Here is a 144,179-nt window from a genome sequence, read left to right on the forward strand (position 1 = left end):
TTTATTTTCCCCAGGAGTCTTAAAATGTTGGCTCAGGCCTTCAATTTACATCATATGCTAAGTCAACAATTGCCATAGAAAATTAGGTATTAGTTTGATGGACTTAATAAAAGCAGTGCTGTTCACCACTTCTGCGTGATGTGGGAACTACAGTTCACACCATAGATCAGATTGGAATGAATTGTACAGGCATGTCTCATTTTAAGGAAACTTGATTTTGAAAATCCAAACTCATAAAATAACAAGATGCTTTCAAAAAGCAGCATCCCACCGCCACCCCATATGTATCCAGAACTTGTAAAGTGTTATTTATAATCTTTGTGACAAAAGAGGGAACAGGGCAAGTAGCATAACTATTGGAAGTCATTATAGAAAAGCAGTCAGGTAGGAGGATTTATAAAACTGATGCTGGAGTACTCCACCAGAGAAGCGAGGATTCAATGTATCAAAATTTAACGGACATGACTTTTCAAGAACAGGTTTATCAAAAAAAAGCTTAGCTATTGAGAATCTTTTTTTTTTAAATTTATTCAAGGAGATCACACCAGTCAATCCTAAAGGAAATAATCCCTGAATACTCATTGGAAGGATTGATGCTGAAGCTCCAGTGTTTTGGCCACCTGATGGGATGAGCTGACTCATTGGAAAAGTCCCTGATGCTGGGTAAGATTGAAGGCAAAGGGAGAAAAGGGCAGCAGAGGATGAGGTGGTTTGGTAGCATCACTGACTTAATAGTCATGAATTTGAGCAAACTCCAGGAGCCAGTGAAGGACAGGAAAGCCTAGTGTGTTGCAATCCATGGGGTCACAAAGAGGTGGACACTGAATAACAACAAATTTTTAAAGTCTTTACTGAATTTGTTACAATATTGCTTCTGTTCTATGTCTTGGTATTTTGGCCCCCTAGACACATGGGCTGTTAGTTCCGCAACCAGAGATCAAACCCACACCTCCTGCACTGGAAGGCAAAGTCTTAATCATGGGACCACCAGGGAAGTTTCTTGATATTCTTGAGAAGAAAAACATCAGTGGACGAGGAAAGATCTTTATACCCAACTCTTACAGTCTGTTCACTGAGGTGATTTCACATTTGTTCGGATGGCATGATGCTGTGTCTTCATTGGAATCTGGCATCTTCAGGAAGCTTTGACACACTTGGAGCAACCTGCCTTTGGAATCAAATCATCACACCAGGGACCTTGGGACCAAGGGAGACCCAGGGTGGAAGGCTTTTCAGAGACGACCAGCACCTCCTAGACCCACATGGGGCCATCACCTGACACAGGCTCTTGGAGACCAGACTAGAATTTAGGTGTATAGGTGATGCCACCTATACAAAGATGCTGGAACTAACAAGAGTTTGGTGTGACTTTGCTCAGAAGTCTGAAAGAATTGCTTGATTTTCTGCTTCTGTTTCTATTAAAACTATGCAAGAGTCACTGTTTCCTGATGAAAGCACAATTTCATATTGGGAACATCTTGTGCGATCACAATAATATCGGGGGACCGTTTATATTTAATGAGCTCTCAAAATACATCTGCAATGTACTTTACCACCAGAAGAAGAGGTGACCAAATGGCATGCAATCAGAGTTTGAAAGCCTGCAAGGCTCATCTGACATTTCGTTATCATTGGCATTGACTTCACAGAAGCAGTTGTCTTCTGGGCGGCGGTGCTGGTTCATAACATGAACCACCTGCATAGACCCAGTGGGCCACTGAAGTAACCCTGAGAGTCAGCCCCACGCAGGGCCAGTCAAGTTCCACCGAGCAAGTAGATCCCTTTGGCTGGGAAGGATGGAAAGCTGAGATCACCTCTAGCTATACAGTAGCTCCTGTTTCTCCTACTCATTTGGAAGAAGAAACTTACAGGAAGTATATGTTGTTCAGTCACTCAGTCGTGTCCGACTCTGCAAACCCATGGACTGCAGCACGCCAGGCTTCCCTGTCCTTCGCTATCTCCTGGAGCTCGCTCAAACTCATGTCCATCAAGTCGGTGATGCCATCCAACCATCTCATCCTCTGTCACCCCCTTCCCCTCCTGCCCTCAATCTTTCCCAGCATCAGGGTCTTTTCCAATGAGTCAGCCCTTTGCATCAGGTGGCCAAATTATTGGAGGTTTAGCTTCAGCATCAGTTCTTCCAATGAATATTCAGGGTTAATTTCCTTCAGGACTGACTGGTTTGATCTCCTTGTAGTCCAAGGGACTCTGAAGATCACAAAAACTTGTACCTTGACAGAGGGTTTTCTAGGATTCACAGTTAGAAATACTACATTTGACATCATGACCGAATACACATATCCACAAAAATATGACTGAAATAAAAGACTCATGAAATAATAGTTAGCCTTACTCTATAGAATACATTCTCATGTGTTCTACTTGATTTCATGTTTTGAAAAATTCTGAAAATCTGTTTGGAACATCAGAGAAAGTTCTCTGATGATAAAAATGGGCTCTTTCTACACTGTCTAAAAGGGACCATGAGCCACAGGGGGTTATTGAGCATTTGAAATGTGCTGGTGCGACTGAAGAACTCAATTTAAAATTTTGTTTGAAATTAAACTTAAATAACCATGAGGACAACCTGTGTCCAGTGGCTATCATACTGGAGAGCTCAACTTGGAAAACTGCTCGGTAGTATTTACTAGAAATAAACATGTCCCAACCCTGGGACTCAGCAATTCCAGTCATAGGTGAAGAACTGACTGTTGGAAAAGACCCTGATGCTAGGAAAGATTGAAGGCAGGAGGAGAAGGGGATGACAGAAAATAAGATGTTTGGATGGGATCACTGACTTGATGGACATGAGTTTGAACAAACTCCAGAGTTGGTGATGGACAGGGTAGCCTGGTGTGCTGCAGTCCATGCGGTCGCAAAGAGTCGGACACGACTGAACAACTGAACTGAAGGCACATACCGAGGAAAAATGAGTGAATATGTCCACCAAAGGACTTGTAAAGTCAGAGCACAAAGCTGGAAATAAACCAAATGTTTAACCATTTGAATTAATTTCTTAACATGCAAATTATTCATACAATAAACTACCACAGAGCAATAAAAAAAAAAAGAACAACTGCCATATATAGATACAGCATTTGGTTGAAAGAAGCCAGATAAAAGAGTATCATTATATGATTTTACTTATATGATGATTACAAATGGGCAAGGTGGGACTTCCCTTGTGGTTTAGTGGTTAAGACTTCCCTTTCCTGTGCAGGGAGCACGGGTTAGATCCCTGATTGGGGAACTAGATCCCATTTGCCATACAGCATGGCCAAAAAAAAAAAAAATTTTTTTTTTTCAAATGAGAATAGGCAAAACTAACCACAAAACAGTGTTTGTCTATCTCTAGGGAAGTAAGTGGGTATTTACTGGGATGTCACAGGCGGGCACTTCCTGGGTTGCTGCAGATGTTCTATACCTTGATTTGGGCTTTGGTTGGTTTTATGCATAAACGTGTGCTAGGTCGCTTCAGTCATGTCCGACTCTTTGTGATCCTATGGACTGTAGCCCACCAGACTCCTCTGTCCACGGGATTCTCCAGGCAAGAATACTGGAGTGGGTTGCTGTGCCCTCCTGCAGGGGATCTTCCTGACCCAGGCATCAAACCTGCGGCTCTTGCATTGCAGGGGGACTCTTTACTGCTGAGCCACCAGGGAAGCCCCCTTATGCAGATATAGATATAGATATAGATATAGATATAGATATAGATATAGATAGATAGATACTGCACACACATATATATAAACATATATACATTTCTGAGCTATACAGTACATTTAAGATTTATGTACTCTGTTGTACACATTGCTGCTGCTGCTGCTGCTAAGTCACTTCAGTCGTGTCCGACTCGGTGCGACCCCAGAGACGGCAGCCCACCAGGCTCCCCCGTCCCTGGGATTCTGCAGGCAAGAACACTGGAGTGGGTTGCCATTTCCTTCTCCAGTGCATGAAGGGAAAAGTGAAAGTGAAGTCGCTCAGTCATGTCTGACTCTTTGCGACCCCATGGACTGCAGCCTACCAGGCTCCTCCATCCATGGGATTTTCCAGGCAAGAGTACTGGAGTGGGGTGCCATTGCCTTCTCCGTGTTGTACACATTATGCTTTAATTAAAAAGTTTTAAAGGATGCTGGTTCTCAGTCCCTAGTTGATCTTAGGATTCTCTGCTGGGTTGGGACCTGCAGTCTGAAGAACAGTGCTGACGCAGATGTACCTGGCCGCCTTCTCTAGCACATGAGTCCTTCATGGAAAGGAAGGGCAGGAGTATTGAAGGGTGTTTTCTTACTCCAGCCTGGATTTCTTTCCATTATCTCCCTGGCTCTTGTTGCTCCCACATTCTGATATCTTTCTACCTTTGGGTAGAAGAGCTGATATAAATGTATGTGAAATCAAATCAATCCGTGCATCACCCCCACGCTTTTTCCTCTTCACTGTAGCTGGTCCCTCTGTTCTGATTCCCCTGCCTTTATCTGTTTTCCTGGTCTCCGGACAACATGGGGAGAATCAGGCAGGTAAAGGCAGCAGTAAGAAAGGTGCTCTGTAGTCACGAGCCAGCATTGTGTTTCCCCTTCTCTTCTCCCTTTTGCCAGAAGAAGGCCACACACATGCAGACAGGGGTGCCCTTGTCCACACACCCCCAGACCCAGCCCAGTGGCTGGAAGCGCTGTCCTCCCCACCTGACCAGAAGGACAGGGGGTCTGCTCCACACTGGCCTCATAGCTGATGTTCTGCCTGGCACTGCCCACTTGCTTACTAAGGACCAACAAGACGGGATACCCCAGCACTCCAAGAGGCACACAGCCACCTGGAGGAGGCCAGAGCAGGAGGGTCACAAAGTGGTTCCCTGAGAAAAGCTGGGATGGAAAGTGCCAGGGAGGACTTAGCGACTAGCAGGGGAACACCTCAAGGACCAAAGGGAAAAGAAGCCAGGATGTGGGAACTAGGTGGGAACGGGGAGACTTGTAAGTATGGAGCCCCCACCCCAGGAAAACAGGATGAGTTATGAATGGAAGAGGGGTTGGGGCACATGTCCAAGATCTGAGACTACATGAAAATAATGAAGGGATTAGTGTGGGGATAAGGGAGGAGAACTGAGACTTATCAAATGCCTTCTAAGTGTAGATTCTTCAACACTTCTTCTGATCTCGTTTAATTGTCACAATTACCCTGTGGATAGGTAGCAGTCTACCCACTATACAGATGAGAAAGTTGAGGCTTATTCATGCTGAAGACCTTGGCCAAGTTGCACAGCTAAGACTCGAACTGATGCTGTGCGGTTGTGAAGTCCATGCTCCTTCCGCTCTGTTTAGTGAGTGACCCTCCTGCCAAAGCACTGGGCGTCTCCACTCTGGACCTTCTCCTTCCTGCCCTGCCTCTTCAGGAGGGCCTTTGGACTAGGCAAGTGGTGACTCACTGAAGAGTAAGAACAAGCTCTGTGATGTCTGTATGACAAGGGAGGACCTTGTATTGCTCAGGGTGACCAAAAGCATGTTACAGTTTTAGACCAAGAAGATTTCTCGGCCCCTGGAAGCTCATTCTAGCTCCCAAACATCCCAAGGGATTCTAGTTCCCTACCAAGAGGTCCGAGAGTCCTGTTCAATGCATGAGGTCTCTGGGCAGGGGCTGGTGGTCTGAGAAGTTCCCGATCCATCCTGAAGGGTATCCAGGAAGGCAGAGAACATTCCTTTCCAAAGTTTCCCAGGGACTTCTAAACCAAATCGTTTCTCCCTAAAACTTGATGCCTCTAACCCTTCATTGTTCACTGGAATTTCCAAAGTAAACAAGGAAACAACAGAGGCCCTACCTCTTTCAGGATGCATGCATACTCCTTTGGCCCAGTGCTGGCAACAAACACATTGGTCCAATGTTTGGTGAATTTGAGTCCAGATTCAGGTTCGACTAAGGCTTATTAAGACCTACCAGGTGCCAGATGTACTCACATGTACTATCTTATTTCATTCTTCCAGTAGTCTGGAAAGAACATGTTATTATCCCCTTTTTGCAGATGAGAAAGAAAAGAGGTAGAGAGACCTGTCCAATATCAAACCACTCATAAGTGGCAGGGTTGGCATTCAAGCCCACAATCTCCAGCCATACCTCCCCAGCTCATTCCAGCATGTTGTTCAGCTTCACATGGGGCATGCAGTTGAGGGGCCTCCACTATATCATCATGCTCCTTAATTACCAGACACTACAAAGCTCATGAGAGCCTCATAAAGGAAGGAGAAAATGCATTCACCTCACTAAGAGTTCAAGCATGAAGACAGCTTATAATCACGCCCAGAATATAACCAACGTGTGTCCATCCTGACCATGTCCTTCAGTTCAAACAGAAAATCTCTGATGTATTTCAGGTCCTTGATAAGAATACAAACGGTTAGATATCAAACCATTGAACCAAAGTTCACTCAGGATACTCCTCAGTCTTTTGAGATTAGCCCCCGACAGTATCTGTAATATTAAAAGGTTCTGTTTATGATCACTTCACTCCTGCTGTGTGTCTTGGGGTTCCAAGAGATGGCATCTTGAGTGGTAGTCTAGTGCTTTAAATTGAAACAAGTTGGATTGTAATAAATTTTTGGAAAGAAAGTCAGAAAACACATATATGCTTGATCCCTATCTGAAAAGCTTTGTAAAATAATGAAACTCAAATTATTCAAGTATTAACTGAACTCGTGTTTTCATCTCAATTTTCTTTAGCACATTTGGCAACCAGATGACCAGATTTTCCAGTTTTGTTCAAGGTATGAGGTAGATTATTAACCAGGAAACAAATTAAGTCTGCTGCGGCAACATAGTTGTCCAGGTAGCGTGGTCAAGCCTGATCATCCTGAAATGTGTGGAAAGATAGTGAACACCTCTTTTGTAAAATCTCACTGACTCTGACAGGCCCTAAATCATCACATCCAGCAAACTGGCAGTTATGAGACAGATGATTAACAAAGCTGGGAGTAAATGCAAACATTACTCTTAGCCACTGAACAATTGTTCCATAAGACTTGGTGATAAACATTTCATTCACCACACTAGAGGAGAAGCTTTAAATATATACTTTTAAAATAGATTTTAAAAATTTAATTCAAAATCAAATTAATTCAATTTAAAATATATTTTATTTGTAATAGGTACATTTAAATATTTAAACATATAAATGCTTTTTTACATACATAGTATGTTATGTAAATGTTATGTATAATTATTATATAATTATATAAAATAACAGCTTCTTAATATGCACAGTGAGTTATCTTGGGAACTTCCAACAGTTTCATGAAGACAAAACCAGTGATCTATTTATGGTAATGGTAGTTAAACTATGCAGAACAAAGAAAACTTGAATTAATTTAGGTTAAAAAAGAAAAGTTTTTTCTCTTTAAAATTCAATCAGTGAAGACTTATGCAAAATATTGGCAGTAGAATTTTGCAATGTTTGCCATTCTTTTTTTTAAACTTCTTACTTATTTCTTTATTTATTTTTGGCTGTGCTGGGTCTTCTTTGCAGTGTGCGGGCTTCTCATTGCAGTGGCTTCTCTTGTTGCAGAGCATGGGATCTAGGCACATGGGCTTCAGTAGTTGGGGGGTGCGGGCTCAGTGGAAGCTCTGTGGAATTCTCCTAGACCAGGAATCAAACCTGTGTTCCCTGCATTGGTAGGCAGATTCCTACCCACTGGGCCACCAGGAAGGTCCTACCGTTCTTAAAATTAGACTGATATGGTTAAAACCTTTTAAAAACATAAGCCAAAAGGCTGTTACCTGCTAGTGTAAAGGTTATATGGGTTTTCATCATCCTTCTTTGATAGGGGCTTCCAGTAGTGTGGTTGATGTTGCCAGTTCCCAGGGACGTCTGTGGCATGCATGGGGAGTGAGAATAGGAGAAGAAGAAGGAATAATGAGTCTAAATGAACCTGGCACCAATGATAACTGTAGATTTTAGAAAAATGTTTTCTTTGCCAAGAAAAGGGAAGCTATTAAACTGTGACTAGATTTCATACAGAGCATCAACAGTCAACACTGAAGGAGAGCAGCGCAGCTCCAATCAGCTGGATGCTACCAAAGAGGACAATATGGCTCCGAGTCAATGTCAGCAACATGCTGTCTGGTCCAACGCCATGGTTACAGGCAGTATTAGGCCCTTTCTGCAGTCAATGAACAATGATGCCTATGTGGGCTTCACATAAACCACGTCCAGCAGAGGGTCCAGGACTGATGTTGCCAATTGCTTCCATATTCCTAGGGCTTAGCAAGGTCAGGACCTTCCTGTTCTCATCCAAACATCTTTTTCTTCAATTCCTAACTTCCAACAATATCAAAGCAAGAGGCAGGTTGGCAATGAATATTGGATCTCTTTCTAAGGGCATCCTCAAAGGTCTGGTGAAGCCTTTGTCTTTCAAACCTGGAAAAGAGCTTCTCAAAAATTAAAGATTTTTAAAAATTCACTTAAAGGTGAAGGATGGACTGAGACAAGGAAGTACTTATCTTGGTAAATGACACAGACTAATTCTCTACAAGACCATCTGTATGGTGGAAAACAAGAAATTAAGTCTTCCAGATGTTTTATCAGCATAACATGAAAAAATTCTTTGATTAAATTTTTTTACTTTCATTCCTGTATTTGATGTTGTATAGACAAAGTCACAGATAAGAGAATATGAGAAGAAAATGAAAGGTATGTGGAAAGACATCATCAAAAATGCTTTTTGATGATAATAAATTTCCCCTTTAATGTTTTAGAGTTTTCTTCCAAGCAAAACTAAATAGGTTTTATATTTATGTAGTATAGAACATGTATTAGCACAATTGAAGACCTTTGGAAGCTGTCAATCTCAACGTCTAAAAATGAAAGAGGAGAGTCACGCACTGAATTTTGGAGTGTCCTTGTCATAAAAAAGTTTGCTCCTGGTAGTTATTTCAGAAAATAAGTGGTTAAACCAAAGTAGAAGCTAATGCAGGAAACCTATGATTAAGGGAGGACATGCACCTAGCAAAGGCAATACAAGAAGGAGAATAGAGACACACACTGGATGGCCTTGAAAGGTCTGCTGTTTCGACACTTAATTATAGAGAAATGTGGATGCCAGATGCGGGAGTAGGTATTTCTTTCATTAGTCCCTGAAGGGTCACCAATATTTATTTTTAATTTTGTGTTTATTGGTTGCCAACAACAGAATTTACACTGCCTACTCCAAGCTGAGAGAGAATTTATCACACAATATTAAGAAGCTTATAGAAACCTCAGGTGAGCTCTACAGCTTGGCTCTGAAGCCAGAAAATGGAAGCTACATCATGAAAACACATCCCACCAACACTCCTGAAGATTCAATCTCCCACCTGCATTTAACAGAAGAATGGATCCCTGAAATCATATGCCTGAGTCTTAGCTGCAAGAGAGTCTGTGGTATGATGTTTCCTAATGTCAACATTAGGAAGACATTGGCTTAAAATATGGAAAGGTATTCAATGACGTTGGGCAGCTTCTACCGGCAAAATCTATTACACCAAGGAGATGACTATAACTAGGAAAATTGCACGCATGCACAGTCAGACGTGACTCTTTGTGATTCCTCTAGGCTCCTCTGTCTATGGGATTTTCCTGACAATAATACTGGAGTGGGTTGCAATTTTCTACTCCAGGAGATCTTCCAAACCCAGGGGTTGAACCCACCTCTCCCTCTCCTGTGTTGGCAGGCAGATTCTTTACAAATGATCCACCTGGGAAGCCTTTGTAGGAAAATTAATTCATCATTATTTGTGGACAAGGATTGGCATGGGAAAGGATGGACGAGGGAGGAGCCTGTTGCATTTGTCAAAGGAAGTAGTGACAAGGTCTTTCACTACCATGTTTGTTAGTGGTGGGAACACAAGGGAGTGGGAAGGTTCTGAAATTACTAGACAGAACTAACAACATTCACAATGATAGTGTCACTGAACCAAACTTGGGTCCACTTGCCTAACTGCAATAAAGCCCATCTACTGACATCAAGTTGTGGTGAAGGAAAGTGCAATGTTTATCGCAGGTGCCTAGAGGAGTCCAGGCAGCTAGCACTTAAAAGGCCTGAACTCTCCAACGGCTTTCAGGGACAGGTTATTAAAGGCAGGATGAGGGGGGCGGGTTGTGAGGTGTGTGATCAGCTCATGGAGATTCTTCTGATTGGTTGGTGATGAGGTATTCTGGCGCCAACACCATCAATCTTCTGGTTCCAACTGGTCTGGGGTCTACATGCTTGTGGGTAACATACAGTCAATTTCTTCCACCTGGTGGGGGTTTCAGTATTTGCAAACAGCTCAAAGGACATGGCTCAGAATATTATCTGCAGCTCTTGAGGAGAAACTAAAGGTCCTCCACTTTGTTTAATGGTTAAAGTATTATTATTTTGTCTTGTTTGATTGTTTTCCTTTCTTACTGTATTTTCTCACTTCTTTGATTAAATTCACCTTTTGGAATCTGGGAAAGGCCAGGAAGACTAGAGGTTTTCTACAGACAAGAGGCAGGGAGAGGACATGGGCGTGTCTCTCCCAGCAAGGCTCCATAGGGTCCTGCTTGGTTACAATAGTGGATGCCATCAGGGGAAACAAGGAAGTCAGGAGGAGATGCCCTTCCAAAGGGAAGGGTGGAGTTCAGTGACAGACACATTCAGTTCAGGGACAGCAAGTTACCCATCATTGGAAAAGACCGTGATGCTGGGAAAGATTGAAGGCGGGAGGAGACGGGGATGACAGAGGATGAGATGGTTGGATAGCATTACGTACTCGATGGACATGAGTTTGAGCAAGCACCAGGAGTTGGTGATGGACAGGGAAACCTGGTGTGCTGCAGTTCATGGGGTCGCAAAGAGTCGGACACGACTGAGCGACTGAACTGAACTGAAGCTACCCATTGGTGAGCCAATCCAGCAAGTGTTGGAAAGGCAGATCTGGAGTTTAGAGAGAGGTATCCAGACAACAGGTATTAGAGTCACCCACAGAGAGAGGAGAGCTGAAGGAATAGGATGGGGAGGATGTAGTTCAACATTAGTGTTTTCATTCTGTTTGAAAATTGGTTTCTTTTCTTTGTGTCAATGCTCCTGAGTTTCTGCCAAAGAGATTTAAGGAGACCTTAAACCAGAGCTTTTCCCCCCAGCAAAAAAGGGACGATTTGAAATTTTGCTCTTATCCGAAGAATACATTCCTGTCTGTTTCAAGAAACTTATCACCTGTCTATAAACGACTCCCCTCTATTCTTTAGAGAACGATGTCTTGGGGGTTTGAAGACTTAATTGTTTTTGTCCAGCTGATGGGTTTGTCATAAATAAGGAAAGTCCAGCCTTGTTTTTATCACAGTCATTCTTACACCTGGTCTGAGAAAAAAACAAATGACATGGCTGATGGATCAAAAAGAGTCTACATCACAAAAGAGCAAGTTTCTGAATCTCCCACCTGAATAAGCCTCTCCCTGGAAGCAGAGGGAGGGGCCCACTTCCTGGGATTTCAGTGCCCTGAGAGCTCACAGCATGGGTCCCCACCTTCCCATCTCCTAACAATGCGCCTTCTCTGAGGCTCCAGAGAAAGGGACCCTCTGGAAAGTGAATGGGAGGCTTGTTACCCACCAGGAGTAAACTAAGAAGTTAAGACTGGCATTTTCTTTTACATCAACAGACCCTTTTGTTTTGAAGGACAAAACTGTCTCAGAGCAGCCTAGTGCTCCCCAGGGAAGAGCCTCGCCACCAGTTCTGCTCTGAGCAGGACCGTGGAGCCCCCACACTGGCCAGCGTCAGCACCCACAGCACCCCAGAAGGATCCAGAAGCTGTGCCGCCCTAGAAAGTGGGGTCCAATCAGCCACTCTGGACCAGCGAATGGGTACCACGTCCCAGGTGCTTGCCTTCCATCTGAGCACTCACCTCCTGACAAGGGATTCTCATACAGGATGCTGGGGAGAAAACCTTCACACACATACACGGATGTCCTGCTACACAACCAACCCTCCCACCATGCCATCTGTTTTCTGACAAGTAAGAGGGTCTGTGGTTGCCCAGCATTGGGACCAGCAGTTGCTGCTTCTCTGATGCAAGCCATCCAGTCCTTTCCCATGTTAAGTAGTAAATAGTTGAGTCAGTTTTCAGAACTTTGTCTTCCCAGAGATGTTGGGAGAAACAGGGCATTCTTATTTAATACCTTGGACCATTATAAGTATGCCTTCTTCTGAACAGTAACTGACATTGTTCCTGAGACAGAAGAATCCTTTACCTAACTAGAAAGACACAGTAGGACCACTTGGGCTGGGTAGGGCTGGGGGTTTCCTTCAGGAGATCAGATGACTGAAGAGGGTCAGGACCGGCATTTCCATTCTGGTTAAACTCGAATTTCATGCCGTCTCGGGCTGGAGGGGGGCATTCTGCTGTCAAAGGCTTGACAGACGGTTCAAGATGGGGTAATGGATGATCGACGGGAAAAGCAAACACTTGCATGGCAGAGCTTACATTCCTCATGGGTTCACTTGGGCTTTAGATTTTGCAACTGTAAATGGAGAGATTGTCTGGGAGGAGGAGGAAGACACAGAAGGAGATGCTGTGGACTTGGTCCTCCAGGCAGAACGCAAGTCCTGAGGTGAAGGATCTCACAGGGATCAAGAGGTCAGTTAGGGCTTCCAAGGTGGCACAGTGGGAAAGAATCTGCCTGCCAATGCAGGAGACACAAGAGGCTTGGGTTCGATTCCTGGGTCTGGAAGATCCCCTGGAGGAGGAAATGGCAACCCGCTCCAGTACTCTTGCCTAGAAACTTCCGTGGACAGAAGGAGCCTGGTGGGCTACAGTCATGGGGTTGCAGAAGAATTCGACAGGACTGAAGCAGCCGAGCACACACCCACACACAAGCAGTCAGCGCGTGATGACTCGGCATAGATGATCCATCCCACCTGGGGCATGTTCTCAGACAGACCCTTTGGAAGGCCTCTAGGGGCCCCTGTACTGGCTGCATCTTGGCCCTGACAGTGTTCCGAGGCCCTTGGGACTGAGCCTTAACCACAGAGCTTCCATCCAGCTGAGCCATAATGGAAAAAAAAAAAAAAAATGTGATGCTGTTACAAGACACCTCCCACGTCTCCCAGCAGCAGCAATAAATCCAGGGTCAGCTTTTATGCCCTGTAGGCACTAAGTCAGCTACAGGAAGTGAGCATAAAAGATTGTATCTGTCTCTCCGTCCTGCAAATAACATAATATATCCCAGATCTCCTCCGCTGCCTGCTCAGAGGGAAGTCAAAATTAAAAAGGGAACCGAAGGTGTCGAAGTTCAGGCTGTCAGCTTGCCCGAGGATTGTCTAGGACAAGAAAGAAAGAGGGGCGTTTGGAGGACTCTAGGACAGAGCTGGGGGTGGTCCACCCACGCTGGTCCTTCGCACGCTCCAGGCAGTGTTGCACAAAGATGTCATTTACCCACCAGCCACTGTGCAAACGTCTCTTTGTGGGTGGTCTGATCTGGTGGAGCTGGAGAGAATAGGAGGACAGGATGACTTGAGCCTGATGACCTTTTACCTCATCACTTACTTGAGGGTGGTCTGGTTCTCACTGGTTTCAGAAAGACCGAGGTGGTCCCTTACCCCTCGGAGGTCTTGCCTTCTTGCCCAGGCTGGTTGAAAGCTTTACCTTCCTGCCTGTCCTCTTCCTCTGGTGGGCTGTCAATGACAGCATCTTCGCACCTGGAGAGGTGTTTACAGACCACAGAACGTATATGTCTCTGAAAGCCCTCCTGGCAGCCCAGTGACTAGTTATCATTGCCCTCAGGTTCTCAATGTGAAAAATGAACAGATTGGTCCGATATGTTACCATCTAAGGAAAGATGACTAGGGTCTATCTAGCATTTATTGAGCACCTACAACCTTTTAGATAAGTGCTTTATGTGGATGGATGATTTCATCCTTGTAACAGCCAATGTGGGGATATTACTGCCCCCAGTTTACAGATGGGGAAACTGAGGCACAGAGAGCATTCATGCATCTTGCCCATGGGCTCAGTATGCAAGGGATGTCAATACCATGTGAACCAGGTAGTGTGGCTCGCAAATTCTGGCTTTCTCTTTAAAAAAATTTTTTTTTAATTTTTATTTATTTATTTTATTTGGCTGTGCTGGATCTCAGCTGCGACATGTGGGCTTTAGTTCTCTGACCAGGGATTGAACCCAGGGCCCCTGGATAGGGACTGTGGAGTCTTAAACACTGGACTACCAGGGAAGGGAAGTCCCCAAACCCTGGCTCTTCATCCCAGGGTGTTCTGCCCCGGCCACTATGGGAAGCTGGTGGACACAGACTTTGAATGGAGGTCCTTGACCAGTTTTTTCAGGAAATGGAGTATCTCCTTGAAATGCAGGTTCTGATCCCTCAGATCTAGGGTATGGTCCAAGGTTCTGCTTTTTTTTTTTAACAAGCTCTCAGATGACATTGGTGTTAATGACCTGCCAGGGTGTTCTGTACAGCTACGCTGGTCAGCCCACTGCCAAATCCATTTATTTATCTCTAAGACCCAAATCCATGGCCTCCTCCCATACATACTACTGCGAAGTCTACTCCTAAGTGTACCTTTCTATTCTCTGGTGGCATCAATTCGGACAAAGGTCCTTCGCCAAGAACGAAGATAATAATCACTTGGGAGGCCCCTTCAACACAAAACTCCCGTCTCAATGGCAGACCTTCTTATTCCATGTTATCCGGAGAGGGGCCCAGGGTCAGCATAGAGTTGTTCTCTGCCTTTTCCAGTATAAATCAACCCATCTTTTCTTTAATCAAGACCCAAGTAATTTATACAACTAGACCCACGAAATGGGCTAGCAAAATACGATTTCTCCTCAGTGGTGTACACTTATCCTAAAAGGGTCGTCTTCCCCTCTATACCCGGATAGGTCGACTTCTCTGCCAATCACACAGTGTCCATGCACGGGATTGGCTCTCCTGCTTCTACCCCACCCCCAGTGACCCAACTTCCCAGTCACAGACTTCGTTCTGCTAATTTATCAGCTTGGCCAGCAGACATAATACTTGATCACTTCTGATCTCTCATGTATAAGACTGAAGGAGCATCGGTGTTATTTACTCTCCCTCAAAGTCCTGAGCCCAGTCATTTAGCTGTTATGAACCTTGGCTGAGAAATAAGAACTCTTCAAGAAGAGTCCTTTTACTTTAAGGATTTTCAAAGACCAATTCCCTGTGTGGTTACGTTTTCCCTGGACTTTTTTCTACACTTCCGAAGAAAGAAAATTCTCACAGTGAGGAAAACTAGAAAGGCACGATTTAGTGATGTCAATGCTCTCAGGAGCCCTCCTTCCAAAGTCTTGTTAGTTGTACCCAGTATCTATAGTGATAAATTTAAAGATACATGAAACAGCAGATCTGAAAGACAGTGGACTATTGTATTGACCCATTAAGTTGAAACAATGGAGCCAAGTTTCCAGCCTGTTTCCAGGGCAACTGAAAATGCCAGGCACAATCAGGTGGGCTTTCTATGAATTTTTTAAAATAGGGTTTCACATACTTTCTTATTTAAAATGGGAAAGTTAACTGATCAGTATCTAGATGAAATATGAACACTTTGAATCGAAAAATGTATCTTTGCTTTAATCCCAAATTTTCTTTGTTAGTATTTGGTTGATTCGTGGCGAAATAAAATTTCTCATACCAGGAGAAAAAAATGGACCCATGGAAAACCTCAAAAGCAACATATTACCAAAAAAAAAAAGGGGGGAGGGATGAATCAACAGATTGAGACTGACATATATACACTACTATACGTAAAATAGACAACTAATAAGAATCTGCTGTATAGCACAGAGAACTCTACTCAATACTCTGTAATGATGTATATGGGGAAAGAATCTAAAGAATCTAAAAGGAATGGTGTTTAAAAAATTTAATGCACATTTAATATACGTGCATGATATGTATGACTGATTCACTTTGCTGTACACCTGAAACTAACACAACATTGTAAATCAATTATATTTTATTTTTCAATAAAATTTTTATTTTTTATTTAAACTAAATTTTATTTTTAAATAAAAAATTTAAAAAACAAACAAAAATACAGCTGTAGACAAAAAAGTCCCAAGCTGTGGGCCTGGGGGAAGTTGCCCATGTGTCCCACTGGACACTCTGCCCTCATTCCCTCCATCTGGCCTTGTCCCTCTCTGGCCCCAGTTGGTCCTCTGCACTCAGCTTTGACTCCTTGCCATTGCCTCTCGAGCCTGACCACCCATTTTGGCAGTGGTTTATTTGGCTGACCTCGGTATTCTCCTTTGGATGAGGTTTTACATCCCTGCTCTCTAGACACATTGATGATAACTAGGAATACAAAATTCTAGAGCTATGCTCTCCAGTATGGTAGCCACTAGCCGCATGTGGTTATTTAAATCATTTAAAACTAAATAAAATATAAAAACCGTTTCCTCAGGCACACTAGTCACATCTCAAGGGTTCAATAGCTACATTCCTTTTACTGCAGAAAGTTCTCTTGAACAGGGTTGATTTACAGACATCCCTATTTCCCTGGCAGCTCAGACAGTAAAGAATCTGCCTGCAATACTGGAGACATGAGTTCGATTGCTAGGTAGGGAAGATCCCTGGGAGAAGGAAATGGCAACTGACTTCATTATTCTTGCCTGGAGAATTTCACAGACAGAGGAGCCTGGCAGGCTACGGTCCATAGGGTTGCAAAGATTCAGACACAACCAAAGTAACTTAGCACGCGTGCACGTAGGGTAATTACAATATCTGCTGGTGCTCTTGCTTGACTTACCACCACTTCAAAACAACCCTGTAGAGGAGAGAGAGCAAGAATGAGGCTCCAGGGCACCTCATCATATATCACATAGCACAAATGAGAAACTATTTGTAGGCACCAACTGTTATATACCCTACATAGGTGTTCAACACATACCTGATGGGCTAATTATAGATATTCAAGTTTAAGAATAGCTTTAAGAACACTTTAGCATCTGAATCACTCTGAAGCATGTTCATCCATCATGAATTTAATTTTAAGTACCCAAAGCAAGTTTTCTCATGTATTTTTGGTCAAATGAGCAAAAATCATCCCTTCCACCTTTCCCCACCCTCAACAAGACTTCTCCTTCACTCATTTGTTTATTGATTCATTCAACAGCTATTTTGTGCTCCTGCTCAAGCACTGTCCAGTCTCTGTAGAGGATGGAAAAGTTGACGAATACTCCTTGGTCTAGAAGCTTGACAGGTGACTGTGAGTCCCAACCAGGACCCACAACAAATAGAATAGAAGATTCTTGCCTTTTCTATCTCTGACCTCTGTCCTCCGTGCCATGTTTCAGAACCCCAGCCCATCCACTAGAATACATCTTGGGTGCCTAACTGAAGAAACCCGAAATAAGAGTGCTTAGACCATATCAAACTTTCTCTTTAAGGTAAAAAACCAGCGTTTGCCTCCAGGACTAAGATGATGGCTCTTCTGCAATCCAGGCTCCTTCTGTTCTCTTGTTTCACCAACCTTAGTCCATCACTTCATGATGTAAACTCTACCTTCAGGTGACAGAAAGAAGGGAAATCAAAGAAGAGCATCCTTCACCCTTGTAGGAGGCTTCCTCTTAACCTTATTGGGCAAAACTTAGTCCCGCAGCTGCACCTCCATACAAAAGAGGATGGGAAGTTTTATCCTTCACCCAGCAGGCTTCTAATCTGAAAGAGAAAGTCTGGAATGGATGGTAGGGTAGACACCTAACAATGTCTGTCACCTGCCGCACTCTGTGTGTGCACACACCTGCACACTCTGTATCAGTGAACTATTCTAATAAAATATAGAAGCAAATATAATAATCCATGCCCTCTGCTGAGGGAAACAAAGGGCACTAAGCTTGAATGAAGTTATTCACAGCACCAATGTTCTTTCAGTTGTGCGTATTGCAAGGTTCTAATCTCATTTTTGCATGCTTACTTGTAACTGTAGAAGTAAAATAGATGTCAGCAGATGCAACGATTAAGAACTTTCATATATATTGAGACAAAACTTTTGCAGAGGCAATAACAAAGCCATAAAACATGGAAAGCTATAACATTAGACCATCTAAGTTTTTATAAAAAACAAAACAAAACATTAAACCGGGCATATTGACCATGGTATTTTAAACTTCCAATTATCCTGCTAATTGCAAAATCTTAGACCAGGACATGGAAAATGGGGAAATAAATTAACGTTACCATGAAAACCTTAATTTTTGAGACTGTAACTTTGAAATAACTCTGTCTTTAGTTCTTATGCATAAAAGGAAGAAACAGCAGAGTGGGAAACGCTGGCAAGTGTAATACTCACGACGACAAAGCCCATGGAGGCTTTGATGTTAGTATCTGACAGCGTTTAAAAAAGGACCAGATCAGACCTCACCTGCTGCTGATATTCATTTGGGGATAATTAAATCACCATTAGGTTTCCCAAGCAGAAAAGAGACACATTTTCTCATGTGAAGAAACGTGCTTCTGTAAGTTCTGCCCAAACCATAACCTAATCTCACAGATAGAACTTCTCTTTAAACTGTGATATAACTCGGCAGTGTTTCACTTCCTTTTGCCCTGATAGTTGATGTAGGATCCTGGTCCAAAGCAAGGTCCTCCCTGTCTACAAATGTTTCTGAGAGTTTCCCATGTGCTCCATGTGCTTGAGGAAAAGCCCAGTTGAATTTCCAGGGGGCAAGTGTGGTGCTATTTCTGTTTATTTGCCAGCTCCCTGGTGCTCTAGCCCTCTCCTCCCTGACAGAGTGCCACATCTGCAGGCCCAGTGACTGGTGGCCATGTCCCTGGGTGTGCGGCTCCCTCAGCGCCCTGCCAGCATTGCTGGTCACTCACAGGCTCCTCAGTCTCCCACCTCACTGACACACATCAGGCTTCTAGCCAGCACTGCCTACAAAGTCAGTATAACTGGTGATGTGTGCCTAAACCCCGACAGTGGTTGGGATGGGATGGGATGGGATGGATAGATGGGAGCTGTAATCCTGTGGCAGAGACTCAGAATTTTCTCCCATTTCTCTATAATAATAGAATCCATCATTTTCACAGTACAAAATAAGGACCATGTTTTTTTCAACTCCTCCTGCAGCTAAATGTAACAACTTATGTCTAAGTTCTGGCCCAAGAGATATAAGTAAAAATAGAGGAGAGGGGTCATATCCTTCTTTTTCCCTTCCACCTATCTGTTCATGAGAATCCACATGCAATGGCTGGAGCTCCAGCAGAAATTTGGAGAATGGAAACTATACATGCAAAAACAACCAACCAATCAAACAAAAAGAGTTTGGGTTCTCCTGAAACTATGAAGTACAATCTATCTCAGAAGTAACAGTCTCCGGGGTTACAGAATGTAAGAGAAACACAATCTTGCTTGAGAATCACTGTTATATGTTACTTGCAACCAAATTTAATTATAACTATATGCTACAAACACAGAGCTATCCATAGTTAAAATAGTGGCTGTGTGTGCTGAGTTGTTTCAGTCGTATCTGACTTTTTGTGACTCCATGGACTACAGCCCACCAGGCTCCTCTGTCCATGGGATTCTCCAGGCAAAAATACTAGAGTGAGTGGCCATGCCTTCCTCCAGGGGATCTTCCTGACCCAGGGATCGAACCATATCTTTTAAATCTCCTGCATCGGTAGGTGGGTTCTTTAGCACTAGCACCACCTTGGAAAATAGTGACTAGGGAATTGATTTTTCATCTTCTGGACCCTCTTTCATGAATCTTCTTCCAGAATCCACTGTCTTCTGATACTTTCTGTCTGTCTCTGCACTAATACTCTCCACTGAAGAGCCCATGCGCTGCAATTTTTCTAATCATTCTTCATTTATCCAGATTTGCCAACACTTCCCTGGTGGCTCAGAGGGTAAAGAATCTGCCTGCAGTGCACAAGACCGAGGTTCAATCCCTGAGTTAGGAAGATCCCCTGGAGAAGGAAATGGCAACCCACTCCAGTATTCTTGCCTGGAGAATCCCATGGACAGAGGAATCTACAGTCCATAGGGTCACATGGATTCAGACACGACTGAGCAACTAACACTTTCACCAATGCTACATCCCATCCCCTTGGGATCTGGCAGGTGACTGACTAGGTAATGTGACCATTAAATTTATACTAAATTATTCATGGGACATAATGAGTATTTTTAGTCTAATATAGCATCCTAATAGGGTCTTGGGTAACAGGACCTAAGGAATGACTAACATGGCTACCCTAGTAAGTAATTTTGGTAAGTCATTTCAGGTAGGCAAGCTTTTTGACATCTGATATAAGAAATATAATTCGGCAAACTGTCAGCCAGCTCCAAGTTTACATACATAGCACGTCAGATTCAATTAGGATTCCCAGATAGTCATCTCAGCTTTCTCCTTGGATTGCTTACTTGTGTAAACCTATGCTAATGGTGTTCAAAATAAGGTACATGAGGTCTGGGTAAGAGGGAATGTGGGAGTTTGCAGTCTGGAAACTTTGAATGCTTTCAGACATGGTATTCTTTTGATTTTCCTACCACGGAAATTGCAAAGGGTATTTGAAGGAGACCCTCACATCCAGCACCGCAATGTGTGTTGGAAAGTCTTAGGCTATCTCTATAATATCCATTGTTCAGCTCTCCACTACCCCAAAGAAGCAGACCATCTAAATAAAAACGGTGAGTGCTATATAGAAACATTGCTTCTAGAAAAGCCTTTTGGTTTCAGTCTTTCCAGCAAAACTGTGACCCCGAACGTCCTCCACTCTGGAAGTCGGGGGCTACCTCTGATAGACCCAATATTATGATTCTACTTCTTGAAACCATCACAGCCAACTTTACTGTTTAACAGCCTGGGAACTAGACAATGAGCAGACACGGGAGCCCACCTGAATCACCAAATACCACCTGCATAAACACCACTTGCCTGAGCCTCCATTGGCATCACTTCCAGTAGAAATACAGTCATTTGAGCCTGTGTCTTGGACTCTGAAGCAACAGCTTATGACAGGCATGTAACTGTAAACCAGCTTCCTTGAAGACACCAGTACCTTGAAATGCAAGGCTGGCCTTGGAAAACAGGGAGGAAGTGACCTCACAGTGACCTTTTTTCTTTCGGCTGGTGTCTTAATTTTCCTAACCAGAGATGGAAACTGTACAGGTAGAGTGGATGCAGAGTGCTAAACACCAGGGAAGTCACTTGGTGGCCTCTTATCTTTCCTTGCAGCATCCTTATCTTGCCAGCCTCTTCCTTCTCTCCCTCTCTTTCATCCCACTATCGTTTACAACAGTAGACCCCTGGCAGGAAACAAGTTAAAAAAAAAGTTATGAACATATCTTAAGTTACCCACAATTTAAAAAAAAAACTTTCTTACCTCCTCCATTCTCTTATTTTCTCCTGAAGAAACATCCTCTGCATTGCAAAACAAGCAATTTCAAGTTGCATAAAATAAAGCCATTATTTCATGCAGGTAACATTCCTAGATATTGGAGAATGGTAACTCAGGCAAAACTAGGGACTAAAATTAGAAAGGATGTAGGAGAAGTGGATCCAGTGAGGATAGGGCTGAAAGGAAGCCTGAATAACAACGATAAAGCAAGCTGAGGAGGCAGTAACTCAGGTTGGAGCGGGACAGGGAGCCCTAAGAGGAAGGTAACCAGGAAAAAGCAGAATTTCAAACATGTAAACGATCAGATGAAGCACTGGGAGAAAGAGAGACTGGTGTATTATGCAGGGAAGAGATTAAGGGCTGTTTGAAACATCAGCAACAACATAACACTGTACTATTGATTTAAAGAAACTACAGGTATGGTGTATGTCTTGGCTCTCAAGTGTATGACATTTGTAGAATTATAACATATTTGTAGAATTGTGACCTTTTCAAGTATATTGAGAAGGTGAAACAGGAGAAGTCGATATAATTTTCACCTGTCAAGGAAGAAACCTTTAGGCAAGATCTAATATTGAATAGGGCTTCCCTTGTGGCTCAGCTGGTAAAGAATCTGCCTGCAATTCGGGAGATCTGGGTTCAATCCCTGGGTTGGGAAGATCCCCTGGAAAAGGGAAAGGCTAACCACTCCAGTACTCTGGCCTGGAGAATTTCATGGACTCTATAGTCCATGGGGTCACAAAGAGTCAGACACGACTGAGGGACTTTCACATAGGGCTTCCCTGATGACTCAGATGATAAAGAATCCACTTGCAAAGTGGGAGACCTGGGTTCAATCCCTGGCTTGGGAAGATCCCCTAGAGAAGGGAATGGTGACTCACTCCAGTATTCTGGCCTGGAAAATTCCATGGACAGAGGAGCCTGGCAGGCTACATACAGTCCATGGGGTTGCAGAGTCAGACATGACTAAGCGACTTTCACTTTCAAAATATTGAATAAATGTGAATATTAAAAATAATGTCCCATGTACACACTGCTGTATTTAAAATGGATAACCAACAAGGAACTACTGTATAGCACATGGAACTCTGCTCAGTGTTATGTGGCAGTCTGGATAGGAGGGGAGTTCGAGGGAGAATGGATACATGTATATGTGTGGCGGAGCCCTTTTACTGTTCACCTAAAACTACCATGACATTGTTAATTGTCGATACCTCAATATAAAATAAAAAGTTCAAAAAAATAATGCCCCTTCCTATACATCAGTAACTGTTATTGTTTCAGGCCCTTACCTCCCAAGCTCACCAGGTCAGAGGTGCAAGCCTCCGATGCAGAGCCAAGAGCCAGAAGCACACGTGTTGTCTGACTCGTGCTCTCCCGGGCACTGTGGGGGAGTATGAGTCACCTGGTGACACGCCTGTCACGATGAACAGGTAGGTCTTGTCGGAGGAGACAAGACAGGATGCATACAGCAATGAGAAAACAATGTCAACTGAAGGTAACTAACAAGGCTGTCATGCTATAAATCAGTCCTTGAAATAACATCAATGCCTAAAAATAGAGCTCAGGTGAGTAAGGAAGTAGGTGGGTAGAGAGGTGTAAGAACTGGAAAGGCCCAGCAAGGGCACTGTGAGTCACACCAACTTCAGAGAGAGTTTGCAGAACTGCCAAGGGCAATTGTTTTGGTCAGGGCTTAATCCCGTTAAGGTCTTTCCTGAAATTTCAGTTTAGAGACATTCAGCACCAGTGGGGAGGCAAAGGGCTTCCCAGGAGGCCCTAGTGGTAAAGAACCCACCTGCCAATGCAGGTGGGTAAAGAGGTAAAGAGACGCAGGTTCGATCCCTGGGTTGGGAAGATTCCCTGGAAGAGGGCATGGCAACCCACTCCAGTATTCTTTCCTGGAGAATTCCATGGGTGGAGGAGCCTGGTGGGCTACAATTGGGGTCACAAAGCGTCAGACACGACTGAAGTGACTTAGCACACACGCAACATGAGGAGGAAAAGGACTCCTACGGGTACCCTTTCTCTACAGTGGGAAAGCCCCGTCCATCACTGGGCAAGAATGACCCTAGTGACTCTTCTGTCTCCGTCTACGAGAGAGCTTGGAATTTTCTTCTGCGGCGAAATCCTTGGGGATGCAAGAAGAGGAAGGAAAGAGAAACCCTGGGAAGCTATTTGAGGAAATAAATGCAAGTGAAATGAGGCTTTAATCTTACTTTTAAGCCGTATCACACATGTATAATGCCTAACTCTAAGCTTTTTTACAAAAGGAGCTATAATTTAGATGCACTGAAGTCAATGTTTAATTACGCATGAGTTCAACATTATGTGTCCCTTTGCAAATGTAAAACCCTTGCTATTAGGAAGAAAATCCCAGCCTAAAGTAAGGGAGACTTTGCTTCTAACTTAAAGAAAGGTTGCCTTTAAACATGGTTTTAATTGTCGGGTTCATCAATTCATGACTTTGTGTTCAATGAGATAGAAAATGCCCAGCACACTGGCTGGCCATGGTGTGTCGTGCTTGGTAAATGTTAACTTATTATTTTTCACAAAACTGTAATTAAGCTATGATCTGAGCATTCCACATTCTTCGTTAACTCACCTTGTGCTTTTCCATTTAGATGAGCTTAAAATGCACAACAGGAACTCTTTGAAAATGTTCACAGTTTTTAAAATGATTCTGGACTCTCCCTACAATTCTCAGCTTAAGGTTCTGTACTAGAACTAATTCTCCTGTGTATTTTTGTAACCGTATTATCTCAGCCAGGATTTGAGATCAGCAGCTTATAATTATCTCACCAAGTCAAACAGATCTCCATTGACAGACAAGACCAGGCTGCTTCCCCAAAGTGGGAACATTTTAGCGCAATGTATGGATGTCTGCCCGTCATTCATCCTTAAAGAAATTCCCGCCAACCCAGTCAGTGGTTTTAACAGCTGTTACCTGTCAGACTTTCTCTGGTAACTGGTTGGCATCCTTGGCCATTTGCAGGGTATTCCTGGCTTTACCCAAGAGAAGAGCTCTTGATGTAAATTAAAGGTAGGTGAACCAAATGATTTTCAATGCAACAGAGCTTTCAAACAATCCTCTAGTGGCTCCTTGGCAAAGTCAAGAATTCTTTTACAAAGCCAATAATCACCTCCTAATGCATGGGTTTTGCAGATCTGGAAGGTAATCCTTCAGACTTTCTTAAAACAGGCAGACCCTTCTTTATCTGTTTCTCTGAGCATTGGTCTTTTGTTTTAATTTTAATTTAAAGAATACAAGCATCGATTTCTCCAATCACACTCTAGTTATGGCAGCATTGATGATCAGTGTGTAAGGGGTAATTTGGTGTAAATGGAATGGAAATGTAAGGTACAGAAGTGGTCTGAAGTCACTGTGCCACAGAGCAGGGTGGTCAAGATCCTTGCACAGAGGACAGCAATAGAGATGCAGCCAAAAAAAACGGGCTTGTAGACACAGAGGGGAAGGTGAGGTGGGATGAACTGGGAGAGTAGCATTGACATATAAACACTACTGTGTGTAAAATAGATAGCTAATGGGACACTGCTGTATAGCACAGGGAGCTCAGCTCAATGCTCTGTGATGACCTAGAGGGCTGGGATGGGAGTGGGGAGTGGGAAGGAGGTTCAAGAGGGAGGGGATGCATGTATACATATAGCCGATCACTTCATTGTACAGCAGAAACTAACACAACATTGTAAAGCAATTATCCTTCAATTAAAAAAAAAAAAGATCCTTGCACAGCTGAAGTTTGAGTATCTCTGATTTTCTTTTAAAATTTACCAGGCCGTTTGGAAGATTACATCCTACAAAAACAAACAAAGAAAACCCTGATATTCCACAGAGCTGAAAAAGTAGGAATGCATTTACAACTGATTCTATTCGCAGAGTGTTAATTATACAAGAGTGGGTGAATCTAGCACAAAGAGACACGAGGGCAGAGCACGGAAATCTGTAAACTGATGTTGTAAAACAAAACCACGGAGATGGAAAAGGTCCAAATTAGTTGATGAAGTATGTTTTTCTAACCAAGAGAAAAGAAAACTAAAAATAAGACCTCCTTCCTATCAAAAAGGACTGGGCCGTGTCCTTTATAGTACTCCTTTGTACCCCTCACTCACATGCTCGTCTTTTATTGCACCATCCAGTACTCCAGGGAGAAAAAGAATCTTGATTTGTCCCTGCCAGGCCTTCAGAGCAAACACAGCCCTTTGTATCAGAGCTCTTTCACCTTCACAAAATGCTGATATGGTTTCTACAAACCTGAGGAAATCTGACGGTGGGAGTGGGAGCAGGTTTTGCAGAAGAAGAATTTTCTTCCTGTCACTAAGACAGAAGAAATTTAGTCATGTTCCCTGGGATGAAGTTTGCTGTGTTGGTGACCTAGACCCTTCATGCTTTGATGATTTCTTAACGGAACTTTATCCCAACAGCACAGAGAGGGGAAAATCTAACCCACCTAAAGGTTCTGTATCTCCAGCTATCCATATGTTCGTCAAGAGTTTTAGCTGAATGTTGTTCAAGGTAATGCATTTTCAAAAGAAAACTTCTAATTCTGGCTACTCAGCTTCATCAACCTCTATAAACTTCCCTTTCGGGTTCTCAAAATCCTCAAGGTGTTTTACTACTTGAAATTGAATGAGAGGGCATTTTGGGAGATCAATCAGAGATAATAGGAGGGTTCTGAGCTTTTAGAGTTTAGAAGAATGCCATGTTCAGAAATGGTGAACAAGAGCTCTATTATGAGCATTCAATTATTTCTATGAATACATTACAAACTCCTCCATCACTAGAATGTAATAACTAAAAACTGCCTTAGAATGACATTTAAATGAATTTCATTCCATGAAAATGAGACTTTAAAATCAGCCAGGCAAACAATGGCATTTTTTTTTTCCTGTTGGCTCCTCAAAACTATTGCTCCATCAAAACACCAAAAGAATGTTGTTCTTGTCATGTAAGACGTGATAGTAACATAACTTTCATCCTAGTTCCAAGACCCTAGTTATGTAATATTCCAGGGCAACTCCAATTACTTCGAGGATATTGTGAAATCTCTTTAAAAAAATAAAAAACTAATTGTGCAGCCATGAAATTAAAAGACACTTGCTCCTCGGAAGAAAAGCTATGACCAACCTAGACAGTCTATTAAAAAGCAAAGACGTTACTTTGCCAACAAAGGTCCATCTAATAAAAGCTATAGTTTTTCCAATAGTCATGTATGGATGTGAGAGTTGGACTGTAAAGAAAGCTGAGCACCGAAGAATGATGCTTTTGAACTGTGGTGTTGGAGAAGACTCTTGAGAGTCCCTTGGACTGCAAGGAGATCCAACCAGTCCATCCTAAAGGAAATCAGTCCTGAATATTCATTGGAAGGACTGATGATGAAGTTGAAACTCCAATACTTTGGCCACCTGATACAAAGAACTGGCTCATTGGAAAAGCCCCTGATGCTGGGAAAGACTGAAGGCGAGAGGAGAAGGGGATGACAGAGGATGAGATGGTTGGATGGCATCACTGACTCAATGGACATGAGTTTGAGTGAACTCAGGGAGTTGTTGATGCACAGGGAAGCCTGGTGTGCTGCAGTCCATAGGGTCACAAAGAGTCGGACACGACTGAGCGACTGAACTGAACTGAAATGAAGTTTAATACAGTTCAAATTTGAAAGGATAGATACCTGTCATTAAGGATTTTTGGAGGCAGAAACATGGATCACCAACTATATGAGTATATTTGTTCCACTATGTACATGATCAAAACATATGTATTCTCATGCTAACTCGTGTCTGACTCTGCGACCCCGTGGATGGTAGCCCGCCAGGCTCCTCTGCCCATGGGATTCTCCAGGCAAGAATATTGAAGTGGGTTGCCATTTCTTCTCCAGAGGATCTTTCTGAACCAAGGGTCAAACCTGTGTCTCCCGTGTCTCCTTAATTGCAGGCGGATTCTTTACCACTCACCAGGAAAGGCCAATCAAAATATAAATCTTTACCAACTGCCAAGAGCCCAAATACCTGGATCTAAAGGATGGTAGAATGATTGGGCTATAAATATCAAAAAGGAAGAAAGTAAATGCACATTTAAAATAAATCCAACTTTGAATGTGTAAGAGTTGAGGCTGGGGATTTCCCAGGGGTTAAGACTTTGCCTTCAATGCAGGAAGTGCAGGCTCAATCCCTGGTTGGGGAGCTAAGATACCGTATGACTCGAAGCCATAAAGCCAAAACATAAAACAGAAACAATACTGTAACAAACTCAATAAAGACTTTAAAAATGGTCCACATCAAAAAAAAAAAAAAATCTTTTGAGGAGAAGCTAATGATACAGTTTAAGGACTTTTAATTTTCATTCTTAATTATAACTAGATCTTAGACAATTGTTTCTTAGGAACTTCCCAAGATGCTGGGGTTAACAAGGCAGATGATATAAAAGTCATATTCAAGGACCTGTTCCACCTGAGGTAAAAATAATAAATGTAAATATATATATGTTTTTATATGACCTTATGATGTGGTGATCAGCAGTCATCCACTATGATATTTACAAAGTCATGATGTGTTTACGGTAGTGAAACAGAGCAAGATTTGAAATTTTATATTTACATTGAGTCCAAATACTTACAAGAAATGTAGAAAACAAGACAAATTGGGTCTGGTGGGAGCAGATTTGGCGTCATGGTTACAAGAAGAGTTTATTTTTCTGGTTTTGTGTCCTTTTCCATTTTTCTAATGAAGATGTGTTCCATTTTATTTTGTGATTCTTGACAGTTCTTGAAAAGGCAAATTTATTTCTAAATTTGCCTTTTCTGAACTCAGTCATTCTTAATTAATCCTTTGTTATTTTTGCAAAGATTAAAGAAGCCTTTTAGGTATTGATGTTGATTAGGCATTGATTTTAGGTACTCATACAAATAGATATTCCAAAGGACCATTGTAGTGATGACCTAGATTCATGTGTGGACCAGAAGGCTAACCAGGCAGGGTCCATGTAGAAGCAGTACATGGTACAGTGAATATTTGTTGGACATTTCTCATGATTAGGGTTATCTTGTAATGTGTAAACAAAAGGGACTCCTTTTATTCCTCCAGGAAATACCAGATGGCTTAAAGTCTAGTGAACAACAGTTTAAAGAGGAAAGAGGCAGAAACCAGAGGATAGTTACAGAAGAGAGACTGGGCATGCCTTTCAATCGAAGCTGGGCATCAGAAAAGGCTTCCTTTTTTTTTTTTTTGAATTAGAGAAGTTTAACTGGGAGCTCTGCCAGAACTAGGACTGGAATCCAGGGCCCTGGCAGAAACATGGCTGCGGTATTCAGGAAGAACACTTTGCCCTAGTGCTGGGTGGGCAAAGCCAAGTGGAACTTTGCCGGAGTTGGACAGATATCAGATGGCTAGATGAACACCAACCTGACTTGTGAGGCTGGACAGAGCTCTCCACGCATGGGATCTGAGTCACCTGAACCAAGCAAGGCTCTGTTTTATTACCTCTACCCACCTATTCGTGGACAGACTGTACCCTTGTCAGTTACCATCTGGAGGAAGGTGGTTTCCACCACTCCACTCACAATGACTGGCCGGCATGTGTGTCGTTAGCATGATCATGACCTCTCCGGAGGCAAGTACAGGGAGGATGATAGACTTTGGGCCAAGGGCAAAGAGAAGAATTTCAGGCTCTTCAGAAAGTAAACACAGGGGCACAGAGATCCACAGGCAGCCACAGAAGCAGCACTGATTAACTTGGCATTCCTTAGTGCTGCTGCTGTCATTCTTTAGAAACATTCGTGTTTCTACATATAAATTTGTCTCTGCAGAATTATCACTATCTCTTCTGTAACCCTTTCTCTTACGTGACCGATTGCCAGTGACACTGAAGGGTCAGTGTGGCTGTCGACTGTACTTTAAAACACACCCAGAATCCAGCCTCATGCCTCCTCTGCTCCCTCCCATCCAGATAGTTCAAGCCATCATCTTTGCTAACCTAGATTATAGTAAAGCTCTCCAAATGGGTTGCCGTGCTTCTCCTCATGCCCCTCTGTAATCCATCCTCCATGTGTTAGCCCGAGTGATTTATATCAAGCCCGAGTCAAATGTGGACACTATCCTGACTGACATCAAGCCATGCTCTTTGCTGGGCACCCTGAACCTGTACCAACCACTTCTATCCAACTCTAACTTCATCACTGGCCCTCGCTCCCACACAGATCAAGTTCAGGCTACACCAACTTCTCGGTTTCTTGTCCTCCTCTCAGTCTTGGTCCCTTTGCTTGGAAAACTCTTACTTACTCTTTTTCTGGGGTGGGAGGTGTGGAGGGGAGCTTCCCAGGTGGCGCTAGTGGCAAAGAATCCACCTGCCAATGCAGGAGATGTGGGTTCAATCCCTGGGTAAGGAAGATCCCCTGAAGGAGGGCATGGCAACCTACTCCAGTATTCTTGTCTGGAGAATCCTCATGGACAGAGAAACCTGGTGGGCTACAGTTCATAAGATCGCAAAGAGTCAGACGCGACTGAAGTGACTTGGCACTTTTTTAAAAGTTTTTTTCTTTTTAATCACAGTTCAGTTCAGTCGCTCAGTCGTGTCCGACTCTTTGCGACCCCATGGACTGCAGCACACCAGGCCTCCCCGTCTATCACCAACTCCCGGAGTTTACTCAAACTCATGTCCATTGAGTCAGTGATGCCATCCAACCATCTCATCCTCTGTCGTCCCCTTCTCTTCTCGCCTTCAATCTTTCCCAGCATCAGGGTTTTTCAAATAAGTCAGTTCTTCACATCAGGTGACCAAAGGATTGGAGTTTCATCTTCAGCATCAGCCCTTCCAATGAATATTCAGGATTAATTTCCTTTAGGATGAACTGGTTGGATCTCCTTGCAGTCCAAGGGACTCTCAAGAGTCTTCTCCAACACCACAGTTCAAAAGCATCAGTTCTTCGGCACTCAGCTTTCTTTATAATCCAACTCTCACATCCACACATGACTACTGGAAAAACCATAGCTTTGACTAGACGGACTTTTGCTGGCAAAGTAATGTCTCTGCTTTTTAATATGCTGTCTAGGTTGGTCATAACTTTCCTTCCAAGGAGTAAGCCTCTTTTAATTTCATGGCTGCAATCACCATCTGCAGTGATTTTGGAGCCCCAAAAAATGAAGTCTGCCACTGTTTCCACTGTTTCCCCATCTATTTGCCATGATCTTAGTTTTCTGAATGTTGAGTTTTAAAACAACTTTTTCACTCTCCTCTTTCACTTTCATCAAGAGGCTCTTTAGTTCTTCACTTTCTTCCCTAAGAGTGGTGTCATCTGCATATCTGAGGTTATCGATATATCTCCTGGCAACCTTGATTCCAGCTTGTGCTTCATCCAGCCCAGTGTTTCTCATGATGTACTCTGCATATAAGTTAAATAAGCAAGGTGACAATAAACAGCCTTGACGTACTCCTTTTCCTATTTGGAACCAGTCTGTTGTTCCATGTCCAGTTCTAACTGTTGCTTCCTGACCTGCATACGGGTTTCTCAAGAGGCAGGTCATATTCCCATCTCTTTAAGAATGTTCCATAGTTTGTTGTGATCCACACAGTCAAAGGCTTTGGCATAGTCAATAAAGCAAGCAGAAGTAGATGTTTTTCTGGAACTCTCTTGCTTTTTCAATGATCCAGCAGATGTTGGCAATTTGATCTCTGGTTCCTCTGCCTTTTCTAAATCCAGCTTGAACATCTGGAAGTTCACGGTTCACGTACTGTTGAAGCCTGGCTTGGAGAATTTTGAGCGTTACTTTACCAGCGTGTGAGATGAGTGCAGTTGTGTGGTAGTTTGAGCATTCTTTGGCATTGCCTTCCTTAGGGATTGGAATGAAAACTGACCTTTTCCAGTCCTGTGGCCACTGCTGAGTTTTCCAAATTTGCTACCATATCGAGCGCGGCACTTTCACAGCATCATCTTTTAGGATTTGAAATAGCTCAGCTGGAATTCCATCACCTCCACTAGCTTTGTTTGTAGTGATGCTTCCTAAGGGCCACCCGACTTCGCATTCCAGGATGTCTGGTTCTAGATGAGTGATCATACCATCGTGATTATCTGGGTCGTGAAGATCTTTTTTGTGTAGTTTTCTTCTGTGTATTCTTGCCACCTGTTCATAATATCTTCTGCTTCTGTTAGATCCATACCATTTCTGTCCTTTATTGTGCCCATCTTTGCATGAAATGTTCCCTTGGTGTCTCTAATTTTCTTGAAGAAACCTCTAGTCTTTCCCATTCTATTGTTTCCCTCTATTTCTTTGCAATGATCAAGGGGAAGGCTTTCTTATCTTTCCTTGTTATTCTTTGCAACTATGCATTCAAATGGGTATCTTTCCTTTTCTCCTTTGCTTTTAGCTTTTCTTCTTTTCACAGCTATTTGTAAGGCCTCCTCAGACAGCCATTTTGCTTTTTTGCATTTCTTTTTCTTGGGGATGGTCTTGATCCCTGTCTCCTGTACAAAGTCATGAACCTTTGTCCATAGTTCTTCAGACGCTCTATCAGATCTAATCCCTTGAATCTATTTGTCACTTCCACTGTATAATTGTAAAGGATTTGATTAAGGTCATACCTGAATGGTCTAGTAGTTTTCCCTACTTTCTTCAATTTAAGTCTGAATTTTGCAATAAGGAGTTCATGATCTGAGCCACAGTCAGTTTTTATCACAGATATTTTTTAAAACAGTGAATTTTCAAATACAATGGCCATACACAAATACTGAGTAAAATCATAATATTTTGCCAGGCAAATGGACCACCATGCCTTGTAACTGTGTCTGAGCCTGCAAGAGTACACAATGGGGTCAGGGTTGTGGGGGGGCAGTGCTCACCTTCGGAAGGACACAGCTGATTGGCCCCCAAGAGTCCTCTGTGGTGACGCTTCCTGGGTAAATTTACCAAAATCCAGCTTCTGGATGTAGGTTTTCCTTCTGCTCTGATGTGGGTTTTCTTCTTGCCATCAGGACTCAGCATAAATACGCCCCCTTCTAAGCCATCTTCTCAATCCCCCAGTTGCTGATAACTCCTCTTGGAGTCTCCCTGTCCTGTCTCCCTGGGTCATTTTATTTATAGCACTTAACCCGAACTGGCTGTATCTATTTTAGTTGTGGTGGTGGTTTTCTAGAGTTACCTTAACCAGGTACCACATCCTGAGTGGTACAAGCAGCAGAAATCAATTAAAAAAAAAAGACATTAATTTTTCCTATAGTTCTGGAGGCTGGAAGTCCAAAATCAAGGTGGTGGCAGGTTAGGTTTCTTCCAAGGCCACTCTCCTTGGCCCGCAGATGGCCATTCTCTTGTTGCCGGTCACAAGGTCATCCCTCTGTGCAGGCACCCCTGCCGTCTCGCTGTGTGCCCTGATTTCCTCTTAGAAGATCACCAGAGTGCAATAGGGCTCCACTCTAATGGCTTCATTTTCAATTTGATTATCTTTTTAAAGCCAAATATAGTCATATTTGGAGGCATTGGGGGTTAGGGTTTCAACATGTGAAGTTTGAAAGTGACACAGTTCAGCCCACATCAGTTACTTGTATGCTGTCTGGATAACCTATTTATTTTCTGTCTCTCCGCACTAACTTTTTATCACCACAAGAGCAGAGGTTTGTCTTTTGTTCACTCTGTAGACCTGTGTCCGCTACCACATCATTTCACAGGAGATGCTAAGGGTTTACACTAAAGCAATGAACAGTCAGTGGTTTTGCATAATTTTTTGTTATCTTTCCCCAATGTGCCCTATTTTTCTGAAAGATTTTTATCTCCTAAACTGCATTTATTAAGTTTTTATTAATAGATTTTTTTCCATGAGAGGATCATGCTATCATGTTCCAGCCAAAAATCCAAGAAATGTGACATTTGATTCTCCCGAGCAGCCTTATCAGTTTTAAATATAGAATTTCTATTAACTATTTTAAAGAGTTGAAAGTATTTCAAGGATTCCTCCCTCCTCCCTTCCCAATCACCATCTTTTCAGTTCCCTGACACGAAGGAACTCAAGCTGGAAACCTCATGGATTAACCCTTACAGATTGTGACTCTCTAAGTTTTCCTCTGATTCTACAATCAGACTAGAACTAGAACACATCTGCTGATCAAAACCTACAAGTGCCAATCCTCTACCCAGGACTATATATCCCTTGACTTATCCACGTGATAAAGTGAATTCCAGACCCACAGCCAGTTAGGTTATTTGAGCGAAAAACAAAGGCTGAAAAAGACCATCCACTTGAGTTAAAGAATCCATAATGAACCATCCTATAAAAAAATGATTGATTCCAAAAATGGTAGGTCCCTCTCCTTGATGTGAAAGCGTTGCATATCTAGCAGTCAGCAGAAAGTTTTTACAAGAATGAAAATAAACACACCCAAGCGCAGTAAATAAAGGGTGAATAGGGCGCCAATTCAAAGGCATCACAACCCAGTAAAACAAGGGGACCAGCAGGCAGCTGTGCTGAGAACCAGAGCACACCGCTGACACTGCTTTATATGGTTTATAATCAAGACTTCTAATTTCATACTGAGCCTCATAAGAATTATTGTCACTACAATTTATTTGTGAATTTGAGACTTCACACATTTGACTTCATTTGATTTAACAAAGAAACGAAAACAAAATAGCACGTACTCATGTAAAGAATGTGTGTGTTAGTCACTCAGTCATGTCTGACTCTTTGCAACCCTATGGATGATAGTCAGCCAGGCTCCTCTGTCCATGGGATTCTCCAGGCAAGAATACTGGAGTGGGTTGCCATTTCCTCCTCCAGGGGATCTTCCCCACCCAGGGATGGAACCCCATGTCTCCTGCATTGCAGGTGGGTGCTTTACCGTCTGAGCCACCTATAAAATGAAAGTGAAAGTGTTAGTCACTCAGTCGTGCCTGACTCTTTGTGACCCCATGGACTGTAGTCCACCAGGCTCTTCTGTCCATGGGATTTCTCAGGCAAGTACATTGGAGTGGGTTGCCATTTCCTTCACCATAGGATCTTCCCAACCCAGGGATCGAACCTGGGTCTCCTACATTGCAGGCAGATTCTTTACTAAGTCATGATATAACTGGAGTTTAAATTTGGGGGATGGAAAGTCACCTCCAATGCCAGCAAAACTCTCCCCAAAGTATTTTTGTAACTATTATTTAGCATATTTCAAAGGAATAATCTTATTTGGAGTAAGCTGGCCTTTTAATTTAATGACCAGACATTCAGCCCTAAAGAACCACCAGGTGTAGTGGAAAGCACCCTCAAGCTTCAGCAGACTCATCCTTCACTTCGTTCAGTGTACACCCTGGAAGGAAATTTGAGTTTGAAATTTGACAAGCGCTTTTTTAGAACACTTTAAAAAATGAGCTTTGGGCCACTTGCTTCTGTCCTAAAGGGATGGTGCATGCAAGGAAAGAGTAAAAAGGCAGAAAATCCGTTCAGGCCTGCAAGCATTTTATGGTGTCAGGAGATTCACTGAAGCTTGCCATCTCTTTGTGCTAATAAATGTTAGTCGTGTGATTTGTTATTAAATAACTGGCAAAGTTTCATTTCAATTTCTTTGACTATGTCATAATGCAGAGCTACCTGTAATCATATTTGTACAGAAAGAAGGAACACCCTTCCAGGAATAAGAGAACCCCAAGAGTGGGTTTAATGGGTAAATTATATCCTTGTCACTCAGTCATGTCCAACTATTTGCCACCCTATAGACCTCAGCCCGCCAGGATCTTCTGTCATTATATCCTTAGAAGAAACTAAACCCAAGCCCAGTATTTTATGGAGCCAATAACTTATTTCTGGGTTCCTAAAGCTACTTGCCTGTTTTTGCTGTTTGTGGAAGGGAAGCATGTCTGCATCTGCAAAGGAGAGTGAGGCTTCTGCTTTTCTAAGATTTTAGCTCAACTCTGCCTTCATGAGTTAATGCAAACTGCCACAGGGTGCTTTTTATAATTGTTCCCTGCCCTTCTCCTGAATCCTCAGAATTAAACAGACCTGAGTCAGAATCCCAGTGACCCTGACAAAGTTGTCTTACTCCTGAGTCTCTCCTTCATTTGTAAAATGGGCAAAACGACATGACCTCCCAGGGCTGCTGTAAAGATTACACAAAATAAAGTATGTGAAAACCCAAATGGTGCCTGAGCTTACCTGGGATAGCTTGCCTTCTGCTGTCCCCCCTTTTTCTTTCTAGTCTCCTCTTGTCTTTTCCTTCTCTCTCTTTAAACCTTTTTTATTTATTTATTTTTGGCCGTACCATGCAGCATTCAGGATCTTAGTTCCCTGACTAGGGATCAAACCAGTCCTCTTGCTGTGAAAGTGAAGAGTCCCAACTACTGGACCACCAGGGAAGTCCCTTAAATCATTTTTAAAATTGAAGTATAGTTAATTTACAATGTTGTCTTAGCTTAGGTATACGCAAAGTGATTCAGTTACACACACATACATAAACACACACACACACATAGTTGTTGTTGTTTAGCCACTTAGTCGTGTCCGACTCTTTGCGACCCCATAGACTATAGTCTCCCAGACTCCTCTGTCCATGAGATTTCCCAGGCAAGAATACTGGAGTGGATTGCCATTTCCTCCTCCAGAGGATCTTCCTGACCCAGGGATCGAACCCATGTCTCCACGAGGCCAGGCTTTTCATCAGTGTGGTTCCACTGGTCTCTATAACAAGAGGCAGACAGTGTGGCTGGATCCCAGGTGAACATGAACAAATAGCTGAAAACTCGGGCCCTAAGAGAAGCTGGTTTAGTCAAGTTACTATCACATATGAAAATCCTAGCACAGCAGAAAAAGAGAGTGAGACAAACATTTGAACTGTCTCCCAGTGTATCTCATTTTATTATGATAATTGTCATCATTGCTTATTACTGAGAGCTTATTATGTGCTAGGAAGAATTCTCTTTTAAATTTTTGTATTTTCTATGTATTTTTCTACTTTCATAATTTTTTTTAGATGAGAAAATTGAGTAGCTCACCCACATTTACACATGTAGTAAGTGGCAGAGCCAGGACTTAAATACAGGGCCCACATTCATAACCAATAGGTTACTTTCCCCTCTCTCTTTCACTGAAATCTGTTGATTTAAGTTCATTTTAGGTCTTCTCTTTTATCTGGTAGATAAGACAGTAAAGAATCTGCCTGCCATGCAGGAGTCCTGGGTTTGATCCCTGGGTTGGGAAGATCTCCTGGAGAAGAGAATTGGCTACTCACTCCAGTATTCCTGCCTGGAGAATCCTAAGGACAGAGGAGCCTGGTGGGCTACAGTCCATGGGGTCGCAAAGAGTCAGACGCAATGAACAACTAACACTTTTGTCTGTGACCTTACATCAAAGGTTGCCACCGTGATGAATTTATGACATCTGAATTCCCCAGAAAGATGAGAAGGTGATGTGGCATGAAGCCTCCTGACTTGCTGAAGGAGATGCCCAGTTAAACAGGTCAATTCCTTTATCACTGCTGCCCTTGAGAGATGGTTAGGTCCCGGCTCCTGTGTGAAGTCTCTGATTGGCATGCTGGAGGAGGCGCGTGCTGATTATTCCGTGTAACACGATCATGAAATGCAGCCACATGGGTGGTTGCCCAACAAAGCCTGACTCAAGAGCTGAATCAGTGATGATGACAGAGGCCACTCTCTGGCCCCAGCCCTTCCGACTAGTGATCTCCCTGTCAATGTGACACACAGGAAGCCTTCACAAGCATACACAAGGCTTTGAAGAAATCTTTCCTGGATCCGTCATTCTGCTGTCTTAGATATTAATATAATGTGCAATACATTTATTGATGGACAATGTCACTGTCTCCCTTGGTAAAGAAAAAAACAGTTTGAACAGCATGGACTTATTATGGGTCAATCAATCAAAAAACCAGTCTCAAAAACAGTGACTATCTGAAACTAACATAACAGGGTAAATCAACTATCCTTCAATTAAAAAAAATAAAAACAAACAAAAGTCCAGTGACTATTGTGGAGGTTATTAGGGTATAAAAGAAATAGAATTTCCAGTTCATGCCACAAGATTAGTATTCAAGAGAATTCTCTTGCCTACACTGATGGGAGTATAATCTTATACAGGATTTTTTTTTTCTTTTTTTTTATTGAATAGAGTTTTATTACTTTTGGTGTTAAAAAATGCCTTTTCACTGAATAATCCTATGATGGTGGACTGATTTGCATGGCAATGAAAACCAAGCATAATGACTGTGTTTTAGGAAATCAATTTGATGATGCATTTTATATTCATTTGGTGTATTTGTCATGACTTAACACAGAATCATGTAATAATTCAACAATTACATAATACCGCTAGGAACTGTTCTGCCTTTTGGTTTCTTGGAACATCTTAGAGGAAATTCATTCTTATGTTCATTGGAAAATTACAGAGAAGACGTGGGTACCTTTTAAGAGCTTCTATTTCTTCATTTTTCGAAAGAATTGGAGATGATGCCATTGCTAAGGTTCCTTCTAGATTCAACTTTAGATATTCAACAGTGCAGGCAAAACCCTGCAATGGTGTGGGCAAAAGTGGGGTCGGGTCGGGAAGGACATCCGCAGGAGGTCAGACAGGTACTACTTTTCTGGTGGCCCATGAATATAGTCTGCCCAACTCCCATGGCTGTATGTTTGCAAAAAAACTTGTTAAAAACATGTTACCATCAAAAAACAGAACTCACTTTTTCAAAGTGAATTCCAGCCTGCACACAAAAATCGTCTTTCCATTGGCATATTCTCTTAGTCATGGGAAAGCAAATGAGCGAAGCCTGAATATCATTTCTGCCTTAATGAGGCACACTCCTAGGTCTGAACAGAACATCAAAAGATAATCCCTGACTTTGCAAAATCACGGAATTGGGAAGAGAATGTAGAGGTTCATCTCTTCCGTGTGCTTACTGACAAGGTTATTGGGTGCTGTTCCTATAATATGTTAAGCACTGGGGCTACAGAGATGAAAAAAACCCAGCTCAGAGCCTGAAGGAGGTTGCGGATAGTTGGAAGGAAAGGTGGCTACAGCTCAAAAGGAATAACAAAGCTGCTTATCTATAGCAAAACTGAGTGTCACCTCCTTCACTCGTGATGTGGTGGCCCAGGGACTGTATTAGGTATGTAAATTATTTGTAAATAAGGAAATAATTTTTGAGGGGGGGCAGCTCCAAAATCACAGCAGATGGTGATTGCAGCCATGAAATTAAAAGATGCTTACTCCTTGGAAGAAAAGTTATGATCGACCTAGACAGCTTATTAAAAAGCAAAGACATTACTTTGCCAACAAAGATCCATATAGTCAAGACTATGGGTTTTCCAGTAGTCATGTACAGGTGTGAGAGTTGGACTACAAAGAAAGCTGAGCGCCGAAGAATTGATGCTTTTGAACTGTGGTGTTGGAGAAGACTCTTGAGAGTCCCTTGGACTGCAAGGAGATCCAACCAGTCCATCCTAAAGATCAGTCCTGGCTGTTCATTGGAAGGACTGATGTTGAAGCTGAAACTCCAATACTTTGGCCACTGAATTCGAAGAGCTGACTCATTTGAAAAGACCCTGATGCTGGGAAAGATTGAAGGCAGGAGGAGAAGGGGATGACAGAGGATGAGATGATTGGATGGCATCACTGACTCAACGGACATGAGTTTGAGTAAACTCCGGGAGTTGGTGATGGACAGGGAGGCCTGGCGTGCTGCAGTCCATGGGGTCACAAAGAGTCAGACATGACTGAGCAACTGAACTGAAATGAACTGAAGGAAATAATTTCTGGCTGTTACCTGATTGATAGGTGTACTACAATGACCCTTAAGGGACTCCCTGGGGTTCTAGTGGTTAAGACTCTGCGCTTCCAGTGCAGGGGTTGCTGGTTTGATCCCTGGTTGGGGAACTAAGATCCCACATGCCGGGCAGTGCAGCAAAATAAAAGACCCTTGGAACTCCAGGGTGGTGTGACCCATGCCCAGTCAGGGAAGATGCATCCTCCAGCTGTGGGGGACCCCTCCAGCTGTGCATCAGGCAAGATTCTGGGGCTTGCTCCACCCTGGCCCTAGACCTTACTGTGCTTGCTGCCCTGTTTCTGCTTGCTCAGTGTCAAGCCTTCAGAAATATTTACTTCTTACACACAGTTAAAGGTTCGACCAGATAGAAATCATCTCAATGCAAAATGAAAAACCACAAGGAACAGGATTTTTTTTCAACCAAAGGACAGCAAGGAGATCGCACCAGTCAATCCTAAAGGAGTCGACCCTGGATGTTTATTGAAAGGACTGATGTTGAAAGGCTTCCCCAGTGACTTAGTGATGAAGAATCTACTTGCAATGCAGGAGCTGCAGGAGACTCGGGTTCGATCCCTGGATTGGGAATATCCCCTGAAGGAGGGCATGGCAACCCCCACTCCAGTATTCTAGCCTGAAGAATCCTATGGACAGAAGAGCCTAGAGGGCTACAGTCTATAGCGTCTCAAAGAGTTGGACATGACTGAAGCGAGAATGCATGCACTGAGAATGCATGCACTGACGCTGAAGCTGAAGCTTCAATCCTTGGGCCACCTGTTGCGAAGAGCCAACTCATTGGTAAAGACCCTGATGCTGGGAAAGACTGAGGGCAGGAGGAGAAGGGGACGACAGAGGATGAAATGGTTGGATGGTATCACTGACTCCATGGACATGAGTCTGAGCAAACTCCAGGAGACAGTGAAGGACAGAGAAGCCTGGCGTGCTGCAGTTCATGGGGTTGCAAAGAGTTGGACACGACTGAGCGACTGAACAATAAATGAGCATACACAGTCTGAGACAGACCCAAAATTTCTAAATGTGAGGGGTTTCCTATCTGGTTGGAGTGTGTGTGTGTGTATGTGTGTGTGTGTGTACATATGTGTGTGTGCTCTTCCTGATTACCCCACCTGCTCAACCAGCCTTCACCCAGTTCAATTCCAGACACCTCAAAGCTAAATTTGCCTCATTTCCTGTGTGCTTTCTGAGTGCCTGGTGCCAGTTCCCATGGTGGCATTTATCAACTCATCACATGGTATTTTAAATTTTACCTTCCCCATCTCTATCTCTCACTGGACTCTGAGCAAAGAGGGAAATGTCTTGAGATAAAGAGACTCGGGCTGTATCAGAGGAGAGGTCAACATCTGGGTGGCTGAATGAGCACAGTGGGGTGGGGGAGGGGAGAGCAGGGCAATGATGATTATTCCTTTAATCTTTATGACTGTGGCCACCTTTGCAAATCACAGTACCTGCAGGTTATCACTCATTATTAAGGCAAGATTGACAAAAAGGAAGGAAGCTGATCTTACTTTTGAATGAATTTTTATTGGAGTAAGGCTTCTCTGGTGGCTCAGACGGTTAAGAATCCACATGCAATGTGAGAGACCCTGGTTTGATCCCTGGGTTGGGAAGATCTCATTGGAGTATAGCTGTTTCACAACGTTGTGTTTGTTTCTGCTGTACAGCAAAGTGAATCAGCTACACATAGATCTCCTCTTTTTTGAATTTCCTTCTGATTTAGGTCACTGAGTCGAGTTCCCTGTGCTACGCAGTAGGTTCTCATCAGTTAGCCATTTTATACATAGTAGTGTCTATATTAATATGTCAATCTCAACCTCCCAATCCATCCCACTCCTCTTTTTCCCCCTTTATGTCCATGCATTTGTTCTCTACGCCTCTGTCTATATTTCTGCTTTGCAAATAGGTTCATCTGTACCATTTTCTAGATTCCACATATGTGTGTTAATATACAATATTTGTTTTTCTCTTTCGGACTTACTTCACTCATATGACAGTCTCTAGGTCCATCCATGTCTCTGCAAATGGCACAGCTTCATTTCTTTTTATTGTCCCATTGTATATAGGTGCCACATCTTCTTTATCCATTCCTCTGTTGATGGACACCTAGGTTGCTTTGATGTCGTGGCTGTTGTGAATAGTGTTGCTATGGTCATTGGGGTGCATGTATCTTTTGGAATTAGGGTTTTCTCAGGGTATGTGCCCAAGAATGGTATTGCTGGATCACATAGGAAAGAAGCTGAACTTGAAGGAATTTGACATACACCATGTTTCTCAATTGTGGCTGCACAAGTGAATTACTTGGGTGAGCTTTGAAAGATAGTGGTGTCTTGTCCGGTTCAGGACAGTCTGACTTACTTGTGCTGGGGTAGGGGTGGGGCATCGATCTTTTTAAATGGCTCCTAGTGACTTTTATAGGAACAGGGTTGAGAATGTCTGGTTAGGGTAGTGTAAGGTTAAAGGGCTAGACATAATTGCAACTCGTGTGTAAGGGTCTCCTCAGGAGCGAAATCAGGCCAGCCACATGTCTGCCTGTTTCCTTGCCTTAGACAATTTCATTCTTTTTTTTCACATCCCAAAAAATGCATTCACAGCACAATTCTTAAATCTACAAACACACATAGTACATTCATTCTGTTCTGGAAAGAGTAAAGACTAAAGGTGGGGGGACTTTCCTCTTGGTCCAATGGCTAAGACTCTGTGCTCCCAATGCAGAGGACCTGGGTTTGATCCTTGGTCAGGGAACTAGGTCCTTCGTGCTGCAACTAAGACCTGGCATAGCCAATTATATATACATTAGACTAAAAGGGGAAAGTCCATTACTAAACCAGTAACTATCAAATTATCTCCTGTTTCAGAGAAAAAGTCCTTGATCTTTTATTATGGTAGGAAATTAACATTTATTGAGGATACTTCTATGATAGTTTTCACATTGGCGCTAGGGGGCCTCATATAGGTTTTCTCACAAGAAAGAAACGTAGTATACGTTTACAAAGTAAAACCTCACACTGACTCTTAGACTGGAAACAAAGAAGACCGAGTCAGCCTTGGGTAACATTGGATGGAAGTGGCAAAGGGGCTGGCGGTTGCCAACGGCCGGAGGGAAGGGGAATGGGAGATTATTCATTGATTTTGAGTTTCAGTCTCACAAGATGAAAGAGTTTTGTGGATGGATGGTAGTGAGGGTAATACAACAAAGTGAATGTTAATACCACTGAATTGTGTGCCCCAAAAAGTTAAGATGGTAAATTTTATATTATGTATATTTGACTATAATTTTAAAAATAAAAAATAAATTCATCCACATAAAGTGTGAAATTCAGTGGTTTATAGTGTATCTACTTTAGAGTTATGCAGCCATTGCCATAATCTAATTTTAGAATATTTCCATCACACCCGGCTCCACCCCACCCCACCTCCGAAAAAAAAAAACCAAAAACCCTTATACATGTGAGCAGTCACTTGGGAGATATTTTTTAACAGATCATGGGTATCATGTGTTATTCTTCCGGAACTTGACTTCATAGACTCTTAGAAGCGGCTTAGAGACTTTTAGTCCAATCTCTGCAGATGAAGAAATTGAGGCTCAGAGAAGCAAAGCATCTTGGTAAGGGTCACACAGCAAATTCATTGGTAGAGGTAAGGCTTCTGATTTCCCACGGAGTTGCTTTTCCCAATACAAAAATGCTGTGTCATTCGCTTCCTTCAGATTGATGCTGACAGTGGACTGAAGGTATCAAAAAGATGCTATCCTTTTCCACTGTGGACACAGGGGCTCTTTCTCCAGCCTCTCATCTCACCCACCTGAATTGGGAAGTACAGAGTAAAGACAGGAGAGTACAAAAATCTGCAGTGGTGTCCAGTCATGCTTCCTTATGCCTTAACACTATTAGGGAAGAGCTATAATGAATTTTATGGAGAATAATGTCGCAGCCTCTCTTAGAAGAATGATTAGAAATATAGCCAGGTTCAGGGACTTCACTTTTGAAAGATGTTGCGCTTTGCTGTGGCAGCAAACAGAGCACCATGTGTCAGAGATGCTAAGGTTTTCAGCTGGCGGTGGAGGTCATTATCTCTCTTGTCATTGTATGATTATTGGGAAAGAGCAGAGGAAGTGGGTTGAGGCTTCTATACATCCTGCTGTCTTCTCCTTCTTGTCTTTCTACTTTCAGACTCAGCAGAGCCTTGGCCAGGGCAGCAGCTGGATGAAAGTTGGGATTTGAAGTGAGGTGGAGGACAAACTTGGTGCGCTTCCTGAAGCATCTTCGGCAGTTCTTATTTCCTGGAGGGCTAGTGGAGAGGGCGCTGAGGTTGCTACACATGGGGAGTGAGGCCAGGGAGACTCACACAGCTACAGACTTAGATATATTTAGATCAAGTCCTGAAACCTACTCCAGGCAAGGTTTGGGTCTCTTTTGTCTTCTGTCCTTTGGTCTTTCTGGGAATTTGACCTACCTTCCTCCTCCTTGGTTACCACCCTAACTCACTCCAGGATGATATACACCCTCGGGAGTGTTTGGAATTTCTCCAGCCAGGGTATTTGAGAGGTAGGTACTCTAAACTTCCTGAGAGTTTCCATCATGATAGACACACCTGACGGGAGAGATTGCTGGGGGAATGACACAGGCTTCTAGCCAATGGAGGACACTGCCTGGATTATTCATCTTTTAAACTTCCGGTCCCTCACCAAGGGCCTGGAGTGTTTGCTGAATGAATAAGTAGTAACATTTCACATCAAATTATGCGTATTATTTACAAAGTAATTTATTTCCCATGCATGGACGCCTCCTTACAACTGCCCCTACTTGACCCCTGGAAGGTAGGCAAGACTGTTTGACAGATGAGGTCACAGAGCTGGAGATTGGAGAGGTGACATTCAGACTTTAAGTCTGTTGGCATTTTTATACAGGTATCTTATTGAGATGGCCTTTCCTAAAACACTCGGAGTACTAAGAGAGATATGAGTCAGATAGACATTTGCGGTCTCTGCATTTTGTTCCTAAATCTGGGGTAGACATATTCTTCATCTAAGGCTCTCACCGATGGTATTATTTTCTGTTGTTTGCTAATCATGGCACCCCACTCCAGTACTCTTGCCTGGAAAATCCCCTGGACAGAGGAGCCTGCTAGGCTACAGTCCATGGGGTCGCTAAGAGCTGGACACAACTGAGCGACTTCACTTTCACTTTTCCCTTTCATGCACTGGAGAAGGAAATGGCAACCCACTCCAGTATTCTTGCCTGGAGAATCCCAGGGACGGCGGAGCCTGGTGGGCTGCCGTCTATGGGGTCGCACATAGTCGGATCCGACTGAAGCGACTTAGCAGCAGCAGCAGGTGTATAAGTTTTCAATCACTTTTTGAGCTAAATGGGATTTCAGGGCTAGCCTGGTAAATCCATGTCGCCTCATGTGGTTTGGCTTAGCTGTTTCCTGATAGAGATTTTGCATCATATACTATTGTATCTAACACAGTTTTTGGTTCATACACTATTGTCTTGAATGTAGTTTTGGGTAATTTCAATTAACTGGATTGTAGTTTTATGGCCCTGGGTTGTCAAGAAACACATGTTCAAACATTCTCCCTGCTTAATGATATCCTTACTCTTGCTGAACTTCTATGACCTTATTGGAAATCAATGATTGCTTCTGATCCTCCAAATGTATTGTTGAGGAGAGACCTAGATGAAATCACTACACGAAATGCTTTAAGATTGCAGGATGTGGAGAGCGCACTGTCATTAAAATGAATGATTCTGCTTGGAGGTAAACCATGTTTTAAGTCTGCGAGTATATTGTGCATGAGGGAATTTCTCTGTGCAGAATCATTTCCCCGCCCCCCAATAATTTGTAGGATCACAGCCCTCCTGGTAGCAGGTATCTCCCTAAAGTCCTGGGCAGTCGCCGGGCTAGATCGAGCTTTCCTCTCCTAGCAACTGTTGCTAAGAGGGGCGTGGCTTCGGAGTCTGGCTAGAACGCGTTTGGTGTCCCGCTCCCCACACCCACCCCCACCGCGTAGACTACATTTCCCGTGATGCTCCAGGGTGGTCTCCGTAGTGACGCACTCGCTGTTCGCGAAAAGAGGGGTGGGGGGAGAAGGAGGGCGGGGGCGGTGGTTGCGAGGAAGGCGGGGAGCAGGGGGGGCCGTGCTCTCCGCGGGTCCCCGGCTCGCGCTCCGGCAGCTGCCGCCGCCGCCGCCATGTTGGCTTGAGGGGTGATGACAGGAGGCGGCTGCGGCGTCGGGGACTGAAAAGTGGAGGAGGCGGAGGCAGAGAGACGGAGCTCTGAGAGGAAACGGTTCCCGGGCTGAGGAGAGGAAGGACCCGGCCTCTTCCGGGGTCCAGCCGAAGTCGGCGTCGCGGGGAGCTCGCTAGGCCGGGGAGGGAGCGGAAGGCGGAGACGGTGGGGGGGAGGCGCAGGCGGAGGAGGCGGGAGAGGAGCGCTGGGAAGCCAGAGACGATGCGCCCCGAGCCCCGCGGCTGCCCGGAGGCGCCCGCGGCCTGAGCCCCGACGGGCCGTGGGGGTCTCACTCCTGGCGGGCCGAGCGCCCCGGGCTCCCCCTCTAACCCCCGCTCGCCGCCCCGGGCTCTTCGGCCCGGGCTAGCGCTTCGGCTGCCAACGAGTTAAATGCCCTTGAGCGCGGGTTTCCGCGGCCCCGGCCGCGCGAGTTGAGAGCCGTTTGCCTGCGCCGGCCGCCGAGGACGCGTCAATGTGTAGCCACATAAGTTCTCTGTGTGCCGCGGCGCCCGGGCATCCTCCTCCCGCTTCATGAGGACTCGACTCGGGAGCGAGTGTGAATCACGGCGGGGCTGGGAAAGGAGGAAGGCGATTTAACCCCCTCCCACCCCGCTCCATGTCCGTGTGTCACTCGGCTCGGTCCACCTGGCGCGGCCGGTCCTGGGGCTGCTGCTGCCGCTGCTGCTGACTTCGGCGACCCGGGAGTTGCTCCGCTCCGGCCACAGCTCTGCCGGCGATTGTTCCTCTGCGCCCGGCCAGGCCGGCACTTCGGCTCGGAAAGAACTTATTGTTTTATTTTAAAAAATTGTTTTTGGAGAGCACATCTCGAACCAATCAAGATCTTGAAGATTGATTTCTTTTAGCTCGAAGACTTCTCTTTTCTTTTTATTTGTTGTCTTAAAATTTTTTTTTCTTTGCGTAAACATCTGGGTGTATATCAAACGGCAAGATGTCCAGTAATGTCCCGCCGGATATGGTAAGTGAAGGATTAAGAGTTAACGACAGCCTTTGATTTAATTGTGGTTTGCAATCTCATTTAATCAGAAGGGATGCAGGCGTAGGGTGAAGGTTTGCGGGGTGGGGTTGGGGAAGCCACGGTGCCGGGAGATTGTGGAAGAAGTTGGAGGGTCTGGTGTCGCTCTCGTTGAAAGCGCTGCTTTTAATACGGATCTTCTCATTGGGTTGCGTTTTCTAAATGGTTAAAGACAATGGAGAAGTTGGGAACATGTAGCAAGGTGCCTTGAAGTGGAGCAAAATCTCTTCCGCTTTGCTAGAAGCCTCTGGACACTTGTGTCTGAAAGCTTCTGAAAACGGCAGAGCTGAGGCCGGGTGTCCCTGCTAGATACAGAGGTGGGCAGAAAATCGGGAATCTTGCCCTGTGACACTGGTCATGAATGCAGTAGGTACAAGCCGGGTATTTCCAAGAAACGGGGACGTCTTATCTCTTAGAAGCTCGGCCAGGATTTGCTGTGAGCTTTTTGAAACGTTTGGGAGAACAAGTACGGAAACAGAAATAGACGTTTTGGAATGTTCACAAATCCAGGCTGACTGTATTTTGGTACTTTTAGTGAATATTCCAGCACTTTTAGTACCAAATATTTAGTAGTATGACATCACTGGACTTTTACAGGCTAATAAAACGCATTATTGATTGAACCTTGATCCTGGAATGTTAAGAACTGGAAACCAAAGTACTCTTGTTTATTGACTCTTTTCTTTTTGTTCATAAAGAAGGTTGAGCTTATGAGACTATTGACTAACAGGAACCGTGTAAGCTTACAGCGTTGGGAAGGTGGGTTTGTGTGAGGTGAAATTACTCTTTGCTGTCCTGGGGACAAACGTAATGCAATTAACAGGAAGGGGAATAATATCCTTTATGAAAGAATTGAAGTTAACATAGTTATGCTCATATATACGAAGTTAACATTTGAGCGTTTGTGTATTTCAGTGAAAATATTGAACTTTGCTGAGGATTAAATTTTAAAATGTCAGATGTTTCCGTTAGAGTGAACCCCATTTACGGGCTGTAAAATTAAATGGCTCTAAATGGCATATTTTGACCTTGGTTTAAAGACATTTTGCATGTGTTTGATTTTCCTTTCAGTGCGCTGTTTAAATGCAAAGGAACCACAGTGTTCTGTCTCTTGGGTGGCCACAGAGCAACCCAACACTCTCCTTCCTGAGTCTTAAAACTCGAGCATTGTTCTTTTAGTTTTCCTTTCCCTCCTAGGTTACACACCAGAGCATAGTCTCCTGCCGGCTTAAGCCAGCCAGACGAGATTTCTTTCACCCTGTTGGTGAAGTTGCCTAGATAGGTCTCTGGACGGAGCAGGAAAACCCTCTTTCCCGGATGGATACTCTGGGCTCATACCCTCCAGCAAAGACTTGCTCTCTGGCTAAGACCTCCATTTTATATCATCATGCACAGTGTGCGATATGATCACCTTATGTACTATATATCTGTCACAGAAGTTGTCGTGCAATAGATCTGTGAGATTAAAACAGTGCAACAACTTTCTTTATTTAGGCCCAGTGACGAGAAGGAGCTGAATGTGCGTAGCTTTACTCACAGATTAGGGTGATTTGGAGAATACCGTTCCCAAGTCAGAGAGGAGGTTTGGAAGCTAGTGTTCAGATCAGGGTACCGGGAAGGGATGGCAAGGTTGTATTAATAGCTGTAGTTATCAAATACAACTATTTCTGTTGTAGAGTGTAGTTTAAGGCCTTGATGATTCTCTGGTGCTTTGAGATCCCTTGATTAAAGGTGATAGGCAAGGGCAAAGCAGTATTATGTAATAAACACATAATTCCTTGGTGATGCTGTTTCAGAGTGTGTCTAAGGTACAGCTCAGATTAGATGATTCTGAATAATTTTTATGTTTCATTTTCTAGCCATACAACTCGCTGGAGGCCTTGAGGGTTTTTTTCCAGCATTAAAACCTTTTAATCCATCATTTGCTATTACTCACATTGCATTTTTGTTTAAGAAGTGTCTTCCTTTGATATGTACCTAGAATTACAGCGTTTTGAAATATAACATGATAAATACCGGTTAGAAGTCGTGGACTCAATACTTCGTGTTTGTTAAAGTTTTCATTATCAATAATTGACAATCTGTACTTACATTCTGACTTAAAGTGAGGAAAATGTCACCACTCTTGAAAAGCATCGGCCTTCTCAACCCCACCTCTCCACGATCTGATACTTCCCTTGAAGCATAACTAAATTGATTGGGATGCATACTCTTGCAAGTATGAATACATACATTTGCTAGATGCAGTAAGCATTTTAAGTTTCTCATTGGTGACAGTGTGTGCTATTTAGAAACAAATGTTACGCTTTTTCACCTGTTAATGGTGCTTGTCAACTGTATAGGAAAATCCTATCTGGGAGATAGGTGGGGCAGTGAAATTATAATAAACCCTGTCATGGTTTCAATAGAGATAGTTTATTCTTGAGTTCTAATAATTGCTAAAGCAGTTGATGATTTTGGTAGTCTCCTTATAACAAGTATTGTGACTCACTTTTTAAAATCGATTTTTTTTTAGCATGACTTTTATTTTGTAAATATAACTAACACTTAAAATTTATTTTTAAACATTCAGTATATTTTTTTGTGTACCATAAGGGGGTCTCTTTTTCTTATAATGCAAATTTAGCAAGTCGGTCTTTTAGGAGAGGGTACGAATGGTACCCCTAGTGAATGGATTTGCTATATTCTTTACAAAAGATAATTTGCAGTTGATACTTTTTCAATTAACATTCTGTAAAGATGTCCTATAAATGGTATAAATGTATTTAACTTAAAATGTTGGCTTTTTCTTTGCTAAAGGTGATTGAGTTTGAATTAAGAGATTTACTGACATTTCAGTGTAATAACTAATTTGTTTGAAAAATCTGAAAATATCCTGAACCGAGTATCATTATAATACATTGTATTTAAGTGATTCATTTTCCCCCTCAGCCCAAATCGTAGCTCATGATGCGGCTGTATTCATTGTTTTATACTTGTAGCATGAATTATGTTAATGATTTAGGCTTTCTGAAAGAAAATATTTAGTCTTTATATCAGTAATAAAGCCTAAGGCTGGTTAGATAAGCTGGTAATTTTGTTTTCTGGATTTGGAAAGTTTTCAAGATGTAAATTAATATATTTATAAAATTATTATATAAAAATTGAAACTACTGTTTGGAGCTTTGGACTGAAACTATACTTTATGGTATCTATAAAATTGAAAACCCTTTGTAAGAGAGACATTGACAGTGTGAACATAATGGCAAAGCAGTGTTGGTTATTTGAAGCAGTTTTGGTTATTTGAAGCATTTTAGGTAATAAAGAATCCTGTACCTTTTTAAGCTATGAATGTGAAATTGTAACAGATGTAACTATGTTTAGTCTGGGATTAAGTAAGCTAATGATAATTTGATTTTTTTCAGTGCTTAATGAATATTTTTATTGTAATGTCATATCTTTTCCATTTGTGAAAGAAATATTGGAGCCCTCTAGTGGACAGGAAATTATTCAAATGAATTTCTTTTCAAAGTGAAGTTTTATCACTTTTCTAAGTTAAATGACAGATATAAAGTATACCGGGGGAAAATATCATGCTCGAAAAAGGTTTAGAGAATAGAAAAATTTTAACTTTGGAGAAAGAGTTTTATTAAGATCCAGTGCCTTAAATCTTTCTCTTTACTTACAGCTCTTTTAAATTTTTCTTTCTCTTGCTGGAGCTCTTGTTCCTAATATGAGTTGGGAGGTTTTATGAAGGTTAAGGGTAGATAAGTACCATTTATATATTAATATATATATGCTAATATATACACACACATGCATACGTAGGTGACTTGAACAACATATTAAATAACATATTTCTTATGGTATATTTCTCTAAATTATTTTACTTGAATGTGTCTTAAATTTGGTATCTTGAATTAGACATTTTTATGGAGAAAACAAATAACACATTATTTTCCTCCATTTTGAATGGCTTTTCCTTTCCAGCTCTGAATCCTACTCCAGCTCATGTCCCTCTGTTGTGAAACTGGTTTTTAGTCCATTCTAGTCCACAGTGACGGAGAAGGCAATGGCACCCCACTCCAGTACTCTTGCCTGGAAAATCCCATGGATGGAGGAGCCTGGTAGGCTACAGTCCATGGGATCGCTAAGAGTCGGACACGACTGAGCGACTTCACTTTCACTTTTCCCTTTCATGCACTGGAGAAGGAAATGGCAACCCACTCCAGTATTCTTGCCTGGAGAATCCTAGGGACGGCGGAGCCTGGTGGGGCTGCCGTCTATGGGGTCGCACAGAGTCGGACACGACTGAAGCGACTTAGCAGCAGCAGCAGTCCACAGTGATCTTTCCTTCCTGTGAACCATTTTCTGTCTATTTCATATTCTTACATGATGTCAAATTTACATGAATATATGTCTTGTATTTATTATATCGACCGTAATTTCTAAAACATTTAAAAACTGTTGAGTGATTTTCTTGACTCTTAAGGCATTACTCTTTCTGTTATTTATGGGAAACATAAATATTGTCCCGTACTACTACTACTACTAATAATAATGGTGTTAAGTATGAAGTCTGTGATGTCAGATACTACTTTGAATATGAAAAATGTATTTTTAGTGTAAGTTTTAAAGTTATTTTAAATTAGTGGATAAAGTACTGATGGCTCTAATAGTTTTCATAACATGAAACAGTAAATACGTTTTAGGAGACTGAACTTCTTCAATATACTCTTTAAGAATTCCTCTCTTTCTGGAGGGGGGAAATTGAAAGTGACTAGAATTCATGGTAACTGGAGACCCTGGGTAATTATTCTGTATCAGTAAATTTTTTGAATACATGATGGTTATTTTGGGGAATCATCCCAATCTATTTTGGATTACTGTCCTGTTTGCTTACATGTAATATGTGACACATAATTTAACTTACTTTTGGTGATTTAGAGCCATCATTTGAATAATATTGATTCAGTTCAATGAAGTTCATTGACAGTTTCTCTGCAATGTACTATCATTATCCTATAAATTACAGCTGTTTTAGCTCAGCATCTAATACAGCTTTTGAAGCTTTATGCCCTGTCACTACTAGTAATTGACAAAGTGAGATGAGGCAAGTCAATTGCGATTTGAGAATAAAAATATTAGAACTTCCAGTTTATTTTGTGCTCCAAAAAGAAGGAGAAATTGAACTTTTTTTTATTAATACATTGATTGGGTCTGAAAAAACCTCCAGGTTTTTCTAGATCCACGTTCTAATGAACGTTTTCCTGAGGGACAGTATGAGAATTTTGTAATGTAGAGAGAGCAGGACTATGAGTTTCTCAAGGTTTTTGCAGTTTTTCTATGATAGTCTTTTATATAGGTACTTTAAAAATTATTTATTTTTGGCTGTGCTGAGTCTTCGTTGCTGCTCAGGCTTTTCTCTAGTTGCAGTGAGCAGGGGCTTCTCTCTAGTTGTGGTGCATGGGCTTCTTGTTGGCTTCTCTTATTGCAGAGCGTGGGCTCTAGAGTTCATGGGCTTCAGTAATTGCAGCTTCCGGGCTCTAGAGCACAGGCTTAATAGTTGTGGCGCGTGGGCTTAGTTGCCGTGTGACATGTGGGTTCTTCCTGAACCAGGGATGAAACCAGCATCTGCTGCGTTGGCAAGCGGATTCTTTACCACTGAGCCACCAGGGAAGCCCTAGGTACTTTTTAAGAGAATCTATGATACTTTGAATGGAAATGGGGAGCAGAGGTTCACTGTCAAAGTACCTCAGTGAGTTGTAGAACTTAAAACTGACCAACACGTTTTTAGTGATTGCGTGATGAAAACAATGTTTAAGATAGTTAATTAAAATTAAAACATTGTAATCTTTTAATTTTGTTTTAGTATGTTTTATAATTTGCATAAAATGTATGGTTTATAAATGAATATATTATATATATATTGGCATTGTATGCTGAAGTATTTTATGGTTGGGATGTTCAGTCATACTTTTTTTTTTATTTTTATTTTTATAAATTTATTTATTTTAGTTGGGGGCTAATTACTTTACAATATTGTAATAGTTTTTGCCATACATTGACATGAATCAGCCATGGGTTTACATGTGTTCCCCTTCCTGGACCCCCCACCCACCTCCCTCCCCATCCCATCCTTCTGGATCATCCCATTGCCCCGACCCTGAGCCCTTGTCACATGCATCGAACATGGAATGGTGTTCTGTTTCACATATGATAATATACATGTTTCAATGCTATTCTCCCAGAACGTCCCACCCTCACCTTCTCCCTCAGAGTCCATAAAATTGTTCCATGCATCTGTGTCTCTTATTCTGTCTCGCATATAGGGTTATCGTTACCATCTTTCAAATTCCATATATATGCATTAGTATACTGTATTGTTGTTTTTCTTTCTGGCTTACTTCACTCTGTATAATGGGCTCCAGTTTCATCCATCTCAGTAGAACCGATTCAAATGTATTTTTTTTAATGGCTGAGTAATATTCCATTGTGTATATGTACCACAGCTTCCTTATCCATTCGTTTGCTGATGGACATCTAGGTTGCTTCCATGTCCATCACTCATTATTAGAGAAATGCAAATCAAAACCACAATGAGGTATCATTTCACACCAGTCAGAATGGCTGCTATCCAAAAGTCTACAAGCAATAAATGCTGGAGAGGGTGTGGAGAAAAGGGAACCCTCTTACACTGTTGGTGGGAATGCAAACTAGTACAGCCACTATGGAGAACAGTGTGGAGATTCCTTAAAAAACTGGGAATAGAACTGCCATATGACCCAGCAATCCCACTGCTGGGCATATACACCGAGGAAACCAGAATTGAAAGAGACGCGTGTACCCCAATGTTCATCGCAGCACTGTTTACAATAGCCAGGACATGGAAGCAACCTAGATGTCAGTCATACTTTAGAAGCTATAAGATGACTTCAGATTTCTAAGTATTTTGAGTTCTGTTTGATATAGTGTTCCTGTCTCCTGCCTTGTTGAGTATTTTTCTGTGGTCAGTATGCCTAACTGTTGCTCTCTAACTTCATAGTTGCTCATTCTAATTTGCTGTGGGTGTACAAATCAGATTTTCAAAGTTTATTAGGACAAAGTATGTTAAAAATGAGTAAATGATGTCCAGGTGGGATTTTCAGGCATTCTTATGGGAAAGTGCATAGTCTTTTTATTTCATGGACTTGGTCATGCCTGTTTTGGTTGTTCAGAGTTCTGTTTACTTGAGGGGCTTATTTCCTGGCTGAGTTTTGGAGAGATGTAGATTTTTGCAGGGAAGAACTAGATAGATAATTTAAAAAATAAAATTACACAAGTAGCTTTATTTTGAGCTCAGAGGGGAGAGATGCTGATATTTGTTGTGTCCTAGCTGTTTCCCAGGCAGATGCTTGGCATTTGACAGGATAACATTTAGTTTCATTCTCTCAGTGATCCTACATTGGTATGTAGAAAAAGAAGCCGCTGTTGCCTCTCTGGTGAAGAGCACCAGGAATATATCTGTAGTGGAACAAGTCAAATTTACTGACTTGCTGCAGCCATGCAGTCACAGAAGAGGGTATTGCAGAGGTTCTCGCTGGGGTTTGCCTCATGGTGCTGATGATGGAGCCGGGGAAGAGGAGACTAGCTCAGGGTAGAATGCTGCAGACACAGAGTGGAAGTGGGTTGGTAATTGGATCTTTCAGCTGTCTTTGTTTAGGAGGCAGGAAAAAGGAAGCTGGCTGGAGGAACTCGTCAGTCATTGTGGAGCTGTAGTGTGGCCCTGGGAGAGTTTATTACCTGTTGGTCTTCTGCTGGCCTTGTCTGTCTCTGTCACAGTGATTGTCAGCAGAGCTATTTTTCCTTTCTCTCAGCCTAGGTTCAGAGAGGGTAAGGAAGTTCTTTGGAATCACATAGCTAGGAAAATACAGAGCAAGGGTAGGAATTTGGGTTTCATGGCAATAGTGATAAACACCCTAAGCCTTTCCCCTAGGTGCCTGAGCAGACGTGCTAACCCTCGGGCCCTCTGTTCAGCAGAATACCTGGATCCCCTCCCAACACCTTGCTCCAGGTATCTTTGCAAAATGCTGTGTAACCTATGGGTTGGAGTGATTTTAATGCAGGTGGGTTTTTCCCTGTTGACTCAGATGGTAAAGAGTCCACCTGCAATGCAGGAGACCCAGGTTCGATCCCTAGAATGGGAAGATCCTCTGGAGAAGGAGATGGCAACCCACTCCAGTGTTCTTGCCTGGAGAATTCCATGGACAGAGGAGGCTGGTGGGCTAAAGTCCATGGGGTCGAAAAGAGTAGGACACAACTCAGCAGTGGGTAACACACTTTTCTTACTCAACTGCTTAAATTCAAGGGAATTTTCTCTAAACTTGTTGGAGCTTTGAGTCCTCTTGTATATATACTATACAATAGAATTTTTTTCCTATAAACTTAGCACTTTGAATTCAAAGACGATTATTGCATTTTATATGTGACAGACACATAGGTTGATTTTAGTGCTTTCAGGGTATTTTGATTTTGTCTTCCTACTAGTATCTGCTTATGTATGATGCAGATTCTCTTTATTGATTACAGTCGAGCAGCATTTTTTTATGGTCTAAATAAAATATATACATGGGCAGTTTTCTATAACTAGGTTTTGAAAAGAAAATGTTCTTTCTGTTGAGGAAAATTGTCTTAAGTTAGGCATTAGATCGTTTGTTTATGAACATAAATTAACATGGCAATTCATTATGTCTAGACAAAATGCTCTCTCAAGACAGATGTTTGATTTTGTTTACTCTTTTATAAAATTAGTGTTTTTGCCATAGAAATGCTCCTGCTTTTTTCATTTAGTCATATATCATTAACAACTATCCATACAAATAAGTACAGAACCATGTTATAATTTTGAACTGATTCTGATAGATGTAAAAAAATTGTTTAGTTATTCCATATTCATAAAGCATTTAAAAGCTATTAAAAACAATATTATAATGCCTATCTTAGAGTATGTCTCTGTGCCTTGTCTGATTATTTTCTTAGGATAAAATTCTTAGGAATGTAGAGGCTGTGTGTTTAGATATGTGTTAACAACTGGGGTGAGGTAGGGATACACATTTTACTAATTTTAAAGCATCCTTGATTTTCTGGATAAACCTAACTTTTTCATTATGAATTATCTTCTTAATATGCTACAATATATTTCATTTACATTGTTTTCAATTTTGTTCATGAAAAAGATTGACTAGTGATTTTTAATTTTTTGTAAAGTCTTTGACACATTTAGCTATCAAGGTTATTGTGACTTCATAAAAGGACCTGAGAAATGTTTTTTGTTCTCTGAGTTTGTGAAAGTTGATTTTACTGCATCCATAAATGTTTGGAGGAGTTTACTGGTAAAGGAATTTGGAGTTTTCTTGCGGGGGGGTGGATTATTGATTCTCTTTCTTCAATTCATGTAAGAGTATACCTGTTTTCTATTACTTTTTTGTCAATTTTGACAAGTTTTGCTTTTCAAGGCATTTATCTATTTTATCTAAATTTTCCAATGTGGCTTAAGATTTTTTTTTTTACACTATCTGTTATCTTTTTGATGTTTATAGTATTTGTAATTGGAGAAGGCAATGGCACCCCACTCCAGTACTCTTGCCTGGAAAATCCCATGGATGGAGGAGCCTGGTAGGCTGCAGTCCATGGGGTCGCTAAGAGTCGGACACGACTGAGCGACTTCACTTTCACTTTTCCCTTTCATGCACTGGAGAAGGAAATGGCAACCCACTCCAGTATTCTTGCCTGGAGAATCCCGGGGACGGCGGAGCCTGGTGGGCTGCCGTCTATGGGGTCGCACAGAGTCGGACACGACTGAAGCGACTTAGCAGCAGCAGCAGCAGCAGCAGAATCTGTAATGAAATGTGCTTTTAAAATCTGATTGTTGGTAATTTGTGCTTCTTCTTGCTCTCTATTGACTTTCACAGAGTCAATTTTCAGATTTCTTGTCTTGCAAGTCTTCTAGTAATAACTAGTTTTGTTTGCCTGGAAGTGTATTTATTTACCTTCATCTTTAAAAGGGTCTCTTCCTTTAGCACCTTTAAGTTATTTTATAATTTCTGGCTCCCACTGTTCTTATTAAGTCAACTTGTGGTCTTACTATTTTTCCTTTGAAGTTAATGTGTTTTTCTGTTTAACTTCTGTTGAACTTAATGTGTTTGGGCTATATTCAAGATTTTATCTTTGTCTTTGGTTTTTAGCAGTTTTACTATTGTGAGCTTGTGCATAGCATAGCTTTTATTGTATTCTTTATGCATGGAATTTGTAGAGCATTTTGAGTCTGTGGCTTGCTATTTTTGTCATTTTGTGAATTTTCTAAGCTAGAATTCTTTTTTAAAATTTTTTATTGAAATATAGTTGAATTAAAATGTGTTAATTACTGCTTTATAGCAGAGTGACTCAGTTATATTGATACATGTATATACTTTCTTTTTCATATTTTCCATTATGCTTTATCACAGAATATTGAATATAATTCCCTGTGCTATACAGTAGGAACTCGTTTGTCCTTTCTATGTATAACAGTTGGCATCTGCTGATCTCTAACTCCCAGTCCAAGCCTTTCCAGCCCCCTTTCCCCTTGACAACTGCTAGTCTAGTCTGTATGTGCTTGATTCTGTTTCATAGATGGGTTCATCTGTGGCATATCTTAGATTCCATATACTAATGGTATCAATACGGTATTTGTCTTTCTCTTTCTGACTTCCTTCATTTAGTGTGAAAATCTCTAGTTGCATCCGTGTTGCTGCAAATGACATTATTTTGTTCTTTTTTAAGGCCCAGTAGTATTCAATTGTATGTATGTACCATATCTTCTTTATCCATTCATCTGTTGATGGACATTTAGGTTGTTTCCATGTCTTGGCTATTGTGAAAAGTGCTGCTGTGAACATTCAGTTCACTTCAGTTCCATCGCTCAGTCGTGTCCAACTCTTTGCGACCCCATGGACTGCAGCACACCAGGCCTCCCTGTCCATCACCAACTCCCAGAGTTTACTCAAACTCATGCACTGAGTCGGTGATGCCATCCAACCATCTCATCCTCTGTTGTCCCCTTCTCCTCCCGCCTTCAGTCTTTCCCAGCATAAGGATCTTTTCAAATGAGTCAGTTCTTCACATCAGGTGGCCAAAGTATTGGAGTTTCAGCTTTAGCATCACTTCTTCCAGTGAATATTCAGGACTGATTTCCTTTAGGATGGACTGATTGGATCTTTTTGCAGTCCAAGGGACTCTCAAGAGTCTTCTCCAACTCCACAGTTCAAAAGCATCAATTCTTCAGCGCTCAGCTTTCTTTATAGTTCAACTCTCACATCCATACATGACTACTGGAAAAACCATAGCTTTGACTAGACGGATTTTTGTTGGCAAAGTAATGTCTCTGCTTTTTAATAAGCTGTTTAGGTTGCTCATAACTTTTCTTCTAAGGAGCAAGCATCTTTTAATTTCATAGCTGTGGTCACCATCTGCAGTGATTTTGGAGCCCCCCAAAATAAAAGTCTGTCACTGTTTCCACTGTTTTCTATTTGCCATGAAGTGATGGGACTAGATGCTGTGATCTTAGTTTTCTGAATGTTGAGTTTTAAGCCAACTTTTTCACTCTCCTCTTTCACTTTCATCAAGAGGCTCTTTAGTTCTTCACTTTCTGCCATAAGGGTGGTATCATCTGCATATCTGAGGTTATTGATATTTCTCTTGGCAATCTTGATTCCAGCTTGTGCTTCATCCAGCCCAACATTTCTCATGATGTCCTCTGCATATAAGTTAAATAAGCAGGGTGACAATAAACAGCCTTGATGTACTCCTTGCCCAATTTGGAACCAGTCTGTTGTTCCATGTCCAGTTCTAACTTGCTTCTTGACCTGCATACACGTTTCTCAGGAGGCAGGTCAGGTGGTCTGGTATTCCCATCTCTTGAATTTTCCACAGTTTGTTGTGATCCACACAAGGGCTTTGGCATAGTCAATAAAGCTGTGAACATAGGGGTACATATATCTCTTTGAATCAGAGTTTTGTCCAGATATATGCCCAGAAGTGGGATTGCTGGATTGTATGGTAATTCTATTTTTAGTTTTTTGAGAAACTTCGATAATGTTTTCCACAGTGGCTACACCAACTTACACTCACGCCAACTTAGACTCCCTCCAACAGTGTAGGAGGGTTCCTTTTTCTCCACACCCTCTCCGTACGCTGGAGTTCTTCAAGTACTGTTTCTATTCAGTTCTTTCTTTCTGGGACTACAGATGCATGTGTGTTAGGTCATTTCAGTTTTCACTCTTTCTTCCCCCTCTGTGTATCTGTTGGGATATTTTTGCTGAGCTGTCTTCAAGTTCACTTATCTTCTCTATCTAGTATCCACTTATGTCCAATTATTAAGTTCTTAATTTCAGTTTTTGTATTTTCAGTCCTAAAACTTATACAGATTCAAATTCTCACAATGTTTTACCTATTTTTCTTGAGTATGTAAACATTGTTGCAGTGTTTCAGTCTGATAACTGTGATACTGTCCCCATCACCCATGAGCCCATTTCTGTTGTCTAGCTTTTGATCATTTGATCCTTTTTCCCAATATGCCTGGTAATGTTTTAATAACATTGTGATGAAACATTATAGTGGGTCTGAATGATGTTATCTTTCTTCAGATAAAAAATATTAATATTCTCTGGCAGGTAGGTAGACATTGATCACTTTGATTCATTAGTGATTAATAAGAAATAAGCCTGAGGACATAAGGATAATCAGGAAATTCAAATAGCCTTCTAACACATAGCTCTTCTGAGGTCTCATTTAAAAGTTGGAAGTGTTTACCAAGATGCTTCTTCCTTGGCAGGCCCTGAATTTTAAATATAATGAGGCTGATTAAAGCTCTGCTTAGCTTTTTTAACCTCTTTGCAACATCTTTATGAGGAGCTTTTCTGCATTTCAGTCCATGTTGTTTATGATTCAGCACATTCCTGGAGGGCAAACACTGAGCAGGATGTTGGGCTTGCTCTGTGCAGTTCCTTTTTATCTGGGATCCTCAATCCTGGCTCCTCTGGTGTAGCACAGAAGTCCAGTTTCTGGCTTCCCAGCCTGGCAGGACTGCCCCAAGCTCCCGGCTCCTGTTCTGCCTGGCCAGAATGCCCTGTGCTGGTACCTGGCAGATGCCTCAAGGGGAGAACAGGGGCCGTCCGTGTGTTTCCCTTCTCTCGCTCGGCTCGTGCTGTCCTGGCTCTCTCGGTGGTTTTCTGTGTGCCTTCATGTAGCTCAGTTTGTTTGCTTGGTATCTATGTCACTTTTGTAGTCACTTTCAGTGGGGAATTTGGTCTGATATTGCTCTTCCTCATGGCTTGACCTAATTGCCCTTTCTGTATGTGCTTTAGTTCCCCTCCCTCTCTTTTGGCTCTAGGATTACCAGGTTTTTTTTCCCTCTTTCTCTTCTATCCTGATAGTAGCTAAGAGTAGCTAAAATTAATTCAGTACTTAACTGTGTTACTTACTATGGCACCGTCAGCCAGGCAGTTGCTTAAGTCAGACATCTAGGAGTCATCTCTGATCTCTCCCTTTCCCTCATCCCCCAAATTCAATCCATCTCAAACCACGTCTGGAATCCGTCAACTCCTTCTCTTCTCCATGCCACCACCGCATTGCAAGTACCATCGCTCTCTCCTAAACACGGCATTAGTCTTGAAACTAATTATTCTGCTTCTGTTTACATTCCCCTGTGATACACTTTCCAAAAATAGCTTAAGTGATTTTTGTGAGACATAAATTGGATCATCTTTCATTCCAAAAAAAAAAAAAAAACCCCAAACAAACAGAAAACTTCAGCAGCTTTCCATTGAAGAATATATTCCCATAGAATAAAATCACAGATCCTTACAGTGGCCCTCTGGAGTTATGCATCATCTGGCTCTTACCTGTCTCTCTAATCTTATATCCTTTGACTTCCTATGCTTCAGTTATCCTGGGTCCTCTCAGACAGGTCACAGGCTCTTTCCCACACCTGGGCTGAGCCTGAAATCCTCCTCAGTGTCCTTCTGTACCCTACATCTGTGGGCAGTGCCGTCTTGCTTTCCTGTCCTCAGAGGTACTCCTCCTGCTCGCATCTGAAATTGACCCTCATCCCTCGATTTCTGACTCAGAACCCCATGGGCTCCCTCTGTAGCACTTGTCATACTTGGTAATTCGTTAGTTTGTCTTTAGATTTGTTTTAATTGTCATCAGTTCTGTTAGGGTAGGTATATCTCTTTCATTGGCCACTGTGGCCAGTAAGTATGATGCCTTTTATATAGTAGGTTTTTCATAAGTATTTGTGGGCTTAAGAAGTAATTATATTGTAGGCACTGTGCTAAGCTAATGACTTGAAACATTTAATCCTCAGAAAAACCTCTCAGAACAAGCTTACCAGGTAGGTAGGTGCTCGTGTTAGCTGCATTTTATTGATGAGGAAGGTGAGAATTAATGATATTTTGTCATTTTTCCCAAAGCCAGCCAGCTAGGTGGGCCCATTTTGTGTTCTTGGATATTTTTGCATTTCTAACTTTTCACCATTTTTTACCATTTTAATGTTATATCATCTTCATTATATCTTAAAGCTAATGACTGTGATTATACTTATATTCTGGTATTTCAACTTTAGCTTCTTGCATTTGCTTAACATTTTAAAATAACCAAAATTTTAGAAAGGAAATTAGAAATTTGTAATGGAAGTTGAAAAAGTATTAATAAGATTTAAATACTTGAAGTGGTGGGTTTGCAGTGTGGCTACCAAGTATTATGAGTGATTTTTCAAGCTATAAAATCTCTCATTATTTTGTGACTAAATAGAAAGCCTTTGTTACAATTAAATGCATATATTTGATATATATAAAAACATATATTTGAAGAAAATGGTGTTTGAGCCTTTTGTACTTAAAGGACTATTACACATATTTTTACCTTTAGCACTCAGTATAATCGATATAATTTCCATGTTAGCTATCACTTTACTTCCATCCTTATTTGTCTATGGGTAATAATCCTGCTCTATTTATTTTTGTTATTCAGTTAATCAACAAGTATTTGTTGAGCATGTGCTTATGCCAGGCACATTTTTAGGCTCTGGTGTACAGCGGTGAGTGAAGCTTACATTTAAGTAGTAGGGAGATAGATATTAAACACAATAAATAAGTAAAATGCATAGTGTGTGAGGTGGTGGTATTTTTTTCTTCAGGTAGGAAAATAAGGGAGAGGGTTTGGAGAGTGCTGAAGGAGAGTTGCTGTGTTGCCCAGTTTTACATAGTGCGGTCAGGGGAGACCATTGGGAACGGGTCTGAGGGAATTGCGGGCCATCCAGTGTCTTGGGGGATCACATGCCAGGCAGAAGGCACATGTCCTTGTTTTATTTCTTTGTTCCTTTTCGTTTTCTCTCACTGTCAGTCCTCCCCTTAAATTTTTGTGTTTCTCATAGTTTTTGTTCCCTGCCCTTCTGTGTCATCTGCGTGTGCAGCAAACATCTATCGCCTGCAGGTATGCCAGATAGACCCTGTCAGTAGTCGGAGCCAGTTAGTTTTCTCTGATGTCAGCACACACACTGTGTCTTTTGAATGAATTTCCTGTTCTTTATCTCCACTGCCTTCAGCCAGGTTTTCATCCAGATATCATCCCGCTTTATCTACTTCTGTTTATCTGCCTTTCACCCTTTCCCCAGGTTTGTCTTTTGAAAACACAGATCTCATCATTACAGAGATCTCAGTCGTTTAGCTCTTCTACTTAATTATGGTTGGCCAGTCCACGCCCAGTTCCTTAGGTGGTGGCATTAAGGCTCTTGGCAGCTGGGCTCCCATCCAGCCTCATCTGCTGCAGTTGCCCGCTGTGTGTGCCATGTGGGGGGGCTATAATGAACCCTCTGCTGGCCCACAGACCCTCAGTCAACGTTCCTGCTTCTCTCATCCTTGCTTAGCCTGCCCTTTCTGCTTTGGGGGCACCTCCCCCCTCCCTTCTTGCTTTATTTGCACCGAAGACTTGTGCTTTGTGGCAGTGTTAATTCCTTAGTAATGCCTTAACTGCTTGGTCAGGCACTTGGTCATTCTAAGTATAGCACATGCTAGGAGCTCAAACCAAAGGGACAGTGGAGGCATAGCCGTTTCCCTAGGAAGGACCAAGGACCAAAAGAGCGGCAGCACGGCCTTTTCCTTCCAGGGTTGCCAGCAAGGTAAAGCACTACATCCAGAGGGACAGAGCTAACACACATCCTGTTCAGGTTTCAGCATCTCTGGTTTCAGTGAGCCCAGAATTGCTAGGTAGTGATGAGTGTCAGTGTTACCTATTGTACCATCATAACAGCCGGGGAATAAGGTCCAGTCCACAGGAAGCTAAGGTGAAAGGATTGCAGTTCCAGCTGATTAGTCTGGAATTCCGAGAGCTGGGCCTCTCAGTCAGTCCTTCTCTCATCCATGTTATTACCTCTACTCTAGCACTCGTAAATATTTTTGTTTTGTCCACTAGACAGACTGTGTACTCTCTGAGGGCAGAGAGAAGCCTTATCTTCCCTCATCTCTCTATAGCCCTGTTCCTATGATAGCACTACGCCTATTGTGTAGAGAATACCAGGTGAATGTTGAGCTAGCACTGCAGCTTTGTCCAGTAGAACATTCTGTGGGGATCGTAATATTCTGTACCTGTGCTCTCCAGTAGAGTAGCCACTGGCTGCACATGACTGTTGAGCACTTGGAAAGTGGTGCATGACTGAAGAACAGAATTTTAAATTTTATTTTGAATTTAAATATGAATAGTTACAGGTGATATTGGACAGTGCGGTTATATAGTTTACATAATTATTTCTCTCCAGTTACATACTTTACATAATTATTTCTCTCAAGTGCAGTTATATAGTTTACATAATTATTTCTCTCACTGGAGCAAAGAGCTCTCTAAATTTTTTTTGCTTGTATTTCAGATGGTCCCAAACTGCTCAGCTTTTGGTTTTACTTTTTGTAATTTTGGTTCTCTCACTGTCAGCATTTTTTGCTACTGTTGTTGTGTACACTGTCATCCACTTTCTTTTAACTTTTTGGATTTTAGTCTACATGACATAGAAAGACATGTAATCAAGCTAATGGAATTCTTTTAGAAAGAGCAAATGGTATAGGGGCCTAGAAGTCATTTTTGACCTTTCCTAATGTGGAATAAGAATTAAGTATGTGGAATAGCCCTCAGAAAAGAAGAGAGAAGGCTAAAAATATAAATTAGTGTGGGCATTAAATTGAAGAAAAAATACCTATATGACATTACATGAATTCACTAAGAGATGAGAGAGCAGCCCAAAAGTATAGTGCCTCTAGTTAGAGATACGATAATTTTTTAAATGAGAAAAGGAACGGAGTTATGGTGAAAAAATGTCTTTTAAAGTTTGACTCTCAGGAAAGCCATCCAAGGAGAAATCCAAGCAAGAGTAGCAGTGAGCAACAGCAGAGATTGCAGGGGCGATTGGATAAGGACCAATTAAAGTCCATTTACGTACGTCAAGGCTGTATATTGTCATCCTGCTTATTTAACTTATATGCAGAGTACATCATGAGAAACACTGGGCTGGAAGAAACACAAGCTGGAATCAAGATTGCCGGGAGAAATATCAATAACCTCAGATATGCAGATGACATCACTCTTATGGCAGAAAGTGAAGAAGAGCTAAAGAGCCTCTTGATGAAAGTGAAAGAGGAGAGTGAAAAAGTTGGCTTAAAGCTCAACATTCAGACAACTAAGATCATGGCATCCGGTCCCATCACTTCATGGCAGATAGATGGGGAAACAGTGAAAACAGTGGCTGACTTTATTTTTCTGGGCTCCAAAATCACTGCAGATGGGGATTGCAGCAATGAAATTAAAAGAGGCTTACTCCTTGGAAGGAAAGTTATGACCAACCTAGACAGCATATTAAAAAGCAGAGACATTACTTTACCAACAAAGGTCTGTATAGTCAAGGCTATGGTTTTTCCAGTGGTCAGGTATAGATGTGAGAGTAGGACTATAAAGAAAGCTGAGCGCCAAAGAATTGATCCTTTGAACTGTGGTGTTGGAGAAGACTCTTGAGAATCCCTTGGACTGCAAGGAGATCCAACCAGTCCATCCTAAAGGAGATCAGTCCTGGGTGTTCGTTGAAAGGACTGATGTTGGAGCTGAAACTCCAATACTTTGGCCACCTGATGGAAAGAGCTGACTCATTGGAAAAGACCCTGATGCTGGGTAAGATTGAGGGCAGGAGGAGAAGGGGACGACAGAGGATGAGATGGCTGGATGGCATCATCGACTTGATGGACATGGGTTTGAGTGGACTCCGGGTGTTGGTGATGGACAGAGAGGCCTGGCATGCTGTGGTTCATGGGGTCGCAAAGAGTCGAACACGACTGAGTGACTGAACTGAACTGAAAGTCCATTTTGTGTAATTTGGTGACGGTTGCATGGATCTTAACTCATTGTCAGATATTTTACTGTAGTCAAAACATTGTTTTTATTATAATTCATAGAGTTTTCTTCCATATTGAAGTGCTAGACATAGAAGAATTCAGTATGTCCACTTTTTTTTGAAGTCACTGCATTTTTTTCAGTTTCTGTGTCCATATCTACCTTTTCTCAACCTTCTCTGTCAAAATATTTTGCTTTGCTATTATATATAATCTGGACAAGTGTTAATAATACTTGGTTTCTGCTCTGAAGTTGATCCTTTTTAATTCTGCCCAGGTGAGTCTCTCTTTTACCTGGTGGGAGGGTTGTTGGTTCAGTAGCAGCCACTGATTTCGTGCTTTGAATGCAGGGTTTACTAAGAGGTGTTCGTGTTTAACTCTTCACACGCCGAGAAAGACAGGTTTACTAAGAGACTGAGACATCTAGCCTCTCGGTGGTTCTGTCAGACTCCCAGCTGGCCGAGGAGGCAGGCAGACAGCTCTCAGACTTCCCAGAGCCCTGCCTGCCTCACTCCTGTAGGATTTAGGACAGGCTGCCAATGAAAACAGAAAACTGGGAAAACATTCTCCCTAAATATCTTTATTCTGAAGTGGAGATGGGCTCATTCTTAGGTTGTTTATACTGCAGAATACAGATGTAAGCTTATTATTATATTTTTATTTTCACGAGTCATATCTGAAATCTCCAGTAGAACCACTAGCTGTACACTGAAGTCTTCCTGGAATAGTTCAAGTGGCCATCTCAGTCAACTGTGAAATCCCTGCACACATATACATACACCACGTCTTCTTTATCCATTCCTCTGGTGATAGACTTGCAGGTCATTTCCTTGTCTTGGCTGTTGTGAATAGTGCTGCTGGGAACACTGGAGTGTACATTTTTGCTTTTTAAAATGCAGTCATCATCTTTGGGGATTCTGTGGAATCTAATATGGAGCACCAATACCTAGAAACACTTTACTAATTTTAATTCGGTAATTCCCCTAAAGTGAAAGCAAAACAAAAATTCACTTAAATCAGAGTACTTTATTTCAGTAGAATCAAAGAAGGAGGAGTTTGAGTTTATTGAATAATATTTGAGATTTGTAGGAATGCTTAATGTCTTTCTGATCTTACTAAAGGTCTCAACTGTTTTTTGTTTTTTTTTTTTTTAAAGCTTTTCCCTTCTCCAACTAGTACTTTGCTTTGTCCTGTTTCTAGGTTTGGAAATATATACATAAAGATAATAACATCTATATATATGTTTATGGTTTTTTTTTAAAGAACCTTATACTTTAAATTTTATTTACTCTGTAGTCATCTGTCAAAAATAAATAAAAATGAGTCTCTAACTGTACTTTACAAATTTTAAAGTACAAATAACTGTACTTTACAGAATGTACACTATCTTCATTAGAGAAGCTTCTTTCCAGAAAAGAAAATACCGTATGTTGGGGGTACCATAAGTTAGGAGGCATTGTTCAGCGTATCCAAACAACATAAATAATTCTGTTAAGCTTTGTAGAATCTTCCACATTTCTAAGTGGTTGACATTTTATCCTCACAGTTGTCTGTAGAAAAATGAGTGGGGAAAAGGGATTATTACCCTTGATTTAGTTCCTGTGATGGAGATTTCCGCTCTTTTAGTCAACCTTTAACATTAGTGAGTGTTGTTCATTAATTCTTTGTGGGAGGGTTGTCCTTGGGTTCTTTCTAGATTGTTTCTCTCCAAATTGCTAATCAGATTCTCTTCTAACTTCCCCTCTCTCTCTTTTTTTTTAATGGTGTCTTTTCTAGTGAAAGGGCTTCCCTGATAACTCAGCTGGTAAAGAATCCACGGGCAGTGCAGGAGACCCTGGTTCAATTTCTCGATCGGGAAGATCCACTGCAGAAGGGATAAGCTACTCACTCCAATATTCTTGGGCTTCCCTGGTGGCTCAGACGGTAAAGAATCCGCCTGCAATACGGGAGACCTGGGTTTGATCCCTGGATGGAGAAGATCCCTTGGAGAAGGGAACAGCTACCCACTCCAGTCTTCTGACCTGGAGAATCCCATGAACAGAGAAGCCTGGCAGGCCACAGTCCGTGGGGTCCTAAAGAGTTGGACATGACTAAATGCCTTTCACTTTCAAACACTACAGTTCTTTCTGGTGGAAAGAAGAGCACATTTTGTTTTATTTTGAAAAACTGCTCAGAAGAAAAAAATTCACATAATTTTCAATGCCCTAGTAGTTTAATTAATTCATTATTATAAATAAACTGATTATCTGGGATGGATTGGACAAAGTATATAGCTGCTTTATTAAGTATTCTAACTATCTGAATAGGTTGGTTAACTTCTTCCAGATTTGTAAAAGTACTGTTATAACATCCTTCTTAGTTCATGGATTTGGTGGAATATTTTATTCCCTGGTAGCTGCATTTCTTGTAAACTCTATAACTGTTATTCCAAGACTTCTGATATAGATGCAACAAAACACCTTACTTGGCCTTTCTCTTCCATCTTACGCTATGATAGTTTCTCATTTTCCGTCCCAAAGTTAAATGACCAGCTTTACAGTTTGACTCAACTTCTTTAGGTTACAACATTACGAGTCCCTTAGGTGGAATTTTGTAAATACTTATTTTAAGTTTTATGAAAAATTACAGACAGAAGTGGAGAGATAAGTATAATAAACCCCCATGTATCCACATTCCAATTTCAACAATTATTAACTCATGGTCAGTCATGTTTACTTGCTCTTCCTGAATTATTTTGAAACAGATCATATTACATACGACATTTAATATGTATGAATGAAATATACATGATAATGACTTTTTAAAACAACCACAATAATCATTACAGCTTCAAAATTAGCAATAATTACCCAACATTATCAACCTTACAGATACCAAAGCATATAAAGACAAGTATTTATGCCACTCTTTGGTAGTTTTGAACTGAAGGTGCTGAAAAATTTAACGTTTCAAAGGCTATTTAACATTAAAGTGGTTTTTTTTTGGTCTTATGAACATTAAGACCTGAAGAAGGCATAGTGTAGCAACTTTCTTTTCTAATCCTGCTGTAGACAATATTCTTAGCGTTCTCAGCTTTCCTCTTACCTCTAAAAAGAAGTAGAAAATGTTCTGACTTTGCTGTCAGAATATACAAACTTAAACATTGACCACAGATTTTGAGCATAATTGCACTTATACAGATTATGTGAAGTAAGAAAGTTTTCAATAAGTAACAATCTAGCTTTGAAATCTAAGAAAATTGCCTAAAGATGTAAAAATAGTTCTTGGACAGAGAAATATATTTCAGGTGATTGATTGACGTTAATGTGGGAAATCATTAGGTTGCTATCTTCCTTTTTTATTGCAAGGAAAAGGAAGAAAATTGTGCTTGTACCTCTGGTCAGTGACCTAAACAGTTTGTTCTCTTTTTCCTTTGCTCTGTAATAGGTTAGTAGTTATTTAAATAATTGATGTTAAGTGTCTCTGAATTCCTGTGGTTCACAGATACTATTAACTTTCTCTTCCTGACTGAAGAGGATGTATGGGATAGAATCTTTTTTCCTTTGTCTAAATTTAGACTTCTTCATCATGAATTAGAAAGTTTGTGAGTGTATCTAAACTGGAGGTAAAGTATGGCTATTTTCTTATTTTTTAGCTTTGTTTTGCTGCTGCCGCCACCTTTTTTTTTTCTTTCACTCCTTTATGCAGTTAAGGGTGAATGGAGAGCTAAAAATAAACATTTGCAAACAGTTCAAGCTAGAAGTTATTTTTCTATAATCCTTGAACTGAATAAAAGCAGAAGTTTAAAAACGTCTCTGAATCCAGGTTTCAGTGGCATCCCTGGCTTACAGGGAAGGCATTTGGTTGCCATTCACCCAGCTACCTGCTCTTGTCTCAAAACCCTGACCTAGTTCTAGATCTGAGTAGGGATTGGCCTCTTGTGCAAGTTTATCCGTACGTACACGTGTACCTGTGGATTTGCACTTGAATATCCCTTTTAACAAACTTGATCTTCTGCTGGTCGGAGATGTTTTTCCTCCTGTGATTACTTTCTGCTTGTAGAGTTGGAGCACAGGTTGACATTAAAATATCAAAAGCCTCTGGAAATCCTTTCCTTTTTAATACATTTAAACAATTTCATTTATGGCCCTTTCCCTTTTCCTCCCCTGAGACACCCAGTCTCTTATTACCATTACTGAAACAGTGCTTCTCAACACACACCCCCACCCCCAAGGGTAGGGAGGGGACCGAAACATAAATCGAGAGAGCAAGCCTGAACAACTTAAATCAGATTTTTAAAAATTCAAAGTCTCTGCTGCCTCTACAAATCTGTCAAACAGGAGATAGAATAAAACAGAGCAACTGAAATTTATTTATTGTAATTTATACTTTTATTCTTAACATTATAGCATACCGAGCTGTTCAGTAGTAGCCTTTCCCTACATTGACATTCAGACTCTAAACTAGAAAATACTTTTGTTCTTTTATTCTAGAAAGAATAAAACAGACAAATTAAATTTGTATATTCACCTTCTATGTATGATTTTAAAAATTGAAGCCGTTTAGCATTTTGCACTGTAGCTAGGAATTGAACAGTCCTCCGGACAAAATGTCCGGGGATAGAGAGGACATAACATAGCAGCGTTGCCATGGTGTTGTCTCACTCTTGAGGACTGTTACATGCCCCTAAAATGATTTGTGTTCCGTATCTTGAATCAGGATATAACACAGCATGGGATAGATAACCCCTAATTTACCTGTGTGTATAGCTGTCTATACAGCAATAGATTGTTGTCTCTGTAGCAATCTCTGCTATGTAGAGTTTAGCTAAGACCAAGAAAATAACAATGAAGGACTCCAAACAGCAAATTTTATAACCAAATTAATTTTGGTTGTAAGATTTCCAGAGGTCAGCATCGATGGCATAGTTGCTCTTATTTTAGACACAGTTTAAAACTGATTATCTCAGCCTGGAGCAAGAGAGAAGCTCTCTGGATAGCCACTACAAGCAACTTCTGTGATAAAATCTCTTTACTGTTAGTTGGTTCTAAAAGTAAATTCCCTAAATTCTGTGATTATATTTCATGATTAGTTTCTTCAATACCTTCAGTGCTTTAACTGAGGGGAAGAAGGAACTCTATACATAGTAACATAATAACAGTAACATTGACATAATTAAATAATACTGATAAAATTGCAGTATATTTATAGAGTGCTTTTCATAAAGTTAACAAAATGCTTTCATTCCTAGTGTTTTATTTAATAGATTTTTTTCTTTCTTTTTTTTTATTTTTTGGTTTTTTTTTTTTTGGCTGCACCACGTAGCTTGTGGGATCTCAGTTCCCCAATCAGGGATTGAACCCATAGCCATGATGGTGAAAGCCTGGAATTCTAACCACTAGGGCACCAGGGAACTCTAGATTATTTCTTCTAATTCAGAGAGTCTGCTGGCTTAAAAAAAAAAATCCTAAAAAGTGGCAGAATTCCTAGCAAGCATCCTAAAAGTTTGGGGGGAAACGTCCCTGAGCATCTACCTAATAGATTCTAAAGGCATCGTTGTTTAATAAACGATATTTATAATGGCGCCCTGCAGAGACTGGTTACTTGATGTATATTGAAAGACACTAAGCTTATCTCCCTTAGACATGTATGGATCATGCAACTGTTCACGAGTTGGTCCCAGAAAATAAAGTTAAGAAAGGACTATATGGTTTTCCCCTATTGCCTTAAGAGTTTTCCAGACATCTTCCGTTGAGTGCTTCTCTATGTGGATTGGAATTGTTTAATCAGCCTGTGAATGGAAAAGCCAGTTGTTTGACCTGGTATGGAACTCATCTAGTAACTTAGATCTCTGCAATTCAGGAAGCACAACTTCCTGAGAATTTCCACAAAATGCCAGTAATGTCATCTGAATTTTTGTTTTGTGGTTCTCAGTTGAGAAGGTAGTACATATTTGGGGGTTAAATAGTATTCAGAAAACTGAGAATAAAATGAAGGTGTTTTTAGCTTTGCTGTGGGTTAAATATATTCCTTGGTTTCTGGGCCTCCCAAATTTATTCAGGAAATTTCTAACTTGGTAAAGTAATTTTAACATTAATATCCTTGATTCCTTTGATCCATGGCAGATTTGCAATTCATGATGATTTCTCAAAGTATGTGCATTTATGGCTCTGTAGCATTGGAGAAGGAAATGGCAACCCACTCCAGTGTTCTTGCCTGGAGAATCCCAGGGATGGCGGAGCCTGGTGGGCTGCCATCTATGGGGTCACACAGAATTGGACACGACTGAAGCGACTTAGCAGCAGCAGCATCCAAATGAGATCTCAGGAGTTTGAAGCAGGTGTATTTAAGAGGTGCTTCCCCTCCTCCACTTTCCACCAGGTGAACTCCCCTGACCTCTCAGCGTAGGATAGAGCCTCTTTCTGGGATGCTCTGCTCGGCCCTGTAAGTCTTTGTTGGTGCTTGTTGGCTCTGTGTGCCTGATGGATGACACAGGGTTTCTGCTGTAGTGCTGAGTTACACTGGATTGACATTTCAGTTGCTGTTTTGTTTTGCCCAGGGTAGGGTCAGTTCATGTGGGTTGGGAGCTAATAGTAATATTTTTAAAATATTTATTTGCTCAACATTAATTATAGAAGGATAGGCTAATTTAATTTTTATACCATTTCCATATTGAAACAAATACAGTTTTGTAAGGGTCAGTTTTCAAAAAGCGGGGTCAATTTTATATAAAGAATTAAGCAAAACATTTCCCAGGATTTGGGTGTTTTAATTCATAATTTTTCTAAAGCAAGAAAGAATTAGTCACTCAGTCATGTCTGACTCTTTGCGACTCCGTGGACTGTAGCCCACCAGGCTCCTCTGTCCATGGGGTTTCCCAGGCAAGAGTACTGGAGTGGGTTGCCATTTCCATCTCCAGGGAATCTTCTCAACCTAGGGCTCAAACCCAATTTGGCTGCATTGGCAGGTGGATTCTTTACTACTGGGCCGCCTGGGACAGTCTTCTGTGTACCTCATCGGTCGAAACTAGATATATGGCCACTCTTAGTTGCCATGAAGTTTGCTGTAGTTCTAATGTCCTCTTGTATTAAAGGTTGCTTCTTATACTCTATAAGGAAGGAAAGAAATGAACATCGCATGAATCTGTTAGCATTGTGTTTAACTGTTATGTCACTGCAGAATTGTACTTAGTGACGTAAAAAAAGTGAGGGGTTTGCATGCTTCCTGCAGGAAGAAATCTGGATGGTGACCGTTCAGGGATAGTACAGTGGCCTGAGGCTGCTCTCAAGGGACCAGGCTCCTCCTGTCTCTGCTCTTCTCTCCTTAGCCTGTGGATTTCCGTCCGGTGGTCTAAAGGTAACTCCAAACATCACATTATGTTCCAGGTGGTAAAAAGATGGAAAGGCAAAAGGCTTTTCCTGAGCGGTGCTTTTATTTGAGAAGGGCCTTCCTCCCCAGGTACTGTAACCTCTGTCCCACTGACCTGGAGTTGTCAAGGGCCTGGGCATACATTGTGCTGGAGATTTGAGTAGCCCTTTCAGGCCCTGATTGTAGAGGCTGGAAATTCATCAGTCTTAGTGGTGAGGGAAAACACAGCACCAGCGCAGGAGCCAGCCTTTCAGACAGAGGAGCTTTGTGTCCCTGTGTGTCCTTTGTGCAGCCCGTTTTCCTGTGTTGAGAGTGAGTTCTCCATCCTGGTTTGTATTATAAGCAATGTTAGTTCAAATAAGGTAAATCATGTTCTTTAATTGAATTTTAAAATATCTAATTCCTATGTAGGGAACTCATTTTCATAGGAAAAACAATGGCTGTATTTTCACTTAGTGGGAAATTAAGTAGTCATTAAATATTTACAAAGGTTGTGCACAGAATGGGCTGCATGCCCCGGAACTATTCTAGGTCATTAGTGATCTCTAGGATATAAATCCAGAAAATGGTTTTCTGTCTTCATCGTACTTGGCCTCTCAGCAGAACTTAAAATAGGAGAGCATCTGGTCTTCCCTTTACACACTTTCTTCTCTTGGTTTCCGTGACATAGCTTTTTTGTGTTGTCTCCTCAGCTACCCCCTCTCAGTTTCTTTTGCCAGCTCTCAATTTGCTTTGGAAGTGTTAGCTTTCTTCGGGGCTCAGTGTGTTTTCTCCTCTTATCTCATCAGCCGCTTTATCCGTACAGCAGTCAAGGTGATCTTCAGTGGAATCTGAATCATGAGCCTCACTGTTTAAAACTTTTAAATGGTTTCACAGTTCACGGTGAACACTCAGACGCCTCCCAGGTTGTGTGAGAGGATCTGGCTCCTGCGAGCTCTTCAGCCTCGTTTGTGCCACCCTTCCTCAGTCGCTAGTCTGTCCCTGCACTTGTCAGGTTCTTCCTTTTATTCCTTGAAGTCTTCATACGCCCTGGTCCACTGCCTGGAGTGTCCTGCTGCCCACTCTTGGCATCTGTGGCTTCTGTTTTAGGTCCTCAGCGAGACCCTCAGTGAAGCCCCCCTGAAGCTCCCTGTTCCAGAGTCTTGGTTGTTTCATGGCACCTTCTCACAGGTGATCTTTTGTCCCTTTGCTTCTTTTCATACCCAGTTTGTCCATAGTAGGCACTAATTTTTTTTTTTTTTTTGGCTGAATGCATGGTTAATATGGAGAGATGCTTAACATTATTTTGAGAAAAAAATTCTGTTGAGCATGATCATACTGTATAAAAAATGTTTATAGTCCTATCGTGGGTATCTGTTTTTTAAAATTAGCTTCTAATGGCAAAGGAAAACTTCAAAACTCCTCTAACTTGCAGTTTTACATCTAAATGGAACTCTAGAGATCATTGAATACAATCACTTCCTCCCTAATCGGGAAACATGGATAATAGTGTGCTATTTTATGTTTTTACAGAAAGTTTTAGAGTTTAGAGAATACTTTCATATACTGTCTCATTTGAGCTTCAAAGTAGATTCTGAGTAGTTAGGGTATTCTCTGTATGTAAGCCACCAGGCACGTGACCTTGGGTAGATGAGAAAATGAGGGTGGTGTGAGTATCCAGAGACTTCATATATATAATTTTGTGAACTCTGCAGTATGAAACATGTTGCTAGTAGTGGTGTTACAACTAACAAGCTTAGCTCCCAGAACAGTGAAGTGCTGCCACAGTGTCCAGGTTGTCACAGCTGGTGAGCAGCCGAGCTGATAATGAAACTCCAGCTGTGCAGTACACTGGAGAAATCTCCCTCCTAACTCTGGCAAGATGTTTAACCTCAGTTAAGCCTCAGTTTGCTCATCTGGAAAATAAAGCTACTATCTGCTTTATACAGTAGTAGTTAGCACAGTTTCTGACACATACTAAGTAGTCAGTAAATCTTTTTGTTGTCACCACCACCAGTAACATCAAGCACGACAGAAATGACCAGGATGGTAGTTTGAGTAGTTTGAGTCTTACAGAGTTTTGAATTCTTTGCTAAATTCTCATTTGAGAAGTAATTCACATATACAGGTGTGTTGTACAATAGCTGTGCTGCAGCATAGCAAGACTGCTTAGAAGTTTTTGTTTTCCACATATTTTCTAATTGTACATGCTCAGGCTACCTTATTCAGATTTAAATTACCAAAATAATAGCAGTTTAAAGACTGAGAAGTGTGTAGAGCGATTGCAGACATTCAGAGGGCTTTGAAACTTGGGAATAAGGATTGTTAGTAAGCACTTGGACTGTCAGGTTACCTCTTCAGTGTTGCTATGGCTTCTTAGAGACAGCATCCTGATCATGCTATCTCTCTCTTCCTCTCTAATGGCCCCCTGATGATTTTATTGACGCACTTTAGGGAGCATGATTAGTTGGTTCAGTACTTGTAGCATGCCTTCATTAGGATGTTTAATACGTAATGCTGCTGTAGATACCCAATCTGTAAAAAAAAAAAAAACAAACTGGCTGATGGTGGGAGGAAGTAGAAGGAAGTAAAGACATACAAGGAGTCCAAAGAAAGAAAAGCGAAAGTCACTCAGTTGTATCCACCTCTTTGCAACCTCATGGACTATACAGTCTATGGAATTCTCCAGGTCAGAATACTAGAGTGGGTAGCCGTTTCCTTCTCCAGGGGATCTTCCCAACCCAGGAATCGAACCCAGGTCTCCTGCATTGCAGGCGGATTCTTTACCAGCTGAACCACAAGGGAAGCCCAAGAACACTGGAGTGGGTAGCCTCTCCCTTCTCCAGAGGATCTTCCAACCCAGGAATTGAACCTGGGTCTCCTGCAGTCCAAGGCTTTGTGATTTCTGCCCTTGAGTTTACAGTTTAATTGAAGCCATCTGCTGCTACTGTATTTGCTTTCTGTATTGTAATGCTAAATGTTTTGATGCTGCTGGATTTATATTCAGTAACAACTTCAGTAGCACACAGGTCTTGTGTTTTTCTAAATGAATAGCCTTGATGCATTCACCCCTAATGAGGAGCACTCTGATTATGTTAATAAACGATAGACATTCTTAGCTCAGGTGGCATGTCCTGCATAGATGCAGACATTTGTGCTCTGTTTTACTGGCAGTTGTACTGAACATTATATACTGATGTAGATGCATTTATCATGTTTGCCTTTTTCATTTTCTGCTCGTTTTGTGGAGTTTCGCAGCAAAGTAATTTGCCACACTAATCCTAAGTAAAATCATTTATTGTGACTTTAAAATTTAATAAATAATAAGTAATAAAGCAATTATACTCAAGTAAGAATTCACGAGTGTTCCAGAGACTTCCAGTTATAAATGAGAACCTCACTGTCAGGAGCACATGAGGTCATGGCTCTCTGGGGCACCACTGAGGGACGGGATCCCTAGTCACAGGTCGATGCGAGCTGTCTGCGAGCTGAATAAGCCTGTGGATCCAGGCGGCTGAGGACAATCGCCGTCTTCATGGCTGCCCAGAATGAGTTCTTCTTGGACAGGAGAGCTGGCTATCACTTTTGAATAATCAGTTGACTGACAAACATATTGTAAAGAATAGGATGATTTTTTAAATGCTTTGTTCTTTTTTCCCTCTTCAGGGCAACTGTTTTTCTTTTATCACTGTGGTCTGTTGCAGAGCTTGTGTTCCCTGATAATTTTACTTGGAAACTTAAGCTAGAGGACTCTGACCTCTCCTTTACCTATTTTTCAGAGTAGGTGTTTCTGCAATTAAAAAATAAGGAATCCTATTGAGTTTTTACTGCTACAGATTTAATAGTTCATGTACATTAGAATCTACATCATTTTCATCATTTTAAGTATTAAAAAGAAGGTAAAGATCCCATAGCTTTAATCCATTTAGCAAATCTCAGTGTACGTTAGTTTATGAGTACATAATACAAGTAAATTCAGAGACAAGAATCCAGGTGTATTTTCTAAGAAGTTAAAATCTGTTTTCATGAATGCCTTACAATAACTTCTTCACAAATAGGACCACTCCTTCATTCCAATAAAAAAGCAGGAATGCTTTCTTGGCTTCTTCAGTTATATTTAGAAATTCTCCTTCTGCTCTTTGTTTGAAAATGTAGTTTTATCACTTCATCCAGGGTGACTAGGCCCAGGCAAATTTTTTTAGGCCATCCCCTCTCAAACATGTGAGTCTAGCCTGTGTGTGGATTGGAGTGGGGTACTGAGCATTTCAGCCAGAAGGAACAACCTGGATACAGGCCTTGAGGCAAAGAACTTGGCAGCTTGAGGCACTGAAAGAAGGTCCCTGTGATTGGGGCATGGTGGGAGCAAGAGTGGTCAGGGTGACAGGATAATCGTGGAGGCCTTGCCGAGGAGTTTGGCTGGGCCGCTGCTCACTTGAGCAGGGGTGGCACACAGCAGGGATTGGTGGTGGTGCCCTGGGTTCAGCTCTCAGCTTCCCACTTGCTGACATCTCTCCTGTCCTTCCCAGGACTCTGAGGTGTGGGTGGTAGCATCAGAGTCCGCTAGGCTGAGTACTAACTAGGTGCATGGGTAGTGGCAGTTTTACTTCTGGCCACTGTACATACACACCCTACCCTGGAATCTCCAACTCACAGGTTCTCCTGTCTTTTCTCTTTTATATTCATTTGGCAAATACTTGTTGAGCACTTCGTAGCCACCCCCTCCTCCACAATCAGTTGTTAGCATGTCTCCTAGCTTCCAGGGTATGAAATCCTCCAGAAGTTTCATGTTAAATATTTTGTAATCAGGCACCAAGCACAGTGTCTGTTTCAGAAAATGTCTGAATAAATGAACAACTAAAGAAAGTTTATAAATATGTAATTATCATATCTAAGCGCTGCGGTTATTTGAATAATTTGTTTTTCATCAGTCCTGTGTAGAAACATGAAATATTCCTCCTTCGTTCCGTTTTTCTTTAACTTGCTGTTAACAGAAATTCAGAACATGCCATTTAATCCATAGGTCTAGGGAAAAAAATATGCTTATCTATTTTCAGCCTCATACCTTAAGTCACTGATAGTTTATATTTTTCCTCTAGATCAAGTAGCTATTTTGATACAGGATTATTTTTTAAAAAGCACTATTCACCTTCAGATGGAAATAAGAAAGATACATAAAGACAAACGTATAATACCATACACATTTTGAGCAAGTCAAGTTCTTAATTTTTTAAAATAATCTTTTTGAGATAATTATGGATTTACATGTGGTAGTAAGAAATAGTACAGGGAAATCCCATACACCCTTCACCTAGTTTTTCCTAATGATAGCTAGCATCTTATAACTAGTTGAGTAGCTTCAGGGAATGGACGCCGATAAAATCCACAGGCCTTATTTGGAGCTCTCCAATGTCGCATGCCATCATTAGTGTCTGTGCCTGTGTAGTTCTAGTGCAGATTCACAGGCTGCTTACCCAGCAGCACACGTTTCAGTTCCACCCCGAGGATCCCTATGTGCTAAGTGCTAAGTCGCTTCAGTCGTGTCCGACTCTGTGCGACCCCATAGACGGCAGCCCACCAGGCTCCCCCGTCCCTGGGATTCTCCAGGCAAGAACACTGGAGTGGGTTGCCATTTCCTTCTCCAATGCGTGAAAGTGAAGTCGCTCAGTTGTGTCTGACTCTTCGCGACCCCATGGACTGCAGCCTACCAGGCTCCTCCGTCCATGGGATTTTCCAGGCAAGAGTACTGGAGTGGGGTGCCATTGCCTTCTCCAGAGGATCCCTATACGTCCCTTTATAGACACAGCCACTCTCTCCCTTCCCCTCTTCCTAGAACCCAGCCACCACTCCTCTCCATTTCTGATTTAGTAATTTCAAAAATACTGTATAAATGGAATCATATATACAGTGTAGTCTTTTGAATTGACTTTTTTTTTTTAAAACTCAGTATAATCCCCTTGAGATAAATTGAGAACTTTTAAAAAGTGATTTGCAAAGAAAGTCTAACCTCTTTCCTACTGGCTGCTTACCTGTCCTTTAGCAAAAACAGGCAGGAATGAGCCCCACAAAGGCACAGCAGGGGCCTCCGCTCCGTGCCCCGGGACTCACTCTGCTCCTCAGAGACTCTCGGAGAAATCAGGAGTTCCCCTTTTGATCAGTGCGTTGATCTCTTTGTGAAAAACAGTCATATTTCTTTCAGAGGGCATGGTCCATCTCCATAATCTCCTGTTTTATTTCCAAAGGCTGTTCCAGTTAATCCCATCTTCCATTCCCCCCCTTTCTTTCCTCTTAATTTTTTTCCATCCTGACCTACTCAAAACAAATTGTTGAGTGAATTAATCTCTAGATAAGATTTCTCCACAATGATATAATCCAAAAAATAGGAATCGCAATCAGTTTGACTGAAAATCTTTACAAAAAACAAACAAACTTGAAATTACATGCATGAAAGAGCTTCTTTTGTTTCCATTGGCATTACAGGAAATGATCATGGTAGTTCTGCTTTGCTGATAGTCTTGTTTTGATTTGTTTTGCCTCCAAAGTAATTATAAAATATATATCATTCATTTGGATGGTCTGAGTGCCATCCCTTGGGTATGTTATTCCGTAATAAGAACTCCATCTCCTACCAAGTCATTCAGAGTCCTGATGAACAGTTTTGTTTTTAGATGAGTATGTGTATGAGTATGTCACATTTTAAACTGTAAATAAGAGTGTTGTTTGTAACCCACTGTTGATGTGTTGAGACTCCCAGTACCTCACAAGCAGAGATTCTTTTAAGGTATTTTATAGATTGACTTACCTTGGCTTCAAAGAAGAAAAAAGGTCTTACATTAAAAGTATTTAAATAACTAATACATAATCTTTCTAAAGAAACTAGCTCACATTTGTGGGAATTGCTATATGTTTACCAAGAGGAGCTATAATTGACATTTAATCTGAATAAGCATGATAGATTCTACCTATACTGTGCTTGCTTAGTTACTCAGTGGTATTCAACTCTTTAAAACCCCATGGACTATAGCCCACCAGGCTCCTCTGTCCATGGGAGTTTTCAGGAAAGAACACTGGAGTGGGTTGCCATTTTCTTCTCCAGAGGATCTTCCTGACCCAGGGATCAAACCTACATCTCCTTTGTCTCCTGCATTGCCCTCTTTTCCCGCTGAAGAAATCCTAACTATACTATAAGAACAACTACTGACCGATCTATATAGCTAGATGTTTGGATGATTGCTTTCAAGATTTACTCTGCTTTTTGTTCTCAATTTGTAGCTCAAAGCCACTTTCAAACTGTACCATGAATTATAAACTTAATTTCTGTGGCCATCTAGGTATAAGTGTATAAAGCAGACCAGCGTGAGTAAATTGAGAGTATATGTGTCAAACTGAAAAGTTCATGCCCATCTGTATACATTTAAAACAAAAATTAACTGTGTCAGACACATCTACCGGCCAAAAGTTTTCAACATTCTGATCATCTTGATAAACATAAATTTGTTAGACCGTTGATTTTGGAATGTGAAAGAGTTTATTAGTGACAGTGATTGTATCAGGTTTAAAATAGGAAAAGCCAAGAACTTTGCAGCATGAATGCAGTTAGCATTATGTATTTATGAGGTGGAGGTGTGTGTATTATGTTTTGTTTAATGCATTGTGGATGTCTTTCCACATCAAATCATATAGGTCTGTGTCCATATAGGTCTGTCATTTAATGATTGTAGGAAGCTTCCATGATAAGGATGCACTACCATTTATTTTTCCATTTTCTTGCTGATGGATATTAGGGAAAATCTAAAGTATGTGTTAGTGTAACCTTTGTGGAAAATAATGGTTAAGTCCTCTTCTCCTATTTTCTTCATTATTTTAAAATATTATAACTTGAATAAAAGCTCAGTAGATATTAATTTTTAACTTAAAAGTTGATCCCAGGAAATAGTAGGTTCCTATCATTTACATAACTCTTAGGAAGCCTGGATTTAATTATATTTCTTTCTGAGTGAAGCAGACATGTGGCTGACCCATTTTGAAGGGCATAATTTCTTGGGCATTAATGGCTGAAGGGCCCTTCCACAGTTCAGTTCAGTTCAGTCGCTCAATCGTGTCTGACTCTCTGCGACCCCATGAATTGCAGCACGCCAGGCCTCTCTGTCCATCACCAACTCCCGGAGTCTACCCAAACCCATGTCCATCGAGTCAGTGATGCCATCCAATCATCTCATCCTCTGTCGCCCCCTTCTCCTCCTGCCCCCAATCCTACCCAGCATTAGGGTCTTTTCCAATGAGTCAACTCTTTGCATGAGGTGGCCAAAGTATTGGAGTTTCAGCTTCAACATCAGTCCTTCCAATGACCACCCAGGATTGATCTCCTTTAGGATGGATTGATTGGATCTCCTTGCAGTCCAAGGGACTCTCAAGAGTCTTCTCCAACACCACAGTTCAAAAGCATCAATTCTGCGGCTCTCAGCTTTCTTCACCGTCCAACTCTCACATCCATACATGACCACTGGAAAAACCATGGCCTTGACTAGATGGACTTTTGTTGGCAAAGTAATGTCTCTGCTTTTAAATATGCTATCTAAGCTGGCCATAACCTTCCTTCCAAGGAGTAAGCGTCTTTTAATTTCATGGCTGCAGTCACCATCAGCAGTGATTCTGGAGCCCAAAAAAGTAAAGTCTGACACTGTTTCCACTGTTTCCCCATCTATTTCCCATGGAGTGATGGGACCAGATGCCATGATCTTAGTTTTCTGAACGTTGAGCTTTAAGCCAACTTTTTCACTCTCCTCTTTCACTTTCATCAAGAGGCTCTTTAGTTCTTCTTCACTTTCTGCCATAAGGGTGGTGTCATCCGCATATCTGAGGTTCTTGATATTTCTCCCGGCAATCTTGATTCCAGCTTGTGTTTCTTCCAGCCCAGCGTTTCTCATGATGTACTCTGCATATAAGTTAAATAAGCAGGGTGACAATATACAGCCTTGATGTACTCCTTTTCCTATTTGGAACCAGTCTGTTGTTCCATGTCCAGTTCTAACTGTTGCTTCCTGACCTGCATACAGGTTTCTCCAGACATGTCATATGGTCTGGTATTCCCATCTCTTTCAGAATTTTCCACAGTTTATTGTGATCCACACAGTCAAAGGCTTTGGCATAGTCAATAAAGCAGAAATAGATGTTTTTCTGGAACTCTCTTGCTTTTTTGATGATCCAGTGGATGTTGGCAATTTGATCTTTGGTTCCTCTGCCTTTTCTAAAACCAGCTTGAACATCTGGAAGTTCACCGTTCACGTATTGCTGAAGCCTGGCTTGGAGAATTTTGAGCGTTACTTTACTAGCATGTGAGATGCGTGCAATTGTGCGGTAGTTTGAGCATTCTTTGGCATTGCCTTTCTTTGGGATTGGAACGAAGACTGACCTTTTCTAGTCCTGTGGCCACTGCTGAGTTTTCTAAATTTACTGGCATATCAAGTGCAGCACTTTCACAGCATCATCTTTTAGGATTTGAAATAGCTCAACTGGAATTCCATCACCTCCACTAGCTTTGTTCGTAGTGATGCTTTCTAAGGCCCACTTGACTTCACATTCCAGGATGTCTGGCTCTAGGTGAGTGATCACACCACCATGATTATCTGGTGATTATCAGAGCAAATATATATTTACCCATATTCACACATTAGGAGACAGTGTTGAATAGTTATGTATGTGTGAGAACTAAAATTCACACTGTAGTGTGTAGACGTTAGGCTCCTTGCTTTAGCAGTCACTCATTACTTGTTTGTTGTGGGAAGGAAAGAAGGTGGTGCTTTCTTACAACTGAATCATTACTGTAAACTCTTCCTTGAATTTTATTCCAATGGAACTTACAGTTCCTGGATCAAATTACTTCTTTCCAGCAGTGTCATTTCATCAGACCTCTTCCTGTATTAAGTTCTTTGGTATAATTTCATTTTAGTTAGGAAAGGCAGTAAAAAATTCTCACAGGTCATATCGAAAGGGCTTTTCTCCTGAAATATAGACTACTTTTTCTTTTATCTTTTGAAATACTTTAAAAAATTGAGATAATAGGGTACATAGCTGTTAGAATACAGTTTCTAATATGGAACCCAATTCTACTCCATCTGCTGTGAAATCCGGTTACGTCCCGTTGAATGCAGAGTTGGGTGTGTATAACATTTTCCTAGAGGAGATATTTTATAATTATCAGTACATTTTCAAAGTGGCGATTTTGAGGTACTGAATATAGCAGTGGCCATGGTGGTGGCAGATGGTAAATGAGTGACCTGGTATCTTGGTGGTGCTGCAGTAGGTTCCAGTTTATTCATTGTGGACTTGGCCATCTTACAGATTTCCCGGTATTTTTTTTTTAATAATAATAAAAAGATGTTAGTAACTGAGGAGGAGAGCTTGGGTAACCTGGTGCATTGGCAGTCTCTGTGCTCTGAGTGTAGAGAAACTGGGCTCTAGCTGTACCTGTCTTTTTCAGGAAGGTGTTATTTCCTCTCGTGTAACAGAGGCCTTGGAGGTATAGAAAACCTCACCTATGTATCTGTAACTTATAAGGGAGATGAATGAATATTGTGGTTGAAAAAAATTGTTAATTAGGGATAAAGATAAAAATTTTAAAGTGAACATTTTAGAAACTATAGTAAGAATGGTATAAGCAAATATATATTGACTTGGAAATGTAAATCCAGTGGCTCTCAAACATGTTAATTCTATCGTCTGTCTTGGGCTTTCCACTGAGGGTGAATCTGTGTTCTTTGTTACACAAAGCTCCACGAAAGTGAATGATCATGTAATTGGGATTAAAGTAACTACTGTTATTGAATCTTCCAATTAACTCTAATAAAGTTCTTCAAAATTATAGTTTCTGGTTAATTTGTTTAGGTTTGAATGATTTTTATAGGATAAAAAGTTATATATAGTTAATTTTTTTCTTCCTTTTTTCTAAGAAGCGTATTAGCGACTGAGTTTTTTTTCCTATTTAATGATGTGATCACTAACAACTTATATTAGCTGTTCAATGGAAAATGTGTATTTTGTAGTTATAGTGATAACCTGTAAAAGTCCAATTCTGAGATTGCTGGAGTAAATTTAAAAGCATAATGAATTTTGCTTTCCCTTTCTTCATTTATATGATAAATATATCCTCACGCACACAGACACACACACATGTATTAAATAATGAAAATAAAATCATGTCTCAAATTCCTGTCCTTTAAAAAGAATCTTTTCAGAATTTAAGTAAATAAAAAACAGAAAATGGCATTAGTAATAATTGAGAATGTGATTGAAATGAAAAGGCTATGAGTCGTTATTTTACTTTAAAAATTTCAAGACTTTAAAAGAATCATTGTCTTCTTTCAGATAAACTTGCGCCTCATCTTGGTAAGCGGGAAAACGAAAGAGTTCCTATTTTCTCCTAATGATTCTGCTTCTGACATCGCAAAGCATGTGTATGACAACTGGCCGATGGGTGAGTGGTGGTTTTCTCTTGAGAATGAATAATGCTGATTCTTTGTGCCCTGCCTGTTTCAGAGACGTTTTGAAAAAGTTGTAAGTAAAATATAAGAAAACAAGCAAATGATTGAGGATACAGGGCTTAAAGTTGAAGGGGCTGCTGCATCCCTGCTGGGTTTCGCCTTTCAGCCCCCTCACTGCAGAATGGTAAAGGAGCCTGGGCATCAGGTCACTGGGTGGCCTTACAGCTGTTTTAATATAAAAGAAAATTATTTTTTAAAGGAAAACACGAGGTAGCTAACACACACACACACACTTTCATATCAGTAACTCTCTTTACACCAAGTGAAAGTGAAGTCACTCAGTCGTGCCCGACTCTTTGTGACCCCGTGGACTGTAGCCTATCAGACTCCTCTGTCCATGGGATTTTCCAGGCAAGGGTACTGGAGTGGGTTGCTATTCCCTTCTCCAGGGGATCTTCCCAACCCAGGGATTGAACCTGGGTCTCCCACATTGCAGGCAGAAGCTTTACCATCTGAGCCACCAGGGAAGCCCATACATCAAAGCACAAAGTAAAAACAAAGAAAAACTATCTTTAACAAATTATAACACATTTTAAAAAAAATTTTTGGTCTATTCTATACACAGCCTGCTTAGCATGGCATTTGACAGAAAGTGACTATCTCATTCATGTCACTTCCTGTGTTTTCTGAACTACTACAAGGTCAAGAAGGTATAAAATCCATTTATGCTTTGCATTTTCAAGCCAGTATCCATGACAGAATTTTGGAGTGTGTGCATTTATGTGTGTGTGTGAGAGAGAGAGAGAAAGAGAGAGATCCTTTCTCTGGTCCTTTTCCATGTAGTAAGACTCATGCTGTCCTCAAATGAGTCTTCAGCTTATGTTCTTCCTATGAAACCAACCCAAGTCATTTTGATCCTCCTAATGGCATGTACCTAGTGATACAACTGTTTGTGCTAATTTCTCTAATTTTACTGGACTTCCCTGGTGACTCAGATGGTAAAGAATCCACCTGCAATGTGGGAGACCCGGGTTCAATCCCTGGGTTGGGAAGATCCCCTGGAAAAGGGAACAGCTACCCACTCCAGTATTCTGGCCTGGAGAATCCCATGGACAGAGGAGCTAGCCAAAACAGTTTGTACTTTTAAAGCACAAGACTTGTGTTAACAAAGAACACAGTGTATACAAAATGAGTCAATTAGATCAGTACTGCTCAACCTAAAATAATATTGTGTGAAACTCTTTTAGAAGAAACTCTTTATCCTTATTAACTTCTATACAACCATAAAACTAAAACAGATCTACAAAGAAAATGCAAATATAGCTCTAAAACCAGTAATGTTCAAATTAACAACTTTAATGTGCCACGTGGCATATTTTTGCTAAAACTTACTCACCACTTGCCCCATGAATATGGTACTGTGAATTATGGCATGCCTCCTCTCCCGCTGGCTGTATGAGAATCCAGTTATGTGTGGATTTACCACAGACCCTTCATACACACAGTGTACCGAATTGTCATTCAGCCTTCACTGACAGGAATGTGTCGTTTATGTGTTAAGTCGACCTTTGTTCTTTTCTTGTTAATCTCTTGACAATTAAAGAAGTACTGCTTGGCACCAGTATAATCATAAGCTTAAACACATATATGAACACTAAAGTCCCAAGGCTATACTTGGTTGTAAGGTAATAATTTGAATTATCTAGATAATTTCATCCAGGTTATTGTTAAAATGAAAACACAATCTAAAAATTCTTGACAAGGACTTTCAGACCCTAAGAACCTGTCTTATGGATTCATAGACCCGAGTTTAAGAAATACTGCTTTAGACAAATACTTTGAAATGACTGGGTCTTTCTTCTTGCTGAAAACCAAGGAACAAGTCAACACTAGCTCCTGAATCAGAAAGAGACTGGAGCTAAAGGTTATAGATAAGAAGGAATTTCAGAAGAGCTGAAGTAACTAAACTTAGAATACTGGATTGTCTTCACAGCCAGGCAGGATAGATAAGTAAGAGTGTGAAAGCATTTTTAGATATCTGTCTGAGAGTGATGTTGTTGTTGTTGTTGGTTTAGTGGCTAAGTTGTGTCCAACTCTGAGACCCCATGGAGTGTAGCGTGCCAGGCTTTCCTGTCCTTCACTATCTCCCAAAGTTTGCTCAAACTCATGTCCATTGATTCATTGATGCCATCCAACCATCTCATCCTCTGTTGCCTCCTTCTTCCCCTGCCCTCAATCTTCCCAGCATTAGGGTCTTTTCCAGTGAATTGGCTTTTCGCATCAGGTAGCCAGAGTATTGAAGCTTGAACAGTCAGTCCTTCCAATGAATAGTCAGGACTGATTTCCTTTAGGATGGACTGGTTGGATCTCCTTTCAGTCCGAGGGACTTTCAAGAGTCTTCTCCAGATCCACAGTTCAAAAGCATCAATTCTTTGGTGCTCAGCTTCTTCATTGTCCAACTATCACATCTGTATATGACTACTGGAAGAACCATAGCTTTAACTATATGGACCTTTGTCAGCAAAGGGATGCCTCTGCTTTTTAATATGCTGTCTAGGATAGTCATAGTTTTTCTTCCTAGGAGCAAGTGTCTTTTTATTTCATGGCTGCAGTCACCATCTGCAGTGATTTTGGAGCCCAAGAAAATAAAGTCTGTCATTGTTTCTATCATTTCCCCATCTATTTGCCATGAAATGATGGGACTGGATGGCATGATCTTAGTTATATTTCTCCTGGCATTCTTGATTCCAGCTTGTGCTTCATCCAGCCCAGCATTTTACATAATGTACTCTGCATATAAGTTAAATAAGCAGGGTAACAATATACAGCCTTGACGTAAAATCCTTTCCCAATTTGGAACCAATCTGTTTTTCCATGTCCAGTTTCTAACTGTTGCTTCTTGACCTGCATACAGGTTTGTCAGGAGGCAGTTAAGGTGGTCTGGTATTCCCATCTCTTTAAGAATTTTCCACAGTTGGTTGTGATTGACAGAGTTAAAGGCTTTAGCGTAATCAGTGAAGCAGAAATAGGTGTTTTTCTGGAATCTCTTGCTTTTTCTATGATCCAGTGGATGTTGGCAGTTTGAGCTCTAGTTCCTCTGCCATTTCTAAATCCAGCTTGTACATCTGGAAGTTCTCAGTTCACATATTGTTGAAACCTAACTTGAGGGTTTTTGAGCATTACCTTGCTAGCATGTGAAATGAATGCAATTGTGCAGTAGTTTGAACATTCTTTGGTATTGCCCTTTTTTGGGATTGGAGTGAAAATTGACCTTTTCCAGTCCTGTGGCTACTGCTGAGTTTTCCAAATTTATTGACAAAATGAACAGTGCTAAAGGGAAAAAAAGGAAATACTCTATTCACAATAATCTTGGGTGTGGTGAATTCAAAATAATCCATACCAAAGTGTTAACAACTTATTTGATCTTCCTTCTGGAGGAGAGGGACCTGGGATCATGGGAGTCAGAAGGCACTGAAGGGGCACAGGATGGGAGGAGAGGCCGGGAGTGGGGCTGGGGTGGGACTGAGGTTCATTTCTCGTTTCCTGTCATGCTGAGTCACCGACAGGAGCTGGTTGTATCAAACTCATGTTCATCAATTTTGTACAGTCAGAACAAGGCAAAAGGGAGAGCCCTCCACTCACCTCCTTTATCTTCTGTCACTTGCTCTTGAGGGTGTTTTAAACTAGTTTTTGTGTTGACAGTTATCTCATGAAAGCAGGAACTTCTTTAGGAAACACACACATGATGCTAGAATTCTTAAGAAAGGTGATGGTGTAATTCTCACATCTCTATCAAAATCACAACTTTACATTCTATATCTCAAGGTAGGGAAAATTACTAACCCCATACTTTGTCATGAGACAGTGTCCTCAAACCACTATTTTGACAGAATCATTCCATATTTTACCATAATAAGGTAAGTTATACGCTAAACTGAAGTATTCTGTTATCCATTCTACACACCAGTTGTCTTTCGATTATTGTCTTTGTACATTATCCTAGATTTCATACTTGTATAGTACCTTCTAATATCTGTTGTTTTTCAAGTTCATTCTGAGAATTTTGGGTAAAGTGAACTAAAATTGTATCTTCTGTAATGTTTATCAATTGGCTTAAAAAAAACAATAAAGTTACCCACATTATCAAAAAGTAGACACTGTTCTTCTTTTTAAATTTTTTATTTTCAGTTACTGAGGTATAATTTTTTTTGTTATGCTCTTTACCAATTAAAGTACCAATATACTAATGCTTTTAAAAATCTTTGTTAAATCTGCTGTTTCCAGCCGCAAGTACATGTTTTAACAGGTACAGATACCGGAACATTGCAGTATTTTCTGTTATTTACTGATAATTAAAATTAATTTTCAACTGACTTCTTTTTAACTAGGATTAGACTTTCCCCAACTCATTTGTTTTACTATATTCTGGCACATTTTTGTGTTCTTTAAGAAGCAAAGACTAATCTTGAGCCGTTCCTGCTGTGTAGTGAGAAGTAGCGAGAACCGTGCTTGCACGAGTCGTGACTGTCCCAGTTAGCAGGAAGCTCCAGGTGTCCTCTCTGATGCTCTTCATCTGATTGGAATCAGAATTTTAGAACAATGTGCTAATACCTTAATTTTATGTTGAAATGTACCTAACAATTCCCTGGTTCTTTTCAGACTGGGAAGAAGAGCAGGTCAGCAGTCCAAATATTCTACGCCTTATTTATCAAGGACGATTTCTGCATGGAAATGTCACATTAGGAGGTAATGGTCACCTTCGTAATGAGACTTAGTGCCTGTCTCGCAGCAGCATTTCTCATTTGTTTGTTTAGATGCTTATATCTGGTTTTGCTAAAAACATACAATTTCAGACTCTATGATTTTTGCCTGATTTTCGGTATGTCTACATTTTTGCATTTTGCATTCTAATTTCAGCTCTATGCTTAAGTGTTTACCACCTTGTGAAATAAACTCTAAGCCATTAGAGATGGGAGTCCACAGTTACTATTTTATAAATGTAACTTAATTTTACTTCTGGATAATATAATTTAGATGTCATATTTTTAAGTTAAAGCCAGACACACAAACGAGGCGAAGTTTATGATGGTGGATTTTCAGATATAATATTGAAGGGATGTTTTCATTTTGACTGTAATTGATAAAATTGCTAATCATGCAGGAATATAGGTAAGTGAGTCATGTTAGAGAAACAGTGAAGTATAGTGACTGGAAGAGCAGACCTTAGAGCCAGGTTGTCCATGTTGGAGCCTAGCTCCACTGCTCACTGGCTTCTTAACCTTGAGCCAGGCACTTCCTGCTTTCTGTCCTGGCGTCCTGGTGTCCTCGTCAGTAAGTTAGAACAGCCCTAGTGCCTCCCTCAGAACAGCACTTGGCACATATTGCACGCTTTGTTATTTATTACTGCTGTTTATACGTGAGTGAAGAGACGTGGCTTGATAGTGCCCCTCCTGGGGGTGCATTTTCTACCGTCAGCAGAATTTGTTTTTCTTTTAAGTACAAGTATTTCAAATATATTATGATAATTATCAATAGAAATTTGTAGGCAGAGGAAGTAATCTACCTTAATGTATCTTTGTATACATATAGTCATGAGTTTTTTTCTCTAAACCTAACAATTGAAATGTTTAATCTGATCTTCCTTAAAGGTAGGATATTTTCATTCATTCACTCATTCATTCAGCATGTATTTATTTCTTATGTGACAACAGTGCTAAACAGTTAAAGATACAGGATTGAAAAAGATAGAATCTCTTCCTTCAGGGTACTCTGGTGTTAGATAGTAGAAGCAGATAAAATTCACTGGTAAAATACTGTGTGACAAGGGCTGGAGTAGATGAATGCAAATGATTATTATGACAGATAGATAGAATGTTTCAGTATGTAATTACAAGTGTTGTCCATGGCTGTATTTCACATTGATTGAAAATGGGACTGTATTTTAGTCTTTCTTTGATTATCTGTGCCTCAAGTAACTCTGGTAATGTCACTTGGTGAGGTGGATTGAAGTAACCTGTTGACTCCACGAGTGTGTCTTGAGACTCCACTTCCCATTAAGTGTTGACCTGTGTGAGCATTTTTTCACCAACTTAATTCTTTAATTATACCTCTCTGTTGTGGCCCTAAAGCTCCAACTTCATGTTAAAGATCATAGAATTTGTGTTAAAATCAAATCATGATTGTTTTTTGGAATTTGTTCTTGAATGATTAATAGATTAACTTACATTATTACTATGTTGCTGTCAGTCTTTTCAAAACCAAACCATCTCTCCGGTCTTGTGATTTAGACAAATAACAGTAGAGTGTAACCTGGATTGTCTAAGTTGATCAGTAAATCTGGGTAATGACATTCACCCCTTGGGGGGTTTTGGTTACTGTTTTTCTTTGCCTCCTATATTCTTGAATGTGAGTAATGAGACAGTGCACAGGGTCATACAGTTGAATGGCCAGTGTGGAACAGGCCTAGGCGTGCTCTGCACGGCTTGAGGGCTGCTCTGTACTGTAACCCTGCCACCCCGTGGGTGTCGGAATCTTCCTTTAAAATGCAGGTTTCTGCACGTGCAGTCCTCCTCCCCATCTCCCTGTCTGCTAGGGGTGTGCCGCCCCCAGTGGCTCCTGTGTGAAGCGTGGGGACCTGTGTCCTGGCTGCTGTGCACTGCCACAGCAGAGGGCAGAGCCCCCATAGTGATGGAGAGAGGGCATCTCAGGTCTCATATCCCTCTTCCTTTTTCTCCTCTGATACCGTTAGTGTCAGTGTCTGCTCTTTCGAGTTGAAATTCAGGTGGAGAAGAACAGTAACCGTCCCCATCAATCAGATGTGTAGCCTAAATTGGTAAGCCCCTCAGCAGTTTCCTAGGCCTGACCACAATGTTTCTCCCCATTTGCATCTCAGTTCGCACACCTGTTCTCTGAGACCCATTTTTTTGCTGCTCAGAAAGATGGTAATGGTGATCGCAGTAAAATTTATGGGGTGCTTCTTTGGGCCAAGCCCTGAGGTAGGCACTTCCCTGGATTGTTTCTTTTAATCAGTGCAATGATAAGGGGCGGGTGCTCGAATTGTCTCTCCAGTTTGGGTGGAGAAAACTGAGGCATCAGGAGGAGGCAGATAGCACTCAGAACCCATCTCACAGTCAGTGAGTGGCCGGATATGCTCTTAATGCAGGGCTCACTGCCTGCAGTCAGGAAGCAGTGTGAGAGTGGTCCACAGCTTGGTGTGTGGACATTGCAAATTCAGGCAGGCTTTCCCAATACATTTAGTGAAATGTTTGGTAATATAAAATTTTGTTTGCATTTCAGTGTTAAAGCAGGCCCAGGGGGATTATCCAGTAAGGGCACTCCTCTTGTTTCAGCCTTCTGTGTATTTGGGGCCGTTACGCTTCACTTCAGCTTCAGAAGTTAAAAGAATAGACCAAATAGTGGCTGGCTAGCGTTAAATAAGATGGAAAGTCACCTTGATCAAATGAAATATTATGAATATGGAAGATTATTAGGGCTCTTCTTAACCATCATCCTAGAGAAGATTTAAACAGTGGGTGGCAGGAAGACCGAGCTTGTTGAGTGCTGATCTGAGCCTGCCTTCTCTGAGGGGAGTAGATTGAAACTCCGAACTAGAACATTGCAGCTGCAGAAACAACTCCAGGCTGTAGCTCCACTGTCTGCTTCTCATTTTATACACAGAATGACAGAGGGGTTCACTTTGTGTAACTGGTTCATAGATACATGGGTGCATTATATTACTCGGTATCTGAAATACTTCATAATAAAAATTACTTATAAATGAGAAAAACCTTTAAAGACTTGATTAAAAAACAGTGATTACTAATAATGCCAAACAGTGATTCGTTTATTTAAAGTAACCTTTTAAAGAAAATTGTTTTCTAATTGAAGAATATAAGGTTGAAAATAATAAAATTATGTATTATTATTGTTATGTTTAAAATCATTAATATGTCATTTCTTCTATTTCTACATTGTGGTGACCTCTTTGATGCAGGAATTTTATTAGGTGACTAAATAAAATTAGGTTAACCAATTATGTATTTTCTCTTTCCCCTTCCTTACACAATATGTTTATATATGTTAAACTAATAGTCATAGCTAAATAATTTCTGAATTATAAAAATTCCTTCTGATAATATTAACCTAATTTCATTATGTAAGAAATGCTGTATCTGGTAAGAAGTGCTATCTGTTGAGGAAGTCATACAGAAAGCAGTCAATTTTTAAAGTGGTCTCAATTCTGGTGAGTGATTGCAACAGGTCGATGTATATGTAACAAACTCTCTTCTTTTCACACAGCATTAAAGCTTCCTTTTGGCAAAACAACAGTGATGCATTTGGTGGCCAGAGAGACCTTGCCAGAGCCAAACTCCCAAGGTGAGCCGTGTGCTGGGAGCTTTCTGCCTTGCACCACAGAGGCAGGCATTCACAAATGGCTCCAGTTCTCTTGGACATTCTGGGGAGAGGATGTTTTCATAGTGTATGGTCAGAGCTCGCTAAGCAGATAACCAGGCATTTTTAGAAACAGGCTAAAACTAAAAGGGTATTTATTATAGCCTTTTAACTTTAAAAAACGCCAACATTAAGCAAAAAAAAAAAAAAAATCCCTGTTTCTTATTATTCTGGAATCCTTCTGCTTCCCCCAAGCATCTTTATAAACAAGGCTTCTCTTCACTTTTCCTAGGTCAGAGGAATCGCGAAAAGACTGGAGAGAGTAACTGTTGTGTCATCCTGTAACCTGTCTGCCTGGCGCAGTGTGGCGTGGTCTTTGTCTTTCATGCTGCCAGGCCAGGGGAGACCCGGCATCGCTTCAGAACCTTCAGGAAGAGCCTGCCAAGACCCATGGACCTCAACTACCACGTGAACACTGTCATCTTCTTTCATGAAAGTAAAAAGAACCAAGAACATTTTTCACTATGACTTTTTATTTCTAGTAGTTTTGTTTATGTTAAGCAGTTTTAAAATATAAATATAAATTGATTTTTGAATGCAAGTCAATGTCCGGGGAAAAGTTAACAAGTGATTTTTCGTAGCAGAAACCATTTTGCTGCCACAAAAGTTTTCATCACCAGAACTAACAAATCAAGTGTTCCAAATACAGTTTTGCACTAAAAACGATTGACAATTATTTTCTTCATCAGCAGAATTTATAACATGGTTTATGGTACCTAGAAATACTCATATGTGCAAGTCCACACTGGAAGACACTCAGCAATTAATGAAGTTAATTGCTGGGCCAACTTGAGAGGAAAAAATGGAAAAGAAACTAAAATGTTGGGTGAACTCTACCAAAGTCAGCCATGGCGGCTGCATTGGCACAGAATCCTGCCCTGAGCGCGGCTATTCTCACTGCAACAAGTGAAAAGACACAATGTGCCTGTTGTTGGAAGTGCTCAGCAGGGGGCTTATGAAACTAGTTGTTTTTCCTTCACACGTGCACTCCAGTCAGACTGACTGGGGGCTTGTTCACACAGCACAAGAGGGAGAGCGCACGTCCTAGCCTTAACGCGGGGGGGAGTTCCAGTCACTCGTAGATTTCCATGATTGCACAGAAATATTAGAAAACCTCATTGATTCACCACTTTTATGTATTTGAATATCAGCAAATTGAATTTTCCATAATTATTGCTCATCTCTGTGTCCCATGTCATCCTTACTCATTAATGAGAGCTCAGATGAATTCTTAAAATTAAAAATTCTCCATAGGACTGATTTTGTTTCTTTATGTAGTTTGCCTTGGGTATTAGTGCTTGCAATTGTATTAAAATCAAAAGCTGATTTTCAAGGCATCCTTGATTACGGATGCCATTCTTTTGTTTTGTACCAATAATTTAAAAATTGATATGCTAAAAACAATTTGCACAGCACTAAAGCATGAGCTAGTTTCATCTAAACCTGTAAAAAAAAAAAATATAAAAGATTTTATATTTTTTCACTGGGAAGAAATTCTTCCTGGGTGAAGTTGCGAATATGTGTAGAATATATTTAATAAAAGCCTCATAAAATACCTAACTATAGAACTTAAATATAGATTGGCGTGTAGTATATAGAACAATATTCCATATAAATAACTCTAGCCTTTATAAAAATGAAGTTGCAGGCTGACATAATGTTCTATACTGAAACAAGTGTCCACGGCCCTTACAAGCAGTAAGTGTAAATGGTTTCAGTCAGCTTTGTTTAAAGGTAATCAGGTTATTTTATTCATTGTTAATGCTTTGATGAAAAGGCTTTATATGCAGTAGATCTACAAAAATATTGTTCATACTGATCAGAATTAAATTTGTATAGAGCAGAGTTTTAAAATGAATGTAAATAGCACTAAACATTTTCTTTCTGCAACCTGTACTTATAGATTCTTTCTGTACACTAAATAAAAAAATATCATAGTGCATTTTGGTGGTAATTTTAAAGGTCTTTGATTAGGTTGATAGTTGTTTAAGTACTGTCTCATCCATGTTATAATTGTTCAATTTTTATTTCTGAATCTTTAAGAAAATTTGTTGAATATTCTATTGTTAGTTTTGGGAAGATTCCCAGTGTATCTCTGATATTTAACCTGGTTAATTTGTGCACAGTCATGACAATGGGTAGAATTATGTAGTCTCTGTTATCACTAAGATGTTCTATTCAAGAGATGTTAAATATTTATATGCTTTGTTGACTGGCTCAAATGTGAATTCTGTTAGTGTTGACTAAAGAAGAATCTGGTAGTTACTTAATTGGGCAATTAAGCCATTTATGGCTGTATTCTTTGCTAATATAAACTACTAGTAATTATTTTTAATACCTATTTTAATTCTAATTATTCTTCTGTTTTTCCAAAGTTAAAGACTATCAGTTAAATTATGATTGAAATTTTATGATGGCTAACCAATTCCCTATTGATTTTCTATGTATTTTTCTGTGTGTTCCTACATTATAAATTTCCCTTCACACGACTGCAATTTGGAGTTTGCAAAATGGATAAACTGGATCACTAGTAGAGAAAGAAATGTGTCACTTAATACCTAATATCATTGTTGTGCAAAATGAAAAAAGAATAAAAAATAGCAGTAAAATTATATACTGAAAACACCAAAAATTTAGATGCCTTAATAGTGTATACATGAAAATACTCAACTGTCCCTTTTTAAAGTAGTTCTTTGGACTGCTTGACAGTTAAAATCGATACCACATCCCAGTGAAGATCCCTCTGCCAAAAACAGCAGCTCACTCACCGAAAGGCAAGGGCCACAGAGGTTCAGTCCTGTAAGCAGAGCCTGAGTTACAGGCCTGTGACCCTCCTAGTGCTTGGTATTTAATTTCTGTCTTTTACCTAAATTGCCCTGGACTTTAAGTGTTCTGGGAAAGGCAAAGCTTTTCTTCTTTATTAAAACCTCAGCATGTCTCCTTGATCTGACTTATTTGCTTTCTCTTCAAATTAAACTGTATCTTATCATGAGAAATATAGTATCTGACATCATCACTCACATTAAATGAGGTTTCCTCATAACAAACATTTATCCTTAGTTTTATGTCATCCTGACCAATGTTACAGTAATTTCTGTTAGCTGATTGTGGTATACGATGTTTAATGTGAAAAGAAATTAAAACTTTCTTCATCTGTTGTAGAATATTTCTCTTCTTTAAATGACTTCTGTTCATAATTTTGGTGTAAAAATTTTGTGTCTCCACTATTTTCCACTTTTATCCTTCAGTTTATTTCATTACTTTCTTCAGTAAAATCAGTATTGTGTCAGCCCTTTATTCTTCTGTGTTACCTAAACTAAAGAGAAAGTGATCAAGTAAAATTGAGTACGCCTTCACACCATCCTTATTGGTAACTGTCAGAGGCATTTCTTTAATTTTTTTTCCCATTATTATTTTGTGATATAGTCACTGGTTAGCCAAACCAAGTGATTAGGGGTGGGAGGAGGGCTTGAAGGAGGGCGCATAGCCTATACTTGTGGTTGAAACCAAACCACAGACTGCTGGCTGTCTCCTCGGCAGTTTCCCTGTCCTCGCAGAGCAGGCCTCTTGGCCATGGGCAGTGGGTATTGGCAGTGGCTCCCTCAGTCTATCGCAGCCGGCCTCCTGGCGCACTTTCTTCAGAAGACTCTTGATACATGAAGCCCTTTCACAGACTGGGTGACTGGAGAGCTGACTTCTGAAAGAGTTCATGGACAAAAATTAAATCAACATCTAAGTCTTGGTAAAGTTTAATCCAGTACTAGAACATGGGAACATTTCATTAAGTTATTTTGTGGCTCTTGACAGTGACATCAAATGTCTTGTAATATTATTTCTTATAATTCTGCTTCTTTTTCAAGATGACAACTTTAAAGAAATACACAGTAGGCATTGTAAATTAATGCTGTGAAAAAGGGGATGCCAGTCTCTCTTTTGATCGAACCAATTAAAAACAGGAATTGGGGGACTTGCCTGGAAGTCCAGTGGTTAAGACAACTGTGCTTCCACTGCAGGGGTCCCGGGTCCAGTCCCTGATTGGGAGATCTCTCATGCCACCTGGTGCAGCCAAAAAAAAAAAGGAAAATACACATGGGTAAATACACATATTTCTTAATGTAGATCTAGAAGTAATTTGTTTTGAAAACTATCTCAGGTAGAGACTTAATTCTAGAGTGCAGTTACTGTACATTCAGACATTCGGTATCTGGTTTGTATTTTCTACAGCTTATTTTGATAGACAAGGAGTCTACGACGTTGTAGTAGAAGAAACTGCTCATTTTAAGTAACAAGGAGGGAGCAGGATGTAGAGGGGAACAGTGCTGACCACAAGCAGAGCGGAACCTCCAGGTTTAATCCATGCTGCTCTTTGGACTGGCCACATGTTCCACGTGATGATGAAAGAGAGGGATTTATTCCATTCTCAGCTGTCTGCTCAATAAGGTGGTTTTTCTGGCATTCTGGAGTGTGACTCCTCTCATAGTCCCTCCCTCTTCATCACGCACCAGCGTTTTCTCTCTGGGGTGGGAGGTGGGGTTTCTTAACAGAGTTCCACTAATCAGCGTGCTGCTTTCTACCAGTGCTTCTCAGGCATTTTAAAAATTTTGATTATTTTAACACATCTCCATCCTGACTACCCTTGCCTCTCAGCCCTCAGAACGCAGGATACCATGCAGGAAAACCGCAGGGCTTCAGGGTCCCGTTCCTTAACCTTTGGACTTTGGTGGTTTCTTGTGTAGAGTAAGAATAATACCTCTTTTGTAGGGTTGTAAGGATTATTTCAAGATAAATATTTAGAGCACTGATTGGCCAAAGAACTTACCTGACCAATCCGCAACCCTATCAAAGGGCCTTCTGTTGGAAGTAGAGGCCAGGCACCCACGTGGTTCTAGATGTCCCGAAGAAGTAGGTTAGGAAAAGGAGAGAAAAAACGAAGGTTTGGCATGCAGATCTCTCACAAGTAAATATGACCATATAGTCACAAGTTAACCATGATGAGGAAGGAAAAAAGACATTGATAAGATTATCGAGGCGACAAGTCAGCTCTTCAGTCTCATAACTTAGAAAGCACGAGCAGACCAGGAGCTTGGTTACGTAAATCAAGGATGAGTCTATTAAGTGTCTAACACCTCAGAGAAGGATGTTCACTTAGAATGAGCTGAGTTGAGGAAGTAAGTACATGTTGACTGTGTTCAGAAAGGGCAGGGCAGCAATAGGCTGCTGTCAACTCTGGCTGCACGCTGAAACCACCTGGAGAGTTTTGTTTTAATATTTTACTTTTTCGTATTAATGCCTGGGCTTCTCACACCAGCTGAATGAAACCTGAACACTTGTGGCTCGGAATGCTCACTTTCTTGCAGATGGCCAGAAACTGAACCACTTGAATACCAAGAACACAAAGGAAAGCAATGGAAAGACTGCAACAAATGGAGTTAAAATAGAAACGGAAATGGGGCAAGAGGCTGAAGATGGAAATGAGGGACCCGGCTGCCTCGGGTTCAAGTCACCAAAGCTGGATGGACATATTGGGCAGGATTGTAGGAGCCGTTGTGCATGATGGCTGAGCAGTACCACCCCTCTGCCCACCTCCCACCATCACCCCAGACCCCCTCCTGGGGCGTTGTGTCTGGGTTCTGTGCTGGGCCCCACGTTTGAAGGTTCAGTGACACACCTGAGTGTGTCCAAAGGTGACCAACCAGGGTACCGAAGGACCTGGAAATGATGTCACGAGTGAGCTGTTAAATCCCCAAAGAAAAACAGAAGCAGATAACTTTTCACGTGTTTGAAGGTCTGTAATGCAGGAAAGGCATGGGACCTCATGTGAGCCGCTGCGGTGGTCAGAACAGAACTTGGGCAGAAATTGCAAGTAGGCAGATTTTGATTCCGTTTGGTTCTGAACTGCAGAAATGAAAGAGCTCTTTTTGAGTAGTGAGACTGCTGTTATAGGAAGTGTTCAAGCATAGGCTGTCAGAAGGAACAAAGGCCCTTTTGTGCAGGGAGGATGCAGAGGAGAATCACGTGTTGGGTTCAAGAATGTATTAGTTAACATGAGCTAAATCAGACTCCTCCCCCCCTGAATTTCTCTGTTCCTTTCTGTCTTCTGCATCAGGGTTATTCTTTCACCACCCCCCACCACACCGCTCATTCATTTCAAGGCACCCACCGCTTCTTTCTCCCCTCCAGTGTGGCCTTTCTTACCAGTGAGGATGGTCTTGGGACCCCTACATAATAACTAAGACTTCCTTACATCCTCAATGTCTCCAAAGAACTACCACCACATTTTAGCTGAAATGTGACCATCCCTTAGTACAGTAAGTCCCTTACATACAAACGAGTTCCGTTCCAAGAAAGTGAAAGTTGCTCAGTTGTGTCCGACTCTTTGTGACCCCATGGACTATACAGTCCATGGAATTCTCCAGGCCAGAATACTGGAGTGGGTAGCCTTTCCCTTCTCCAAGGGATCTTCCCAACCCAGGGATTGAACCCAGGTCTCCCACATTGCAGGTGAATTCTTTACCAGCTGAACCACAAGGAAAGCCCTCCATTCAAGAACATGTTTGTAGATCCAATTTTTAACTCCAAAAAATTAGCTTGGGCACCCAACTAACAAAATCGGCTATGTATTATTGTACTGTAATACGTTTATAGTACTTTTCACACAAATAATGCATAAAAAAACAAAAACATTTTAGACTGTACAGTACCTTGAAAAGTACAACAGTGCAGGATCCCAGCTGGCACTTCTTAGCAGTGCCAGCTACATCACTACATCCAGACATCCTGCCAAGGCTTGAAATAAAGATACTGAACTACTGTACTCTGTACAGTGTTGTTGTTCAGTCACTAAGTTGTGTCTTTGCAACCCTTTGGACTCAGCCATTCGTGTCCTGGGGATTTCCAGGCAAGAATACTGGAGTGGGTTGCCTTTTCCTTCTCCATGGGATCTTCCCAGACCAGGAACCGAACCTGTGTCTCCTGCATTGGCAGGTGGATTCTTCACCAGTGAGCCACTAGGGAAGCCTCACTCTATACAGTACTGTACAGCAAAGTACAGAAAAGCACAGCCACACACATGGTTGTAGAGGGTGCACGCACATGACAATGTACGCCAGACTCATGAGCTAACTTACCTGATTGGGCATGAAGTCACATGTTTGCATCTTTGAAAGCTCAAAAGTTGAAGGTTCATATGTAGGGAACTTACCGTATATATTTCTGAGCTGAGGTTCTTTAGAGGGTAGAGACTGAGGCAAAACATGCTAAGGCTTTACTGGTTGTCTTCACCCCAGGAAAATAAGAATGACCAAAAAAATCAGAAATTTGGTGGGCAAAGGGGGAAGGTTACCTGAATGGTAAGGAATCAGAACTGGTTTGGGGAGTAGACAGTGTCCAAGTGGAATCATAAAAACGAGAAGGATTTGCAGGTCAGTGTTCATAGCAACGTTATTCACAGTATCCAAAAGATAGCAACCACTCAAGCAGGTGAATAGAGAAGCAAAATGTGGTATTGTCAGACAACAGAACCTTAAAAAGGATGGCAATTCTGACATGTGCTACAACACGGAGGAGCCTTGAAGGTACTATTCTAAGTGAAATAAGAAACCACAAAATGACGAATAATGATTCCACTTAGACAAAGTACCTTGAATAGGCAAATTTACAGAGACAGAAAGTAGAATAGAGGTGACCAGGGGTTGGGGAAGGCAGGGTTGGTGAGACGGAGACTCAGTTTCAGTTTGGGAAGATGAAAGTGTTCTGGTGGTGAATGGCAGTGATGTTTGCACAACACGATGAATGTACGTAATGCCCCGACCTGTACACTTAAAAATTGTTAATATGGTAAATTCTGTGTTATGTATATTTTACCACAATAAAAAAATAATTTTCCCCCCAGAAATATGAGTAGGCCTTACCCAGGAAAAGGAGCAAGGTGGAGGGTCAGAGAGAAATGTAGGGGGGTGGGGGGAAGCGATGCGATCAAATGGAAATGCAAAGGACCAGGAAGAGAGTGGGTGAGCTGGCCAGGAAACTGTGAGTAGCCCCCAGGTGGCTCAGTGGTAGATTCCACCTGCCAATGCAGGAGACTGCAGGAAACTCGGGTTTGATCCCTGGGTTGGGAAGATCCCCTGGAGGAGGACATGGCAACCCACTCCAGTATTCTTGCCTGGAGAATCCCATGGACAGAGGAGCCTGGTGGGCTACAGTCTAGGGGGTCGCAAAGACTTAGACACGATTGAGCAACTGAGCATGCACGCAGTGTGGCTAGAACACTGAGTCCCTGACTTTGAGGGGGAGGAAATGAGAAAGTTGAGCCTTGAAAAACCAGCCAGGAGCACAATGTGGCACCCCCGCAGAAGCACCCCCCCAATTCTGAAATCTGGACTTTTCCTTCAGGGGGCTTGGAGCACTGAGATCACCTGCATCCACACCCCCTAGAAGACACTTGGCCCCTCCAACCTTTCTACCGTAATAAATTATGAATTACCAAACTGCTTTTTCTATTTTTTAAAAATACTTTTTTTAAATAAAGAATTCTAAAGAGTCCTAAACGTGAAGAGACGAAAAGTGTTTTTTCACTTTTGTTTTACCCCAAGCCCCTCATGCATGAATAAGAACGTGATCTGGATATTACAGAGTGAAGTAGGTCAGAAAGAGAAAAACAAATACTGTGTATTAGCGCATGCATGTGGAATCTAGAAAAATTGGTAGGTGAACCTGTCTAGACGGCAAGAATAGGGTATGGACATATGAACAAAGTGCGGGAAGGAGAGGGTGGGACTAATTGGGAGTGTAGCACTGACATGTATACACTACTGTGTGTAAAACAGCTAGTGGGGAGCTCCTGCATAGTACAGGGAGCTCAGCCTGGTGCTCTGTGATGACCTAGGGGAAGGGTGGGGGTGGGGAGGCAGGCCCAAGGGCAAGGGGACTCGTGTATATGTGTAGCTCATGCATATGGTTGTGCAGCAGAAACTGACACAACACTGCAAACCAATTATCCGCCAATTAAAAGAAGAAGAATATCCAGGAGAAAAAAAAGGAAGCACAGAAGTGGATTTCCTTTATGTTGTAACGACTCCAGACTTACCCTGTTTCCTACCCGCTTGATCTCTTTGAGCACCGGTTCCATACACACACACATGAACACACACCCCTGGGCCCAGCCTCACGTGTCCTGGAAACCCAGTACTGGCCCGTTCTTTCTGGCTCTGGCCCTGCAGCTCCTTGGAGTCCAGATGTCCAGGCCCTGCTTCTAGATGCCACTCACCTCCCCACGCTGCCCACATACCTGGACACGTACCACAACCAAACCCACACCAGCGCAGCCCCAGTTGCCAAGGAGGGAAATTCTACAGTTCCTGAATGAAGGAAGACCTTAGACATCACTGCATTGACCGCGTAATGACAGAAGGTCTTTGCAGCAAATTTCTCAAAAAAGTATCTTCTTCAGTAATTGTGTTGACCTAATTATCGGACGAGAGCCAGCAATCTGTTCCTCGGTGCTCAAAAACTCTTGGCTCTGTTTTACACCCACTGGCAGCTGTTTATACCCCTAGCCTCCTTTTCCGTTTGCTGTCTACACAGCTGTCCAGGCTCTACATAACCCCTGTAGGTAACATGGAAAAACACAAGCCCCACCATCAGACAGACGTGCTTTTGGCCTCAGGCCCACCGTAAATCAGTCTAAAGAGTGTGGGTAGTTTCACTCCTCTACACATCATTTCTCCATGTGAACAGGGATAGAACACCCAGTGTCCCAGTGGTTGGATGATTTTTGAGCTCCCAGGAGCTAATATCCACAGAGAAACCCACACATGTAAGTGCTCAAAAGATGTGAACTCACTTTCCTCTTCTTTTTTTATTTCTTAATGGACCCATCCCAGCTGTTTTTGCTTCCGAACACATTGGGAGGTAGGCCGGGTATCCATACCGAACAAAGAAATAAACAAGAAGACAGGGGCTCTGTGGAGCCTGGACCCCAGCTGCCAGGACACCTGAATTGTAAACAGGAGGACAGTCAGGACCTGGCGTGGGACGGGAGGGGGTAAGTACATGAGCCACGAATGCAAATTGGTTCTCTGTCTCAGTTCCCCAAAACGTCTGTGGGGATCTCCAAGTCGAGTTCCCAAGGAAGAAATGCAGCCATCGCTGTAAACAGTTGAGAATGGTCTCCAAGATCGTAAACAAGTGTGGGAGCCAGAAACCAACATCGCAACAGTTTGTGCCTGGCCCGGGAGCAGAGGCTGGGCTGGTTAAAAGAAAGAGTCTGCAAATAAGTTTGTGCTGGTGAATTTGGGTTAGAAAGCTCATTCCTTCTCATCTGGGCTCTTGTTTTGGGTGTGCGTTCCTCCAGGCGAATGACGACTTCGGCAGCTCTCAAGAAATATTTGCTGCATTCGAGACAGATGGGGACTGTGTGTGCAGCACGGGAAAACAGGTCTCCTTCCTGTCGCTTAAGAGCCTGTGCGGTCTTGTCAGGAGGAGACACAGCAGAAAGGGGATGAGAAACTGAACAGACTCAAATCCAACAATTAATTTATAGGAAGGAGAACCACATGGCCCAGTGATGCCTGTTGTCTGGATACAGTGTTTTTTCTTTTTAATTTTATTGAAGTATTAGTTGATTCACAATCTCGTGTTAGCTTCTGCTGTACTAGGTACACCTCTTTTTGTTGTTTAATTTGGCTGTGCTGAGCCTTAGCTGCAGCACACAGGAGCTAGTTCCCTGACCAGGCACCCTGTATGGGGAGCACAGAGGGTTTCTGTTTGTTGTTCTGTAGAGGACGTTTATTTTATATTATTATTGGAACATAGTTGCTTTACAATGTCGAAATAGTTTTTGCTGTGTAACAAAGTGAATCAGCCACACTTGTACACATATCTCCTCCCTCTTGAGCCTTCCACCTCCCCACCCCCCTCCCACCCCTCTGGGTCATCACAGAGCACCGAGCTGAACCCGCTGTGCTACACAGCAGCTTCCTGCTAGCTAGCTATTCTATACGTGGTAGTGTGTATATGCCAGTGCTATGCTGTGCTCAGTCACCTTAGCCACGTCCGACTCTTTGTGACCCCAAGGACTGTAGCCCACCAGGCTCCTCCGTCCATGGGATTCTCCAAGTAAGAATACTGGACTGGGCAACCATTCCCTTTCTTCTCCAGGGGATCTTCCCGACCCAGGGGTTAAACCCAAATACCCTGTGTCTCCTCCATTGCAGGCATACTCTTAACCACTGAGCCACCTGGGAAGCCCAATGTCAATGCTACTCTTTCAATTTGTCCCCTCTCCTCCTCCCACTGTGTCCACAAGTCCATTCTCTACATCTGCATCTCTATTCCTGCCCTGCAAGGAGCACAGAGTCTTAACCACTGGGCCACCAGGGAAGGCCCTGGCTACTCTTCTATTAGGGCTCCTTTTTACTCTGTTCATTGATCCTCACAGTATCAGCTTCCTAGAAGTGCCCTAACAAAGTACCACAAGCTGGGTGCCCTAAACACTGAAACGGTCTCATGGAGGCCAGAAGTCCGAGACCAAGTCGTCAGCGGGCTTGGCTGGAGGGGATAACTATTTCACACTTCCCCAAGGTTACGGGCTATCTCTGATGTTCCGTGGCTTGTAACAGAGTCTCAGCATCTGTCCATCTTCACAAAGTGTCTGCATATCTGTGTAGGACATCTGTCATAGTGGATCAAGGCCTTGCTCCACCCACCCCCGCATTCCAGTGGGACCTCACCTGAACCAGTTACATCCGTGATGACCTGTTTCAAGTAAGGTCGCGTGCTGAGGTTCCGGCAGTTAGAGCTTCCACGCATGGATTTGTGGGGACACCTATTGGGGGTGCACATTTGCTAGATGCTGGGAGATGGAAAGACGTGTGAATACGCAGTCTTTGCCACGATCCAGACTGGAATGTGTCTAGCAGAGCCTTCTGCAAGCAGGCTGCAGCCCATCAGCAGGACCGTGGAAGGATCAGTCACCTTCCAGGGGAGCATGAAAGAGGGCACCTCAGAGAAATGACCTTTGAGAACTGGGCACAACCTTTAAAATGCATCCTAGTCTGATGAAGGAGATTTCAACAGAATACAGTTTATTTTTTTTCCAATAACTCTACTTGTTTCTGGCCATGCTGGGTCTTTGTTGCTGCCCGCAGGCTTTCTCTGGTTGTGGTGAGTGGGGGCTCCTCTCTGGTTGTCGTGTGTAGGCTTCTCCTTGCAGTGGCTTCTCTGGTTGTGGGGCATGGGCTCTCGGCACACACAGGCTTCAGGAGTTGTGGCACAAGAGCTGAGTTGCTCCTCAGCATGTGGGATCTTCCCAGATCAGGGATCAAACTCGTGTCTCCTGCATCGGCAGGCTGACTTTTTTTTTTTTTTTGACCACAGAGCCACCAGAGATGCCCCCAAATCCACTTTCAAAGTCATCTTTAGTGTATCCTTAACCTTTCTATAGTGTAAAATCATATGGTTGTTAAAATGAACATACTGTGGCACATAAGCCATCTGGTCTAGAATTTAAAATCAAAATACTTCAAGTTTTGAATGATCCATGGTCAGACCATAATTTTAGTTTAAATGGTTTAGAAAATTCACCCAATTAAGTCTGTTATCAGTGTTCAAATGTTCACAAAAATGTGTTCTCCAAACGTGGTTTATTAAAATTGTGCTGTGTTTAGTAATTCCCATAACGTAAGATAAAGTAAAATAATAAAATAAAAATACTGAATTGTGGCTGACTTGTGTCTGCCCCCAGATTCTTATGCTGAAGCCCTAATCCGCAATACCCCAGAGTGTGACTGTACACAGAGATAGTCAACCAACAAACAGATGATTAAAGCTAGAATGAAGTCTTTAGGGTGGGACCCAAATCCAAGATGGCAGGTATCCTTATAAGAAGAGGGGATCGGGGCACATGGGGTGAGATGCCTGGGATTCAACTCCACACAGAGAAAAAAGCTGTTTGAAGACAATGGGAGAAGGTGTGGTTTGCAAGCCAGGGAAGGGGAACCTCAGGGAACCAACCCTACCAACACCTCAACTTGGACTTCCTGCCTCCAGAACTGTGGGAAAACAAAATACGTCTCTGTTGTTTAAGCCCCCCAGTCTCTGGTACTCTGTTGTGATGGTCCTAGCAAACTAACACACACTGCTGTGCTGTGCTCAGTCCCTCAGGCACATCCGACTCTTTGTGACCCCATGGACGGCTGCCTACCAAGCTCCTCTGCCCACGGGATTCTCCAGGCCAGAAGACTAGGGCGGGTTGCCATTTCCTCCTCCAGGGGATCTTCCCAACCCAGGGACCGAACTGAGGTCTCCTGTACTGCCGGCCAGTTCTTCACCAGCTGAGCCACCAGGGAAGTCTAACACACAGTTTACAATCCTCGGGGTTTGCTTGTTCCCCTGTTGGCATTCAGTTTGGTTTTGCTTCTTAATGTTTTCAAAATAGCACACACAGGGACTTCCCTGGAGGGCCAGTGGTTAAGACTGAGCTTCGACTGCAGGGGTCATGGGTTCGATCCCTGGTAGGGGCACTAAGATCTCACAAGCCGCGTAGCATGCCCAAAATAAACAAGAAAATAATACACACACGTCCCTTTTCTATCCCATCCTCATCTCCTCGCCCCATGTAGCCTGTATTACAATTTGATGGGTGTATATACATATGTGTATGAGCTAAAGGAATCTTTTTATAAATATTATGGTATTTTGCATATTACTTTGCAGCTTTTTTTTTTTTTTTTTACTTAATTGTATGGCTCTGAGATCTTTCTGTATTTTATCATTTTCCTTATTGATATACTTTTAAATTGTCTCCAGTGTTTGCTAGTAAAGTCTTTATTTAAAAAAGATAGTACTTCCGGTCCAGTTGGTAGTTTCAATTGTCCAGTGTGTTTAAACTTGTATGGAGACTAGGAACAGTCATGAGTGAATAAACTGTCCTGCCTTTGAAGAATACAGGACTTCCCCGGTGATCCAGTGGTTAAAACTTTGCTTCCAACACAGGGGCACAAGTTCCATCCTTGGTCGGGGAAGTTTCACACGCTGCTCTGTGGGCCAAAAAAAAGAAAAATGCAAAAATAACTAGGATTCAAAGTTTCTTAAGAATTCAGCAGAGCCATATTCCTTATTGTGATGGTTTCAATGGAAAAAAAAAACCTCCAATAGGACAATGTATTTATTTCAGTACATAGAACTTACATCCAAACCAGAAAGGATTTCTGATTTCTTAGCACTATATTCCTTAAAACGTCAATTGAATGTTGCCCGTAAGGCCTGGTGGGATGGACTCCACTTTAGCCTTTAGCTGCAACCCTGGGGACTGTACGAGGCTCGATGACCACTTGCATTTTATTGCAACTTGTATGGACCCAAAATGTTTTGAGTTAAAATCAACCCTCAGGCAAAGAAATGCTGATGAAATTTGTTTTAGACACAGAGCAACATACCAGATGTGACAGCCCTTCCAATACTTTTGAGAGATTTAACTGTGTTTCACAATAGTTTTGGTGCATCCAATTGTTTTATTTCATTTCCAAAGGATTTTTACTTCGACTATAGCCATGAATGCTTTGTCAGTTATTATTCGTACATCTTACCCATTCAATTTAGCAGCAAATAGCTTGTATTTAAAATCCAAAACAAAAGCAAACACAATAATCTGAACAGATGTGTGCTGATTAAAAAATATCTTTGGGGCTACCCGGCAGCGATTGGGTCATGCACACGTGTGTGTGCTCTGTCCTTTGAAAAGAAATCTATGAATTTTATTTAAAAATCAGTTTGAGGCAAACAGTGTTCAGAAAGTCTTGATGTAAGTTAGTGTTAAGTACTTACTGGTTTATAGTTAGAAAATCCAACTTTAACTAAATAACGGTGATAATTTGTTCAAATATTACAGTATCAATCAAAAATGTGAACTTTGTAATTCTGAACATAAAAAGCAAGTGTGTGTGTGTGTGTGTGTGTCTGTGCACACACTCAGTATTGCCCAACCATTTAAGACCCCATGGACTGTAGCCAGCCAGTCTCCTCTGTCCATGGGATTCTCCAGGCAAGAATACTGGAGTGGGTTGCATTTCCTCCTCCAGGGGATCTTCCCGACCCAGGGATTGAACTTACATCTCCTGCATTTGCAGACGGATTCTTTACCACTGAGCCACTTGGGAAGCCATAAAAAGCAGTAAAACTTCCTTACTGTAAATTGTCATTAACACTCACATACCTCTCTCCAAAGCTCCATCATGCCCCAGGAGATGACAGGTCCACCGGGAAGCTGCAATAGAAGATAATGGAGTTAGATCTATCAGAAAACCTTAACCAATAGAGTAATATTTGTGGTAGCATTAACAGCAATAGCAGGAGTATTTATCATCCAACTTAATACATGAAACATCGGCAATTAAACTCTTACAGGATTTCTGGTATTTAAAGAAATTGAAATTTGAGAAAAGCTTCTGTAGGTGTTTTCATAGATGCGGGTCCCCTCTCTCCTAATGGATTAACCCTTCTTGGAGGCAAGAACCAGAAAGAGAATAAAAACCCTTCTCCAGGGTGCACTCAGCTAGGAACATATGCAGAAGGTGGGGTGCCATCGCAGGGTACCCAGCTCACTTGCCAGGACCAGTTTTTGCCCTCTGCAGCCCTGGGCTTGGTTCTGAAATTCCATCCCAGTTCTAGCACTTCACAACACCACTTGGTCCCTTTACCTCTTTTTCTTAGAAAGCCGGGAGCTGAGTTATTACCAAAGCACAGTTTCTGATGGTTTCTGCCACGGGGTTGGGAGGCCAAATGGAGCGGACTTTGGTCTCAGACCCGCATAGGCTCAGCTCTTGGTTCCTACTTTACACTCTCTAGCTGTGGGATCTTAGGGGATTTCTGTAACTTACTTAAGCTCTAGTGTTCTCAACTGAAAAATATTAATAGTACCAGTGCTACTCAGCCATGGGATTATTGTAGTGACTGAGACACAATGCCTGTGTCCTGTGATGGTTCAGAATAACAACGTGGTCACATCAGCATCTCTTTAGATTTGTCGTGAAGTACTGGCATTCTCTTTCATAGATGTTTTTATGAGTGTGAAATTTACCAAGTTAAAAAAAAAGATTGAAAGCAAATATTTGCTCATCAGAGAAATTATAAACTTAATACAAATATCAAGGAAAACTTTTATAATGGTTATATTTTATCATGCAAACAAAACTTTTAGACAACCTTATTAAAAGCAAAGTGTTTGAAAAGTAAGCAAAAGCTACATAGAATGAAGAATATTTCATGGTAAGTAATGAAAAATAAAGCAAGTTTATTAGACCTTTTTATCAGAGCTCAATCTCAAAAAAAAAGTGGTTCAGTGGTACCATGGTTTAAGGGTGAGCCTATTTTTATTGAAAATTTTGCAGCTACTAAAAAAGCTCTCCCCCATCTTTTTTTTTCTTAAAGGAATTGCAAGGAGGTAATTACAAGCTAAGGGGCTTCCCTATTTAGGAGGTAAAGAATCCACCCGTCAATGCAGGAGACTTGGGTTCAATCCCTGGGTCAGGAAGATCCCCTGGAGGAGAAAATTGCAACCCACTCCAGTGTTCTTGCCTGGAGAATCCCAAGGAAAGAGGAGCCTGGCAGGCTACAGTTCATGGGGTCACAAATGCCTCTTACGAGTAGCAGGAGAGGATCGGACTTGACTAAAGGAGGTGCTTCTAAGGCTCTCTTCTGCATATTGGGTTTGACACGCCCAGGGCACACCTAAGTGGGAATGTTCGCCAATGGAATTGCTTCACTAGAGGACACGGAGACTAAAAGAGGGCCCAGGACCCATCCTTGAGCAGATCTAACATCTAGGGGACTGACGGGGAAGGCAGAGACAGCAGAAGAGCATGAAAGAGAGGCCAGTGCAGGAGGAGAAAGCAGGGACGGGTGAACTGGTGATGCCCAGGGAATAGTGTCTCAGGAAGGAAGACAGGCAGGGCTTCCCTGGTGGTCCAGTGGCTAAGACTTGGAGCTCCCAATGCAAGGGGCCTGGGTTAGATCCGTGGTCAGGGAACTAGATCCCACATGCAGCAATTAAGAGTTGATGCAGCCAAATTAAAAAGAAGGAGAAAGGTCAGGTATGTCCAGTAGAGTGCCCTGGCGTTGGCATACAGAGGTTGTGGGTGATCAAGCCATGCACAGTTCCAGGGTAGAGATGGGCAGCTGGGAGCTCTGCTGGTGAGAAAGTGGATGCAGTTCTTGTAGACAGCTCTGCTGAAACCTCTTTCTGTTTGCCAAATGGGGGAGTCCAGAACGGGACCCTGAAGAATCCTGGGGCAAAAAGATGATGATTTTCCCCAGTTAACCATCCTCAACCCCTGAGCCCAGAAACCGTCTCCAAACAGGAGAGCGTCTTCCTCCAGCTTCATCCCCACCACCCTCAGAAATGCGCAGCCGAGGGTGGGGGTGCGAAGGGACCACTTGCTTTGGGTCTCAGTGGGGAGATGTATGCTCACTTTGTTGCCCAGGCCCCTCTCCCCTCCCTCTGCTAACAAGCCCACCCTCTGCCTCCACACCTTTCCCATATGGGCTAAACTCCCGGTGAGTTTCTATCACTTACAACCACACGACCCTGACTAACACACTTTTTCTTCTGAAATGGTCCAAGTTCAGCTCTCCTTTACTTTCTCCCTTTGCCAGCAGTGAGGTAGGACATGAAACAGTCTAAGAAACACTGGAGGGTAGGAAATTAAACAGAACTTGGAAGAATGCAGTTGTTCTCACAACATTTTGATTTTTCAAATTTTATTTTGTTAAACTAACCACATTATAGGAAATTGCCAATGGAGGAATATTGATTTTTCAAAGCACAGCGGTGCTTTAGGAAGCGATTACACGGCTTTTATTGAAATTGCAGAATCACTGTATTTTGTATGTGCCGTCTGTAATGGCCTGGTGGGGGTGGTGGTGGAAGAATGTGTAATATAAGTAAGAAAAGGAATAGGAGGGATTTCATTAAGGGTAGGGTGCTAGAAGATGAAGATTCCAGCTCTTACATAACTGGAGAAGGGTAGAAATTGAAAACCAGGAACAAAGGGAAATAAGAGAAATGAAATAAGATGCAGCAGATTTAACTGACTGTCCCACCTCTAGTCAAACTTTCTTCTGCAGATCAGACATGTTTTCTCTATTTGCAGCAAAGCTTCAAAGCTACAGGCTGGCTTCAGGCCATCAGAGTGATTCCAACCACAATGATTGACACCTCCTGGAGTCCAGCTTCCAGCCGGACTTCCTGGTGGGAACTTGCAACATCCCCCTCTCCCCTCATCTTCCCACGTCCTGGCACCAAAAATTTTAGAAGATGGGAAAGAAGAATATTCTTTCCTTTCCCTTTTGATGCTTTTTGTGACTCCCAACAATATGGTCCCTAACTGTCCCCTGATCCCCACCCCTGCCCCACTGCTTCCAGGCAATTTCAAGCTAGGGGAGTCTGGGTGGACCCAAAAGAACACATATCTTTTTCTCTAAAAGACCTTGTGGGAAGTCCCCATTATCCTATGTGGTAAAAACATGGTCTGTTCTGTTCATTCTCTATTTCTAGTGCCCTGCCTGGGGCCAGGCACATGACTGACAACAACATTTCTCTAATAGTGAAAAACAGATGAATGTGTTTCCAGTTACCTTGAGAGGAGTTTCCCCAGTTTGTTTTTGTACCCCTGTCACTTGGGGCAAAATTCAAAACAGCAAAATGACTTTTCGCAGGGTCCTGAAGCTTTAAAGTAAGAGGATGGGATCTTGGCAAATCTGAGAAGCTGACGATGCCTTTGCTGGCTCGACTCCCTCTTAGAGTCTCCTTGGTCGTCTGTCCCCTTTCCCCATGTCTCATTTCTCTGGCTTCCCCATCCTCCTTCTCCTCTCATCTCCAGGGCTCAGCTATGAATTCTGTTGCCTGAAATATAGCCCTCGAGGACTGAACTCTCCTAGAATTATTGGAATTTTAGTAAAAGATCTTGAGGACCAGCACAAAAGAAAAACCCTAAAGGGTAAAATGTCCAGTGGGAGGGACCAAGTGATTTAGGAGAACTTAAATTTTCTATGTCAAACCCAAATAGGCAACTAATGTTCCAAACATTCATCAGGCTGGGTCTGTTCTCTAATGAACCAAATTGGATTAGGACCCAGAGATACAGAGATTCCCTTTAACCAGTAACTACCACCCCTGCATCCAACCATTTATCCATCTATCCCATTCATTCATTCACTAAAGAAAAACTCATGATGAAAAAGACAACTACATACTAGTTCTCTCACAGCTTACAGACTCAGAGAGAAAGATGGCGGCCAAATAACCCAGCAAGTGAAAGGAATTCCTCAAAAGAAGAGAGGCTATGGGAGTTTATCACAGGGTCTTGCCTGGTGGGCAGGGGAGGGGAGGAGTTGGAGCGATAGGGGGTTGGGGGGGGTGGTAAGGGTGGGGGAAGGAGGTCTAGAGGGGCTTTCCAGAGGAAGGAGGACTCAATAGAGGAGACAGTGTGGCTCATTCGAGGCATGGAAAGCAGGCTGGAGGGGCTGGAGGGGATGATTAGTTGGAGGGGAAGCCCGAAGCCAGACCATTCAGGCTCTCTGGGGCCATGATTAAGATTTCATTCTTATCTTATGATCAGCAGGAAGCCATTGAGTAGTAGTCTTAAGTGGAGACGGACAGTGACGTTATCAGGCACTAGGAATGTTTCAAATCTGTTCATGTCTTACTGTGCCTTTCTTTTTTGAGCTCCTAAACCAGCACAGCTCTTCCTAGGTGAGGATGAAGGGTATGCTTTCCTGCCTGGATGGCAAAGACAAAAGATGGGGTCAAGGTTTGGCCATGGGCTTCTGGTCCAGAGATAAAAGCTGTGAGAGCCAGAGCTCTGATTTATAAGTGCAGAGCATCCAGGAAATCAAAAGGCAATGTCCCAGGAGATCAGGGGCTGAATTTCATCTGCAGTGAGCAGATCTTAACCCGGACTGTATGGGGGGCCGAGGGGGGGGGTGGGAGGAGCCTGAGCAAAAGGCCAGAGGGACTTGCTGGCCTGCGGGAACCATACAGAGAGGAGGGCGTGGAGGGACCTCCCACCTTCTGCCCCAGAAGTGCCAGGTGGGACCCTGGGAGAGCACACGGCTGGGGCTGCCTGGTCTGAGGGGCAATCTTTCTCTCAGCATGCTCTCCCCACATCCTGAGCCCAGCAAGACTGACTTCACCCTTTGTTCAGCCCAAGCAGACTGTCCCCCTTGGTTCAAAGGCTCCTGACATGTGTCAGTTCTGCCCCCAAGAGGTCATGGTGAAATGGTAATCTGGATGTGCCCCGATGGATAAGGGAACCCCCATTGTCAGTGCAGAGTGAGAATCAAAAAGTGTCAGCTGGGCCAAGAGATTGGTGAGACTCTTTAAAATGAGGTTGGTCCTTTTCGAAGGTCATATTAGCAGCAGGGTGGAGAGCTCTATGCCAAGGGGCCAGACCCAGAGGGGTGTGACCAGGCAGGAGGCTTTGCCAAGGTCCAGGCAAAAAAGGGGCCAGAGCTTGGGCTAAGATAATGGTGGTCTTGCAGATGGAGAGATGTGATTAGGTTCCAGAGATATTACTGAGATAAACTGACAGCACTAAATGGAGGAGTAGATACAAGATAATACAACTAGTACAAGATAATTATACTGATTAGGTTTGCACTGCAGTGGAATAACGAACAGTTATCAGTGGTTTCCACTGTAATGTTGGATAACCCAAATTCCCCATGGTTACAGTAATCATTTCTTTTTCTTGTTATAGGTCTCAGGTTGGTTGGGATCTGTGTATTTCTTTTTTTCAAATAGAATTTTAAAATTTATTTTTTTGGCTGTATTGAAAGATAGAAGGTGGGAGGAGAAGGGGACAGCAGAGGATGAGATGGTTGGATGGCATCACCAACTCAATGGACATGAGTTTGAGCAAGCTCTGGGAGTTGGTGATGGACAGGGAAGCCTAGTGTGCTGCAGTCCATGGGGCTGCAAAGAGTTGAACACAACTGAGCGACTGAACTGAACTGATTGGATCTTAGTTTCACATGCAGGATCTTTAGTTGCAGCATGTGAGATCTAGTTCCCTGACCAGGGATCGAACCCAGGCCCCCTCACTGAGAGCGCATAGTTTTAGCCACTGGACCGCCAGGGAAGTCCCTATGCATGTATTTCTCATTCTAGAAGCTGCAGTTACCTGGGGCAAGCTTTTCCATGGTGGACAGAGGAAGGGCAAGAGGCCAGGCTAAAACACACAAGCACATTTCAAGACTGGTGAGACGAGGCCTGAAAAGATGCTCATACACCATCAGCCTAGGGACGCCAAGGGGCAAAGGGCAAAGAGTGGGACAGGGAATCAGACTCCGCCCCAGGAAAGTGAGGGCAAGGAGGAATCATGAATACATGATGCTCTTGATCTCGGGAGCTGCGGATGGCCCCTAGGGTTCTGGCTTCCACGACTAGACAGATTGTGGTTGCCCTTCACTGAGAAAGTAAACACCGGAAGTGGGGCTCATTCGGGAAAGATGACAGGTTCAGTCTTGGATATTCGGTTGTTAGGTGCCTTTGAATACCAAAGTGGCCATGTCCTTGCACTGCAGCTCTCACCCCCCATCCACGGCCTCTGCCCACCCCCAGGCCTTCTAACAACCTGCACCTCTTGGGCCCTCCCTTGCCCATCCCCACACGGCTTCTCTTAATTTTCTTATGGAAGAGCTAATAACAACACAGCGATAGGTAACCAGAATAGAAACTGGTACCAGCAATGGGGTGTTGACATTTAAAAACGTAAATCGTAAGGCCTTGGCTTTAAGCCTATGCCATGGCTTAAAGAATTTCAGGAAGATTGTTATTAGCCCTGGAAGAGTCATGAGGAAATTGCTATTGGAAGCTGGAGGGGAAAAAATATGTGTGATGTAGCAGCGGAAAGTTTAGCAAAGCTGTCACCTGCTAAACTGTGACAGATGTGGAAATGAAAGGTGGAAAATAAAGCTATCCATGACCCACGGATAGTGGGTTTGGCTAAGGAAGTGGCGGGCAGAATGTGGAAAGTGCAAACTGATGTCTTTCAGCAGGTAAGGGACAGACAGAAAGAAACTAAAAGAAGAAATTTTCAGTTTTCAAATATAACTCAGAGAATATAATTTTCAAAAGCCAGGAAGGATTTTCTGGGTTCAGAATTAAATTGCTTCACACTCTCAGTCTTTCCAGAAAGGCAAATTATTCTCAAAGTAAGATGGCCGTGAGGGGAAAGGTCCCCTCTTTCATGACATTAGGAATATTTAAAACACAACTCTGAGACCTCTCAGCTGGTCAGAAGGCTTCTAAGACTCTCACAGGCGGGGTCCCACCATGTCCTCCATCGAATCCCAAGCCAGACGGGGCCCTGTCTCAAAATATCTGTGAGTGTGACTTTTATAAATTCCTGGTGAATCTGGGGAAACCCACACCATGTTTATAAGGCTTGGATTGATGGGTGCATCACCAGTGTGAACTTCAAGGGGCAGAGACGGTTCAAAGAGGAAAAGAAGCCTCTGGACCTCCAAGCTAATGTGCGCAGGAAGCGGACTGCGGAAGCCGCTCAGCAGCAAACCAGGAAGGACCCTTGGCTGCAGAGAAGAAAAGATGCGGAGACCCATGGAGAATAAGCCCCAGGGCAGGGCTGTGACCTACAATAGAATGCCATCCTGCCCCCTGAGAAACCCAGGATGCTTGCTTCCTCTCTAGTGTTGGCTGGATAGGAACAGGGTTCAGAGCCCTGGGCAATAAACTTGGTAAGAGTGCCATTACCTTGTCTTTGTTTAGTCTCTCAGTCCTGTCCGACTCTTTGCAGCCCCATGGACCATAGCCCGCCAGGCTCCTCTGTCCATGGGATTCTCCAGGTAAGAATACTGGAGTGGTTTGCCACGCCCTCCTCCAGGGGATTGTCCTGACCAGGGACTGAATCCGTGTCTCCTGCATTGGCAGGTGGGCTCTTCACCACTGAGCCACCAGGGAAGCCCAGCCTCTTATCATTTCTGGGTCCCCAGAGCCCAGGCACTCTGGAAATGTTTGTTGAATGAAAGAGTTGATAAAGGAGGCAGAATGGTATGGTGGGGAAAAAAAAAAGCACAGGGTGTTTATCTAGGTGATCCGAGGGCCAGCTCTGTCATGTACACCCTATGGGACACTGGCCAAGTCCATTTTCTCACTCTAAAGTGAGGCCAGCAGTCAATGTACCTCCCAGAGCAACTGTACTGAACACGCAAGGTCTATGAAAGACTTCTTTTTAAGCTGTGAAGTCTGAATAAATACACGTTATTATCATGGCGAAAATCTGGAAGCCACTCAGAAGTCCTTCTGTGGGTGGAGGATGGTTAAATAATGTGTGGTCCATCCACACCGAAGGAATACTACTTGGTGATGAAAGTGAATCCACCATCGACACAGACACAGGGCAACTCGGATTGATGGATGGATCTCAAGGGAATCGTGCCGAGTTAAAAGCAGCTATCCCACCTATTCTGACTTAACATGCTTGAAATGACAAAGGTTAAAGCAGATCAGGGATTTCCCGGAGGAGGTTGAAGAGAGAGTAGGGGCTGTCACAGGGTGACGCGAGGGGTCCTTCTGGCGGCAGAAACATTCGGTATCTTGCCTGCATCCAGGTCGATTTTCTGGCTGTGATTTGGACTGTGGTTTTTCAGGATGAGCTCACTGGAGAAAGCTGAGGAATCTCTCTGTATGATTTCTTGCAATGTCAGTGAATCTGCAGTCATCTCAAGACTGATTCTAAGAAGATGCAGTAAGGTTATACAGTTGGATCAGAAATCTATAGAATAACAACTTGTGTTTATGGATTGCTCCCATTGCACCAGTTTATCTTACTTATCCTCGTACTATAGCATTGTTATAAAGGAAAAGGAGAAGGGGGCAACAGGATGAGATGGTTAGATGGCATCACCAACTCAATGGACATGAATCTGAGCAAACTCCAGGAGATAGTCAAGGACAGAAAAGCCTGGCATGGTGCCGTCCATGGGGTAACAAAGAGTTGGACATGACTGAGCAACTGAACAACAACAAATACCATTGTTGTCCTACTTTATGGACGATAAAACTGAGCGCAGGAAATAGTAAGGCCACAAAAGCCGTGAATGTCATATTGCTGAGTTTGGACTCCAGGACCACTGCACCACAGTCGCCTCAGGTAAGGACAACACGGCACTCTCAGCATTTGAACTGGACACTGCTTAACCCAAAATCCCACCTCCAGGTATATTTAATTAAGTGCAAAGATCACCAGCTATAAGGCTCATTAAGAAGTCATTTTCAGGACTTCTTTGGGGGTTGATGAAAATGTTCTGGGATTAGGTGGTGGTTATAGTTGTACCTATCTGAGGATACAGTAGAAACCACACACTGAAATGGGCACTTTAAGTGAGTGAATTTCATGGCGTGTGAATTTTATACCAATCAAAAAAAAAAAAAAGCCCTCCCTCCAAAAAAAGCTCTTGTGGTTTGGAAATAAGGAACTGGCCTCTGATGGTGGCAATGGAGGTGGGCTTCCCCGCTGGCTCAGCGGTAAAGAATCTGTCTGCAATGCAGGAGCCGCAGGAGATGTAGGTTTGATCCCTGGGTTGGGAAGATCCCCTGAAGGAGGACATGGCAACCCATGCCAGTATTCTTGCCTGGAGAATCCCCATGGACAGAGGAGCCTGGCGAGCCCCAGTCCAGGGGGTTTCAAAGAGTCGGACACGACTTAAACAACTTAGCAAGCACACATGGTAATGGAAGCCATACGGAAATTTCTAAGAAAGAATGAACTTATTAAAAAGAAGTGGGACCGTGGCAGAGACATGAAGATGCCTGAGGTTCTGGGCCTGGTGACAAAGAAAAGGGGAGGGAGGCACAGGAGGTGGTATAGAAGTACTGAATTCGAGATGACAGCAGCCCGTCCTGGGACCACTGGTGGATAAATCGGGGGTCTGGTGTTTGGAAGAGAAGTCACAGAAGTACAGGATCCAGGAGATGAGATATCTCAGGGAGATGGAATCAAGATGGAAGATCAATTATTAGGAGGAGATGGGGTGGAAGGAGTTGTTCTCCAGCAGAAAAATAGAGCTCAGCGTGTGAAATCGTCCATCTCCAGCAACACAGAGAACTCACATTTTTCTTCTCTCCGTCAAAGGGCAAAACTAGATCCAGTGAGAAAAGAATGAGGCTCAGAAGAGCAGGTAAGAAAAACCATGTTTCCCCAGGGAAGCATGTCACCTGGTTTCTCCTCTGTACCTTTGCTGCTGCACATTTTTTGTGGTTCTGAAAGGAGGCTTTGAGTCCCCCAAAAGGAGACTTTGGTGTTTAAAAAATTAATACAGTGTTCAGTTAATACAGTGTTCAAAAAAGTAACGCATTGTAAAACCCAGCTTTTCTCAAGCTTATGAGCTGAACTTAACAAAGCTTATTCTTTTACTTAAAAATTTATTTAAATTCAAGTAATTTTTTTTACAAAAGGACTTTAGAACTTTCCAAGCTTCCCAAGTGGCTCAGTGGTGAGAATCCACCTGCCAATGCAGGAGACGCAGGAGTTGCAGGTTCAGTCCCTGGGTTGGGAAGATCCCCTGGAGAAGGGAAAGGCTACCCACTCCAGTATTCTGGCCTGGACAGTTCCATGGACTGTATAGACCATGGGGTCGCAAAGAGTTGGACACAACTGAGTGACTTTCACTTCACTTCAAGTGGGTCATACATACAGCAAAGAATGTAGTCAGGGGCAGTGTCTACCGTCGGTAGATGAGGTCAAGGAGAAGTCTTGACCCTCCGGGCTAGTGGGGCAGTGCTGTTGGGGCAGTCGAGGGTAGCATTTGACCCCTCCCTTTCTCTCCCACATTTGGACTCATGGCTCCCAGGGCGGGGGGTGACTTGGGATGCATTTCTCTGCCTTTATATTTGAAAGGGGCTCTTGGCAGCACCCGTGGGTGACACGCGGGGTGCTGCACTTGGACCCCAGGTGTGACGTGTCCCCCCTCTGCTCTAGCCCCTCGGGCTCTCACTGGACCTTGGTTCCAGGCACAGCCTTCAGGCCATGACGGCACCTGAGTTCGGAGCTTAGCAGCCTGCAGGATTCAGAGAGGCCATGGCCCAGGGGGGCCAGACTCCGCCACTGGTGAGTCCTGAGTCCAGATCACCTGCAGCTTCCTGGGCCTCACCTTCGACCCCTCATCAGGATCCCTGGGAGTCGGTGGCAGTCTCTCCCACACTGGATTCTGAGACTGGTTTTCTCCCTGGGAAGCCAAGGGTGGCCCCCGTGTGAGCCTGAGCGGCAGAGAGGTCCCTGCCTGGGGGGCCTGTCTCCCATCAGCGAGGAAGCCCGCAGCATTGCATTCTTGTCCCGGTGACTTCCCCTGGGCGTGATGACGGGAGCTTGTTCTCCTCCAAACGCCATACCTCTTTCATCAGCAAGCCCTTTCCGGGAGCTTCCTGATGAGGCAAGAAAGGACGGTCCCAGCTAAAACAGTCGACATGTGCGGAGAATATGATGAATCTGTACGAACATCACCCAAATCAGCAAGAAGGTGGAGAGCATGGTGCTGATCAGAAAACCCCAGCATCCCAGGCTGGAGCGGTGTGGATGAACAAATATAGGGGGACGGTTCCCGAGTGGCTCGCCCTGCTGGGGAGAGGTGCACAACCTCACCAGAGAGGAACATCGCATCAGGAAAGAACTGTACTGCTGGGTCCGGGCCAGGTCTTCTGTCTGCGAGAGACCGACAACTTCAGATGTTTTCCACACTCATATGAAATCAATGCCTTTTTTCCTTCTGGATGAATGAATCTGGGGGGACTGAGCCAAAATTAGAAAAGTTTCTGTGTATTTCTCCTAGAATTCCAAGGGCCTGTAAATCCTGCTGCTGGCTGGGAGCCTGCTTGTGATAATTTTTAATGCAGAAAACGATGTATTTGAGCATCTGGCCTGGGAAAGGGACTAAATCTGTCCCTAGCATAATTGGTTTGGAAAGAGCTGGAAGACAAATTGAGACTGTGGGTGTAAACAGAAGAAAAGGTGGCAGAAGGCGAGCCAGATGGATGCGCTCAAACACAAAACACACACAAACAAAAGCTGCTTGGGACACCAGAGGCTCACATGTGCCTCGGGGGACCCAGAACCGGACAAGCACCAGGGGGCCTTCTTGGCTTGGAAGCATCTAGACGAAACGTCTGGCTCCCAGGACGGAGCCTGCATCTGAATAAGCAGGAAATCTAAACCAGTTCTCACCCGGGGCGATCCCTGGCCACATTGTGACAGGTGGCCCCAAACTAGCCTGGGGAGTAAATTCAGACCATAGACAAATCTAGACACATCACTCGGTTCCTTACAGAAGTTAGGCTCAAGGCTGGGGCAGACATGTGATCAGAGCCAAGAGATTTGCAGACGACTTCTTGATTTCTGTATATAATTGTGTGTAGAGTCTCTCGTGTGGGGGCACTAACAATGAAGGCAGTGATGCTGATGTTTGCTGATAAGAGATCTTCGTATTTGGCCACTTTACTGTAGGAAAGGCGGGGAGGCAGGGGGTGGGGTGGGCAGGGTGTCGATGGTTAAAAACATCCACTGCTTAACCGTATCTCGTGCTCATGAGTCAATAGTTTCAGGGAGAAGCTGTTGTCCAAAAGGCATAATTCCATCTCCACCCAGCAGACACTTATGATTAAAAAAATAGTAAATTTTTCATTTGCTGAGAACATTCCCTAGAGTACCAGAAACAGTCCTGGGAGGGACCGGCACAGCCAGAGATGCCACTGAGCCAGGTGCCTTTAACAGCCCAACAGTAAATCATTATGCTGCCCTTTTCAGAGCCGGACGCATGACCCGCCCAATTAAGCCTCCGAGAAGCTCATTCCGACTGCCCACGGTTCTCGGCACCCCATTCACGTTTGTCATCACAGCTCTGTTTTCCCTGTCTACTTTCCTCTGCCATGCAGTCAAATTTCATGCTTCTGAAATGAGAAATACAACTGCTGGTTCTCATCTCTTTGGGGGAAATTAGTCTTATTTCTCCATCTATCAAGAGCACACTTTGGCTGCTGAACAAAGCGTGAGCAACTCTGGAAGTAAATTAACTTCAGGTGTAGGTGAGACCCCAGGGGGCTGTGGGTGACCTGGGACTTTTGGTTTGGGGAAGGGGCTTTGCAGTAGGTGCGGCTGTGTTCAGATGAAGGCAAGACGCCCATGCCTTTGCCAGGCGGGCCGGGAGGGCCCTGTTCATGCCTGATGTCACCGGATAATGGTCAAGCACCCCTCTCTCTACCAGGGTCTCATGTTTCTTGATAAATTATATTACCAGTCTAATTACAGTGCAAATAAAATAAGGAACAAAAGTTTGTTTTGTGATAGAAGCCCGGCAGACACAAAAGGCCACTGTTACCTGATTCCAATAATATGAATTACCCAGAATAGATAAATTCACAGAGAGAGAAAGTCGATGAGGACATACTGGGGGAGGGGGAAGTGGGGAGTGACAGCTAGTGGGGGTGGGGGGCTTCTCTTTGGGGGGAGGAAAATGTTCTAAAGTTGATCGCAGTGATAGTTGCAAGACTCTGAATACACTAAAAACCGCTGAATTGTCCACTTTAACTGGGTGATTGGATAGTATATGAATTCCATCTCAAAGATGCTGTGTTAAAAGCTTAAAGTGAGTTAAACCAAGGAGGGGGAGGTAGAAATTGGGAGACTGGGATGAACAAACACAAACTTCTGTGCATCTATATAAAATAGATAATCGACAAGGACCTGCTGTAGAGCACAGGGAGCTCCAGTCAGTATACTTCAATAACTGTATGGGAAGAGAATCTAAAAAAGAGTGGATATGTGGATATGTATAACTGATTCTCTTTGCTGTACACCAGAAATGAACACAATGTTGCAAAGCAACTATACTCCAATAAAATATTTTTAGAAAGATATAAACCACAGAAATACCACAAAAGAAGGACAGAAAATAGCTTGTCCTCTGTGTTTCTGCTAGTGAGAAAGGCTGTGCTTGAAGGCCCAGTCCCTGCTTGAGGGGCTGGTCTCTTGGAGGAGAGGCTGGGTCTTCACTTTGAGGGGAAGTGGTAACCCTCGCTGGCCCCGGAGGGGCCCACACCACAACACTTGCATTTTTCTGAGTCTTGTTGGAGTGAGAAAGGGGGTGCGAGGTTCCCCACGGTCACTGCTGAGAGACAAGGTGTGAGGGTTGTTCTTCAGAAGATGGGAGGATTGGGGGGTGGGGACCTTTCAGTTGGGGGCGGGCAGGTGCAGGCAGAGCCCAGCAGCAGTGATGGACCAGAGGGAAGGTGGCAGGAGATCCGGACTGGGGCCTGCGGGTCCTCACGCCCATAGTCCCTGGACTCCCACTTAGGGAAGGGAAAGAAGGAGTCCTGGGCGGCAGGGGGTGGAGGTAGGTTTGGGGGATGGGAGTTCATCTCCCAGGAGAGTTAAGCCCATTATTCCACGTGTAGCACAGAGTCAGAGTGGACACAGATCTGCCCATTTTAGGTCAGAAACTCTAGGATGCAAAGGACAACCACAAAGGGTCCACTTAACTGGAGGGTCCCTCAGCTTGCATCCTTTGACAAAGATTGTTGTTGCTGCTGTTTAGTTGCTAAGTCGTGTACGACTCTTTGCAACCACATGAACTATAGCCCACCAGGCTCCCCTGTCCTTGGGATTCTCTAGGCAAGAATACTGGAGTGGGTGTCATTTCCTTCTCCAGGGGATCTTTCTGACTCAGGGATTGAACCCATGTCTCTGGCATCGCAGGCAGATTCTTTGTAGCTGAGCCACCGGGGAAGCCCTTGAAAGAGATTAAGTTCAGTTCAGTCACTCAGTTGTGTCTGACTCTTTGCAACCCTATGGACTGCAGCATGTCAGACCTCCCTGTCCATCGTCAACTCCCGGAGTTTACTCAAACTCATGTCCACTGAGTCGGTGATGCCATCCAACCGTCTCATCCTCTGTCGTCCCCTTCTCCTCCCACCTTCAGTCTTTCCCAGCATCAGGGTCTTTTCCAGTGAGTCAGTTCTTCACATCAGGTGGCCAAAGTATTGGAGTTTCAGCTTCAACATCAGTCCTTCCAATGAATATTCAGGACTGATTTTCTTTAGGATGGACTGGTTGGATCTCCTTGGAGTCCAAGGGACTCTCAAGAGTCTTCTCCAACACCACAGTTCAAAAGCATCAGTTCTTCAGTGCTCAGCTTTCTTTATAGTCCAACTCTCACATCCATACATGACTACTGGAAAAACCGAAAGAGATTATGGGACCTCACATGTACCATCCATCCACCAGTGCCGAGATCTCATTCACGGGAAGGGAGTTGAACTTGAAACTTGTGAGAAGGCTGAAAGTTTCCCTTTACATTTTCCTCTCCTCTGCCCCTTGGATAGGGCCTGGCGCTCAGCAGTGGCTGTTAGGGTGGACGGACTGACGGCTGGATAGGTGAACCACACACGTGGGGTTCACAGGAGCAGAACACCCGCTACCAGTCCCAGCTCAAGGCCAGGGCACTGCATGTGGGTCACCAACAGAGGGCGCTCTAAGCCTTAAGAGCAAGGCCAGGGGCCAGGACCAAAAAAGCCTGTTTGGTGCTGGCATGATGGAGCTCCGGCTCCCTGAAGACCAGAGGTGGAGATGGTGCGTTCAAACAGGAGCTGGGAGCAGGCACTGAACCCCAATGTCCATGCGTTCAAACAGGAGCTGAGAGGCATGCCCTGAACCCCAGTGTCCATACGCTGGAGGCAGGGAGGAGACAGAGGCGTCCCCTGCCTGGGCACTTCCTCAGCCTTTGAAAAGGAAACCAACTGCCTGGGTCTAGGGTGGGGTCCATGATAGGTTTACTGGGCAGTCAACCCCCCAGCTTCCTGCACAAGGCCCGGCACAGAGAAGGCTCACAGTCAGTATGTCCCAAATGGAATGAGTGAATGAAGGAGGCCAGGAGGACAAGATCATAACTGGACCATGTGATTCTCAGACTGTATCCAGATATATATGTTCCTAGGCCGTCACTCTGCCCTCTGCCATCATCCGTCTTGGGAACCAGAGTTGGACGTCAATCCCCTTAAACCACTGCGTGGGGTCTGTGCCTGGGCTGGTCTTTCCCCTGGACAGAGCCAAGGGCGGCCCAGTTGTGGACCTTTTCTGGGAGATCAGTCCCTACTCACCCACCCTCCGCCCCTTCCCAAACCACGTCCACAAACACGGGGCAGACAAAGCGAAGAAGGAACAGCACAGAAAATAGCGCAAAGCTCTCCCACAAGGGCCGGCACATGAGGCCACAAGGTCTTCAGGTAAGTGTCCCTCTGATGTCCTGAGGGCCTGGAAGGATGGGGCTCCAAGGGGATCCAGGAGTGAATGAAACGGAGCCGGACAGCCATGCGGTGGAACCCTCATCACATTGTTTCCTGCTTCTGCATTTGCCTGTCTCTGGGATGATCTCTTTCTCCACTGCAGCTCCTTGGTTTTATTGTCCATCTTGATTGGAGAGGGAGCTTCCCAGGTGGCGATAGAGTAAAGAATCCACCTGCCAATGCAGGAGACACATGTGGTTTTGGCAGGAGGAGGGAGGACTGGGTTCTTTTGGCCAAACTTCAACCTTGAAGACATTCTAAACCTCATTCCCTCTCCTATCTCCTTTCCCCAGTTTCCTGAGGACATGGTGTTCCCTTACTGCCTGTGGGGACCCCAAAACCCCTCTCTGTGTCCTGGCCTCACCTCTACTCCAGAATTCCTTCTCCTCCTCCCTTCCCTCCAACCTCCCCTCTGCTTTCTTCTCCCTACCATCTTCCTGCTACGCTCACCAGCAGACTTCCCATCCCAGACCATGCACCATGGTTCAGGGCTCAGCAGCAAAGAACCCACCTGCCAGTGCGGGAGACACAGGAGACACTAGTTCGATCCCTGGGTCGGGAAGATCCCCTGGAGGAGGGCATGGCAACCCCCTCCAGTATTCTTGCCTGGAAAATCCTATGGTCAGAGGAGCCTGGTGAGCTGCAGTCCATGGGGTTGCAAAGAGTCAGACACAACTGAGCGCACAAACACACACACACACACACACACACACACACACACACACACATTGCAGTCAAGGAAATCTGCCCAGAAGAGGGCTCGGGAGTGGATGGGAGGGCCCTCAAGATAGGTGCTCTGAGCTGCAAGGGGGCTGCCTGACAACTCGCCTCCTGGGCGCGCGGTGAAGCTCACACCCTCTGCAGGTGGGCAGGCAGCAGCCTCGCCTCTGCCTCTCGGAAGGTGGCTCAAGGACAGATGTTGTTAAAAACAAACCACAGGAGCGAGTCCCTCACAGCAAGCAGTGCGTTCTGCCAAAGGCGGTCGCTGCAGACACGGGGTTGATGAGGGAGAGTTCTTTCTTCTTTCTTGTGGGTTTGGAGTTCTCTGTAAGCGCAAGCTGTTGAAAGCACCTGTGAACTCGTTACTTCTGGTCTTAAATTCTTCTGGGACAAGCTCCACAGAATCTCAGGGTTTTAGTGCTGATGGGAAAAAGAGTAAGAACTTCAAAGTCTCCCTTTATTCGGTGTGAGAACATCAAAATCTTAGGTGGCTAGTGACTGCCTCCTACCTCAACACATACACACACAATCACTCACACACACACACACTCACAACACTCACATACTCAGTCTCACAACATACTCTCACAGACATACTCACACACACTAACACACATACTCTCACACTCTCACAACACTCATATACTCAGTCTCACACACACACTCTCACAGACATTCACACACACACTCTCTCTCACACACACACTCACAGACACTAACACACACACTGTCACACTTTCATAGCACTCACATACTCTCTCACACACACTCTCTCACAGACACACATTCACAGACACTAACACACATACTCTCACACTTTCACAACACTCACATACTCAGACTCACACATACACTCTCACAGACACACACACACTCTCACAGACACACACACACATACACACTCCCACAGACACTAACACACACACTCTCTCACACACACAGACACTAACACACACACTGTCACACTTTCATAGCACTCACATACTGTCTCACACACACACTCACAGACACACACTCACAGACACTAACACACATACTCTCACATACACACACACAAAGAAAAATCGCGGTCAGGATGAACTTGCCCGTGTCAAACGCCAGCTGATGGACATCACTTTGGCATGTTGCTGTGGCACCGGCTCACGTAGCACCAGCTGGGGATGTCCCCATGGAGCCCCAACCATGAAGGGCTCCCCCTGCCCCTCGAGGGCTTGGAAATCGTACTTTGGGTGAAACTAGAAAAATTCAAAAGGAAAGGATAGGATTAGCTGTCTGTGGGAGTTGTTGGTAAACATGGGACCAGAGAAGGTGGAGTCACTCAATGCTCAGGAGACTCAAGGAGAAAAGCGACCTGGAGTGAGATGCACTGGGCGGCCCCACCAGGCCCTGTTCAGAGAGGGGCAGGGAGCATCTGCCCCTGGAGGCTAAAACAGGGAGAAGAGATGGAATCATCAAAGACAGACTGACCTGCGCCCCCCGGCAGGGAGGGAGGGTCTGGCTGGACCCCTGGGAGCCGCCCAGAGTCCATCTGGGAGAAGGGGGCCCCCAGTGCTGGAAGAGGGCTCTTTCTGAAGCTGGACCATGGCCGGCATTCACGTCCTGCCCCAGGGCTCTACCTATGAGGGCCAGTGCCCTGGGCAGAGATGGCTTCCCCTTCTCGATTCCATTTCTCCCTGGAATCTGGGAACTCTTTGCCTGGGGGTTGGGGCTTCCCAGGTGGTGCTAGTGGTAAAGAACCCACCTGCCAATGCAGGGGACATAAGAGAAGTGGGTTTTATCCCTGGGCTGGAAAGATCTCCTAGAGGAGGTCATGCCAACCCACTCCAGTATTCTTGCCTGGAGAATCCCTTGGACAGAGGAGCCTGGCGGGCTATAGTCCACAGGGTCGCAGAGTCGGACACAACTGAGTGACTCAGCACAGCATGCCATTGCCTGGGGGGCGGAGGGGGTGCAGTGTAGCTAGTGTGTTGGGCCTAAGGACGAGAGTGGCAGAACCCTGTTAGCTTTCAGGGACACCTTAACTAATCACCACAAACTGGCAACTTAAAGCATCAGAGAGTCACCCTCCATGGTTCTGGGGCCAAAAGTCCAAACTCTTGGTGCTAGCCTGGCCACGGGACCCCTGGAGGCCCCAGAGGAAGATGACCCTTGTCCCTTCTCCTAGCTTCCTCATCACCCATGCTCATCACTCCAGCCTCGGCTTCATCTTCTAGTGCCTTCTCCTTTGTGTGTCCGAGTCCCGTACTTCCCTCTGCTCCTGTAAGGACACCTATCTTTGGACTTAGGACCTAACCGAAACTTAGAGCGATCTCACCTCTTAAATACATCTGCAAAGACACTTTTTTCAGGTGAGTCTGCATTCATGGTTCTGGGAGTTAGGACTTGGAAGTATCCTTTGGGGGCCTCAGTTCAACCCACCATGCGGATGCACATGAGAGTCCTGGGTTCCATTCCTGGTCAGGGAGCTATGATCCTAGTGCCTTGCAGCCAGAAAACCAAAATAGAAAACAGATACAATGTTGTAACAAATTCAATAAATACTTACCTCTCAACTATCACCTAGGAAGAAGCTTCTAGATAAGGTAGGGTATGGAGTCAACCAGAGGCCAAGGTAAACGTGTTCATCAAAACCACAGTTTCCTCCCCTTTTGCCCTCAGGGGAACATAAGCAGTGATCATCCCCACTCTGCCAGTCTTTGGGCTCCTTTCACTTTGGCCTTCAGCCCTGGCAGTGGTGGCCAGTTCCCCAAGGTGTGGCGGCTCCTGCTTGAACAGGCCCAGCCTCGGAGCAGCTGCCAGGCCCAGGGAGCAGCTCTACCAGTGCCCAGCAGGCCTGGAGCAGACACTGGAGGTGCCCGGCCACCCAGGGGCAGGGGTTAAGACCCTAGGGTCCATAATCAGTGTTTGAATCTTACATCTTCTGGTGACATGATTGTGGGCAGATTCTTCAACCTCCCAACCTTCATCTGAAAAATGGGTAGTTATAAAGATTGTAAATTTCCAGGTAAACTGCCTGATAACATACTGTGTGTCTGGCTCGCAGGGGGTGTTCAAAACATGCTTGTTGTTATGGTTACGATCACAAAGGGGAAGGAAATTCACTGATCACACCCCTTTATCTGACCTTTCAAAGCTCAGGGCTAATGGGCTGGAAACAGAATTGTAAACCAGTTCCTTCCACCCCATGAATTCTTCCACTTTCTAACCTATTTGTCATTTGTTACAGACATTTGTTGTTTCAATCACTCTGAGACACTGAGACTTTCTCCGGATGGTCTGATTGATGTAAAATGCCAGGCTGGTTTCCTAGCTCTAAGGAGCCAGGAGGAAGGAAGCTGTTACAGAGCCCTCTGCCTTGTCTCCTAAGTGTGGTCCCGCCTGTCAGGGCAGCTCTGTGAGCAGCCTCTGCAGCCCGTCCCCGTGTTCTTGGAGCAGGAGCTGATGTCTTCCCAACAGGGTGACATGTGGGGCATGTGACAGAGGTCTGGCCCATAGAGCTCCACTCCTGAGGCTGGGGGAGAAAACCAAACATCTCTCACGAGACAAGGCCCAGCACTCATGGCCTTCATGCTGTCCTGGTTCCACACACAATTGTGAAGCAGGTAGGATGAAACCCGCGTCTCCTCACCTCCCCGCCATCCTGTGTGAGTGGGCCTGGCCCACCTGCCCCCCTCACCCTCCACTCACCTCAACCATTGCCCCTCACCCTCCACTCACCTCAACCATCCCCCTCACCCTCCACTCACCTCAACCATCCCCCCTCACCCTCCACTCACCTCAACCATCCCCCTCACCCTCCTCTCACCTCAACCATCGCCCCTCACCCTCCACTCACCTCAACCATCCCCCTCACCCTCCTCTCACCTCAACCATCCCCCCTCACCCTCCACTCACCTCAACCATCCCCCCTCACCCTCCACTCACCCCACACCCATCCCCCCTCACCCTCCAGTCACCTCAACCATCCCCCCTCACCCTTCACTCACTCCTCACCACTCCACTCACCCTTCACTCACCCTCAATCACCCCACTCATCCCACCCCCCCACCCCCCCACTCTCCCCTCACCCATCCCCACTCACCTGCTCACCCCTCCTCACCCTCACTCACCCCTGCTCACCCCCGTTCACTCCCTACCCCTTCCTTCACCCCCCACATCCCTCAGTCACCCCCACTGACCCACCCCAGTCTCTTTGCTTTTCTTTCTTTCCCTCAAATGCTGCAAGTATTCCCACCCCAAGGCCTTTGAGTTTGCTATGCCTCCCGCCAGCTGCACTTGCCCGGGATCTTTACGAGGCCAGCTCCCTTTCATGCCTCAGGTGACGCTGCTGCATAAATGCCCCAACACGTTATCTGCAAGTCAAGCAGGCTGTTTATTTCCTTCATGATGCCAATCTGTATTTTGAGTTGTCTTACTTATGTGTTTACAAGTTTCTTGTCTGTCTTCTCTGAGGTGGCCACAGCTGTTGGGTGTACACATTGTGAAGTTCCCCAAGTACAGAGGATGAGGTGTCAGGAAGAGAGAGGATGGGAGAGGACTTAGGGCACAGCAGTTAGCAATGGCGGCTGCCGTCTGGGGAGCTAAAGGATGGGAATGGCATTGCGTGGGTCAGGACGGAGGTGCAAGTTTGGAAGCACAGGGAGCTCACACCTGGTTTTAGCAAAGACATTACTACTGTTACCCTAGCAATGTCAAGTGCAGGGACGGGCAAGATGGAGGGTTGACCTTGAGATGTCCAAGAGCAGAAGACCAGGCATGGAGACTCTAGGGTCCCAGGAAATGAGTCACCACAGGCTTCTCAGAAGAAGAGCCCACAGTCCAGCGACAAGCCCTGACTTCCAGGGGAGGGAGGCGTGATTACTGTCTGTTAAGGGGGTGGGCAAAGTCAATCAGGGGTGAGAAAGGCAAGCTATGGCAGAGCTCTGGTCCCGCCTCCATGACAGGGAGCATCCGTCTGTCTGTCTGCCAGGAGTCCAGGTCGCTGCCCTCGGGAGCAGACCTGTGGCTTCCTCTCTTCATGGGATCAGGCAGAACTGTTCACTCCCTCACCTGTTTCTTAAGCAGACTGTGAAGATTATCTGGTGAATCTTCCTAAAGGTCTTTCTAAAAGAAATCCAGTCGGTCAAATATTTACCTTTATTTTCAAAACACATTTCCTTTTTAAATGAGCTTTTATTTTGGAATAATTTTAGGTTTAGGGAAGAACTGCAAAACTTTTACTAGAATTATCAAATACAGAATTCCTGTATTTCCTCCATGCTGTTTCCACGAATATCAGCAGCTTTCATTATTGTAGTATGTTAGTCAAAACTAAGGTGTTAACTGCAGATGGTGACTGCAGCCATGAAATTAAAAGATGTTTGCTCCTTGGGAGAAAAATTAACTTAGTGTATTAAAAAGCAGAGACATTGCTTTGCTGACAAATGTCCGTATAGTCAAAGTTATGGTTTTTCCAGTAGTTGTGTATGGATGTGAGAGTTGGACCATAAAGAAGGCTGAGCATTGAAGAATTGATGCTTTTGAACAGTGGTGTTGGAGAAGACTCTTGAGAGTCCCTTGCACTGCAAGGAGATCAAACCAGTCAATCCTAAAGTAAACAGTCCTGAATATTCATTGAAAGGACCGATGCTGAAGCTGAAGCTTTGAATACTTTGGCCACCTGATGCAAAGAACTGACTTGTTGGAAAAGACCCTGGTGCTGGGAAAGATTGAAGGCAGGAGGAGAAGGGGACAACAGAGGATGAGATGGTTGGATGGCATCACAGACTCGATGAACATGATTTTGAGCAGGCTCCAGGAGTTGGTGATGGACAAGGAAGCCTGGCTTGCTGCAGTCCATGGGGTCTCAGTCAGACACGACTGAGCGACCAAACTGAACTGAGGGCGTTAACATTGGTACAGTACTGCCAACGAAGCTCCAGTCATATTTGAATTTCATCAGCTTTTCCACTAATGTCCTCCTTCTGTTCCAAGAGCACATCCAGGATCCCACATGGCACTTAGTCATCATGTCCCCATAGTCTTGCCAGTCTTTGACAGTTTTTCAGGCTTTCCTTGTTTATGATGACCTTGACAGCTCTGAAGAGTACCGTCCACGTGTGTTGTAGAATGTGCCTTAATCTGGATTTGTCTGATGTTTCTCATGATTAGACTAAGGTTATGGGTTTTGAGGAAAAATACCAACAGGCAAAGTGCATTAGAGGGATTTTTTAAAAAAAAAAGATTCTTCAATGCCTTTACTGCTAATGGGAGGGTATGAATTTTCGAGAGGGAAAGCTGTTTCTCACAGAAACAATTTCAAAAAAAGATATCATGAGGTATCTTTTCTTGTGTAGTCTTTGTTTTCCTACATGTTTTCATTGTTGCTGTTGTTTAGTTGCTCAGTCTTACCTGACTCTTTTGCGACCCCATGGACTGCAGCCCGCCAGGCTCCTCTGTCCATTGTATTCTCCAGGCAAGAATACTGGAGTGGGTTGCCATTTCCTTCTCTAGGGGGATCTTCCAGATCCAGGGATTGAACCCATGTCTCCTGCACTGGCAGGCATGTGCTTTACTGCTGAGCAACCAGGGAAGCCCCACGTATTTTCACCCTGCTGACTCTCTTTGCTAACCAGATATCTGGATCTGTCCTCAACGCTTTAAAGCTAGCTCAGCAATAAAGGGTCTTGGCTTTTTCCTGCTCCTTCAGAATAAACACACACAGCAGTACTAGCTGTAGGGGGAGGGGCCAGAGTCAAAAAGGTGTTGAATATCGGTCTCTGAAGGTGATGCAAACTGAAGCAATTTGGTGTAGTTTGTGTCTGGTCCTTTTTGCTGGATGATGGTGGCTTCGATGATTTGGGACACATGGAAGGGTACAGGTGCCTCCTGCCTCCGCCCACCCCCCACCCGCCGGCCTCCCCTGTCCCTACCAGGTGTGTGTAGCAAAGAGAGCAAGTCTTAGACCACATTCCCAAACATGAACCAAATTCTGTTAACAAGCAGGTAGAACACCAATCAGTCTCTCCAGCTGTCCCATAATTTTGGGTAAGTCTCTGCTCTCTGTTCTTTCAGGCTCTCCAATAAACACTCTGCATGAAAGTTTCACTGGTGGCAAATGAAACTGTATGCCAACAAGAAATCAGCTTAAGCAAATCAGATGGCAGAAACCTCCAGGAAGTGGAAGGGCCGAGTGAAGTGGGGTTGAGAACTCGGAGTTCCTTCTCTTCTACTCTGGACAGGACAGTGGTGCCCATACAAGTCCACCATGGTCCCTCGACACCTCCCACTCCAGAAATGAAAAACTGCTTCCACATCCCTTACTCAGAGAGCACAGCCTCTGGTGCAGATGGTGAGAAAGGTGTTTGAAGTTGCGGCAGTCCCCTCTGGGTTGGGAACTCCTGCCAGGGTTTTGTTTGCTTATTTATTTTTTAATGTTTGATAACCAGCCTTGATGTGTGAGTTCCTGATTAAGATACTTCAAATACTAACTAAAAACTTTAGGCTGTGGATTAAGATTAATGTACACACAGATGTTACACTGTCAGAGAAAATATAATGTAAGAATGGAAATCATTATAATATAGTATGACAGGAGCAGATAAAGGTGTGAGAACCCAAATGTGGAGGTGGATGAGGTCTCACAGTGGGGGCTTAGAGAAGTTTCCAGAAAAGGCGCTCTAACACAGAGCTCCAGAGGATGCGAGGCTGTTCCTCAGGGGCCGCAGGGAGACAGGGATCCCATATAGAAGGGGTAGCCTGGGAAGGGTACAGAGGGGGGAAAGGGGTCTGGGAGACACTGGGCGTGGGGCCCAGAGGGCAGGGGTGGTGGCAACAGAAGCTGGAAAGATGAGGGGGTGCCAGTCTTGTGGGCACTGGACACGAAGCAATCTCGAGTCTTTGTAGAACAAAGAGCTTTATCAGAGGGGTTTTAAGAACTGCAATTTGGGAGACACAGATTGGGGATAAAACCAAAAGAGAGGGGCAAAAGCCATGAGGCTGTTCTCTGACACAGGAAATGAGTACTTGTTCATAAGGGACAGGCTGCCGCGTTGCTTTAGGGTAGGGGTTTTGTCAGTGGATAGGCTGTCATGAGTGGGGCAAGGGTCTGACAAGAATCTTGCATTTCTGGTGGATGTTCTGGCCATCGTCCTTAGGAGAAGTGGTCAAAAGTTCAGATTCCATCCAGGCTGAGACGTGCAGAAGCCACACCTCCTCAGCACCCACACTGTGGAGAAAAGCAGCTCCATTCTGATTTTCCGTCACTAAGGTCACCCAGTCAGAGGAAGGTGGGTTGGGGAGCCACGAGAAGATGTGCAGTAGAATTGAAAACGCATGGTCAGGGGGACTTCCTTCACTGCCCGGTGGTTAGGACTCAGCCCTTCTATTGCAGGGGGCCCAGGGTTCAATCCCTGGTGGGGGAACTAAGATCTCACATGTTGTGTGGCCATAAAAAAAAAAAAGAAAGAAAAACAAAAGCATGCTCAGAGTTCTGTTTGCAAGTGATCTCCTTGGCCGTCACATGGAAGGAAGGAGGGAAAAGGAACTAGAGTCAGGGTGACCAGTTAGAGCTTGTGTGTCTACAGTTCAGACAAACGATGCTGATGACAGTGACGTGAAGGCAGAAAAATAAAGTCACCTTAGTGAGCATGAGCTCTGGAGCCAGGCTCTGTTCTAAGCACTTTCCCTGTATTAAGTTATTTCTTCCTCACAACCTTTATTAGGTTCATCAGCTTATCAATCCCATTTTAGAAATGAAGAAAATGAGGCCCAGAGATGGTGACCCGATGAAATATGGATGCCCCACGATATGTGAATCTCAGATAAATAAGGAATACTTTTTGAGTCTACATATACCCCGTGCAATATTTGTATTTGTTGAATCCGGCACCTGTGGGCCCTGGAAGATGAAGGAAATTGCTCAAGGGGGGCATAGCTGCCAAGACCCAGACCCAGCACTGGACTCGGGCAGGCAGGGGCCAGGCGGCACTGGGCTCCACAACCTTTCACTCAGCTGCCTGCTCCTGCCGCGGGCACAGCTGGGCGGGCTCCCTGCCCACGGACAGGACTGGCAGTGTGGTGGGCGAGCTGTGGGCAAGCCGTTAAGAGTTACTCATTGGGCAGCCCTTCATTTGCCCTTTTGCTCCTCCTGCTCTCAAAGGGCCTATTTTCTTCGAACAGGTTCTGCAAAGCTCCCATAAGCCACCTTAAATGCCTAGAGCAAGATCCATGCCCTGTGACTAAGTAAGTAATTCCCCCCATCTCCATGGCTTTCTCTGCCCTAAGGGATTGGAACATCTTTCAAGGTTCCCCGCTCCCCTTTTGCGCTGAGCACGGTAATTAGGAACTTATTCAGACCTGATCTGCACACAATATTGCATTTACTGTCCTACCTACCTGTTGCTACTGGCCTGAGATATGAAACATAATTTAAACAGATACGTTTGAACAGATTTAACAAGGTTTTACCTGAGGTGCAAAAGGCAATTATGCTTTCAATGTTGGAATGTTCCAGGTTGTCAGAGAATGAAGGCTGGGTGCTGACAAGTAAGTGAAGTCCAGGGCAGGAAAACTACCCTAGGAGATAACTAGCCTTAGGAGTTTCATGAAAAAGATGGATATACATTTTTTTTTAAAAAAGAAAGCAGATCCAGAACAATGCAATGAATACTGTAAGGGAAGGTAGGGGAGGCCATAGGAATCCCGATTTTGGAGGAAAAGGGTGGAGTTCTCCATGTGATCTTCATGGAGGCCCCACCCAGACCTGCAGAATCAGAACCTGAGTTCTAAGAAGATCTAAGGGTGACTCCTGGGCACGTGAGTTCGAGAAGCACCCCTTGGACATCACAGAGATGATACCCAAAATGAATGTGGAAGGATGAACGGCTTCCCAGGTGGGGTCCACATGGAGGGAACAGTAAAGTCATGGCACTATGAAAAGAAATATATTCAGGAAATGACACAATGGTGTCATTGTGTATATGGTATATCGAGAGCCCAGTGGTACATGGGAGTGATGGATGGAGAGACTGGAAAGGTTGGCAGAGACAGGCTCAGGGAGGGAGGCAAGACTGTGGGGCTTTATTGTCAAGGTGAAAGGCTTGATTTTTTTTCTCAATATATATATTTTATTGAAGTATAGTTGACTTACAATGTTTCTGGTGCATAACAGGGTGATTCAGTTACACACATACACATATATTATTTTTCAGACTATTTTCCACTATAGGTTATTATAAGATATTGACTATAAGTCCCTGTGTTATGCAGTAAACTTGGATTGCTTGTTGCATATCTATCTTGTTTTAAAAAATTAGAAATCTAGCAGTCTATCCATAGTAAGTCAAACAAGGGCCTCAGAATGTCATAAAATTTTTAGTTAGGCATAGGCATAAGTTTTCTAAGATATATATATTATGCATACTATTTATATATGCATATAAAAGCTTTTCTACTACACTTGATAAAGGCTTGAGAAAGAACATCAAAAAAAAAAAGAGATGGAGAAATTGGAAAATATAAACTGAATGAAATGGGAGCACTGATTATGTAATTGAAAAAGTGAAACAAACTAGATAAAAGTAGATCATCATATAAAAAGGTCCAACATATAAAATAAAATAATGAGCGCAGAATATGAATCAAACATCACAGCTACAGCCTGCTGTGTCTTCCCCCTTCTTCCCTACTGCATTCCCCTTCCTCCTTCCCAGACTTCTGTTCTGAGTTTGGTGCTTAATATTCTAGCGTCATAAAAGTTTGTATGACTTTTATACAGATGTTTATATGGATGTTGTGTGCATAAACATTGTTTTGCATGCCATGTTACTATATGCATTTTGCTACAACTTGATTTTCTGTATCAGTGCTGTTGTTCTGAGATTTATCTATGGTAATACACAAGGCTCTGGTGAACTCATTTTCAGCTATGATATAGTACTTTTTAAAGATTATTTTTAAGATTTTTTTTAAAAAGATTCTTTTGATGTGGACCATCTTTAAAGTCCCCATTGAACTTGCTACAACATTGCCTTCTTTTTTTTTTTTTCATACCTTTGTTTCTTGGCCATGAGACATGTGGTATCCTAGCTCCTAGACTAGAGATTGAACCCTCACCCATTGCACTGGAAGGCAAAATCCCAACCACTGGACTGCCAGGGAAGTCTCTGATGTAGTTTCTTTGGGGGGGAATATACCACTATTTTTGTGTCTAGTCTTGCAATGGTGGGTATTTTGTTGCCAGATTAAACAATGCCTAAATGAGAGGGTATGGGTCTTCTTGTGCACATGTTTGAGTTTCTCTAGGGAGCATCGCTAGGAATCTTCCTCTTCATTAGATAGCATCAGACTGTTCTCAAAAATGCTTGGACCTGTTTACACTCCTACCTGGAAAGTATGACAGTTCCTGCTTCTCCACATCCTCTCCAACACTTGACATCATCACACTGAAAAGGTTTTGCTGTTTTATGTGAGTGAGGAGGTATCTCATTTTTGTTTTTATTTCCTCAATGGCTAGTGAATTAGGACACATCATTGTATATTTATTGGCTATTCAGATTTCCTCTTTTGTGAATTGCCATTGCCTGCTTACTTACTGGGTGGGTTGATTCATATTGATATGTAGTTATTAAAATATTCTGGGCACTGATGCTTTAAATGCTCCCCAGTATGGGAGTCCATATAGTCCCCAATATGGTACTGGAGATAAGTGGAGAAATAACTCCAAAAGAATGAAGAGATAGAGCCAAAGCAAAAACAACACTCAGTTGTGGATGTGAAGTGATGGAAGTAAAGTCTGATTCTGTAAAGAGCAATATTGCATAGGAACCTGGAATGTTAGGTCCATCAATCAAGGCAAATTGGAAGTGGTCAAACAGAAGGTGGCAAGAGTGAACAGCAACATTTTAGGAATCAGCAAACTAAAATGGACCAGAATGGGTGAGTTTTATATGACCATTATATGAATTTTAGATGACCATTATATCTACTACTGTGGGCAAGAATCCCTTAAAAGAAATGGAGTTGCCATCATAATCAACAAGAGAGTCCGAAATGCAGTACTTGGATGCAACCTCAAAAACAACAGAATGATCTCTCTTCATTTCCAAGGCAAACCATTCAATATCACAATAATCCAAGGCTATGTCCTGATCAGTATTGCTGAAGAAGCTGAAGTTGAATGGTTCTATGAAGACCTACAGGACCTTCTAGAACTAACATCCAAAAAAAGATGTCCTTTTCATTATAGGAGACTGGAATGCAAAAGTGGGAAGTCAAGAAACACCTGGAGTAACAGGCAAATTTGGCCTTGGAGTATAGAATGAAGCAGGGCAAAGGCTAATAGAGTTTTGCCAAGAGAACACACTGGTCATAGCAAAGACCCTCTTCCAACAACACAAGAGAAGACTCTACACATGGACATCACCAGATGGTCAATATCAAAATCAGATTGATTGTATTCTTTGCAGCCAAAGGTGGACAAGTTCTATAGTCAGCCAAAACAAGACCAGGAGCTGACTGTGGCTCAGATCATGAATTTCTTATTGCCAAATTCAGACTTAAATTGAAGAAAGTAGGGAAAACTACTAGACCATTCAGGTATAACCTAAATCAAATCCCTTACACTTATACAGTGGAAGTGACAAATAGATTCAAGGGATTAGATCTGATAGAGTGCCTGAAGAACTATGGATGAAGGTTCATGACATTGTATGGGAGGCAGGGATCAAGACCATTCCCAAGAAAAAAGAAATGCAAAAGGCAAAATGGTTGTCTGAGGAGGACTTACAAATGGCTGGGGAAACAAGAGAAGCGAAAGGCAAAGGAGAAAAGGAAAGATATACCCATTTGAATGCAGAGTTCCAAAGAATAGCAAGGAGAGATAAAAAAGCCTTCCTCAGTGATCAATGCAAAGAAATAGAGGAAAACAACAGAATGGGAAAGACTAGAGATCTCTGCAAGAAAATTAGAGATAACAAGGGAACATTTCATGCAAAGATGGGCTCAAAAAAGGACAGAAATGGTATGGACATAACAGAAACAGAAGATATTAAGAAGAGGTGGCAAGAATACACAGAAGAACTGTACAAAAAAGATCTACATGACCCAGATAACCACAACAGTGTGATCACTCACCTAGAGCCAGACATCTTGGAATGCGAAGTCAAGTGGGCCTTAGGAAGCATCACAACGAACAAAGCTAGTGGAGCTGATGGAATTCCAGTTGAGCTATTTCAAATCCTAAAAGATGAGGCTGTGAAAGTGCTGCACACAATATGCCAGCAAATTTGGAAAACTCAGAAGTGGCCACAGGACTGAAACAGGTTAAGTCTTCATTCCAATCTCAAAGAAAGGCAATGCCAAAGAATGCTCAAACTACCACACAATTGCACTCATCTCACATGCTAGCAAAGTAATGCTCAAAATTCTCCAAGCCAAGCTTCAACAGTATGTGAACCATGAACTTCCAGATATTCAAGCTGGATTTAGAAAAGGCAGAGGAACCAGAGATCAAATTGCCAACATCTGTTGGATAGTAGAAAAAGCAAGAGAGTTCCAGAAAAACATCTACTTTTGCTTTATTGTCTATGCCAAAGCCTTTGACTGTATGGATCACAACCAACTGTGGAAAATTCTTCAAGAGATGGAAATACCAGACCAACTGACCTGCCTCTTGAGAAATCTGTATGCAAGTCAGGGAGCAACAGTTAGAACTGGACATGGAATAACAGACGGATTCCAAATTGGGAAAGGAGTACATCAAAGGTGTTTATTGTCACCCTACTTATTTAACTTATACGCAGAGTACATCATGAGAAACACTGGGCTGGATGAAGCACAAGCTGGAATCAAGGTTGCCAGGAGATATATGAATAACCTCAGATATGCAGATGATACCACCCTTATGGCAGAAAGTGAAGGAGAACTAAAGAGCCTCCTGATGAACGTGAAAGAGGAGAGTGAAAAGTTGGCTTAAAACTCAACATTCAACTAAGAAATTAGAACTCAACATTAGAAAACTAAGATCATGGCATCTGGTCCCATCACTTCATGGCAAATAGATGGGGAAACAATGGAAACAGTGACAGAGTTTATTTTGGGGGGCTCCAAAATCACTGCGGATGGTGACTGCAGTCATGAAATTAAAAAACACTTGCTCCTTGGAAGAAAAGTTATGACCAGTCTAGATAGCATGTTAAAAAGTAGAGACATTACTTTGCCAACAAAGGTCCATCTAGTCAAAGCTATGGTTTTTACAGTAGTCATGTATGGATGTGAGAGTTGGACTATAAAGAAAGTTGAGCACTGAAGAATTGATGCTTTTGAAATGTAGTGTTGGAGAGGACTCTTGAGAGTCCCTTGGACTGCAAGGAAATCCAACCAGTCCATCCTCAAGGAAATCAGTCCTGAATATTCATTGGAAGGACTGATGCTGAAGCTGAAACTCCAATACTTTGGCCTCCCGATATGAAGAACTGACTCATTTGAAAAGACCTTGATGCTGGGAATGATTGAAGGCAGGAGGAGAAGGGGACAACAGAGGATGAGATGGTTGAATGGCATCACTGACTCGGTGGACATGATTTTGAGCAAGCTCTAGGAGTTGGTGATGGACAAGGATGCCTGGCGTGCTGCAGTCCATGAGGTCTCAGTCGGACACGATTGAGCAACTGAACTGACTGACTGACTGACTGATGCTTTATTGTTGTTTTTCAGTTGCTAAGCTGTGTGCAACTCTTTGCCACCCTGTGGACTACAGCATGCCAAGCTCCCCTGTTCTTTACTATTTCTTGGAGTTTGCTCAGATTTCTGTCCATTGAGTCACTGACGCTATCCAACCAACTCATGTTCTGCCACCCCATTCTCCTTTTGCTTTCAATCTTTATGAGTTACCTGTATCTACAAATTCCTTCCCCAACTCTGTTTGACTTTATCATATGATTTATGTCAACTTCTATTGCATTTGAGTTTTTAAAATTTTAGTTTAATTGAATGAATCTGTTTCCCTTTCCAGTAGTCCTGGTGCTTCCTGGCCATCTGCTCTTGCACACGCACTTTACAGGTATCTTTCTAAGTTACACACGCACATGTGCATGCACACACTCAGGAGGTAATGCTCCTTGTTGCATTGAATTTACAGAGAAATTTGGGAGAAAATCATCATCTTTAAGATAGTCACTTCGGCCAGACATGGAACAGTTTTTCATTTATTAGATCTTGTTATGTGTCTCTATGGAGAAGAAAAATGGAAACCCAGTACAATATTCTTGCCTGGGAAATCCCATGGACAGAGGAGCCTCGTGAGTCCACGTGGTCTCAAACAGTGAGACATGACTGAGTGCTCACACACATGTATCTCTACAGTTTTATAATTTTCTATGTAAAGATCTTGTGCCTCCTTAGATTTTTTTCTTAGACAATTTGCCTTATATTTTCTCTTGCTGTTGTAAATGATTTATTTTAAATTATGCCCTCTAGTTATTGTGAGATTTGATCTTCCAATGATTTGTGCTTTCAGAACAAATAACTTATGAGGAGGAGAAGGCAATGGCAACCCACTCCAGTACTCTTGCCTGGAAAATCCCATGGACTGAGGAGCCTCGTGGGCTATGGTCCATGGGGTCGCTAAGAGTCGGACACGACTGAGTGACTTCACTCTCACTTTTCACTTTCATGCATTGGAGAGGGAAATGGCAACCCACTCCGGTATTCTTGCCTGGAGAATCACAGGGACAGAGGAGCCTGGTTGGCTGCCACCTGTGGGGTCCCACAGAGTCGGACACAACTGACGCAGCAGCAGCAACTTATGAGGAGACTGATCGTTATACTTAAAAGTATGAGCTGATTGACCATTACCAGATTCTGTGGCTGGTTTGCCCGTCAAGTGTTCCATGACTGATACAACCAGTCCTGGACTAACTCATGTGCTTGTCTGTCCATCTTACAAACTGCTCATCTCCTAGTTCCACTGTGTGGTTGATGACTTCTTCTGTTCTGGAGCAGTTTCTTCTTTCGTTTCTAGAGAAATCAATAGTTTGCTTCACTTTGCAAGTTCTAGATACACTCCAGACTCATCCATGAGAGCTATGCTCAGCAGGTTAATCTCCTCGGGCAGCCAGGACTAAAGGAAGAAACTGTCTGGGTGGCCCTGTCTGTCTCCTTCAAGGTCCGCTCACAGGTTTACAGCACATTCTGTTTATCCACCCTGAATTCACAGTCACGTCTCACTATAACAAGAGTTTTTCAACAGGCTTTCATTCCCCTGTAAGTCTCTGATGTTCATTTTAACTTTTCCAGGATTATAACACATGGGACGAAGGAAAGTTGTGACTTGTCTCGGGGCTGTGGTCCTCAGCCCTGAGAGAGAAGCTGACCCCATGTCTCTCTTCCCTCCCCACACCGACTGCCTTCACTCCGACACTCTTCACCTCCCTCCCCATGTTAGGGTCTTGCTGTTGCTGAAATGAATCACCACAAACCGACAGCTTAAAGCAACACGCATTCATCATCTCACAGTTTGGGAGGTCAAAATCCTGTGAGTCTCACTGGCAAAGATCAAGGTGTTAACAGGACTGCATTCCTTATGAATCCTTCAGGGAGAGTGCGTCTCCTCAACCTTATTTACCTTCTGGAGGTATGTGTTCTTTGGCTCATAGGCCCCTTCCTTCCTCCTCCAAGCCAGCCATGGCCAGCTGCCCCACTCAGACTTTGTCTCTTTCATCACTTCTCTTCCTCCTCCTAAAGTGTACTGCGTGATGGTTTGATTTACACACATGGTGAAATGATTACCATAATATGAAACCAATATTTCTAAGTGAAATCAGAATACTTTGCTTGTAATAATGTTAAGTATTGTTGCATGAACATCAAATTTTATATGTGTGTGTGTGTGTGTGTTACTTGGTTAGCAATATAAATAAGAAATATATTTCTACAGTGAACTTTTATTTTTTTTAAAAAAGGAGTGTAACTACAAAGACATCATGGTAGCCTCCTAATTAGTCTTTCTGCCTCTGGGCTCTCTAATCCATTCTCCACACGGCTGTTGAAAAGTTCTTCCTAAAAATAAACTGGACATGTCACTCTGCTTAAAAATCTCTCATGGCTCTGCATGGTGAACTTGGTATTCTGTACCTGCTCCTGCAGTCCCACTGTTCACTCTCCTACCTGGACCTCACCTTCGTGGGCGGCCTCACCTTCATGGATGGCCTCAACCAGGCTCCTTGGCTTTGACTTCCCCTTGGGTGTGGGCAATGGGAGGCAAGGGGAAAAGAAAGAGGGCTGGAGTGGAGAGAAGTTTAGAGTGCTTTTCCTCCAGCTTCTTCTCTGCCAGGCAAGGCCAGCTTCATGGGTGTGTAACCTGTACAAATGGTACAGGCCCCCTGTGCTCAAGGAAGGTAATACATTTGGTTTAACGCTCTGCTGTTGCCATCTTGAAATTCTTCAGAGTTTTTGACCAAGGTTTTGCACTGTAGATGCGTCAGCAGTTCTGTGTCCAGGCCACACGCTGCAGAGCCAGTGCTCCTCTGCAAAAGCATAGCTCTTACCTGATGCCCACCTCCTACAACAGGAGTTGTGAGGTTGTTGGGTTCCAGCAATGTTACCCACTTGCCTCTGCAGTCCTGGTGGGGATGTGGTGCCTGCTGCTTCTGACCCTGCATCATCCACCTTTAAATAGTCCCTCCACTGAACTCAGCTTCCCTGGTGGCTCAGAAGGTAAAGAATCTGCCTGCAATGCAGGAGACCCAGCTTTGATCCCTGGGTCGGGAAGATCCCCGGGTTGGGAAGATCCCCTGGAGGAGGGCATGGCAACCCACTCCAGTATTCTTACCTGGAGAATCCCACCGACAGAGGAGCCTGGGGTTGGGGGGGGGGCACAGTGCATGGGGTTGCAAAGAGTCAGACAGGACTGAGTGAATTTCACTCACTCACTTTTCACTTTCATTGAACTCACTTCACCCCTTTCAAACTGCCTGCTTCCTTTCGGAACCCTCACTGATAAACAGTCTCCAGGATAATATCTGAAGTCTTGGCATTACAGTCTAAGAGCCTTCTCAGCCTAGCCCCTCCCGGTCTTTGTAGCTGACCTACCACAATACCTTGTTCCTACTGCCATGTGCTCCATCGGGCCTCCTGTTTCCACAAACACTGTCTTTTCAGATCGTTAGTGTTCTGCAATTGCTAAAGATGCCCCAGTTTATGGTTTCCTCTTCTTCCACAGTGATGGCATTTTAGCTGGGCACCAAGTTATCCAGATTATGACAGCACATCCCAGCTTCCCTTGTAGGCAGCATGGCCCTGAAATGAAATCCTGGCTAAGACTACACAAGGAGGAGTGCTTGTCTCTTTGGCAGGCCCCGGGAACCTTCCCTAAGAGACTCTGCTGACTCTTCTCTGACCCTTCCCCCATCCTGCGGCCTGAGATGTGGGCTGTCCTAGACACGCAGAAGGAAAACACGCCCTGGGGATGCAACATGATCATCTGGAAAGAATCTGTGTCCCTGAACTTTCCTTAGAACAAAAGTCTTACCAGATGCCCTGGGTTAAATGCCTAAAGGCCTAGGGAATTTAAATAAGAGAGAGAGAGAGAAACTTTAAGCCACTGATATTTGAGTTTTCCATTTCTTACCGATGAACTTAACTAATTCTACACCTATCATTACTCACTAAAGAAATACTGAGAACTCCTGTGCAGCTGGCACTGTTAGAGGCTCCGGGGATGCAGCTGGAACAAGCAGGTAGCAATGGTGCCGTGTGTGGGTGGAGGTCATGGCAACTTGAAGTGGTCATGGCTGGAGCGGGTGCACGTGGAGGAACAGGTGAGGAAGCCTGGAAAGAGCACAAAGACGTCAAGACAGAACGTGACGATGACATCGGAGCCAAAGTTCCAAGAACACAAGAAGTTGTAACCTGCAAATAATAAAATTCAGCCATATATCGTCTCAAATGTCAATCATCAGATCAAGTGACCAGAAAAGGTGAAAAAAAATGAACAAAATATGTTTTGCAAATATAAGCACAAACAGAGCAGCTATTAGTTATTACTGATACTTGGTTACTGATACCAAATACTTAGTTATTTAATACCGAACGAAGACTTCCAAGAGGAATTCTTAACAGGACAAAATGAATGACTTTCTCGATGAAGGAGAAGACAAAAGACAAAGAAAATTGCCATCATGAGCAATTATGCCAAAGGAACAACACCAAAATACAGAAACTCCAAACTGTTAGAGTTATGTCTGAAATTTTAGAAAAAGATTATAATACTGAGAAAATTTTAATATACCCCTACTTAGTCCTTTAAGAATTAGGCACATACAAAATAATTTGGATAGAGAAGATCTGAACAATTTATTTTTAAAATGGTATGATGCAAGCTCTATACCATAAAACAGATTCCAAACCTTTTTAAGTACGTGTATGCTCTGGCTGTGTGGGGGCAGAGGGTAGATGGGAAATCGCTGCACTTCCCCATCAATTTTGCTCCGAACCTAAAACCGTTCTAAAAAAATTAAGTCTTCATATTTTAGAAAGTACCTAAATGGAACATTTTGAAAATTCAACCACAAAAAGCATTAATTAATATATAAGGAATAGGTACAAGTACACTATCTAATCACTATGCTATCAAACTTGAAATACTGCAAAAAAAAAATCTCTACCTAGTTTTCTTAAATGAAACACATACACACAGGCATCCACATACACACATTAAATATTTAAATATTTCCGGGGGTGAAAGAAGAAACCGAAATGGCATCAAGAAAATGTTAAGAAAATAATGGTGATGGTGGTTTAGTTGCTCAGTCGTATCCGACTCTTTTCAACCCCAGGGACTGTAGCCCACCAGGCTGCTCTGCCCATGGGATTCTCCAGGCAAGAATACTGGAGTGAGTTGCCATTTCCATTTCCAGGGGAACTTCCCGACCCAGGGATCAAACCCACGTCTCCTGCATTGGCAGGTAGATTCTTTACTGACTGAGCCACCAGGGAAGACCAAGGAAATAACCATAAAGAGAAGTTTTCAGACCAATAGCTAAGGCCTGAGGATTCCAACTGGGCTTGGGATGTGGAG

The 144,179-nt window shown here is 43.0% G+C and overlaps 1 protein-coding gene across 1 annotated transcript; it reads left to right on the top strand.

Moving 5' to 3' along the window:
- Nucleotides 1–45,217: 45,217 nt before the first annotated feature.
- Nucleotides 45,218–94,000, top strand: UBL3 (ubiquitin like 3). The gene is made up of 5 exons (XM_081549330.1): nucleotides 45,218–46,325; nucleotides 83,492–83,600; nucleotides 88,267–88,353; nucleotides 91,906–91,983; nucleotides 92,291–94,000. Exons 1-5 carry the CDS (start codon nucleotides 46,299–46,301, stop codon nucleotides 92,341–92,343), a joined length of 354 nt encoding a protein of 117 aa, XP_081405456.1. The 5' UTR covers nucleotides 45,218–46,298; the 3' UTR covers nucleotides 92,344–94,000.
- The last annotated feature ends 50,179 nt before the right edge of the window (nucleotides 94,001–144,179 follow it).

Source organism: Giraffa tippelskirchi, chromosome 12 (assembly GCF_054371585.1).
Source record: "Giraffa tippelskirchi isolate mGirTip1 chromosome 12, T2T-mGirTip1v1.2.pri, whole genome shotgun sequence".
Lineage (NCBI taxonomy): Eukaryota > Metazoa > Chordata > Mammalia > Artiodactyla > Giraffidae > Giraffa > Giraffa tippelskirchi.

Bases quoted from the DNA above. Each gene is read 5' to 3' on its own strand.
- UBL3 (XM_081549330.1), top strand. From the start codon at position 46,299: ATGTCCAGTAATGTCCCGCCGGATATG. The intron at 83,601-88,266 runs GTGAGTGGTGGT...GGTTCTTTTCAG, and splicing joins GTATGACAACTGGCCGATGG to ACTGGGAAGAAGAGCAGGTC. The intron at 91,984-92,290 runs GTGAGCCGTGTG...CACTTTTCCTAG, and splicing joins GCCAGAGCCAAACTCCCAAG to GTCAGAGGAATCGCGAAAAG.